Source organism: Heterodontus francisci, unplaced genomic scaffold (assembly GCF_036365525.1).
Source record: "Heterodontus francisci isolate sHetFra1 unplaced genomic scaffold, sHetFra1.hap1 HAP1_SCAFFOLD_146, whole genome shotgun sequence".
NCBI lineage: Eukaryota > Metazoa > Chordata > Chondrichthyes > Heterodontiformes > Heterodontidae > Heterodontus > Heterodontus francisci.
This window is the reverse complement of record NW_027140336.1, coordinates 1,009,725-1,153,903: the sequence shown is the minus strand read 5'-3', so window position 1 is coordinate 1,153,903 and position 144,179 is coordinate 1,009,725.

Sequence of the window (144,179 nt, the reverse complement as noted above, 5' to 3'; positions counted from 1 at the left end):
GCAGCAAATACATGGAAACACCACCACCTGCAAGTTTCCCTCCAAGTCACACATCATGCTGACTTGGAACTATATCGCCATTCCTTCACTGTCACCGGGTCAAAATCCTAACAGCACTGTTGGTTTACCTACCCCACATGGTCTGCAGCGGTTCAAGAAGGCAGCTCACCACCACCTTCTCAAGGACAATTAGGGATGGGTAATAAATGCTATCCTGGCCAGCGACGCCCACATCCCGTGAATGAATTTAAAAAAAACACTGTCATTGCCCCTTTAATCCATAGGGTTCAGTTTCGTTAAGCTGTCTATTGAATGACACTTGATCAAACACAGTTGAAAGTCCATATAAATATAACTTCAATCACACCACCCTCATCAAACCTCTCCATTGTTTCATCAAAGACCTCCATAAAGTTTACCTCACCATCACCTCTCTCCATTTCTCCACTGTTGTTTAATTATCAGACTGATTATCCGACACCCAGTACTGGATGAGCAGAAATGTCCTCCAATTAAATATTGGGAAGACTGAAGCCATTGTTTGGACTCCCCACTCCAACTCTGTTCCCTTGCTATTGATTCCATCCCTCTCCCTGGTAACAGTCTGAGATTCAAACAGTCTGTTTGCAACCTTGGTGTCACATTTGACCACAAAATGAGATTTAACCTCATTTTCAGGATATCATTACAACCGTCTATTTCCACCTCGGTAACATCGCTAACTTCATCCCTGTCTCAGTCCATCTGCTGCTGAAACTGCACAGCGCCCCATACCGGGCAGGGCTCTAGTACAGTCAGCACAGTGCCCCATGCTGGACAAGACTCTAGTGTGGTCATCACTGTAACCCATGCTGGGCAGGGGTCAAGTGTGGTCAGCACAGTGCCCCATGCTGGGAATGGATCTAGTGTAATCAGCACAGTGCACCATGCTGGACAGTGTGGTCAGCACTGTACCCCATTCAGGGCAGGGTTCTAGTGTGGTCAGGACAGTGCACCATGCTGGGCAGGGTTCAAGTGTGGTCAGGACAGTGCTCCATGTTCGGCAGGTCTCCAGTGTAATCAGCACAGTGCTCCATGTTCGGCAGGTCTCCAGTGTAATCAGCACAGTGCTCCATGTTCGGCAGGTCTCCAGTGTAATCAGCACAGTGCTCCATGTTCGGCAGGTCTCCAGTGTAATCAGCACAGTGCTCCATGTTCGGCAGGTCTCCAGTGTAATCAGCACAGTGCTCCATGTTCGGCAGGTCTCCAGTGTAATCAGCACAGTGCACCATGCTGGACAGGGTTCTAGTGTGGTCAGGACAGTGCTCCATGTTCGGCAGGTCTCCAGTGTAATCAGCACAGTGCTCCATGCTGGACAGGGTTCTAGTGTGGTCAGCACAGTGCTCCATGTTCGGCAGGTCTCCAGTGTAATCAGCACAGTGCTCCATGTTCGGCAGGTCTCCAGTGTAATCAGCACAGTGCTCCATGTTCGGCAGGTCTCCAGTGTAATCAGCACAGTGCACCATGTTCGGCAGGTCTCCAGTGTAATCAGCACAGTGCACCATGCTGGACAGGGTTCTAGTGTGGTCAGGACAGTGCTCCATGTTCGGCAGGTCTCCAGTGTAATCAGCACAGTGCACCATGCTGGACAGGGTTCTAGTGTGGTCAGGACAGTGCTCCATGTTCGGCAGGTCTCCAGTGTAATCAGCACAGTGCACCATGCTGGACAGGGTTCGAGTGTGGTCAGCACAGTGCTCCATGTTCGGCAGGTCTCCAGTGTAATCAGCACAGTGTTCCATGTTCGGCAGGTCTCCAGTGTAATCAGCACAGTGCTCCATGTTCGGCAGTTCTCCAGTGTAATCAGCACAGTGCACCATGCTGGACAGGGTTCTAGTGTGGTCAGGACAGTGCTCCATGTTCGGCAGGTCTCCAGTGTAATCATCACAGTGCTCCATGCTGGACAGGGTTCTAGTGTGGTCAGCACTGTGCTCCATGTTCGGCAGGTCTCCAGTGTAATCAGCACAGTGCTCCATGTTCGGCAGGTCTCCAGTGTAATCAGCACTGTGCTCCTTGTTCGGCAGGTCTCCAGTGTAATCAGCACAGTGCACCATGCTGGACAGGGTTCTAGTGTGGTCAGGACAGTGCTCCATGTTCGGCAGGTCTCCAGTGTAATCAGCACAGTGCCCCATGCTAGGTAGGGCTCCAATGTGGTCAGCACTTGCCTCCTCGTGCTGGGCAGGACTCCAGTGTGGTCAGCACAGTGCCCCATGCTTTACAGTGCTCTAGAGAGGTCAGCACAGCGCCCCATGCTGGAAAGACGCTAGTGTGGTCAGCACAGAGCCCCATGCTGCGCAGGGTTCTGGTGTGGTCAGCACAGTGCCCCACGCTGGAAAGACGCTAGTGTGGTCAGCACAGTGCCCCATGCTGGAAAGACTCTAGTGTGGTCAGCACAGAGCCCCATGCTGGGCAGGGTTCCAGTGTGGTCAGCACAGTGCCCCATGCTTTACAGTGCTCTAGAGAGGTCAGCACAGTGCCCCATACTGGGCAGGTATCTAGTGTGGTCAGCACAGTGCCTCATACTGGACAGGGATCTAGTGTGGTCAGCACAGTGCCTCATACTGGACAGGGGTCTAGTGTGGTCAGCACAGTGCCCCATACTGGACAGGGATCTAGTGTGGTCAGCACAGTTCCTCATACTGGACAGGGGTCTAGTGTGGTCAGCACAGTGCCTCATACTGGACAGGGATCTAGTGTGGTCAGCACAGTGCCCCATACTGGACAGGGATCTAGTGTGGTCAGCACAGTGCCTCATACTGGACAGTGCTCTAGTGTGGTCAGCACAGTGCCTCATACCGGACAGGGATCTAGTGTGATCAGCACAGTGCCCCATATTGGACAGGGATATCGTGTGGTCAGCACAGTGCCCCATATTGGACAGGGATATAGTGAGGTCAGCACAGTGCCTCATGCTGCACAGGACTGTAGTGTGATCAGCACAGTGCCCCATGCTGGACAGGACTGTAGTGTGATCAGCACAGTGCCCCATGCTGGACAGGGCTCCAGTGTGGTCAGCACAGTGCCTCATGCTGGACAGGACTGTAGTGTGATCAGCACAGTGCCCCATGCTGGACAGGGCTCCAGTGTGGTCAGCGCAGTGCCTCATGCTGGACAGGACTGCAGTGTGATCAGCACAGTGCCCCATGCTGGACAGGGCTCCAGTGTGGTCAGCACAGTGCCTCATGCCGGACAGGACTGTTGTGTGCTCAGCACAATGCCCCATGCTGGACAGGACTGCAGTGTGATCAGCACAGTGCCCCATGCTGGACAGGGCTCCAGTGTGGTCAGCACAGTGCCTCATGCTGGACAGGACTGTAGTGTGATCAGCACAGTGCCCCATGCTGGACAGGGCTCCAGTGTGGTCAGCACAGTGCCTCATGCTGGACAGGACTGTAGTGTGATCAGCACATTGCCCCATGCTGGACAGGGCTCCAGTGTGATCAGCACAGTGCCTCATGCTGGACAGGACTGTAGTGTGATCAGCACATTGCCCCATGCTGGACAGGGCTCTAGTGTGGTCAGCACAGTGCCTCATGCTGGACAGGACTGTAGTGTGATCAGCACAGTGCGTCATGCTGGACAGGACTGTAGTGTGATCAGCACAGTGCCCCATGCTGGGCAGGACTGTAGTGTGATCAGCACAGTGCCTCATGCTGGACAGGACTGTAGTGTGGTCAGCACAGTGCCTCATGCTGGACAGGTCTGCAGTGTGGTCAGCACAGTGCCTCATGCTGCACAGGGCTCCTGTGTGATCAGCACAGTGCCCCATGCTGGATAGGACTGTAGTGTGATCAGCACAGTGCCCCATGCTGGACAGGACTGTAGTGTGATGAGCACAGTGCCCCATGCTGCACAGGACTGTAGTGTGATCAGCACAGTGCCTCATGCTGCACAGGACTGTAGTGTGATCAGCACAGTGCCCCATGCTGGACAGGACTGCAGTGTGATCAGCACAGTGCCTCATGCTGGAATGGACTGTCGTGTGATCAGCACAGTGCCTCATGCTGGACAGGACTGTAGTGTGATCAGCACAGTGCCCCATGCTGGACAGGACTGTTGTGTGATCAGCACATTGCCCCATGCTGGACAGGGCTCCAGCGTGATCAGCACATTGCCTCATGCTGGACAGGACTGTAGTGTGATCAGCACATTGCTTCATGCTGGACAGGACTGTAGTGTGATCAGCACAGTGCCTCATGCTGGAATGGACTGTCGTGTGATCAGCACAGTGCCTCATGCTGGACAGGACTGTAGTGTGATCAGCACAGTGCCCCATGCTGGACAGGACTGTTGTGTGATCAGCACATTGCCCCATGCTGGACAGGGCTCCAGCGTGATCAGCACATTGCCTCATGCTGGACAGGACTGTAGTGTGATCAGCACAGTGCCTCATGCTGGACAGGGCTCTAGTGTGATGAGCACATTGCCCCATGCTGGACAGGACTGTAGTGTGATCAGCACAGTGCCCCATGCTGGACAGGACTATAGTGTGATCAGCACATTGCCCCATGCTGGACAGGGCTCCTGTGTGGTCAGCACAGTGCCCCATGCTGCACAGGACTGTAGTGTGATCAGCACAGTGCCTCATGCTGGACAGGACTGTAGTGTGATCAGCAAAGTGCCTCATGCTGGACAGGACTGCAGTGTGATGAGCACAGTGCCTCATGCTGGACAGGACTGTAGTGTGATCAGCACATTGCCCGATGCTGGACTGGACTGTAGTGTGATCATCACAGTGCCTCACGCTGCACAGGACTGTAGTGTGATCAGCACAGTGCCCCATGCTGGACAGGACTGTAGTGTGATCAGCACAGTGCCTCATGCTGGACAGGACTGTAGTGTGATCAGCACAGTGCCCCATGCTGGACAGGACCGCAGTGTGATGAGCACAGTGCCTCATGCTGGACAGGACTGTAGTGTGATCAGCACAGTGCCTCATGCTGGACAAGACTGTAGTGTGATCAGCACAATGCCCCATGCGGAACAGGACTGTAGTGTGATCAGCACAGTGCCCCATGCTGAACAAGTCTGTCGTGTGATCAGCACAGTGCCTCATGCTGGACAAGACTGTAGTGTGATCAGCACAATGCCCCATGCTGCACAGGACTGCAGTGTGATCAGCACAGTGCCTCATGCTGGACAAGACTGTAGTGTGATCAGCACAGTGCCTCATGCTGCACAGGACTGCAGTGTGGTCAGCACAGTGCCTCATGCTGCACAGGACTGTTGTGTGATCAGCACAGTGCCTCATGCTGGACAGGGCTCCAGTGTGATCAGCACAGTGCCCCATGCTGCACAGGACTGTTGTGTGATCAGCACAGAGCCTCAAGCTGGACAGGACTGTAGTTTATCAGCACAGTGTCTCATGCTGGACAGGACTGTTGTGTGGTCAGCACAGTGCCTCAAGCTGGACAGGACTGTAGTCTGATCAGCACAGTGCCTCAAGCTGGACAGAACTGTAGTGTGATCAGCACAGTGCCTCATGCTGGACAGGACTGCTGTGTGGTCAGCACAGTGCCCCATGCTGGACAGGACTGCTATGTGATCAGCACAGTGCCTCATGTTGGACAGGACTGTAGTGTGATCAGCACAGTGTCTCATGCTGGACAGGACTGTAGTGTGATCAGCACAGTGTCTCATGCTGCACAGGGCTCTAGTGAGATCAGCACATTGTCCCATGCTGGACAGGACTGTAGTGTGATCAGCACAGTGCCTCATGCTGGACAGGACTGTAGTGTGATCAGCACAGTGCCTCATGCTGGACAGGACTGTAGTGTGATCAGCACAGTGCCTCATGCTGCACAGGGCTCTAGTGAGATCAGCACATTGTCCCATGCTGGACAGGACTGTAGTGTGATCAGCACAGTGCCTCATGCTGGACAGGGCTCTAGTGTGATCAGCACAGTGCCTCACGCTGCACAGGGCTCTAGTGTGATCAGCACATTGCTCCATGCTGGACAGGACTGTAGTGTGATCAGCACAGTGCCTCATGCTGGACAAGACTGTCGTGTGATCAGCACAGTGCCTCATGCTGGACAAGACTGTCGTGTGATCCGCACAGTGCCTCATGCTGGACAGGACTGTAGTGTGATCAGCACATTACCCCATGCTGGACAGGACTGCAGTGTGGTCAGCACAGTGCCTCATGCTGGACAGGACTGTAGTGTGATCAGCACAGTGCCCCATGCTGGACAGGACTGTTGTGTGATCAGCACAGTGCCTCATGCTGGACAGGACTGTAGTGTGATCAGCACAGTGCCTCATGCTGGACTGGACTGTATTGTGATCAGCACAGTGCCTCATGCTGGACAGGACTGTAGTGTGATCAGCACAGTGCCCCATGCTGGACAGGACTGTTGTGTGATCAGCACAGTGCCCCATGCTGGACAGGACTGTAGTGTGATCAGCACATTGCCCCATGCTGGACAGGACTGCAGTGTGATCAGCACATTGCCCCATGCTGGACAGGACTGTAGTGTGATCAGCACAGTGCCTCATGCTGGACAGGTCTGTAGTGTGATCAGAACAGTGCCCCATGCTGGGCAGGACTGTAGTGTGATCAGCACATTGCCCCATGCTGGACAGGACTGTAGTGTGATCAGCACATTGCCCCATGCTGGACAGGACTGTAGTGTGATCAGCACAGTGCCCCATGCTGGACAGGACTGCAGTGTGATCAGCACATTGCCCCATGCTGGACAGGACTGTAGTGTGATCAGCACAGTGCCTCATGCTGGACTGGACTGTATTGTGATCAGCACAGTGCCTCATGCTGGACAGGACTGTAGTGTGATCAGCACAGTGCCCCATGCTGGACAGGACTGTTGTGTGATCAGCACAGGGCCCCATACTGGACAGGACTGTAGTGTGATCAGCACAGTGCCCCATGCTGGGCAGGGCTCTAGTGCGGTCAGCACAGTGCCCCATGCTGGACAGGACTGTAGTGTGATCAGCACATTGCCCCATGCTGGACAGGACTGCAGTGTGATCAGCACATTGCCCCATGCTGGACAGGACTGTAGTGTGATCAGCACAGTGCCTCATGCTGGACAGGTCTGTAGTGTGATCAGAACAGTGCCCCATGCTGGGCAGGACTGTAGTGTGATCAGCACATTGCCCCATGCTGGACAGGACTGTAGTGTGATCAGCACATTGCCCCATGCTGGACAGGACTGTAGTGTGATCAGCACAGTGCCCCATGCTGGACAGGACTGCAGTGTGATCAGCACATTGCCCCATGCTGGACAGGGCTCTAGTGTGGTCAGCACATTGCCCCATGCTGGACAGGACTGTGGTGTGATCAGCACATTACCCCATGCTGGACAGGACTGTCGTGTGATCCGCACAGTGCCTCATGCTGGACAGGACTGTAGTGTGATCAGCACATTACCCCATGCTGGACAGGACTGCAGTGTGGTCTTCACAGTGCCTCATGCTGGGCAGGACTGTAGTGTGATCAGCACAGTGCCTCATGCTGGACAGGACTGTTGTGTGATCAGCACAGTGCCTCATGCTGGACAGGACAGTAGTGTGATCAGCACAGTGCCCCATGCTGGACAGGGCTCCTGTGTGGTCAGCACAGTGCCTCATGCTGCACAGGACTGTAGTGTGATCAGCACAGTGCCCCATGCTGGACTGGACTGTAGTGCGATCAGCACAGTGCCTCATGCTGCACAGGACTGTAGTGTGATCAGCACATTGCCCCATGCTGGACTGGACTGTAGTGCGATCAGCACAGTGCCCCATGCTGGACAGGACTGTAGTGTGATCAGCACATTGCCCCATGCTGGACAGGACTGTAGTGTGATCAGCACATTGCCCCATGCTGGACAGGACTGTAGTGTGATCAGCACATTGCCCCATGCTGGACAGGACTGTAGTGTGATCAGCACATTGCCCCATGCTGGACAGGACTGCAGTGTGATCAGCACATTGCCCCATGCTGGACAGGACTGTAGTGTGATCAGCACAGTGCCTCATGCTGGACAGGACTGTTGTGTGATCAGCACAGTGCCTCATGCTGGACAGGACAGTAGTGTGATCAGCACAGTGCCCCATGCTGGACAGGGCTCCTGTGTGGTCAGCACAGTGCCTCATGCTGCACAGGACTGTAGTGTGATCAGCACAGTGCCCCATGCTGGACTGGACTGTAGTGCGATCAGCACAGTGCCTCATGCTGGACAGGACTGTAGTGTGATCAGCACAGTGCCCCATGCTGGACTGGACTGTCGTGTGATCAGCACAGTGCCTCATGCTGGACAGGACTGTAGTGTGATCAGCACAGTGCCCCATGCTGGACTGGACTGTAGTGTGATCAGCACATTGCCCCATGCTGGACAGGACTGTAGTGTGATCAGCACAGTGCCTCATGCTGGACAGTACTGTAGTGTGGTCAGCACAGTGCCTCAAGCTGGACAGGACTGTAGTTTATCAGCACAGTGTCTCATGCTGGACAGGACTGTTGTGTGGTCAGCACAGTGCCTCAAGCTGGACAGGACTGTAGTCTGATCAGCACAGTGCCTCAAGCTGGACAGAACTGTAGTGTGATCAGCACAGTGCCTCATGCTGGACAGGACTGCTGTGTGGTCAGCACAGTGCCCCATGCTGGACAGGACTGCTATGTGATCAGCACAGTGCCTCATGTTGGACAGGACTGTAGTGTGATCAGCACAGTGTCTCATGCTGGACAGGACTGTAGTGTGATCAGCACAGTGTCTCATGCTGCACAGGGCTCTAGTGAGATCAGCACATTGTCCCATGCTGGACAGGACTGTAGTGTGATCAGCACAGTGCCTCATGCTGGACAGGACTGTAGTGTGATCAGCACAGTGCCTCATGCTGGACAGGACTGTAGTGTGATCAGCACAGTGCCTCATGCTGCACAGGGCTCTAGTGAGATCAGCACATTGTCCCATGCTGGACAGGACTGTAGTGTGATCAAACACAGTGCCTCATGCTGGACAGGGCTCTAGTGTGATCAGCACAGTGCCTCACGCTGCACAGGGCTCTAGTGTGATCAGCACATTGCTCCATGCTGGACAGGACTGTAGTGTGATCAGCACAGTGCCTCATGCTGGACAAGACTGTCGTGTGATCAGCACAGTGCCTCATGCTGGACAAGACTGTCGTGTGATCCGCACAGTGCCTCATGCTGGACAGGACTGTAGTGTGATCAGCACATTACCCCATGCTGGACAGGACTGCAGTGTGGTCAGCACAGTGCCTCATGCTGGACAGGACTGTAGTGTGATCAGCACAGTGCCCCATGCTGGACAGGACTGTTGTGTGATCAGCACAGTGCCTCATGCTGGACAGGACTGTAGTGTGATCAGCACAGTGCCTCATGCTGGACTGGACTGTATTGTGATCAGCACAGTGCCTCATGCTGGACAGGACTGTAGTGTGATCAGCACAGTGCCCCATGCTGGACAGGACTGTTGTGTGATCAGCACAGTGCCCCATGCTGGACAGGACTGTAGTGTGATCAGCACATTGCCCCATGCTGGACAGGACTGCAGTGTGATCAGCACATTGCCCCATGCTGGACAGGACTGTAGTGTGATCAGCACAGTGCCTCATGCTGGACAGGTCTGTAGTGTGATCAGAACAGTGCCCCATGCTGGGCAGGACTGTAGTGTGATCAGCACATTGCCCCATGCTGGACAGGACTGTAGTGTGATCAGCACATTGCCCCATGCTGGACAGGACTGTAGTGTGATCAGCACAGTGCCCCATGCTGGACAGGACTGCAGTGTGATCAGCACATTGCCCCATGCTGGACAGGACTGTAGTGTGATCAGCACAGTGCCTCATGCTGGACTGGACTGTATTGTGATCAGCACAGTGCCTCATGCTGGACAGGACTGTAGTGTGATCAGCACAGTGCCCCATGCTGGACAGGACTGTTGTGTGATCAGCACAGGGCCCCATACTGGACAGGACTGTAGTGTGATCAGCACAGTGCCCCATGCTGGGCAGGGCTCTAGTGCGGTCAGCACAGTGCCCCATGCTGGACAGGACTGTAGTGTGATCAGCACATTGCCCCATGCTGGACAGGACTGCAGTGTGATCAGCACATTGCCCCATGCTGGACAGGACTGTAGTGTGATCAGCACAGTGCCTCATGCTGGACAGGTCTGTAGTGTGATCAGAACAGTGCCCCATGCTGGGCAGGACTGTAGTGTGATCAGCACATTGCCCCATGCTGGACAGGACTGTAGTGTGATCAGCACATTGCCCCATGCTGGACAGGACTGTAGTGTGATCAGCACAGTGCCCCATGCTGGACAGGACTGCAGTGTGATCAGCACATTGCCCCATGCTGGACAGGGCTCTAGTGTGGTCAGCACATTGCCCCATGCTGGACAGGACTGTGGTGTGATCAGCACATTACCCCATGCTGGACAGGACTGTCGTGTGATCCGCACAGTGCCTCATGCTGGACAGGACTGTAGTGTGATCAGCACATTACCCCATGCTGGACAGGACTGCAGTGTGGTCTTCACAGTGCCTCATGCTGGGCAGGACTGTAGTGTGATCAGCACAGTGCCTCATGCTGGACAGGACTGTTGTGTGATCAGCACAGTGCCTCATGCTGGACAGGACAGTAGTGTGATCAGCACAGTGCCCCATGCTGGACAGGGCTCCTGTGTGGTCAGCACAGTGCCTCATGCTGCACAGGACTGTAGTGTGATCAGCACAGTGCCCCATGCTGGACTGGACTGTAGTGCGATCAGCACAGTGCCTCATGCTGCACAGGACTGTAGTGTGATCAGCACATTGCCCCATGCTGGACTGGACTGTAGTGCGATCAGCACAGTGCCCCATGCTGGACAGGACTGTAGTGTGATCAGCACATTGCCCCATGCTGGACAGGACTGTAGTGTGATCAGCACATTGCCCCATGCTGGACAGGACTGTAGTGTGATCAGCACATTGCCCCATGCTGGACAGGACTGTAGTGTGATCAGCACATTGCCCCATGCTGGACAGGACTGCAGTGTGATCAGCACATTGCCCCATGCTGGACAGGACTGTAGTGTGATCAGCACAGTGCCTCATGCTGGACAGGACTGTTGTGTGATCAGCACAGTGCCTCATGCTGGACAGGACAGTAGTGTGATCAGCACAGTGCCCCATGCTGGACAGGGCTCCTGTGTGGTCAGCACAGTGCCTCATGCTGCACAGGACTGTAGTGTGATCAGCACAGTGCCCCATGCTGGACTGGACTGTAGTGCGATCAGCACAGTGCCTCATGCTGGACAGGACTGTAGTGTGATCAGCACAGTGCCCCATGCTGGACTGGACTGTCGTGTGATCAGCACAGTGCCTCATGCTGGACAGGACTGTAGTGTGATCAGCACAGTGCCCCATGCTGGACTGGACTGTAGTGTGATCAGCACATTGCCCCATGCTGGACAGGACTGTAGTGTGATCAGCACAGTGCCTCATGCTGGACAGTACTGTAGTGTGGTCAGCACAGTGCCTCATGCTGGACAGGGCTCCTGTGTGGTCAGCACAGTGCCTCATGCTGCACAGGACTGTAGTGTGATCAGCACAGTGCCCCATGCTGGACTGGACTGTAGTGTGATCAGCACAGTGCCTCATGCTGGACAGGACTGTAGTGTGATCAGCACAGTGCCTCATGCTGGACAGGACTGTAGTGTGATCAGCACAGTGCCTCATGCTGGACAAGGCTCTGGTGTAATGAGCACAGTGCCCCATGCTGGACAGGGCTCTGGTGTGATGAGCACAGTGCCCCATGCTGGACAGGACTGTAGTGTGATCAGCACATTGCCCCATGCTTGACAGGACTGCAGTGTGATCAGCACAGTGCCCCATGCTGGACAGGACTGTAGTGTGATCAGCACAGTGCCCCATGCTGGACTGGACTGTAGTGTGATGAGCACAGTGCCCCATGCTGGACAGGACTGTAGTGTGATCAGCACATTGCCCCATGCTGGACAGGACTGTAGTGTGATCAGCACATTGCCCCATGCTGGACAGGACTGTAGTGTGATGAGCACAGTGCCCCATGCTGGACAGGACTGTAGTGTGATCAGCACAGTGCCTCATGCTGGACAGGACTGTAGTGTGATCAGCACAGTGCCCCATGCTGGACAGGGCTCCTGTGTGGTCAGCACAGTGCCTCATGCTGCACAGGACTGTAGTGTGATCTGCACAGTGCCCCATGCTGGACTGGACTGTAGTGTGATCAGCACAGTGCCTCATGCTGCACAGGACTGTAGTGTGATCAGCACAGTGCCCCATGCTGGACTGGACTGTAGTGTGATCAGCACAGTGCCTCATGCTGGACAGGACTGTAGTGTGATCAGCACAGTGCCCCATGCTGGACTGGACTGTAGTGTGATCAGCACAGTGCCTCATGCTGGACAGGACTGTAGTGTGGTCAGCACAGTGCCCCATGCTGGACAGGGCTCCTGTGTGGTCAGCACAGTGCCTCATGCTGCACAGGATTGTAGTGTGATCAGCACAGTGTCCCATGCTGGACTGGACTGTATTGTGATCAGCACAGTGCCTCATGCTGGACAGGACTGTAGTGTGATCAGCACAGTGCCTCATGCTGGACAGGACTGTAGTGTGATCAGCACAGTGCCTCATGCTGGACAAGGCTCTGGTGTGATGAGCACAGTGCCCCATGCTGGACAGGGCTCTGATGTGATGAGCACAGTGCCCCATGCTGGACAGGACTGTAGTGTGATCAGCACATTGTCCCATGCTGGACAGGACTGCAGTGTGATCAGCATATTGCCCCATGCTGGACAGGACTGTAGTGTGATCAGCACAGTGCCCCATGCTGGACTGGACTGTAGTGTGATGAGCACAGTGCCCCATGCTGGACAGGACTGTAGTGTGATCAGCACATTGCCCCATGCTGGACAGGACTGTAGTGTGATCAGCACATTGCCCCATGCTGGACAGGACTGTAGTGTGATGAGCACAGTGCCCCATGCTGGACAGGACTGCAGTGTGATCAGCACATTGCCCCATGCTGGACAGGACTGTAGTGTGATCAGCACAGTGCCCCATGCTGGACAGGACTGTAGTGTGATGAGCACAGTGCCCCATGCTGGACAGGACTGTAGTGTGATCAGCACAGTGCCTCATGCTGGACAGGACTGTAGTGTGATTAGCACATTGCCCCATGCTGGACAGGACTGTAGTGTGATGAGCACATTGCCCCATTCTGGACAGGACTGTAGTGTGATGAGCACAGTGCCCCATGCTGGACAGGACTGTAGTGTGATCAGCATAGTGCTTCATGCTGGACTGGACTGTAGTTTGATCAGCACAGTGCCCCATGCTGGACAGGGCTCCTGTGAGGTCTGCACAGTGCCTCATGCTGCACAGGACTGTAGTGTGATCAGCACAGTGCCCCATGCTGGACTGGACTGTCGTGTGATCAGCACAGTGCCTCATGCTGGACAGGACTGTAGTGTGATCAGCACAGTGCCCCATGCTGGACTGGACTGCAGTGTGATCAGCACAGTGCCTCATGCTGGACAGGACTGTAGTGTGATCAGCACATTGCCCCATGCTGGACAGGACTGTAGTGTGATGAGCACAGTGCCCCATGCTGGACAGGACTGCAGTGTGATCAGCACATTGCCCCATGCTGGACAGGACTGTAGTGTGATCAGCACAGTGCCCCATGCTGGACAGGACTGTAGTGTGATGAGCACAGTGCCCCATGCTGGACAGGACTGTAGTGTGATCAGCACAGTGCCTCATGCTGGACAGGACTGTAGTGTGATTAGCACATTGCCCCATGCTGGACAGGACTGTAGTGTGATGAGCACATTGCCCCATTCTGGACAGGACTGTAGTGTGATGAGCACAGTGCCCCATGCTGGACAGGACTGTAGTGTGATCAGCATAGTGCTTCATGCTGGACTGGACTGTAGTTTGATCATCACAGTGCCCCATGCTGGACAGGGCTCCTGTGAGTTCTGCACAGTGCCTCATGCTGCACAGGACTGTAGTGTGATCAGCACAGTGCCCCATGCTGGACTGGACTGTCGTGTGATCAGCACAGTGCCTCATGCTGGACAGGACTGTAGTGTGATCAGCACAGTGCCCCATGCTGGACTGGACTGCAGTGTGATCAGCACAGTGCCTCATGCTGGACAGGAATGTAGTGTGCTCAGCACAGTGCCCCATGCTGGACAGGGCTCCAGTGTGGTCAGCACAGTGCCTCATGCTGGACAGGACTGTAGTGTGGTCAGCACAGAGCCCCATGCTGGACAGGACTGTACTGATTTCAGAACAGTGCCCCATGCTGGACAAGACTGTAGTGACATCAGCACAGTGCCTCATGCTGGACAGGACTGTTGTGTGATGAACACAGTGCCCCATGCTGGATAGGGCTCTGGTGTGGTCAGATCAGTGCCCCATGTTGGACAGGACTGTAGTGTGATCAGCACAGTGCCCCATGCTGGACAGGACTGTAGTGTGATGAGCACAGTGCCTCATGCTGGACAGGACTGTAGTGTGATCAGCACTGTGCCTGATGCTGGACAGGACTGTAGTGTGATCAGCACTGTGCCTCATGCTGGACAGGACTGTAGTGTGATCAGCACAGTGCCCTATGTAGGACAGGACTGTAGTGTGATCAGCACAGTGCCTCATGCTGGACAGGACTGTAGTGTGATCAGCACAGTGCCTCATGCTGGTCAGGACTGTAGTGTGATCAGCACAGTGCCCCATGATGGACAAGGATCTAGTGGGTTCAGCACAATGCCCCATGTTGGACAGGGATCCAGTGTGTTCAGCACAATGCCCCATGTTGGACAGGGAACCAGTTTGTTCAGCACAATGCCCCATGTTGGACAGGAATCTAGTATGTTCAGCACAGTGCCCCATGTTGGACAGGCAGCTAGTGTGGTCAGCACAGTGCCCCATATTGGACAGGGATCTAGTGTGTTCAGCACAATGCCCCAGGTTGGACAGGGATCTAGTGTGTTCAGCACAATGCCCCATGTTGAACAGGGATCTAGTGTGTTCAGCACAATGCCCCAAGTCGGACAGGGATCTAGTGTGTTCAGCACAATGCCCCATGATGGACAGGGATCTAGTGTGGTCAGCACAGTGCCCCATGTTGGACAGGGATGTAGTGTGTTCAGCACAGTGCCCCATATTGGACGGGATCTAGTGTGTTCAGCACAATGCCCCATGCTAGACAGGGATCTAGTGTGTTCAGCACAGTGCCCCATGTTGGACAGGGATCTAGTGTGTTCAGCACAATGCCCCAAGTTGGACAGGGATCTAGTGTGTTAAGCTCAACGCCCCATGTTGGACAGGGATCTAGTGTGTTCAGCACAATGCCCAATGCTGGACAGGGATCTAGTGTGTTCAGCACAATGCCCAATGCTGGACAGGGATCTAGTGTGTTCAGCACAGTGCCCCATGTTGGAAAGGGATCTAGTGTGTTCAGCACAATGCCCCAGGTTGGACAGGGATCTAGTGTGTTCAGCACAATGCCCCAGGTTGGACAGGGATCTAGTGTGTTCAGCACAGTGCCCCATGTTTGACAGGGATCTAGTGTGTTCAGCACAATGCACCATGTTGGAAAGGGATCTAGTGTGTTCAGCACTATGCCCCATTTTGGACAGGGCGCTCGAGTGGTCAGCACAGTGCCCCATGCTGGACAGGACTGTAGCGTGATTAGCACAGTTCCCCATGTTGTGCAGGACTGTCGTGTGATCAGAACAGTGCCCCATGCTGTGCAGGACTGTCGTGTGATCAGAACAGTGCACCATGTTGGAAAGGGATCTAGTTTGTTCAGCACTTTGCCCCATTTTGGACAGGGCGCTCGAGTGGTCAGAACAGTACCCCATGCTGGACAGGACTGTAGTGTGATCAGGACATTGCTTCATGCTGGACAGGACTGTAGTGTGATCAGCACAGTGCCCCATGCTGCACAGGGCTCTAGTGTGGTCAGCACAGTGCCTCATGCTGGACAGGACTGTATCGTGATCAGCACAGTGCCCCATGCTGGACAGGGCTTTAGTGTGATCAACACATTGCCCCATGCTGGACAGGACTGTAGTGTGATCAGCACATTGCCCCATGCTGGACAGGACTGTAGTGTGATCAGCACATTGCCTCATGCTGGACAGGACTGTAGTGTGATCAGCACATTGCCACATGCTGGACAGGACTGTAGTGTGATCAGCACATTGCCCCATGCTGGACAGGACTGTAGTGTGATCAGCACATTGCCCCATGCTGGACAGGACTGTAGTGTGATGAGCACAGTGCCCCATGCTGGACAGGACTGTAGTGTGATCAGCACATTGCCCCATGCTGGACAGGACTGTAGTGTGATCAGCACATTGCCTCATGCTGGACAGGACTGTAGTGTGATTAGCACATTGCCCCATGCTGGACAGGACTGTAGTGTGATGAGCACATTGCCCCATGCTGGACAGGACTGTAGTGTGATGAGCACAGTGCCCCATGCTGGACAGGACTGTAGTGTGATCAGCACAGTGCCTCAGGCTGGACAGGACTGTAGTGTGATTAGCACATTGCCCCATGCTGGACAGGACTGTAGTGTGATCAGCACAGTGCCTCAGGCTGGACAGGACTGTAGTGTGATTAGCACATTGCCCCATGCTGGACAGGACTGTAGTGTGATGAGCACAGTGCCCCATGCTGGACAGGACTGTAGTGTGATCAGCATAGTGCTTCATGCTGGACTGGACTGTAGTTTGATCAGCACAGTGCCCCATGCTGGACAGGGCTCCTGTGAGGTCTGCACAGTGCCTCATGCTGCACAGGACTGTAGTGTGATCAGCACAGTGCCCCATGCTGGACTGGACTGTCGTGTGATCAGCACAGTGCCTCATGCTGGACAGGACTGTAGTGTGATCAGCACAGTGCCCCATGCTGGACTGGACTGCAGTGTGATCAGCACAGTGCCTCATGCTGGACAGGAATGTAGTGTGCTCAGCACAGTGCCCCATGCTGGACAGGGCTCCAGTGTGGTCAGCACAGTGCCTCATGCTGGACAGGACTGTAGTGTGGTCAGCACAGAGCCCCATGCTGGACAGGACTGTACTGATTTCAGAACAGTGCCCCATGCTGGACAAGACTGTAGTGACATCAGCACAGTGCCTCATGCTGGACAGGACTGTTGTGTGATGAACACAGTGCCCCATGCTGGATAGGGCTCTGGTGTGGTCAGATCAGTGCCCCATGTTGGACAGGACTGTAGTGTGATCAGCACAGTGCCCCATGCTGGACAGGACTGTAGTGTGATGTGCACAGTGCCTCATGCTGGACAGGACTGTAGTGTGATCAGCACTGTGCCTGATGCTGGACAGGACTGTAGTGTGATCAGCACTGTGCCTCATGCTGGACAGGACTGTAGTGTGATCAGCACAGTGCCCTATGTAGGACAGGACTGTAGTGTGATCAGCACAGTGCCTCATGCTGGACAGGACTGTAGTGTGATCAGCACAGTGCCTCATGCTGGTCAGGACTGTAGTGTGATCAGCACAGTGCCCCATGATGGACAAGGATCTAGTGGGTTCAGCACAATGCCCCATGTTGGACAGGGATCCAGTGTGTTCAGCACAATGCCCCATGTTGGACAGGGAACCAGTTTGTTCAGCACAATGCCCCATGTTGGACAGGAATCTAGTATGTTCAGCACAGTGCCCCATGTTGGACAGGCAGCTAGTGTGGTCAGCACAGTGCCCCATATTGGACAGGGATCTAGTGTGTTCAGCACAATGCCCCAGGTTGGACAGGGATCTAGTGTGTTCAGCACAATGCCCCATGTTGAACAGGGATCTAGTGTGTTCAGCACAATGCCCCAAGTCGGACAGGGATCTAGTGTGTTCAGCACAATGCCCCATGATGGACAGGGATCTAGTGTGGTCAGCACAGTGCCCCATGTTGGACAGGGATGTAGTGTGTTCAGCACAGTGCCCCATATTGGACGGGATCTAGTGTGTTCAGCACAATGCCCCATGCTAGACAGGGATCTAGTGTGTTCAGCACAGTGCCCCATGTTGGACAGGGATCTAGTGTGTTCAGCACAATGCCCCAAGTTGGACAGGGATCTAGTGTGTTAAGCTCAACGCCCCATGTTGGACAGGGATCTAGTGTGTTCAGCACAATGCCCAATGCTGGACAGGGATCTAGTGTGTTCAGCACAATGCCCAATGCTGGACAGGGATCTAGTGTGTTCAGCACAGTGCCCCATGTTGGAAAGGGATCTAGTGTGTTCAGCACAATGCCCCAGGTTGGACAGGGATCTAGTGTGTTCAGCACAATGCCCCAGGTTGGACAGGGATCTAGTGTGTTCAGCACAGTGCCCCATGTTTGACAGGGATCTAGTGTGTTCAGCACAATGCACCATGTTGGAAAGGGATCTAGTGTGTTCAGCACTATGCCCCATTTTGGACAGGGCGCTCGAGTGGTCAGCACAGTGCCCCATGCTGGACAGGACTGTAGCGTGATTAGCACAGTTCCCCATGTTGTGCAGGACTGTCGTGTGATCAGAACAGTGCCCCATGCTGTGCAGGACTGTCGTGTGATCAGAACAGTGCACCATGTTGGAAAGGGATCTAGTTTGTTCAGCACTTTGCCCCATTTTGGACAGGGCGCTCGAGTGGTCAGAACAGTACCCCATGCTGGACAGGACTGTAGTGTGATCAGGACATTGCTTCATGCTGGACAGGACTGTAGTGTGATCAGCACAGTGCCCCATGCTGCACAGGGCTCTAGTGTGGTCAGCACAGTGCCTCATGCTGGACAGGACTGTATCGTGATCAGCACAGTGCCCCATGCTGGACAGGGCTTTAGTGTGATCAACACATTGCCCCATGCTGGACAGGACTGTAGTGTGATCAGCACATTGCCCCATGCTGGACAGGACTGTAGTGTGATCAGCACATTGCCTCATGCTGGACAGGACTGTAGTGTGATCAGCACATTGCCACATGCTGGACAGGACTGTAGTGTGATCAGCACATTGCCCCATGCTGGACAGGACTGTAGTGTGATCAGCACATTGCCCCATGCTGGACAGGACTGTAGTGTGATGAGCACAGTGCCCCATGCTGGACAGGACTGTAGTGTGATCAGCACATTGCCCCATGCTGGACAGGACTGTAGTGTGATCAGCACATTGCCTCATGCTGGACAGGACTGTAGTGTGATTAGCACATTGCCCCATGCTGGACAGGACTGTAGTGTGATGAGCACATTGCCCCATGCTGGACAGGACTGTAGTGTGATGAGCACAGTGCCCCATGCTGGACAGGACTGTAGTGTGATCAGCACAGTGCCTCAGGCTGGACAGGACTGTAGTGTGATTAGCACATTGCCCCATGCTGGACAGGACTGTAGTGTGATCAGCACAGTGCCTCAGGCTGGACAGGACTGTAGTGTGATTAGCACATTGCCCCATGCTGGACAGGACTGTAGTGTGATGAGCACATTGCCCCATGCTGGACAGGACTGTAGTTTGATGAGCACAGTGCCACATGCTGGACAGGACTGTATTGTGATCAGCACAGTGCTTCATGCAGGACTGGACTGTAGTGTGATCAGCACAGTGCCCCATGCTGGACAGGGCTCCTTTGTGGTCAGCACAGTGCCTCATGCTGCACAGGACTGTAGTGTGATCAGCACAGTGCCCCATGCTGGACTGGACTGTAGTGTGATCAGCACAGTGCCTCATGCTGGACAGGACTGTAGTGTGATCAGCACAGTGCCCCATGCTGGACAGGACTGTAGTGTGATCAGCACAGTGCCTCATGCTGGACAGGACTGTAGTGTGATCAGCACAGTGCCCCATGCTGGACAGGACTGTAGTGTGATCAGCACAGTGCCTCATGCTGGACAGGAATGTAGTGTGCTCAGCACAGTGCCCCATGCTGGACAGGGCTCCAGTGTGATCAGCACAGTGCCTCATGCTGGACAGGGCTCTGATGTGATGAGCACATTGCCCCATGCTGGACAGGACTGTAGTGTGATCAGCACAGTGCCCCATGCTGGACAGGGCTCCTGTGTGGTCAGCACAGTGCCTCATGCTGCACAGGACTGTAGTGTGATCAGCACAGTGCCCCATGCTGGACTGGACTGTAGTGTGATCAGCACAGTGCCTCATGCTGCACAGGACTGTAGTGTGATCAGCACAGTGCCCCATGCTGGACTGGACTGTAGTGTGATCAGCACAGTGCCTCATGCTGGACAGGACTGTAGTGTGATCAGCACAGTGCCCCATGCTGGACTGGACTGTAGTGTGATCAGCACAGTGCCTCATGCTGGACAGGACTGTAGTGTGGTCAGCACAGTGCCCCATGCTGGACAGGGCTCCTGTGTGGTCAGCACAGTGCCTCATGCTGCACAGGATTGTAGTGTGATCAGCACAGTGCCCCATGCTGGACTGGACTGTATTGTGATCAGCACAGTGCCTCATGCTGGACAGGACTGTAGTGTGATCAGCACAGTGCCTCATGCTGGACAGGACTGTAGTGTGATCAGCACAGTGCCTCATGCTGGACAAGGCTCTGGTGTGATGAGCACAGTGCCCCATGCTGGACAGGGCTCTGGTGTGATGAGCACAGTGCCCCATGCTGGACAGGACTGTAGTGTGATCAGCACATTGTCCCATGCTGGACAGGACTGCAGTGTGATCAGCACATTGCCCCATGCTGGACAGGACTGTAGTGTGATCAGCACAGTGCCCCATGCTGGACTGGACTGTAGTGTGATCAGCACAGTGCCCCATGCTGGACAGGACTGTAGTGTGATCAGCACATTGCCCCATGCTGGACAGGACTGTAGTGTGATCAGCACATTGCCCCATGCTGGACAGGACTGTAGTGTGATGAGCACAGTGCCCCATGCTGGACAGGACTGCAGTGTGATCAGCACATTGCCCCATGCTGGACAGGACTGTAGTGTGATCAGCACAGTGCCCCATGCTGGACAGGACTGTAGTGTGATGAGCACAGTGCCCCATGCTGGACAGGACTGTAGTGTGATCAGCACAGTGCCTCATGCTGGACAGGACTGTAGTGTGATTAGCACATTGCCCCATGCTGGACAGGACTGTAGTGTGATGAGCACATTGCCCCATGCTGGACAGGACTGTAGTGTGATGAGCACAGTGCCCCATGCTGGACAGGACTGTAGTGTGATCAGCACAGTGCTTCATGCTGGACTGGACTGTAGTGTGATCAGCACAGTGCCCCATGCTGGACAGGGCTCCTGTGAGGTCTGCACAGTGCCTCATGCTGCACAGGACTGTAGTGTGATCAGCACAGTGCCCCATGCTGGACTGGACTGTCGTGTGATCAGCACAGTGCCTCATGCTGGACAGGACTGTAGTGTGATCAGCACAGTGCCCCATGCTGGACTGGACTGCAGTGTGATCAGCACAGTGCCTCATGCTGGACAGGAATGTAGTGTGCTCAGCACAGTGCCCCATGCTGGACAGGGCTCCAGTGTGGTCAGCACAGTGCCTCATGCTGGACAGGACTGTAGTGTGATGAGCACAGTGCCCCATGCTGGACAGGACTGCAATGTGATCAGCACATTGCCCCATGCTGGACAGGACTGTAGTGTGATCAGCACAGTGCCCCATGCTGGACAGGACTGTAGTGTGATGAGCACAGTGCCCCATGCTGGACAGGACTGTAGTGTGATCAGCACAGTGCCCCATGCTGGACAGGACTGTAGTGTGATCAGCACAGTGCTTCATGCTGGACTGGACTGTAGTGTGATCAGCACAGTGCCCCATGCTGGACAGGGCTCCTGTGAGGTCTGCACAGTGCCTCATGCTGCACAGGACTGTAGTGTGATCAGCACAGTGCCCCATGCTGGACTGGACTGTCGTGTGATCAGCACAGTGCCTCATGCTGGACAGGACTGTAGTGTGATCAGCACAGTGCCCCATGCTGGACTGGACTGCAGTGTGATCAGCACAGTGCCTCATGCTGGACAGGAATGTAGTGTGCTCAGCACAGTGCCCCATGCTGGACAGGGCTCCAGTGTGGTCAGCACAGTGCCTCATGCTGGACAGGACTGTAGTGTGGTCAGCACAGAGCCTCATGCTGGACAGGACTGTACTGATTTCAGAACAGTGCCCCATGCTGGACAAGACTGTAGTGCCATCAGCACAGTGCCTCATGCTGGACAGGACTGTTGTGTGATCAACACAGTGCCCCATGCTGGATAGGGCTCTGGTGTGGTCAGATCAGTGCCCTATGTTGGACAGGACTGTAGTGTGATCAGCACAGTGCCCCATGCTGGACAGGACTGTAGTGTGATGAGCACAGTGCCTCATGCTGGACAGGACTGTAGTGTGATCAGCACTGTGCCTGATGCTGGACAGGACTGTAGTGTGATCAGCACTGTGCCTCATGCTGGACAGGACTGTAGTGTGATCAGCACAGTGCCTCATGCTGGACAGGACTGTAGTGTGATCAGCACAGTGCCTCATGCTGGACAGGACTGTAGTGTGATCAGCACAGTGCCCCATGATGGACAAGGATCTAGTGGGTTCAGCACAATGCCCCATGTTGGACAGGGATCCAGTGTGTTCAGCACAATGCCCCATGTTGGACAGGGAACCAGTTTGTTCAGCACAATGCCCCATGTTGGACAGGAATCTAGTATGTTCAGCACAGTGCCCCATGTTGGACAGGCAGCTAGTGTGGTCAGCACAGTGCCCCATATTGGACAGGGATCTAGTGTGTTCAGCACAATGCCCCAGGTTGGACAGGGATCTAGTGTGTTAAGCACAATGCCCCATGTTGAACAGGGATCTAGTGTGTTCAGCACAATGCCCCATGTTGGACAGGGATCTAGTGTGTTCAGCACAATGCCCCATGTTGGACAGGGATCTAGTGTGGTCAGCACAGTGCCCCATGTTGGACAGGGATGTAGTGTGTCCAGCACAGTGCCCCATATTGGACGGGATCTAGTGTGTTCAGCACAATGCCCCATGCTGGACAGGGATCTAGTGTGTTCAGCACAGTGCTCCATGTTGGACAGGGATCTAGTGTGTTCAGCACAATGCCCCATGTTGGACAGGGATCTAGTGTGTTAAGCTCAACGCCCCATGTTGGACAGGGATCTAGTGTGTTCAGCACAATGCCCAATGCTGGACAGGGATCTAGTGTGTTCAGCACAGTGCCCCAGGTTGGACAGGGATCTAGTGTGTTCAGCACAATGCCCCAGGTTGGACAGGGATCTAGTGTGTTCAGCACAGTGCCCCATGTTGGACAGGGATCTAGTGTGTTCAGCACAATGCACCATGTTGGAAAGGGATCTAGTGTGTTCAGCACTATGCCCCATTTTGGACAGGGCGCTCGAGTGGTCAGCACAGTGCCCCATGCTGGACAGGACTGTAGCGTGATTAGCACAGTTCCCCATGCTGTGCAGGACTGTCGTGTGATCAGAACAGTGCCCCATGCTGTGCAGGACTGTCGTGTGATCAGAACAGTGCACCATGTTGGAAAGGGATCTAGTTTGTTCAGCACTTTGCCCCATTTTGGACAGGGCGCTCGAGTGGTCAGAACAGTACCCCATGCTGTACAGGACTGTAGTGTGATCAGGACATTGCTTCATGCTGGACAGGACTGTAGTGTGATCAGCACAGTGCCCCATGCTGCACAGGGCTCTAGTGTGGTCAGCACAGTGCCTCATGCTGGACAGGACTGTAGCGTGATCAGCACAGTGCCCCATGCTGGACAGGGCTTTAGTGTGGTCAGCACAGTGCCCTATGTTGGACAGGACTGTAGTGTGATCAGCACTGTGCCTCATGCTGGACAGTCGTCTAGAGTGGTCGGCACAGTGCCCCATGCTGGGCAGGACTGTAGTGTGATCAGCACAGTGCCTCATGCTGGACAGAACTCTGGTGTGGTCAGCACATTTTCCATGTTGTACATGACTGTAGTGTGTACAGCACAGTGCCCCTGCTGGGGATGTCGCTAGTGTGGTCAGCACAGTGCTCCATTTTGGGCAGGTCACGAGTGTGATCAGCACAATGACCCATGCTAGGTAGGGCTCCAGGGTGGTCAGCACAGTGCCCCATGCTTTACAGTGCTCTGGAGAGGTCAGCACAGCGCCCCATGCTGGGAAGGGATCAAATGTGGTCAGCACAGTGCCCCATGCTTTACAGTGCTCCAGAGTGGTCAGCACAGCGCCCCATGCTGGGAAGGGATCAAATCTGGTCAGCACCGTGCCCCATGTGGGAAAGATTCTAGTGTGGTCAGCACAGAGCCCCATGCTGGGCAGGGTTATAGTGTGGCCAGCACAGTGCCCCATGCTGGGCAGGGTTCTAGTGAGGTCCGCACAGTGCCCTATGCTGGTCAGGGTTCTATTGTGTGCAGCACAGAGCCCCATGCTGGCCAGGGCTCTAGTGTGTACAGCGCAGAGCCCCATGCTGGGCAGGGTTCCAGTGTGATCAGCACATTGCCCCATGCTGGGCAGGGTTGTAGCCTGGTCAGCATAGTGCCCCATGCGTTACATTGCTCCACAGTGGTCAGCACAGTGCCCCATGCTGCAAAGACGCTAGTGTGGTCAGCACAGTGCCTCATGCTGGAAGGATTCTAGTGTGGTCAGCACAGTGCCCCATGCTGGGCAGGGTTCTAGTGTGGTCAGCACAGTGCCCCATGCTGGGCAGTGTTCCAGTGTGGTCAGCACAGTGCCTCATGCTGGACAGGACTGTAGTGTGATCAGCACTGTGCCTCATCCTGGACAGGACTCTAGTGTGGTCAGCACATTGCCCCATGCTGTACAGGCCTGTAGTGTGATCAGCACAGTGCCTCTTGCTGTAAAGGACTGTGGTGTGATCAGCACAGTGCCCCATGCTGGGCAGGTCTCTAGTGTGGTCAGCACAGTGCTCCATGTTGCACAGGTCACTAGTGTGCTCAGCACATTGCCCCATGAAAGGTAGGGCTCCAGTGTGGTCAGCACTTGCCTCCTCGTGCTGGGCAGGACTCCAGTTGGTCAGCACAGTGCCCCATGCTTTACAGTGCGCCAGAGAGGTCAGCACAGCGCCCCATGCTGGGAAGGGATCAAATGTGGTCAGCACCGTGCCCCATGCTGGAAAGACGCTAGTGTGGTCAGCACAGTGCCCCATGCTGGAAAGACGCTAGTGTGGTCAGCACAGTGCCCCATGCTGGAACGATTCTAGTGTGGTCAGCACAGAGCCCCATGCTGGTCAGGGTTATCGTGTGGTCAGCACAGTGCCCCGTATTGGACATGGACCTAGTGTGTTCAGCACAATGCCCCAGGTTGGACATGGGTTCTAGTGTGCTCAGCACAATGCCCCATGCTGGGCTGGTCGTTCGTGAGGTCAGCACAGTGCCCCATGCTGGACAGGACTGGAGTGACATCAGCACAGTGCCCTCTGCTGGACAGGGCTCGAGTGTGGTCAGCACAGTGCCCTATGCTGGACAGGGATCTAGTGTGGTCAGCACAGTGCCCCATTCTGGACAGGACTTTAGTGCGGTCAGCACAGTGCCCCATGCTGTACAGGGCTCTAGTGTGGTTAGCAATGTGCCCCATGCTGGACAGGATTGTAGTGTGATCAGCACAGTGCCTCATGCTGCACAGGGTTCTAGTGTGGTCAGCACAGTGCCCCATGCTGGACAGGGCTCTAGTGTGGTCAGCACAGTGCCCCATACTGGACAGGACTGTAGTGTGATCAGCACAGTGCCCCATGCTGTCCAGGGCTCTGGTGTGGTCAGCACAGGGCCCCATGCTGGACAGGACTGTCGTGTGATTAGCACAGTGCCCCATGCTGTACAGGGCTCTAGTGTGGTCAGCACAGTGCCCCATGCTGGGCTGGGCGTTAGTGAGGTCAGCACAGTGCCCCATGCTGGGCTGTGTTCTAGTGTGGTCAGCATGGTGCCCGATGCTGGGTAGGGTTCGTGTGTGGTCAGCACCGTTCCCATTTGCTGGGTAGGGTTCGTGTGTGGTCAGCACGGTGCTCCATGCTGGGCAGGGTTCTAGTGTGGTCAGCTCCGTTCCCATTTGCTGGGTAGGGTTCTCGCGTGGTCAGCATGGTGCCCTATGCTGGGTAGTGTTCCAGTGTGGTCAGCATGGTGCCCCATGCTGGGCAGGGTTCCAGTGTGGTCAGCACTGTGCCCGATGTTGTGCACGTCTGTAGTGTGGTCAGCATAGTTACCCATGTTGGACAGAGCTCTCGTGTGGCCATGACATCCCTCCATTTTGGGCAGGGCTCTAATGTGGTCAGCACTGTGACCCATGACGGGCAGGGCTTTGGTGTGCTTAACACTGTGCCTCATTCTGGACAGGGCTCTAGTGTGGTCATTACATGTCCCATGTTGTGCCAGTCTCTCGCCCAGGCTAATTGACCATGTGCTGTTAGTGTGAGGAGGGGTTTGAATTGACATCAATCAACCATTCCGACATCTTTGACAGACGTCTTTCTAGCTTCGTCTGTGCACGTCTACTGTCCGCCTGTGTTAGTCACGCTCACCTGAACATACATTCAGCAGCACGAGTGTTATGTAAAAGGACCAGGCATCCAACTTACAGGTGTGGGTGTTTTGACTTACTTCTGCTATTGTAAAGTCAGTGGAGGTGCTGTGGATAGCTTTCTCTAGGTTATGTTGTGAGCTGTACAGACATTCAGGGTTGACAGAGGATTTCCTGACCCAACTCTGCATGAGATATGGGGACTGTAATTAGTGCCTCTGGAGATGTGTTTCTCTGGGAATTCCTGGACGTAGGTAGATCTTATAATCCATGTTGAGGAGGGAGAACGGACGCCCGTTCTTAAGCAAGCAGAGATCACCCCTTTTCAGCAACAGGATGACAACCGCCCTGTGCCACGAGAGGGGCACCCCCGAGTCGCCATGCTTTCCCCCAGGAACTGCACGTTATTGTCCTCAGGACGTATCCCAATGCCCCGAGGAACTCCACGGTGGCCCCGTCCAGCCCCGGCGATTTGCCCATTCAGTGCTGGTGGAGGGCACCGTACAATTGTGCTAATGTGAGCGGAGTCTCCAATCCTTTGGCGCCCTCCAGTCTGATCTTTGGCAGGTCCTCCGACAAAACTCTACACGTGTCCTCGCTGGACGGGTCCGAAGAGAGCAATGCACTGTTATAGGTTCGGACCAATATTCCCATTCCCTCCGGATCCATCGTCTGCCAGCTGCTCGAAGAGCTGCTTATGCACCCTCTGCCAATTTTCCAGTGAGTGGAAGAAGAGTGAGGCGCGGTTCAAATCTTCCAGGATCTGGATCCGCGACCTCACGTACACGCCTCGTGAGCTGCAGGTCCCTCAGCGCGCCCTCTTCTCTTTGTACACCTGCCACAGGATGGGGTCTGTGATGGCCTGACCGAGATGGGACTCCAAGTCAAGCACCTCCCTCTCTAGAAGCTCGATCTCGGCTTCCCGCCTCTTGGTCGATACCTTCGTGTTCCCCTGACAGAAGACACGGATGTGAGTCTTGACCACATCCCACCATAGCCTCAAGTAGAGGAAGCCTCCCTGCTTCCTTCTCCAGTCAGCCCAGAATCGACGGAATGAGTCACGGAATCACTCGTCCTCCAGCAGCCATTTGTTAAAAGTGCCATTACAGGGACCCGTCCCGTGTGCGGAGTGGAGTGAATTCCTCCCACATCAGGTGGTGGTCCGAGCACGGAACCAGCCACTTGGAGGCCACCGAGATGCAGGAGGCGTATGCCTGTAAAATGTAGAGGCGGTCAATTCCGGGACCCTTCTTCTGAGTCCTCCAGACGAAAGCACTGGAGTTGGGATGGAGATTCCACCAGGCGTCCACTAATTTGAGGTAGTTGATCCATCAAGTCACCCTGCTACTCCAGGAGCCAGGTGGCTTCATCTCCCGGAATGGTGTGGGTTTCCTGCATAAAACCCATCACAAATCTCCCTTCCCTGAGGACTGTGAGATTGTGAAAACGGCTGAGAGACACCCTGCTGCTGTTGATGTTGAGGCTGGCTATGGATATTTTCATGTCAAAAATACCACCATCCTGTCACCAATACCTTACTGTGAGGAGAGAGTGGAACTGCTCATCGCCTTGCACTCCCCCAGCAACCCGGAGAGGAACGCATTGAACAGGCATCGCACGACCTTTTTCATGTCTGCACATTTGCAACCCTCCTTGAGGGCAAGACGGACAGACCAGATGATCAGCGCCAGCTACACACACTGGTCAAGGGGCGGCTGAACTTCCCTGCAAGCAGCAAGGAAGTCCCGGAGTTCTACAATGGGGATGAGAGGAGACTCGGAAGGAGGCAGGAAGGGGTCCACCGCCTCACTGGCAATGGATTCAAGGTCGTCCTCCGTGCCCCTCACCGAGACACCATCCTCCTCCGTGCCGTCACCGCCAGTGGCCGACACACCCACCACACAATGTGGTGTGGACATCCCGGCCACGCCAGCGAGTCTCACCTCCCTCATGATCACATCCCCAGGATCGGTGGTGGAGGAGTCATTCCTATATTCCTCTGGGGAAACTGGGAATATGAGTGCCTGTGGTTGAGGACAGCCTCTCCCCCTCAGTGCCCGGGCTTGTGATCAGCCTCGGGGGAGGCAGTTGTTTCTTGACTCTGGAAATCCAGCCGGAGCGGGACCCGAGGTAGAGAGAGGAGGCCATCTCCCACCCTGCCAGCGCCACAGTACCAGCAGACAGAGCACTGCTAACATTATTCAAATCAACCTCCGGGTCGGATCCATCCTGGATGACAGCAACAGGCGCCGAGAGCGTTGACCATCACAGATCTCAGCCCCACCCAGGACACCGGACCAAGTGGGAGATGGAATGTTTTCTCCTGGTGGATCCACAGGCTCCCCCATCAGGGGAGGGGCCCTTTACCACTCCCCCGCCCCACCTCGGGTGTTGCGAATGGTACAGAGGCTTCTGTCCCCACTCCATTTTATGGGATAGAAAGCTGTGACTTAGGGCTCGAGCCCCAATGGTGCTGGTAGTGCGGGGAGTCCGAGGACCCGCCAGGAGACTGATCCTGTTCCTCTCGGCAATCTGCAGTGGAGGGATGCCTCCTCCTCTTATTCATGGAGAGGTGAGGAGGTTCAGAGACCTCAGTCTCACGAGAGATCTATGTTTATCCCTCCACACCCTCAACAGTGTAGAGGGAGATTTACTCTCGATCTGACCCTCAGGCCCATTTTGTTTTTTTGTCCAGGGGGACTTTATTCGCCAGGACCCCTTTATTTAAATTTTGAATTAAGTTTATTAAAAACAGATAAATAAACCAAAAACTCAAATTAAAATGCCATTCTCGGCATTAAAGATGCATCCCAGCCCCTGCGGTACCCACCGATGGTGGAAGGCCTCAAGTGTGCCAGATTCTGAATAGATCCCTGTTAAAGACAGGAACTTCAGTCCATGTCATCCACACCCATAGCGGCAGGAGGTGGAAAGAGGGTTTTCAAGGTTTTTACCTACAGGAACAATCAAAGTACCAGAGCTCACATTTCCTCTGTCCCTGAGTGTCATTACTCATTATGCCCCCTGGAGGAACAACTCTCTCTCTCTCTCTCTCACTCACTCCCTCTCTCACTCTCTCCCCCTCTCTCTCTCTGTCTCTCTCTCTCACTCATTCTCTCTCTCACTCTCTCTCTCTCTCTCTGTCTCTCTTTCTTTCTTTCTCTCTGTCTCCTTCCCAGCAGAAAGCAATTGCTTTTAACACTCCAACATCCACGTTATCAAAACTTTTGTCCTCCCCACTCACACCAATTTAAAATATAACTATACACACATGTTAAACAACCAACTACATTCAGACAGCATGCAGGACCAGACGTAACTGACCGTAATAGACACTGGCTGAGACAGACAAAGAAATCAAACAGGAAACTTCAAATACAAAAACAGACCCACTTACTCAAACACAAGCTTTTCCTCCTGTTCTCCTCAGACATTGTTTAAGCCTTACTGTGGCTCCGAAAGATTTCCTTTCCTTTTATATCTCAGGGACAGACAGGGTGGATAGCAAGAAGCTTTTTCCCAGAGTGGGGGATTCAATTGCAAGGGGACACGAGTTCAAAGTGAAAGGTGAAAACTTTAGGGGGGATATGCGTGGAAAGTTCTTTACGCAGAGGGTGGTGGGTGCCTGGAACGCATTGCTGGTGGAGGTGGTAGACGCGGGCACGATAGCGTCTTTTAAGATGTATCTAGACAGATACATGAATGGGCAGGAAGTAAAGAGATGCAGACCATTAGAAAATAGGCAACAGGTTTAGATAGAGGATTTGGATCGGCGTAGCCTTGGAGGGCCGAAGGGCCTGTTCCTGTGCTGTAATTTTCTTTGTTCTTTGTTAACGTCACACGTGACTTGGTGGGATTGAGAGTAACAGACTGTTCCATTCGGTGTTGTCACCACATTAACGGGACAGCCTGTCAAGGAGGTTACCTTAACGGTAAACGTTCTCCCTCTCCAACATTGTCCCCCTCCGAGGCCTCCTGCTCCGTTTTAGTGCCACCTGTGTGATACTCTGCTTTTTGTGAAGGCTGCTACACCCGCCTGGGAGCTGCTTTCCCTCTGGGTTTGCAATCACTGAATGTTAGACCTGTACTGTGCATGCTCTGTCTTCAGGTGGGGTTACACCTGTAACTCCCTAAGGACACCTCTAGAATCCTCTAACTTCTGGGTCAACTGGACATTATCCTGTGTGACAGTAACAATATGTTTCTCTGCTAACTCTAACTGCTGCTGAACTGCACAAGCCTGTCCTGCATTAAGTGTCTGTTGTTGTATAGTGACAGTAAAGTACACTAGCTTATTGTGTAACTCATGTAGCTGTGTCTGCTGCTGCTGCTGGGTCTGTTCACTTTGAGCTACCATTTCTCTCACCTGTGACTCGATCACTTCCTCATCGCACTGTGCACGGTGTCCAGATTCCAGCTGCCTTAACTCTACGAATTCCTTTTCAAAAGGTCATATCTTGACCCGGTGCCACCCTGCTGTGCCTATTCAACCACAGTGACCATTTAATGGCATTGAATTGTACATATCTCATTTCACAGCTTCCTGGCCACACGGGCATTGTTTACAGTTTTATACCGTTTAAAAACCAGCAGTCTCCCTGGGATAATCCACAGTCTAATGACTTTAAAATAAAGGGTCTCAACAGGTCAGGACTTGTCCAGATATTTAGCTAACATCATGCGTTGTGGTTATGTTACATACAGAATACTATTTTAACCGTTATACTGAAGGAAATGACAACTAAGTTCTAACAGTCCTATCATAAAATAAACTCAATCCTACAGTTTTGTCCCAACAAGGACGCAGATATCTAGCTTTGTGTTTGGAAACAGCAGCCACTACTGCCCACTGTTGACTGATTGTGTCTGAAGCTGTTGGGTTTTAGCTAAACACAGGGCATTTCTTTTATTCGCTCATTCATGGGATGTGGGTGTCGCTGGCTCTGCCAGCATTTATTGCCATCCCTAATTGCCCTTGAGAAGGCGGTGCTGAGCTGTCTTCTTGAACCCCTGTAGTCCATACCTGGGGATGGTGATGGCATTGTCTGGGACACTGTCTGTAAGGTGTGATTCGATGAGTATGACTATGTTTTCTGCTGCTTGACTGGCCTGTGGGACAGCTCTCCCAACGTTGGCACAAGCCCCCAGATGTTAGTATGGAGGACCTTACAGGGTCGACAGGGCTGGGTTTGTCTTTGTTGTTTCTGGTGCCTCGGTCGATGCTGGGTGGTCTGTCTGGTTTCATTGCTTTTCTTAGATTTTGTAGCCGTTTCGTACAACTGAGCAGCTTGCTAGGCCATTTCAGAATCAACCACATTGCTGTGAGTCTGGAGTCACATGTAGGCCAGACCAGGTTAGGATGGCAGATTTCCTTCCCTAATGGACATTGGTGAATCAGATGTGTTTTTACAATAATTGACAATGAACACCATGAGAATAGATATTTTAATTCTAGAGTTTTATTCAAGATGATTAATGATGTCAGAGTATGTCTTGTTTTGAAATGCAAATAAACCAGAAATTCTCTAAGCAACAGTTTGTAAGACGTCAGGAATGTAAGAGATTTGGATTGTTTAATTGTCCTGTGGTTTAAAATGTGTATGTGACCAGGAAGAAAAGCTGCTATTGTTTGTGCTGAGAACAATCCTGAGGCATCTGTAACATCCACAAGTGGTGATGAAAATACTGAAGGAAATGTAAGCACATGCTCACCATCAAGGCAGTCTCTCATATCATCATCTGAACAAAGAATTAGGCATCTCATTGGATAATTGTAGCTTACGGTGTATTTTGATAGGACAGTGTGATCTTGTCAGTGAAACATTCAGCCCACCTTGATATGAAAGGTGCAAAATCATTGGAAATAGTGATTCAATGATAAGGTCGAGGAGATTGGTCAGCGGCAGAACAATTAGCAGGGAGGGAAATGCTCACTGGGTTATCATGTATGCATGACTCTTTGCAACATGTTTGTGACTAATGGGTGTATTGTTCACCGGTACATTGCGAATGGGTATTTTGTATAATTGTAAACTAGTAGTATTCCTACTGAATCTAGTAGAGTCATTGGTGTTTAATTTGAGCTCTGAGTGCTGTCTCATTATTTCTTGTAATACTCATGATTGAACCATCGAGTAACCAATCAAAAAGATGACAGTTTATATAAACAACAATTGTTTCGAAATGTGGACATGAGGCTTCACATTATCATTCCCAGGAATGTCGACCCAAAGACCTGTGTCCAGAGTTACGACCGAGACTAGTTAACGACCCTTATGAAAATCTCTGGAATACCATTCCTGCATCTTTGTTGTCCATCCATAATTATGCTTGACACTGATTGGCTTTCTAGACTATTTCAGAGGACAGTTAAAAGTGAACCACATTGAGTTACATGGCGACCAGAACAGATAAGGATGGTAGATCACCTTCCCTAAAGGACATTAGTGAACCATATAGATTGTTATAAAAATCAATGATACTTTCATGGCAACATTCTTAAGTCCAACTTTCAATTCCAAATTTGTATTTATCAATTGAATATATTAAATCATTGAATTTTAAATTCCGCCAGCTGCTATGGTGGGATTTGAACCCAGGGCATTAGCCTGAGCCTCTGGATTACTAGTTCAGTGCCATTACCACTATCCCACTGTCACTGCCTCTCTGCATCACATTCCTCCCTTAAGACACTACATAAAACCTTCCTCTTTGACCAAGCTGTTGGTCATCTGACCTCATATCTCCTGTTGTGGCTCTGTGTCATACTTTGCTTCATAATGCTCCTGTGGAGCTCTTGCGATGTTTTATTGCATAAAAGGCACGATCTAAATATACGTTGTTGTTGTTGGCATTTACTAGACATGACTTGTCTTACCATATCCTTGCTGCTGGCCATTTGTTGTCCATGGTTTTTTTCTTTTCTCAAGCAGCAAATACGTTTGTCCTGGGATGTGAACTCTAGAATTTTCCCCATCAGTGACAGTAAATACAGTGTTTACTCCACCTCTCCTTTTTTAATCAGAGTGCAACATTGGCAACCCTCCAGTCCTCTGCCACGACTCCCATATCCAAGGTGTATTGGAAGATTCTGGCCTGTGCATCTGCTATTCTCATCTTTCCCTCCGTCAGCAATCCTCATACATCCCATTCAGACTGGGCAAATGTTATCGTTTATTGTGGTACAAAAGGTGTCCAAATGAAAAGGGTTAACTGAACCTGTTTGTTCAGTAACTGCAATTAATGTCAGTCTCCATGGACCCTAACTGTGTCACTGGAGGGTTTTTCTTTTCTATTAATAAGGGACTCTTTCAATGTGTTATCACATAGCGTCAAAGGGAACATCACGCTCAGCACTGACAGGGATCAGTGGCTCCAGAGAGAGGGAAGGGATAGATCAGAATCTGAGAACAATAGATTTGAATGTTACAACAATGGACAGGAGTTTATCCTCGGATCTTTACTATCTTTCTACATATTGGGATTGGTACTCATTAGAAGATCGGATCCTGTATGCATTTGTGATATTTCAATATATTTACTATCCCATCCTGGCTATTGTTGGTGTCCCTGGTCGGTCTCTCTATACAGCTGTTATTTCTACAAACCATGTTTAATTGCAATACTGCTCCTGTAATTTACTCTGCCCTTCTTGCTGCTGCGACTGTTGCTGGTGAATCTCTACCTCCAGCTATTAGCTGTAAATCCATTGCCAATTGTATTGCAGTTCTTGCAAGTTCATCACTCATCTTCGGTCCTGTCTGTGCTCCTTGTAAGTCTCTATTTTCCGCTAGGAGATCTGCAAACCCTGTTTCACTGAAATACTGTTCTGTAATGCAAATATTGGGAAGACTGAAGCCAGTGTCATTGGTCTTCATCACAAATTCCATCCCCTATCTGTGAAACATATACCCCACCCTGCCCGATATCTGAGGCTGAACCAGACTGTTCACAACCTCTGTATTCTATTTATACCTGAGCTGAGTTCATCTCCATATTCCCTACATCACCAATCCTGCCTATTACCACCTCTGTAATATCATCCATCTCCACCTCTGCCTCAGCCCTTCTGCTGCATAAACCCTCATCTGTGCCTTTATTCACTTGATTTTTCCAATTCTATCCTGGTCCCCCTGCAGGTTATAAACTTCTATAAACCACAGCCCATCCAGAAATCTGCTGCCTGTATTCTAACTCACACCAAATCCCGATCACCCATCACCCCTGTGCTCACTGATCTACATTGGCTCCCGATCTGAAAGCACTTAATTTTAATAATCTCATTCTTGTGTTTGAATCCCTCCATGGCCTCGCCCCTCCAATTAGCCCCATTCCCCTGCCCATTCCCATATTCCTGCATTTCTTCCACCATCAAGTCTATTTCCATGTCCCCTTTTAAAGTGAATTTCCTTCCCTCACTATCTCACCTTGGTGGCGAGTTTCAGCTCTTACAGCAGCATTGTTGCCCACACTGTGGAAGCCTGGATCCAGAAAAGGGTCTGAACTGAGCTCCCAGCCACTTCTGGTGTGGCCTGCACACTGTCCCATGCTGTGCAGTACTCTAGCCCGGGTGTACATTGTGTGCACTAGTAGCATGAGGAGTTGTGGAATGTCATGTCAAACTGCTATTCCGGCAGCTTTGATGCACGTCTTTGAAACGTGATCTGTGCATGTCCACTGACCGCCTGTGTTAGTCACTCTCAGCTGAACATACATTCAGCAGCACGGGGAACTCCCTCTAGTGTTATTTAAAAGGACCAGACATCCAACTTACAGGTGAGGGGCTTTTGACTTACTTCTGCTTTTGTAAAGTTGGAGGAGGTGCTGTGGATGGTTTTCTGGCGGTTGTGTTGTGAGCTGCTGCAGACATTCAGGGAGGACAGAGGATTTGGTGTCGCAACTCTGGACGAGGTATGGGGACTGTAGTTACAGTGTCTCTGGGTCTGTAACATGACCAACAAATGGAACAGAGGCTGCAGAGAGGGGAAGCTCTGTAACGATGGAGGAGGAGGGGACTCTGCTCTACCCACCCCGGGTTTTCCAAGAGCACTTCTCCTACCTACATCTAACCCAGGAGTAGTGTGTGAGGTGACTCTGATTCAATACGGATGTGGTCACAGAGCTGTGTCACCTCCTGTCACATAACCTGGAGCCTCACACCAGGGTGAGGACGGAGCTGTCAGTGGCTGTTAAGGTCACAGTTTCATTGAACGTCTATGTATCTGGATCTTTCCAGGCAGGAGCAGGAGACATATCCAACATTCAGTCATAGACAGTGATAGAGTCTAAGTCACTTACCACACAGAAGGAGTCCATTCGTCCCATCGAGACCATGCTGGTTCTCTGTGGATCAATCAAGTCAGTCTTACTCCCCCGCCCAATTCCCGTAGCCCTGCAAGTCCACTTCCTTCAATCACCCATCCAGTTTCCTTTTGAAATTGGAAGGAAGGATCAAATTGGAAGGAAGTAAAGCTGGTAACAGGAGGTTGAAAAGTAGAAGGTGACATTCGAAGGGAGGCGAAACAAAGGTGATCTTCAACTAGAATGCAGAATGTCAATAAGGCACGGTTATGGGCACTGTACCTGAATGCGCGCAGTATTTGGAACAGGGTAGATGATTTAAAGGCCCAAAGAGAGGTACATGGGAATGATCTAATAGTCATAACGGAAACGTAGCTACAGAGTGACCAAGACTGAGAACTGAATATGCAGGCATATTCGACCTTTTGGAAGGACAGGCAACAAGGGAAACGACGTAATGTTGCGCTGATAATAAGGGATGGGATCAGTACATTAGTAAGGGAGGATCTCAGGTCTGCAGAACAAAATATGGAATCTGTTTGGTTGGAGTGAAGAAACAGAAAGGGCAGAAAACATTGGTAGGAGAGCTGTTTATAGGCCACCAAACAGTAGTGTTAATGTGGGGTACAGCATTAATGCAGATGGGAGAATCATATAGCATGGGTAATGCAATAATCAGGGGTGCGTTAGATCTTCATATAGACTGGGTAGCCTAATGAGAACAAATTTCATGGATAGCGAATTTCTGGAGTGTGTTACGGATGGTTTTCCAGAGCAGTATGTTCAGGAACCGACTAGAAAACAGGCTATTTTAGATCTAGTATTATGTAATGTGACAGGGCTAATTATTAATTGTATTGTAAAATTACCTTCAGGGATGAATTACCATAATGTGATAGAATTTTACATTATGCTTGAAAGTACGTTCGTTCAATCTTAAGCCAGGGTGTTAAATTTGCACAAAGAAAATTATGAAGATATGAGGAGCAAATTGCCCGAGGTGGATTGGGAAACTACATTGAAAGGTATGATAGTACATAGGCAATCGATAGTCTTTAAAGAAAGATTATATAGTTTACAGCACCGATACATTGCTTGCAGGCACATAAACCCCAAAAGTAAAGGCAGTCAACTGTGGACAACAAAGGAAGTTAAGGATTGTATAAGATTAAAACTGCGGTTAGCACCGCAGCTTCACAGCTCCAGCAACCCGGGTTCAGTCCTGGGTATTGCCTATGTGGAGTTTGCAAGTTCTACCTGTGACCGCGTGGGTTTCAGCGGGGTGCTTCAGTTTCCTCCCACAGCCAAAGACTTGCAGGTTGATAGGTAAATTGGCCATTGTAAATTGCTCCTAGTGTAGGTAGGTGGTAGAAGAATGGTGGGAATGTGGTGGGGAATATGGGATTAATGTCGGATTGGTATAAATAGGTGGTTGTTGTTCGCCACAGACTCGGTGGGCTGAAGGGCCTTTTCCAGTGCTGTATCTCTCTATGACTCTATAAAAGGCCGATAAAGTTGCCATAAATCGGAGTAAACCTGAGAATTGGGAGGACTTTAGAATACATTAAAGGAGGAAGAAGAAACTGATAAAGAAAGGGAGAATAGAATATGAAAGTTTGTTGGAAAAAATATGAAAACGGACTGTAAAAGCTTCCACAGGTACATAAAAAGGAAACGTTTGGCGAAGACAAATGTGGGTCCATCACAGGCAGTGTCAGTAGAATTTATAATGGGGAACAGAGAAATGGCAGAGAAGCTAAATGATTATTTTGTGTCAGTGGAATATATAAGAAATCTCCCAGAATGAGAGATTCAAGGGATTGTAGGAATGAAAAATTGAAGGAAGTTAAAAGCATAATACTATGGATGCTGGAAATCTGAAATAACAACAAGAAATGCTGAAAACACTCAGCAGGTCTGATAGCATCTGTGTAGAGAGAAGCAGAGATAACGTGACCCTTCTTCAGAACTGCAATGAATTGAAGGAAATTAGTATTACTTAGAAGAAATTGAAGAAATTAATTGGGCTGAAGGTTGGTATGTCCCCAGGACCTGATATTCTACTTGCCAGAGTGTTGACGAGATAGCTATGGAAATGCATTGCTGATCATCTTCAAAGAATCTGCAGATTCCGGAGCGGTTCCTACAGCTTGGAAGGTCGCAAATGTCACGCACTATTTAAGAGGGAGGGAGAGAGAAAACAGGGAATTCCAAAGCTGTTAGCCTTTCATTAATCGTTGGGAACCTGCGAGAATCATTTCTAAAGGATGTGATAAATGGACTTGGATAACAATGATCTGATTGGGCACAGTTAACATGGATTTATGAATGGGAAATGATGTTTGATGAACCTGTTGGAGATTTTGAGGATGTTACTAACAGAATTGATAAAGGGGAGTTGGTGGACATGGTATACTTGTATTTTCAGAAGGTTTTTGATGAAGTCCACCAGAAGGAGCTTGCTTCGCAAAATTAAAATAAATGGGATAGGAGGTAGTATCCTGGCATTTTCACGTTGGCATGGTGTGACTAGTAGGGTACTGCAAGGATCAGAGCTTGGCCTCAGCTGTTCACAATATGTATCGATGATTTGGATGTGGGGACCAAATGTAATATTTCCAAGTTTGTGTATGACACAAAATAAAACGAAACCAATAAAATTCAAGCAGGACTTGACACGGTAGATGCAGGAAGGATGTTCCCGATGGTGGGGAGTCCAGAACCAGGGGTCATAGTCTAAGGATACGGGGTAAAACTTTCAGGACTGACATGAGGAGAAATTTCTTCACCCAGAGAGTGCTGAGCCTGTGAAAATCTGTCATCACGCCCATATCCAAGGGGGATTGGAAGATTCTGGCCAGTGCCTCGGCTATTTCCACCATTCCTTCCCTCAGCAACCCTCATACATCCCATCCAGACTGGGTAAATGTTCAACTTTATTGCGGTACAAAAAGTGTTGGATTGAAAAGAGTTAACTGAATCTGTTAATTCCGTGACTGTACATAATGTCAGTCTCCATGGACCCTAATTGTGTTTTCCATCTTCTATTAATAAGGGGCTTCTTTCAATGTGTTATTCCATAGTGTCAGTGGGAACATCAGCCCCGGCACTTACAGAGATCAGCTGCTCCAGAGAGATAGAGAGAGGATAGGTTAGAATCTGAGAACAAAAGACTGGAATGTTACAACAATGGGTCAGAATCTGAGAACAATAGATTGGAATGTTACAACAATGGACAGGAGTTTATCTTCGGAACTTTACTCTCTTTCTACATATTATGATCGGTACTCATTAAACTCTCGTATCTATCTCGCACTGAAGATTATTCAATATAATTACTATCCCATCCTGGCTATTATTGGTGTCCCTGGTAAGTCTCTCTATCTAGCTATAAATCCTTTAAACCATGTTTGACTGCATTACTGCTCCTGTAATTTACTCTGCCCTTCTTGCTGCCGTTGTCTGCCTGGTGAATATCTCCAGATATTAGCTCTATAAACCATTGTCAACTGTATTACAGTTCTTGTCATTTACTCTCTCATTTTATTTATTTAATAATAATTAACTAATTAGTGTTAGAAATGTCAGTTGGAGGGGTGAAGTGCTTCACCTGTGAGATGTGGGAAGCCCGTGACGCTTCCAGCGTTCTGGAGGACGACATCTGCAGGACGTGTACCCAGTTGCAGCTCCTCATAGACCGCATGGATCGGTTGGAGCGGCAACTGGATGCAGTTAGGAGCATGCAAGTGGCGGAAAACGTCATAGTCAGGAGTTTTAGAGAAGTGGTTACACCCAAGGTGCAGGGGATAGATGGGTGACCGCTAGAAGGGGCAGGCAGTCAGTGCAGGAATCCCCTGTGGCTATCCCCCTCTCTAACAAGTATACCGTTTTGGATACTGTTGGGGGGGATGGTCTATCAGGGGAAAACAGAAGCAGCCAGAGCAGTGGCACCACGGCTGGCACTGTTGTTCAGCATGGAGGGACAAAACACAGAAGAGCAATAGTTATCGGGGACTCTATAGTCAGGGGCACAGATCGGCGCTTCTGTGGACGTGAAAGAGACTCCGGGATGGTATGTTGCCTCCCTGGCGCCAGGGTCAAGGATGTCTCTGAATGGACAGGGGGAATTCTGAAGGGGGAGGGTGAACAGCCAGAGGTTGTGATACACATCGGTATCAACGACATAGGCAGGAAGAGTGATGAGGTCCTTCAGGGGAAGTTTAGGGAGTTAGGTAGAAAGTTAAAAAACAGGACCTCGAGGGTTGTAATCTCCGGATTACTCCCTGCGCCACATGCCAGTGAGGCTAGAAATAGGAAGACAGTGCAGCTAAACACGTGGCTGAGCAACTGGTGTAGAAGGGAGGGTTTCAGATATCTGGACCATTCGGATCTCTTCAGGAACAGATGGGACCTGTACAAGAAGGACGGGTTGCATCTAAACTGGAGGGGTACAAATATCCTGGCTGCGAGGTTTGCTAGCGTCACTCGGGAGGGTTTAAACTAATGTGGCAGGGGGGTGGTAACCAGAGTAGTAGGACAGCATGTGAAATAAATGAAGAGGAACTAGTAAATAAGGCCAGTAAGACTAAGAGGAAGAGCAGGCAGGGAGATGTTGCGGAGAACAGCGGGACTGGTGGTGTGAAGTGCATTTGTTTCAATGCGAGAAGTATAACGGGTAAGGCAGATGAACTGAGAGCTTGGATTAGTACTTGGAACTATGATGTTTTTGCTATTACAGAGCCTTGGTTGAGGGAAGGACAGGATTGGCAGCTAAATGTCCCAGGCTTCGGAAGCTTCAGAAGGGATAGAGGGGGATATAAAAGTGGTGGGGTAGTTGCATTACTAGTTAAGGAGAATATCCCAGCTGGACTGCGGGAGGACACCTCAGAGGGGTCATACAGCGAGGCAATTTTGGGTGGAGCTCAGGAATAGGAAGGGTACAGTCACGATGTTGGGGCTTTACTACAGGCCTCCCAACAGCCGGTGGGAGGTAGAGGAACAGAAATGTGGACAAATTTTGGAAAGGTGTACAGGTAGCAGGGTTGTAGTGGTGGGTGATTTTAACTTCCCCTGTATTGACTGGGACTCACTTAGTGTTAGGGGTTTGGATGGGGCAGTATTTGTAAGGAGCATCCAGGAGGGCTTCTTGAAACAATACGGAGATAGTCCAACAAGGGATGGGGCCGTACTGGACCTGGTATTGGGGAATGAGCCTGGCCAGGTGGTCTACGTTTCAGTAGGGGAGCATTTCGCGAACATTGACCATAATTCCATGAGTTTTAAGGTACTTGTGGATAAGGATAAGAGTAGTCCTCGGGTGACAGTGCTAAATTGGGGGAAGGCTAATTATAACAATATTAGGCAGGAACTGAAGAATTTAGATTGGGGGCGGCTGTTTGATGGTAAATCAATATCTGACATGTGGAAGTCTTTCAAACGTCAGTTGATTAGAATCCAGGACCAGCATGTTACTGTGAGGAAGAAGGATAAGTTTGGCAAGTTTCGGGAACTTTGGATAACGCGGGATATTGTGAGCCTCGTCAAAAAGAAAAAGGAAGCATTCGTAAGGGCTGGAAGGCTAGGAACAGACGAATCCCTTGAGGAATATAAAGACAGTCGGAAGGAACTTAAGCAAGGAGTCAGGAGGGCTAAAAGGGGTCATGAAAAGTCATTGGCAAACAGGATTAAGGAAAATCCCATAGCTTTTTATACGTATATAAAGAGCAAGAGGGTAACCGGGGAAAGGGTTGGCCCACTCAAGGACCGAGAAGGGAATCTATGTGTGGAGCCAGAGGAAATGGTACTAAATGAGTACGTTGCATCAGTATTCACCAAGGAGAAGGACTTTCTACATGATGAGCCTAGGGAAGGGAGTGCAGATAGCCTCAGTCATCCCATTATCAAAAAGGAGGAGGTGTTGGGTGTCTTGCAAAACTTTAAGGTAGATAAGTCCCCAGGGCCTGATGAGATCTACCCCAGAATACTGAGGGAGGCAAGGGAAGAAATTGCTGGGGCCTTGACAGAAATATTTGCATCCTCATTGGCTCCAGGTGCGGTCCCAGAGGGGTGGAGAATAGCCAATGTTGTTCCTTTGTTTAAGAAGGTTAGCAAGGATAATCCAGGAAATTATAGGCCAGTGAGCCTTACGTTAGTGGTAGGGAAATTATTAGAGAGGATTCTTCGGGACAGGATTTACTCCCATTTGGAAACAAATGAACTTATTAGCGACGGGCAGCATGGTTCTGTGATGGGGAGGTCGTGTGTCACTAATTTGATTGAGTTTTTTGACGAAGTGACAAAGATGATTGATGAAGGAAGGGCAGTGGATGTCATCTATATGGACTTCAGTAAAGCCTTTGACAAGGTCCCTCATGGCAGACTGGTACAAAAGGTGAAGTCACATGGGAACAGAGGGGAGATTGCAAGATGGATGCAGAACTGGCTCGGTCATAGAAGACAGAGGGTAGCAGTGGAATGGTGCTTTTCTGAATGGAGGGATGTGACTAATGGCGTTCCGCAGGGATCAGTGCTGGGGCCTTTGCTGTTTGTAGTATATATAAATGATTTGGAGGAAAATGTAGCTGGTCTGATTAGTAAGTTTGCGGACGACACAAAGTTTGGTGGAGTTGCGGATAGTCATGAGGATTGTGAGAATATACAGCAAGATATAGATCAGTTGGAGACTTGGGAGGAGAAATGACAGATGGAGTTTAATTCGGACAAATGTGAGGTAATGCATTTTGGAAGGTCTAATCCAGGTGGGAGGTTTGCAGTAAATGGCAGAACCCTTAGGAGTACTGACAGGCAGAGAGATCTGGGCGTCCAGGTCCACAGATCATTGAAAGTGGCAACGCAGGTGGATAAGGTAGTCAAGAAGGCATACGGCATGCTTATCTTCATGGGTCGGGGCGTAGAGTATAAAAATTGGCAAGTCATGCTGCAGCTATACAGAACTTTAGTTAGGCCCACACTTAGAATATTGCGTGCAATTCTGGTCGCCACACTACCAGAAGGATGTGGAGGCTTTGGAGAGGGTACAGAGGAGGTTTACCAGAATGTTGCCTCGTCTGGAGGGCATTAGCTAGAAGCAGAGGTTGGATAAACTCGGATTGTTTTCACAGGAACGACGGAGGTGGAGGGGTGACATGATAGAGGTTTACAAAGTTATAAGCGGCATGGACAGAGTGGATAGTCAGAAGCTTTTTCCCAGGGTGGAAGAGTGAGTTACTAGGGGACATAGGTTTAAGGAGAGAGGGGCAAAGTTTAGAGGGGATGTGAGAGGCAAGCTCTTTACACAGAGGGTGGTGAGTGCCTGGAACGTGTTGCCGGGGGAGGTGGTGGAAGCGGATACCATAGAGATGTTTAAGAGGCATCTTGACAAATACATGAATAGGATGGGAATAGAGGGATACGGACCCCGGAAGTGCAGACGGTGTTAGGTTCGGCAGGCATCAAGATCGGCGCAGGCTTGGAGGGCCGAATGGCCTGTTCCTGTGCTGTACTTTTCTTTGTTCTTTGTTCTTGTTCTTTGCTGTTGTTGCTGTCTCTATTTCAGGCTCGGAGATCTGTAAACCCTGTTTCACTGAAATACTGTTCTGTTATGTAAATTTTGGGAAGACTGAAGCCAGTGTCATTGGTCTCCATCACAAACTCCATCCCCTATCTGGGAAGCACATACTCCACCCTGCCCAATATCTGAGGCTCAACCGGACAGTTTACAACTTCTGAGTTATATTTAAACCTGAGCTGAGTTCATCTTCATATTCTCTCCATCACCAACCCTGCCTAATACCACCTCTGTGATTTCACCCATCTCCACCTCTGCCTCAGCCCATCTGCTGCGTAAACCCTCATCCGCATCACTGATAAATCCACACTTGACTGTTCCAATTCCATCTTGGTCACCCTTCTCGTTATAAACCTCCATAAACCACAGCCCATCCAGAACTCTGCTGCCTGTATTTTAACTCATTCCAAATCCCGATCACCCATCACCCCTGTGCTCACTGATCTACATTGGCTACCGGTCTGGCAGCACCTTAATTTTAATATTCTCATTCTTATGTTTGAATCTCTCCATGGCCTCAGACCTCCATTTATTCATTTTCCCCTCTCCAATTCATATATTCCTGCAAATCTTTCGACTTCACTCTTTTTTCAGGTCTCCTTGTAAAGTGAATTTCTTTGTCTGTCTGTGTCCCGAGACAGGATTATAGACTCCGCAGCAAGACTGTTGCTGACGGTACAGAAGCTGGGATTCATAAAGAGATGTGAATCGCACAGCCGGCCACTTCCAGTGCGGTCTGCACAATATCCCATGCTGGACGGGGCTCCAGCCCAGTCGTATCATCTATGTGCTGTTCGCGTGGTCTTCACAGCCGGCCACTTCTACTGTGGCCTGCACACTGTCCCAAGCTGGGCAGAGCTCTAGCTCAATTGTACCATGGATGTGTTGTTCCTTTGAGGGTGGATTTGAAAGTGATGTCAATGTACCATAGCAGCAGCTTTGATGTACTTCTCTGAAACTTGGTCTGTGCATGTCCACGGACCGCCTGTGTTAGTCACTCACAGCTGAAAATACATTCAGCAGCAGGAGGAACCCCTTGTAGTGTTATTTAAAAGGTCCAGGCATCCAACATACAGGTGATGGGCTTTTGACTTACTTCTGCTATTGTAAAGTTAATGGAGGTGCTGTGGATGGTTTTCTGGAGGTTGTGTTGGGAGCTGCTGCAGACATTCAGGGAGGACAGAAGATTTGGTGACCCAACTCTGGAAGAGGTATTGGGACTGTAGTTACAGTGTCCCTGGGTCTGTCACATGACCAACAAATGGAGCAGAGGCTGCAGAGAGGGAAGCTCTGTAAATATAGAGGAGCAGGGGGCTCTGCCCTACCCACCCCGGGTGTTCCAAGAGCTCTTTTCCTACCTACACTTAACCCAGGAGCAGTGTGTGAGGTGACTCTGATTCAATAAGGAGGTGGTCACAGAGCTGTGTCACCTCCTGTAACACAACCTGGAGCCTCACACCAGGGTGAAGACGGAGCTGTCAGTGGCCGTTCAGGTCACAGTTTAATTGAACTTCTATGTATCTGGATGGTTCCAGGCAGGAGCAGGTGACATATCCAACATAGAGTGGTAGAAATCGATGGAGTCATTTACAACACTGAAGGAGGCCATTCAGCCACTCTATGCCGGCTCTCTGTGGAACAATCCAGTCAGTTCCACTTCCCCACTCAATTCCCGTATCCCTGCAAGTTCATTTCCTTCAGGTGTCCATCCAGTTTCCTTTTGAAATCATTGATTGTCTTGGCTTCCACCACCCTCATGGGTAGTGAGTTCCAGCTCATTACCATCCACTATGTAAAAATTTTTCTCCTCATATTCCCCCTGTATCTCTTACCCAAAACCTTCCATCTGTGTCCCCTAGTCCTTGCTTCATCAGTTAATGGGAACAGTTTTTCCTTGTCTATCTTATCTAAGTCTATCATAATCATGTGCACCTCTATCAAATCTCTCTCAATCTCCTTTACACCAGGGAGAACAACTCCATCTTCTCCGAACTCACTTTGTAACTAAACTCCCATCCCTGGAATCATTCTGGTAAATCTCCTCTGCACCCTTTCAGGGACTTTCACATCCTTCCGACAGTATGGTGACCAGAACTGTACACAGTTCTCTAGTTGGGGTCTAACCAAAGCTTTATGAATGTTCTGCATAACTTCCCTTATTTTCTATCTTTGCATCCAATGATGAAGCCCAAGATCTGATATGATTTGCTAAGCACCCTCCTAATATGTCCTGGCACCTTCAAAGATCAATGCATATGGAGCCCCAGGTCCCTCTGTTCCTGCACAATCTGTGTCATTATGTCTATATTGCCTTCCTCGTCCATCTGATAAAATACATCAAATCACGCTCCTCTGTATTAAATTCCACCTGTCACTTCTCTGTCCATTCTGCTAGCTGATCTATATCATGTTGCAGGTGGTTTGTGACATCCTCACTGCTTACTACTCCTCCAAGATTGCAATCATCAGAAAAAATGTAAATTCTACTCATTATTCCAAGATCCATGTCATTTATATGTAGCAAAAAAAAAGCACAGTGTTCCTCGCACTGACCATTGGGGAACATCACTGTCTACCATCCTCCAGTCTGAAAAACAACCATTTAACACATTTCTCTTTTTTCTGTCATTTGGACAATTTTTGATTCAACTGGATGCTATTCCTGAGATTCAATTTTTTTAACCAAGCTTTTGTGTGGTTGTTCATCAAGCAATTTCATAAAATCCATGCATACAACATCCACCACATTCCCTTCATCAATCTTCTCAGATCATCGAAATAAATTCAATTAGTTCAGTCAAGCATGATCTGCCTTTTTAGAAATCCGTGCTGACAATCCATAAATATCTCAAACCTCTCCAAGTGTGTGTTGATTTTTCCCTGATAATTGCTTCTAAAACTTAACTCACCAATGATGTTAAACTAACTGACCAGTAGTTGCGAGGCCTGTCTGTTGTCCATTGATAATTCAGGGAGGTGAGGGTGACCATCTATGTCATCAATTTCTCCCTCAGCAGGGAGAAGCAGAATGAGTGATCCTGTAGCTTTGTCAGGATAGCGGGATTCCTGATGACATAGGTGGCTCTGCGGGGCCCCCATGTCAACGGGGAGAGGTACAGGAACTGGAAGCACTCTCACTCCATTAATGCACAGTTGGTGTGTGAGCATGCCCAGTACATCATGTTGGTGAATTTCCACTATCCTGGCAGCAGCAAGGATACCTTCATTCTGAATCAGTCAGCCGGTCCCTATACTCCGGGGCTCCTTGCAGAACCAGAATGTGGCTTCTCGGAGGCGAAGGAAACTCCTCTAGACACAGCTCATGCTTCTGCACCCCCAAATCACATCCCACACCAACCAACCTCACAAAATTACCATGTGTATAATGTGAGCAATGGAATCGCCAGGAACATGGTGGAACAGACCATCGGTGTGATGAAGCAATGCTTCCGATGTCTGAACCGCTCGGGGGTGCCCTCCAGTACACACTGGAGCAGGTGTCCAGGTTCATGGTGTTCTGCTGCATCCTTCATATCATCACCATCATGAGGACACAGGCATTGGCACCAGGAATCTGGAGGATACCTCAGGAGGAGGAGGAGGCAGGGAGGATATTTCCTGGATGCCTTCCAGCCGGACAGGTTGTTGGAGAGTCCCTGCTAAGATACTGGTTCCCATAGGACAACTTCTCTTTCCCACCATGGATCCCCCATTCTCCACCATTACACCCATCTGAGATGCCCCATCACAGTGTTATTACAGCACAGAAGGAACTATTCAGCTCATAGTGTCTGCACCGGCTCTCCGAATGCACAATTCACCATTCCCATTTCCTGCCTTCTTCCCGGAACCCTGCACATTCTTCCTTCTCATATACCAGTTTATTCAGCTTTAGCATGTTCATAGATGTGGTCACCACACTGCTGAAGAGCATGCAGGCAGAGAGGGAATGGGTGATCAGCAGGCAGTCAAAAATTATCAGGCAGGTAGTGCCGGCGACCCCTGAGTGCATCTCACTCTCCAACAGGTATTCAGTTCTGTATACTGAGGGAAGTGATGCTTCTCCTGAGGAGAGCAGCCACAGCAAGTCCATGGCACCACGGGTGGCTCAGCCGCAGAGCGGGATACAGGGATGACTGGAAGAGCCATAGTGATAGGTGAGTCAATAATCAGGGGAACTGACAGGCGTTTCTGTGGCCACAGACGTGAATCCAGGATGGGGTGTTGTCTCCCAGGTGCCAGGGTCAAGGATGTCACTCAGCGACTGCAGAGCATCTTGAAGCAGGAGGGGAACAGCCAGAAGTCGTGGTCCACATGGGAACCAACGACAGAGGTAGAAAGCGGGATGTGGTCTTGCAGTCAGAATTTAGGGAGCTAGGGAAGAAATTAGCAAGCAGGACCACAAACACAGTCAAAAAGTAGAATTCTCCAGATTACTCCCAGTGCCAGGTGCAACTTAGTATATAAATAGAAAGATAAGGCAGACGAATCTGTGGCTGGAAAGATGGTGCAGGAGGGAGGGATTCATATTCCTGGGACACTGGAACCGGCTCTGGGGGAGATGGGACCTTTACAGGCCGGACGGGTTGCACGTGAACAGAGCCAGGACTGGGTTCCTTGCGGAACGTTTTGCGAGTACTGTTGGGGAGGGTTTAAACTAGTTTAGCAGGGAGGTGGGGGACCTGAGGGTAGACTTAGCTGGGACAAAATCAGAAATGGAAATTGAAGGTGGCAAATTAATGGATGAGTCAAGAAGACAGAGGAAATGAGGGTGAAAAAATGAAAAAAAGTTTTGGCAGTGCTCAAGGCTATCTGTTTCAATGTATGGAGTGCTGCAAATAAAGCAGATGAGCGGAGGGCAAAGATAGACATGTGGCAGTATGATATCATAGTTTTTACAGAAACTTGGCTTAAGGAGGGACAGGAATGGCAGCTCAACGTTCCTGGTTACCAGGTTTTTAGATGCGATAGGGAGGGGGTTAAGAAAGGAGGGGAATGGCAATTCTGGTCAAGGAATCTTTTGCAGCTGTGAGGAGGGATGATATGTTGGAAGGTTCATCAAGTGAGGCCATATCGATTCAGCGAAGGGACCATAAAGGGGCAATCTCACTGCTGGGAGAGTGATCTCGACAGCCAAATAGTCAGAGGTTGATAGAGGAGCAGATAAGTAGGCAAGTCTCTGAGATGGGCAAGAACAATAGGGCAGTAATAGTAGAGTATTTTAATCACCCCGATGTTAACGAGGATAATTTTAGTATGAAAAGAATTGAGGGAGCAGCATTCTTGAGGTGCATTCAGGACAACATTTTTGTCCAGCATGCAGAAAGTCCAACAGGAGAGGGTGCAGTTTTAGACTTTTTTTTTGGAAATGACGACGGGCAGGTGTATGGAGTGTCAGGGGAGAGCATTTTGGTGGGAGTGATCATAATTCAGTCAGTTATAACATAACTATGGAAACGTACAGACATAGAATAGGATTTAGAGTTCTCAATTGGTGCAAGGCCAATTTTACTAAACCGAGGAGCGAAAGTGGACTGGAAACAGCGACTTGAAGGTAAATCAGTCTCAGAGCACTGGGAGGCATTCAAAGTGGAGATTCAAGGGGTTCAGTGTAAACATGTTCCCACAAAGAAAAAGGGTGAGGCGGCCAAATCTCGAGTCCCATGGATGTCAAGGAGCCTATATTGTAAGATAAAACAGAAAAGGGAAGCATACATCCAACACTGAGAACTCAATACTACAGAAAGTTGAGAGGACTTTAGAAAGTGGAAGGATTAAATCAAAAAGGAAATTAGGACAGCAAAGAGAGAGCATGAAAGAATATTGGCAAGCAAAGTCAAGGTGAACCCAAAGATGTTTTCTCAATGCATTAAGAGTAAGAGGTTAACTAAGGGGAGAGTAGGGCCCATAATAGACCAAAAAGGTAACCTATGCGTAGGGGTGGAAGATATTGGTATGGTTTTATTGAATACTTTTAGTGTCTTCAGAAAAGAGGGGGGATGCAGATATTGTAGTTAAGGAGGAAGAGTGTGAATTATTGAATGTGATGAACATACTGAGAGAGGAAGCATTAATGGGATTAGTATCCTTGAAAGTTGATAAATCACCTGATCCAATTGAAATGTGTCCCAGGTTGCTACAAGAAGCAACAGAGGAAATAGCAAAGAGTCTGACCATCATTTTCCAGTCCTCACTGGATACAGTATGTGATGCCGGAGTATTGGAGAATTGCTGACGTTGGACCTCTGTTTAAAAAGGGAGTGAAGGATAGTCTGAATAATTACAGGCCTGTCAGTCTAACCTCAGTAGTGGGAAAATGGTTGGAATCTATTCTGAGAGACGGGGTAAACTGTCACTGAGACAGGCACAGGTTAATCAAGGATAATCAGCATGGATTTGTTAAGGGAAGAGCTTGTTTGACCAACTTGATCAAATTTTTCGAAGATGTAACAAGGGATATCGATGAAAGTAGTGCAGTTGATGTGGTTTACATGGATTTCAGCAAGGCTTTTGACAAGATCCCACATGACAGACTGGTTCAAAAAGAAAATTCAATGTAATCCAGGGAAATGCAGCGAGGTGGATAAAAAATTGGTTCAGTGGCAGGAAACAAAGGGTAATTGTTGACGGGCATTTTTGCAACTGGAGGGCTGTTTCCAGTGGTATTCCAGAGGGCTGAGTACTGAATCTCCTGCTTTTTGTGGTGTATATTAACGATTTCGACATAAATGTAGGGGGCATGATCAAGAAATCTACGGATGACACAAAGATCGGCCGTGTGGTAGATAGCGAGAAGGATATCTGTAGACTGCAGTAAGTTATTGGTGGTCTGGACAGATGGGCAGAAAAATGGCAAATGGAATTCAACTTGGAGAAGTGTGAGGTGATGCAATTGGGGAGCTCAAATAAGACAAAGGAATACACGATTACTGGGAAAATACTGAGAAGTGTGGAGGAAGTAAGGGACCTTGGAGTCAATGTCCACAGATCCCTGAAGATAGCAGGACAGGTCAATAAGGTGGTTAAGAAGGCATATGAATCCTAGCCCTTATTAGCCGAGATACAGAATATAAGAGCAGGGAAGTTATGCTGGAACTGTATAAATCATTGGTTGGACCACTACTTGAGTACTGTGTTCAGTTCTGGCAACAACATTACAGAAAGGATGTAATTGCACTAGTGAGGGTACAGAGGAGATTTACGAGGATGTTGCCAGGACTGAAATAATGCAGTTGTGAGGAAAGATTGGAGAGTCTGGGGTTGTTCTCCTTGGAACAGAGAAGGCTGAGAGGAGATCTGATTGAAATGTACAAAATTGTGAGTGGCCTGCATTGACTGGAGGTGAAGGGTCTATTCACCTGAGCAGAGAGGTAAGTGATTGGTAGAAAGATCAGAGGGGAGATGAGGAAAAACTTGTACAACCAGAAATACAAAATTGGCTCAGTGGCAGTAAACAAAGGGTAATTGTTGAAGGGTATTTTAGTGACTGGAGCACTGTTTCCCGTGGTGTTCCAGAGGGCTCAGTACTGGGTCCCCGGCTTTTAGTGACGGTCTGGAACCCACTGTCGGCAAGGATGTTTGAGGCAGAAACCCTCTACTCATTAAAAAGCAGTCTGAATATGCACCTCAGGTATAATAATCTGTAGGGCTATGGATCAAATGATGGAAGGTGGGATTCGAATAGGTGGATCATTTTTCGGCTGGTACAGACACGATGGGCCAAGTGGCCTCTTTCTGTCCCTTAAGGTTTCTACGAGTCTATCATTCTATAACATGAAACACGCTATCCTCATTAACACTCACAGTTATATCAAGAAACCCTATCAAGATTATCAGAAACGATTTTCCATTAACCTATCCGTGCTGCTTGTCATTTATTATCCCATGATTTTACAAGCAAGATATATTTTTATGTCAGGCTGCTGCTTGACTAGTCTGTGGGACAGCTCTCCCAACTTTGGCACAAGCCCCCAGATGTTCTTAAGGAGGACATTGGAGGGTCGACAGGGCTTGGTTTGTCCGTGTCGTTTCCGGTGCCGAGGTCGATGCTGGGTAGTCCATCCGGTGTCATTCCTTTTTATTGACTTCATAGTAGTTAGATACAACTGAGTGGCTTGCTAGCCCATTTCAGAAGGCATGTGAAAGCCAACCACATTGATTTGGTCTGGAGTCATATGTAGGCCACCAGGTAAGGGCAGCAGATTTCCTTCCCTAAAGAACATTAGTGAACCTTATGGTTCACTGGAGAGTTTCCATCTTCTATCACTCTCATATCCAAGGATGACTGAAAGAGTCTGGCCAGTGTCTCTGCTGCTTCCACCATACCTTCCCTCAGCAACCCTCATTCATCCCATCCAGACCAGGCAAATGTTCAACTTTGTTATTGTACAAAAAGTGTGGAATTGAAAGGGGTTAACAGAACCTGTTTGTTCAGTGACTGTATTTAATGTTAGTCTCCATGGACCCAAATTGTGTCACTGGAGTGTTTTCAACTTCTATTAATAAGGGGCTCCTTTCAATGTGCTATTCCATGGTATCAGCAGCAGCATCGCCTCCGGCACCAACAGAGATCAGCGGCTTCAGACAGAGGGAGAGGATAGATCAGAATCCGAGAACAATAGATTGGAATGTTACAACAATGGGTCAGAATCCGAGAACAATAGATTGGAATATTACAACAATGGGTCAGAATCTGAGAATAATAGATTGGAATGTTACAACAATGGATCAGAATCTGAGAACAATAGATTGGAACGTTACAACAATGGGTCAGAATCTGAGAACAATAGATTGGAATGTTACAACAATGGGTCAGAATCTGAGAACAATAGATTGGAATGTTACAACAATGGGTCAGAATCTGAGAACAATAGATTGGAATGTTACAACAATGGACAGGAGTTTATCCTCTTCGTTTGATCTGGTTACTGCAGATTATTATTGGATGACATTAGAATTGCGGATCTATTATGCACTGAGGATGATTCAATTTATTTACTATCCCATACTCGCTATTATTGGTGTCCCTGGTAAGTCTCCATCTGCAACTATTGGATTCAGAAAACATATTTCACTGATTTAATGTTCTTGTCATTTAAATCATGAGAAGACTGAAGTCATTGTCTTCAGTTTTTGTCACATACTCTATTCCCTATCCACGGTCTGCATCCCCCTCACTGACCGTTGTCTGAGGCTGAACCGGGAAGTTTACAATCTCTGGTACCTGTTTAATGCTGAGCTGAGTTCATCCCCATATTCTCGCGATCCCCAACCCTGCCTATTGTTACGGCCAGGTGAGGATGGGTCACAGTCGCTCCTCTTATTTGACCACAACTCTGTTTGTTCTTTTTAACCAGTGGATGTGCTAACCCTCTCATTGAGTATTTGACCTTTTACCTTTGGAGTGATTGTGAAGGACCTGATCGGGCAGGTTCTCTTGAGTTTAAACAGGAAAGAGGTAAGTTTATTATACTTAACAATGTCAACCCGATCTCAATAAAATCATAAAAAATACACCACACATTTACGCACACATTCGTACGAGAATTACACAGAAATAGATTACAGAGTGAGAAGATGGGAGTCCGGCATAAATAGAAAAATAAAATACTCATTCTGTGATGTTGGATGACACGGAGGTCTTCCGGCTGCAGTTGTATTCTTGAAGTCTTTGGCTGGTCGAAGCACCCTTTGTGGCTGGCCCACGTGGCTCAGGGATTTCTTTGAGGCAGACTTGTAGGTGGCTTTCTTTCCCTGCTGTCTCTGTCTGTAGTAATCTGTCGGCTTGGAGGGACCACAGTCGCATGTGGTATTCAAACTTGTGACGTTATCTGGAGAGAGAGAGACGGGGGGACACAGCCCTTCTGATTCTGCACAGTTTGAATCACTGGCTTGTCTGTCTTTGTCCAGGGGAAACTCCCAACTTTCACATAGATGGACAGAAGGCCTCATGACTGTCTCAGTGCATTCGCTGGAACCTGATAATGAGATTCAAAGTTAGAAACTTCTGTCACCCCGGGGCTCAGGATGCCAGTATTTATAATTGTAGGAGTTTGCTCTTTCAAAGTCAATATGTCAGGATGCCCTTGTATGCCGTGTTAATGAAAGTAATTTAAGGTAATTCAATCACTAGAGCAAGCCAATGATACAGGTCTAGACTCAGCAGGCATGTGTCTCCCGTTGGTGGCCTATGAATGTGAAAAGGTGTTTCAGATGCCAATTGCGGTGGGCATCTTGGCTGCCAGTTTTGTCAAGGTTAACTGTGGGATTTCTTTTTTCATTAAAGGTTTATTGCAAGTTTCAAATCGGTGAATTAAAATTCCTCATTGGGCATATGGTGTTATCTTGACACCACCACAGCACACTGAAAGAAATTTGATAATAGGAACATTTCATTACAGAATTGTGGGAAGAAATAGAGGGAAATACACATTCATTCTCAATAATCACTTCTCAAATTCACACATGAATCTTGGAATTACTGCAGCTGTCATTGTCTGTTACAGTTGTGCTGATTTAATTGTTTTGGAGTTTTGTCTGGGATGGTGATGTGTCGGGTTCGACCCTGGACATTGCATCAGCGATTACATAGGTTTTTTTTCTCTCTTGCAATGAAGCTTTAACTATTCAGGTTCCTGCACCTTGATGATCTTTCTCCCTGTGAGGTGGCTGAGATTTCCTGTGGACCTTTGTTCTTGCTGAGCACGGCTTTGAAATTTATTTATTTAGAGGTACAGCACTGAAACAGGCCTTTCGGCCCACCAAGTCTCTGCCGACCATCAACCACCCATTTATACTAATCCTACATGAATCCCATATTCCTACCACATCCCCACCTTCCCCTGCCACCTACCTATACTAGGGGCAATTTATAATGGCCAATTTACCTATCAACCTGCAAGTCTTTGGCTGTGTGAGGAAACCGGAGCACCCGACAAAAACCCACGTGGTCAAAGGGAGAACTTGCAAACTCTACACAGGCAATACCGAGAATCGAACCTGGGTCACAGGAGCTATGAGGTTGTAGCGCTAAGCACTGCACAACTTTGCAGCCCGAAGTTGCAGGGTTTGATTAGCTTTGGGTTTGGGATCTGATCATTGGGTTCTTCACACTGACCTTACTTTTAACTTTCTGCTGAGGTACGCAAGTGCTGTTCACTTTAGGGCAATTTCCCTTCCCTTTTCTCTTCACTATGAGGAGGATATTTTTCCTAATCTGCCCTATTTCATCTGGGACAGTAGTGTTCGCCAGTGTCTGTCCAGCTTTCACTGAACTTTCCAGCGGCACTTTGACTAGTTCAGACATCTCCCTTACCATTGGCATGCCTTTTTGGGAACTTTCTTTGTCCCTCCACGTTTCTGTAAATGTTGTTAGCAGCCTTTTTATGGTCCCTGTTTGACCTGCATTTAAGGAGGAGAGTGAGTGGTCTAATTTCTCTAACATTTCAGGGTTGGCTAATCGGAGAATAGGGGGTTCCAATTGGTAATCCTCCTGGCCCTCCTCCAACCTGTCCTCACTGTCCTTTTGAATCCTTCCCTCCTGACTGTCTGACAGATCTGTACTTGTCTGTCCCCTCCACAGACTTGATTTTTTGCCTTTGCTCTGGGGAGTCAATTATATAATTTACCCGCTATTCTTTTTGTCACTCGATATGGACCACTGAAACGGGCTTTCAGGGGTAGACCCTCTATTGGGAGTAATAACAATACATGGTCTCTGGGCGGAAATGTTCTCGCCTTGGCATTTCTTCCTGCTTACCTTCTCATGGCTGCCTGGGGGGTCTTTGGTTGTTCCTGAGTCATTGCACAGGCTCCCGTGAGCCGATCCCAGAGCATGGAAATGTATTCTAACATGGAAGACTCATCCCTGTGTCCGAAAAACTTCTTGAATCATTTAAGCAGAGCTCTCACCTCGTGTCCATAAATTAATTCAAAGAGGCTAAAGCCAGTGGAAGCATTGAATAAGTCCCTGGTAACCAACAGGTGAAATCCTAGCCCTTTGTCCCAGTCATGGGGTTACTCATAGCAGTATGGCCTGTTCATTGTCTTTAGGGTCTGGTGGTAACGCTCCAAAGCCCCTTGTGACTGTGGGTGGTAGGCTAAGGACCTTAGCTGGGTTATGTCCAGATTGCCCATGACCTTTTCAAAAATACTGGACATAAAATGTGTGCCCTGATCCAACTGGATCTCAGCAGGCAGCCCATTATCGGGTAAAGAATTGGGTTAGCCCCTCCACCACTACCTTGGCAGAGATAGCTCTTCGGGAGAATGGCCTCTGGGAATCAGGTCACCACATCCATAATGGTGAGAAGATACTGGTAGTCCCGTTTTGTTTTCAGCAGGTGTCCCACAAAATCCACCAGCACTCTGCTGAAGGGTTCCCCAAAAGCTGGTAGATGAATTAGGGTGCAGATTTTATTGCAGGTTGGGGCTTCCCCACCACCTAGCGCATGTGACTAGTTTTACAGAACTCCACCACATCTTTGTGGAGTTGTGGCCAGTCAAAATGCTGTCTTATGCGGCTTCGATTTTTCATACACTGACATGTCCAGTCATTGGAAGTTCGTCGGCCATTCTTAATATTTCTTTAAGGGACCTCAGCGGCATCACTATCTGGTGAACCACTGTCCTCTCTTCATCCGCAGGTCTGTGAGGAGGTCTCCACTTCCTCATCAGCACCTCGTTCCTTAAATAGTAGCAGTCTACTATTCCCTCTGCTTCAGTTTTGGTTTGGACAGTCTGTGCTATTTTTTAACACAGGGTCGGGGGATTGAGCCTCAACTAAGGAAGATCTGTTTAGCAAATCCTTTCTGTTCTCTAACTTCCCAAAGAAGGTTGCAGACAGCCAGGCAGTCGGGTCATCCATCTACAGTGTCAGTTCAGGGATTGTTTGGCCGTGGACTGTGTCACCACACAATCAGGGAGAATGTCAGGGGCCTTCTCCTGTAACTGCTCTGTCTTCTGGCCCTATTTTAGTCTCTCGAGAACTAGCAGGGAAGCTGGCACCTTTTCCCCGTCAGATCATTACCCAGGAGCAGGTCGACCCATCCATCGGTAAACTAGGTATAATCCCCTTGGTTACCGGTCCTGAAACTGGGTCACACTCCAAATGCAGTCGTTATAAAGGTATGGACATATACTGTCTTCCGATACAATTCACTAACTCTTTAGCATTTACTGCACTCTCGAAGAAAGGTCATTCCTTTTCCCAGCAGAAGGGATTGGGTGGCCCCTGTATCCCTTAGTATGATTATGGGCTTGCTTGCCTCACTCAAGGTGGATGGGGTCACTTTTCCTTGGGATTATAATTCCTGGTAACTCTCAGGGATTTTGTTAAGATTTCCTGCACTCTCAGTGGTAGGTTTACTGGGTCTGACTGCCACAGTTAAAGGCACAGCCTGATCTGCTGTGATTTCCATCAGGGCCCGTTTTCCTGCACTGATCTGGTGGACATTTAAAAAAAAAAATATTCATTCACAGAATGTGGGCGTGGCTGGCCAGGCCAGCATTTATTGCCCAACCCTAATCGCCCTTGCCAAGGTGGTGGTGAGCTGCCTGCTTGAACCGCAGTAGTCCATATGGGGGAGGTATACCCACAGTGCTATTGGGAAGGGAGTTCCAGGAATTTGACCCAGCGACAGTGAAGGAACGGCGATAAAGTTCCAAGTCAGGATGGTGTGTGACTTGTAGGGGAACTTGCAGATGATGGTGTTCCCATGTATTTGCTGCCCTTGTCCTTCTAGTTGGTAGAGGTCGCGGGTTTGGAAGGTGCTGTCTAAGGAGCCTTGGTGCATTGCTGCAGTGCATCTTGTAGATGGTACACACTGCTGCCACTGTGCGTCGGTTGTGGAGGGAGTGAATGTTTGTAGATGGGGTGCCAATCAAGCGGGCTGCTTTGTCCTGGATGGTGTTAAGCTTCTTGAGTGTTGTTGGAGCTGCACCCATCCAGGCAAGTGGAGAGTATTCCATCACACTCCTAACTTGTGCCTTGTCGATTGTGGACAGGCTTTGGGGAGTCAGGAGGTGAGTTACTCGCCTCAGGATTCCTAGCCTCTGACCTGCTCTTGTAGCCACGGTATTTATATGGCTACTCCAGTTCGGCTCCTGGTCAATGGCAGCCCCTAGGATGTTGATAGTGGGGGATTCAGCGATGGTAATGCCATTGAATGTCAAGGACAGATGGTTAGATTCTCTCTTCTTGGAGATGCTCATTGCCTGGCACTTGTGTGGCGCGAATGCTACTTTCCACTTATCAGCCCGAGCCTGGATATTTTCCAGGTCTTGCTGCATTTCTACACAGACTGCTTCAGTATCTGAGGAGTCGCGAATGGTGCTGAACATTGTGCAATCATCAACGAACATCCCCACTTCTGACCTCATGATTGAAGGAAGGTCATTGATGAAGCAGCTGAAGATGGTTGGGCCCAGGACAGTACCCTGAGGTAATCCTGCAGTGATGTCCTGAAGCTCAGCTGATTGACCTCCAACAACCACAATCATCTTCCTTTGCGCTAGGTATGACTCCAGCCAGCGGAGGGTTTTCCCCCTGATTCCCATTGCCCTCAGTTTTGCTAGGGCTCCTTGATGCCATACTCGGACAAATGCTGCATTGATGTCAAGGGCAGTCACTCTCACCTCACCTCTTGAGTTCAGCTCTTTTGTCCATTTTTGAACCAAGGCTGTATTGAGATCAGGATGAGTGGCCCTTTTGGAACCCAAACTGAGCATCACTGAGCAGGTTGTTGCTAAGCAAGTGCCGCTTGATGGCACTGTTGATGACACCTTCCATCACTTTACTGATGATTGAGAGGAGGCTAATGGGGCGGTAGTTGGCCGGGTTGGATTGGTCCTGTTTTTTGTGTGCAGGACATACCTGGGTAATTTTCCACATTGCAGGGTAGATGCCAGTGTTGTAGCTGTACTGGAACAGCTTGGCTAGGGCCGCAGCAAGTTCTGGAGCACAGGTCTTCAGTACTATTGCCGGAATATTGTCAGGCCCCATAGCTTTTTCAGTATCCATTCGCTGCAGTCGTTTCTGGATATCACGCGGAGTGAATCGAATTGGCTAAAGTTTGGCATCTGTGATGCTGGGGACTTCAGGAGGAGGCCGAGATGGATCAACTCGGCACTTCTGGCTGAAGATTGTTGCAAATGCTTCAGCCTTATCTTTTGCACTGATGTGCTGGGCTCCCCCATCATTGAGGATGGGGATATTTGTGGAGCCACCTCCTCCAGTTAGTTGTTTAATTGTCCACCACCATTCACGGCTGGATGTGGCAGGACTGCAGAGCTGAGATCGGATCCGTTGTTTATGGGATCGCTTAGCTCTACGTAGTTTGGCATGCAAGTTGTCCTGGGTTGTAGCTTCACCAGGTTGACACCTCATTTTGAGGTATGCCTGGTGCTGCTCCTGGCATGCCCTCCTGCACTCTTCATTGAACTAGGGTTGGTATCCTGGCTTGATGGTAATGGTAGAGTAGGGGATATGCCGGGCCATGAGGTTACATATTGTGGTTGAGTACAATTCTGCTGCTGCTGATAGCCCACAGCGCCTCATGGATGCCCAGTTTTGCATTGCTAGATCTGTTGGAAATCTGTCCCATTTAGCACGGTGATAGTGCCACACAACACAATGGACGGTATCCTCAATCTGAAGGCGGGACTTCGTCTCCACAAGGACTATGCAGTGGTCACTCCTACCAATACTGTCATGGACAGATGCATCTGTGGCAGGCGGATCGGTGAGGACGAGGTCAAGTATGTTGTTCCCTCGTGTTGGTTCCCCCACCACCTGCCGCAGCCCCAGTCTAGCAGCTGTGTCCTTTAGGACTCGGCCAGCTTGGTCAGTAGTGGTGCGACTGAGCCACTCATGGTGATGGACATTGAAGTCCCCCACCCAGAGTACATTTTGTGCCCTTGCTACCCTCAGTGCTTCTTACAAGTGGTGTTCAACATGGAGGAGTACTGAGTCATTAGCTGAGGAGGGCGGTAGGTGGTAATCAGGACTCTCATTAATCTTACAGGTTTTCCCGACACTTCCACCAGTCAGCATGACGGTGATCTGCCTCATTACAATGGAAACACACATGGCTTCGGCTGTTACTCCTGCTCTCAGTACCGTCCTATTTGGCCTGAGGAAGGGCTCCCGTGTGTCCAGCTTTTCCTTCTTGCCCATGGCTGTTCAGGGTCCGATCAGCCTCCCACCTTTTATTCTCGGGTCTTTGGGGTTACTAGGGAAGGGTTTCCCTTTGGGGCTAAGGCCTTGTATACAAGGGAAAATTCATCAGCCAGAAGTGCAACCTGCCTGGCTCTTTGAACCTTCTGTTCCTCTGTGTGTGTTTTAATGGGAGGGAGAGCGAGTTTGTGAACTCTTCGAGATGGATCACTGCTCTGAGATTTAAATATGTGGGCTGTATCCTGATCTTCTGTATCCACTGGTCAAAAGTAAGCACCAAAACAGACTGGAAATCTACTATTGGTTCATAAAATGGTAATGTTTAGCTTAGACAAATGTAGGGCCATTACAGGCAGAGTCAGGAGAATTTATAATGGGGAATTGAGAAATGACAGAGAAGTGAAATGTGATTCGCACCGCAGCCTCTGAGCTCCAGCGACCCAGGTTCAATTCTGGGTACTGCCTGTGTGGAGTTTGCAAGTTCTTCCTGCGTCTACGTGGGATTTCTCCGGGTGCTCAGGTTTCCTCCCACAGCCAAAAGACTTGCAGGTTGGTAGGTTAGTTGACCATTATAAATTGCCCTTAGTATAGGTAGGTGGTAGGGAAATATAGGGACAGGTGGGGATGTGGTAGGAATATGGGATTAGTGTAGTATAAAATGAGAGGTTGATGGTCGGCACAGACTCGGTGGGCCGAAGGGCCTGTTTCAGTGCTGTATCTCTAAACTAAACAAAACAATATTTTGTGTCTGTCTTCACTGAGGAAGATACAAGAAATCTCCCAGAATTAGAGATCCAAGGGATTGGGAGAATGAAGAATTGAAGGAAATTGGTATTAGTGAGAAGTTTGTATTGGAGACATTAGTAGGGCTGATGTTTGACAATTATCCAGGATCTGATATTCTATATCCCAGAGTGTTGAAGGAAGTAGTAATGGAGATTGTTCATGCATTGGCGGTCATCGTTCAAAATTCTATCACTTCCGGAACGCTTCCTGCAGATTGGAAGGTAGCAAATCTCATCCCACTGTTTAAGAAGGGAGGGAAAGAGAAAATTGGGAACAACAACCACCCATTTATGCTAACACTACAGTAATACCATATTCCCTACCACCTACCTACACTAGGGGTAATTTATAATGGCTAATTTATCTATCACCTGCAAGTCTTTGGCTGTGGGAGGAAACCGGAGCACCCGGCGAAAGCCCACGTGGTTAGCATTTCATCAGTACTAGGGAACATGTTAGAATCTATTCTAAATTATGCGATAAATAGATCTGATTGGGCAGAGTCAACATGGATTTATGAATGGGAAATCATGCTTGATGAACCTATTGGTTTTTATTTTTTGGATGTCACGAACAAAATAGAGAAGGGGAGTCGGTGGATTTTCAGAAAGCTTTTGATAAAGTGCCCCACAGTATGTTGGTCAGCAAAGTTAAAGAACATGGGATCGGAGGTAATATACTGACTAGCAGTAAGGATTGGTAAACAGGCAGGAAACAGAGAGCAGGAATAAATGGGCCATTCTTGCTTTGGCAGGCTGTGACTAATGGAGTACCGCAGGGATCTGTGCTTGGGCCCCAGCTGTTCACAATATCTATCAATGATTTGGATATTGGGACCAAAGTAATATTTCAAGTTCGCAGATGACACAAAATTAGGTGGAAATGTGTGTTGTGAGGAAGATGCAAAGTGGGTTCAAGGAAATTTGGACAGACGTAGTGAGTGGGTAAAAACATGGCAGATGGAATATAATGTGGAAAAATGTGAAGTTAGCCACGGTGGTAGGATGAATAGATGTGCAGAGCGTTCTAATTGGTGAGAGATTAGAAAGTGTAGATGTACAAAGGGACCTGGGTATCCTCATTATACGTAATTGAAAGCTAACATGCAGGTGCAGCAAGCAATTAGGAAGGGAAATGGTATGTTGGCCTTTATCACGAGTTGATTTGAGTAGTGAAGTCTTGCTGCAATTGTCTAGAAACTTTGTTAGACCGCAGATGGAGTGCTGTGCACAGTTCTGGTCTCTTTACCTGAGGAAGGATATTATGACCACAGAGGGAGTGCAAAGAAGGTTCACCAGACTTCTTCCCGGGATGGTGGGACTGTCCTATGAAGAGAGATTGGGGAAGCTGGGCCTGTATTCTCCAGAGTTTCGAAGAATGAGAGGTGATCTCATTGAAACCTACAAAATACTTAAAGGGATAGACAGGGTAGATGCAGCTAAGATGTTTCCCCTGGTTGGGGAGTCCAGAAATAGCAGACATAATTTCAAAATAAAAGAGAAGCCACTTAGGACAGAGATGAGGAGACACTTCTTTACTCAGATGGTTCTGAATCTTTGAAATTCTCTACCCCAGAGAGCTGTGGAAGTTCAGTCATTGAGCATGTTTAAAGTAGTGATTGACAGTTTTATAAATACCACTGACAAAAAGGGATATGAGGATAGTGTGGGGGAAAAGGCATTGGATGATCAGCCATGATCATATTGAATGGTGGAGCAGGCTCGATGGGCTGAATGGCTTACTTCAGCTCCTATGTTCCTATGTTCGGAAGCTGCTTAACTCTTTCAAACTCGAGGTCAGTTTAGTCAGGCTGCTTTCCCAGGGTTCAGAATGTTTTACAGTACACTTCTGATACTATCTCATATGCACCCAGGATACCATTTTTATCCATCTCATAATGTGATGAACTTTCATCTGGCAACAGTGAATAAACCTCATGGACTTTTCCTGTTATTCTACTTGGTAAAAACAGTGTCCAGCTCTCTGTCAGTCATTTCAGCGGCTTTGCAAGCATTTCAAAACTGATGAAAAATTCTGACACATCCTCCTCATTGAAATTTGGAACTAACTGGGAGAACATTAAGAGCTCATCACATTGTCCTGAGCTAGGGGCAGCTCCCTCACTAACTGTGCCTTCACTGGGTGTACTGGGTCTTCCTCTAGTTGTTTGAGCCACCTTAACTCCCTTTCCTCCTTCTCCTTCTGGAACACTCTTACTTTTTCCCTTTCTTGACGCTCTGCTCTTTCTCGCTCTCTCTAGAATTCTAATTCTAGTCTTTTCTGTTCTAGTTTTACCTTAGCTAACATTACTCTATCTGTCAGTGATTCTAACCCTGTTTGAATTTTCTGCTGCAAATAAAAAATGGTTGGCCACAAGTCTTAGGATTTCGGGTTTCCAATCTTTTGGACGGAGAATAATCCCTAACTGTCCAGCGACATTACACAACTTTTCAACAGAGAGGAGTTTTAACCTGTACCGAGTTACTTCACTCTGTATGTAATTCCTTTATTGGGAATGTAAATTCTTTATTTAAAAAAGGGACAGAGACAGAAAGCACGAAAAATTATGAGGGTATGGATAGTGTAGATAGGAAAAAACCTTTTCCTTAGCGGAGGTGTCAATAACCGGGGGGCATTGATTTAAATTAAGGGGCAGGAGGTTGAGAGGGGATTTGAGGGGAAGAAAAATCACCCAGAGGGTATTTGGAATCCGGAACACACTGCCTGAAGGGGCTGCAGAGGCAGGAACCCTCCACAACATTTACGAATTATGCAGATGAGCACTTGAAACGCCACAGCGTACAAGGTTACGGGCCAGGTGCTGGAAAATGGGATTAGAATGGATAGGCTTGTTGGCCGGCACAGACACAGTGGGCCGAAGGGCCTGTTCCTTTGCTCTATAACTCTGTGACTCTATGACACTTCCAATTTCTCGTTTGTCATTGCGTTACAATAACTAGAACCTCCACATTTCTGATACAGCCAGGTGAGGAGGGGTTCCAGGCTCCCCTCTTGTCCTATAGTTTCTTTGATCACAATGGGATTTAGTCCTTTTTAGCAGTGGACATGCTGACCACCTCAGTGAGTATTTTACCTTTTACCTTTACTGTGATCGTGAAAGAACCAATCAGACAGGTTTTCTTAAGTTTAATCAAGAAGTGAGTTTATTGTAATTTAAAATCTAAAATGAATCTAAATAAAATAATAAAAATATACGTTAGACATTCATGCACAAGCTCACAGGCAAATCACTCAAATGAAGTATACAGTGAGAAATAAATTTGTATTTGGATTGGAGTCCAGAATAAATTAAAAATAAACAAAGTCTGTGATGTTGGATAATTCTGTGGTCTGCGTCTTTGCCACCCGTACTTATGAGTTTCATGTCATCTTCAAGCGTTGAAATTATGTTTTTTTGCATATAAGTCTCTATTACTTGTATATCTATCTACATGTCAGGAAGAGCACTGATACTAATACTGACCCCTGAGAAACAGCAATTTATACTCCCCCTCCCCCAGTTTGAACAAAGTCTGTTCACCACGTCTCTGTGCTTTCTGTCCCTGAGTCAGTGTCATATTCACACTATCACTGTCAAAATATTCCATGTGTTATATTTCTCATAACAAGTCTATGAAATGTCATTTGATCACAGGCCTTTTGAAAGTCCTTATACATAACATGAAACACACTATCCTCATCAACACTCACAGTTATGTCATCAATGAACTTGATCAAGATTATCGTACGTGATTGGTCATTACTTACCCGTGCTGTTTGTCATTTATTATCCCATGTTTTTCCAAGAAAGATATATTTTGTACAGGCTTATGGCCTCTAGAAATTTCCAACCACCGACATTAGACTGACTGGTCAGTAGCTACAGGATTTATCTAATGTCTCATTTTATAAGCAGGGTGTAACATAGACAACCCTGCAGTCCCCTGTCATCACTCCCAGATCCAAGGAGGATTGAAAGCTTCCAGCCAGTGCCTCTGCTTTTTCCACCATTCCCTCCCTCAACTCACCTCGTATCTCCCATCTAGACTGAGGAACACTTCTACACTATTGTGGTACAAAAAGTATTGGATTGAAAGAGATTAACTGAACTTGTTTGTTCATTGACTGTAATTAATGTCAGTCACTACGGACGATAATTGTGTCACTGGAGGGTTTCCCTCTTCTATTAATAAGGGACTCCTTTCAATGTGTTAAATCATAGTGTCAGTGGGAGCATCAACCCCGGCCCGAACAGGGATCCGTGGCTGCAGAAAGAGAGAGAGAGAGAGAAAGACGATCGATCAAAATCTGAGAACAATAGATTGGAATGTTACAACAATGGGTCAGAATCTGAAGACAATAGATTGGAATGTTCCAACAATGGGTCAGAATCTGAGGACAATAGATTGGAATGTTCCAACAATGGGTCAGAATCTGAGGACAATAGATTGGAATGTTACAACAATGGGTCAGAATCTGAGGACAATAGATTTCAATGTTCCAACAATGGGTCAGAATCTGGGAACAATAGATTGGAATGTTACAGCAATGGACAGCAGGAGTACGTATTATTGGTTTGGCCTGGTTATAGCTGAGTATTTTCGGATGACATTAGAAGCGCGGATCTATTATGCTCTGAAGATGATTCAAACGGTTTACTACCCCATCCTCGCTATTATTGGTGGCCCTGGTAAGTCTCTGTATCCAACTATTAGATCCATAAACAAAGGTAATTACATCGGCATGAGTACAGATTTAGCCCTAGTGGACTGGGCAGGAAGACTAAAAGGTAGGACAGTTGATGAGCAGTGGCAGATGTTTAAGGAGATATTCAATTCCTCCCAACTACAATATATTCCAGAGAGGAAGAAATATTCTAGGAGGGGGGAAAACATCCATGGCTAAGCAAGGAAGTTAAGGATAACGTAAAGACAAAATCTAAGGCATACCATATTGCAAAGGCCAGTGGCAGGCTGGAAGATTGGGAAATTTTTAATGATCAACAAAGGGTTACTAAAAAAGTAATAAAAAGAGCAAAGATAAATTATGAAAGAAAACTAGAGCAAAATATAAAAACGGATAGTAAAAACTTCTTTAAGTATATAAAAGGTAAGAGAGTGGCTAAAGTGAATGTTGATCCCTTGGAGGATGAGACTGGGAAGTTGATAGAGGGGAACACAGAAATGGTGGAGACACTAAATCAGTATTTTGCCTCAGTTTTCACGGTGGAGGACACCAGTACCATCTAAATAGTAACAGGTAATGCAGAGGTTATAGAAAGAGAGGAATTTAGAACAATCATCATTACTAGGTAAAAAGTGCAGAGCAAACTATTGGAATTGAAGGCAGACAAGTAACCAGGCCTGATGGCCTGCATCAGAGTGTCTTAAAGTAAGTGGCAGCAGAGATAATGGATCCATTGGTTACAATATTCTAAAATTCGCTGGATGCGGGAAAGGTTCCAGTGGATTGGAAAAAAGCTAATATAACGCCCTTATTCAAAAAGGGAGGGAGGCAGAAAGTAGGAAACTATAGACCAGTTAGTTTTACATCTATCGTAGGGAAATTGTTAGAACCCATTATTAAGGAAGTAATAACAGGACGTTTAGAAAGTCAAAACGCAATCCATCAGAGTCAGCATGGTTTTATGAAGGGTAAATCCTATTTGACGAATTTGCTAGTGTTCATCGAAGCTGTGACAAGAAAAGTGGAAAATGGTGATCCTGTAGATGTAGTATATCTGGATTTCCAGAAGACATTTGATAAAGTGCCGCACAAAAGGTGAATACAGAAGGTAAGATCACATGAGTTCAGGGGCAATTTATTAACTTTGATAGAGGATTGGCTAACCAACAGAAAACAGAGAGTCGGGATAAATGGATCTTTTTCTGGTTGGCAATATGTAACTGGTGGGGTACCACAGGATTTGGTCCTTGGCCCCTGCTATTTACAATATATATTTATGATTTGGATGCAAGGATAGAAGTTACTATAGCCAAATCTCCAGATGACACTAAAATAGGTGGGATAGTATGTTGCAATAATTAAATAAGTAATTTACAAATTGATATGGATAGGTTAGGTGAATGAACGAAAATTTGGCAGATGGAGTTTAATGTGGATAAGTGTAAGGTTATCCATTTTGGTCGGAAGAATAGAAAGGCAGATTATTATCTAAATGGAGATAAACTTCTGAGTGCTTCGGTGCAGAAGGATCTGGTTGTCCTCGTGTATGAATCGCAGAAAGCTAGTTTGCAGGTACAACAGGTGAAAAGGAAGGCAAATTGAATTTTGGTATTTCTTGCTAATGGAATAGAATATAAAAGTAGGAAAGTGCTGCTGCAACTGTACAAGGCATTAATGAGACCGCACCTGGAGTATTGTGTATAGTTTTAGTCTCCTGACTTGAGGATGGATGCAGTTGTACTGGAGGCAGATCAGAGGAGAGTCACTAGAGAGTCCAGGGAGGAGGGGTTTGTCTTATGAAGAGAGATTGAGCTCTTTATGCCTTTACTCTATGGAGTTTAGAAGAATGAGAGTCGATCTAATTGAGGTAGAGAAGATGGTTAAGGGGACTGACAAAGTAGACACAGAGAAGACGTTTCCTCTTGAGGGGCAACCTAGAATGAGAGGTCATTGTTTTAGGATAAGGGATAAGGATTTAAAATAGAGATGAAGATAAATTTCTTCTCTGAAAGGGTCGTGAGTCTGTGGGATTCAATACCCGGATTCAATAGATGCCGGGACATTGAGTAAATTTAAGGAGGCGATAGACATATTTTTAATTAGTAATGGGTAGAAGAGATATGGAGAACGGGCAGGAAAGTGGAGTTGAGACCGAGATGAGATCAGCCATGATCATATTGAATGGCGAAGCAGGTTCGAGGGGCTGAATTGCCTACTCCTGCTCCTACTTCTTATGTTATTATGTTCTTATCTGTATCTTTCCAGACAAGAGCGGGTGACGTATCCATTATCTCTCTCTCTGTTGTCCATTCATGTATCTGCTGTGTGACGGAGGCCATCTATGTCGGGTGAGCTGAATTATACTGCCTGCTCTCTCAGCAGGGAGAAGCAGGTGAGAGATCCCGTGGCTTTGTCAGGATAACGGGATTCCTGATGGTCGAGGTGTCTCTGCGGGGTCCCCAAGGCAACGGGGAGAGGTACAGGAACTGATACAGCTCTCACTCCATTAATGTACAGTTGGTGTGTGAGCATGCCCAGTACATCATCTTGGTAAATGTCCACTGTCCTGGCAGCAGCCACTGTACCTTCATTCTGAAGCAGTCAGCCGGTCCCAACACATCGGGCCCCCATGCAGAACCCGAATGTGGCTCATGACCTCTAAACTCTAGACACTCCCCTCCTCCACACAAAACCACCAGGTGAAGCAATGCTTCAGATGTCTGAACCGCTCGTGGGGAGCCCTCCAGTACATACTGGAGCAGGTGTCCAAGTTCATGGTGTTCTGCTGCACCCTTCACATCAGCACCATCATGAGGACACAGGCTTTGGCACCAGGGATCCGCAGGCTAACTCAGTAGGAGGAGGAGGAGGCAGGGAGGATATTTCCTGGATGATTTCAAACCGGAAAGGCTGTCGTAGAGACGCTGCTAAGATTCCAGTTCCCAGAGGACAACTTCCCTTTCCCACCATGGATCCACCACTTCTCCACCATTACACCCATCTGAGATGCCCCATCACAGCGTCCCCGAGGTAACCATCCTGCAATAAAAACACCAACAAAATGTTTTTCATGATCATCTTTCTCCAACAACACATGCAATTATACAAACAAAACTGAACTATTCACCCTTGTGTATTCCCTTAGTCCCTGTCTTGTGGGTTCCCTCAACCTGCCTACTGCTCCTACACAGTGTTTCCCAGTGACTGCAGCATGGCTGGTGGAAGGCTGCTGACTTTCACTGGGGGTGACTGCAGATGGCCTTGCAGGACTTCCTCGAGCTGCTCTCGGCCTTGAGGACTCGGATTCAGACTGCACCACCTCGACATGGGCAGCAGCTCCAGCAATGTTCACATCTGAGTCCGATGTATTATAACTCGTTTGTGACCTCGCCCTCCGGTGATCTGACACATGAACTATCCTTTCCCCCTGGCCTGGCTGAAGCTCACTCCTGCTCGGTGACTCACCACATGCAGATTCTGACTCTATACCAGCCTCTAAGGTACACGCACTGTAAGTATTTGATCTGGTGGCTGTGAGCATCAGACCAAGTGATGGGGCTTTAGTGCTATTTTGCTGCTCTCTTTCTGTCTCCTGGAGCTGCTGTGACTGGGAAGTTGGTAGTATTGGGTTATCATTGAAAAGTATAAAATCAGAAGGGGAGGTTTGAGGTGAAGGATTGGGGGTGGTATGGAAAGCAGGAGGTCCATGGTCTCACTATCTCCAGCTTGTACATCAACATTTCTAACGTTTACCAGTTCTGATGAAGGGTCACAGATCTGAAACATTAACTCTGTTTCTCTCTGCACCGATGCTGCCAGACCCACTGAGTATTTCCAGCACTTTCTGTTCAGGTACACAGATGTGCCCCATTGACCAACTTATCTCAGCCCTTTTTTTTGCTTAAATTTGTATTTCTGGACATCCTCAGATATTCCATTGAGAATAAAATCGTAATTCCCATCATACACCTCGAAAATCCTCAGGATGTCCGTCTCCCCAGGCGTGCCTGTTTTTCTTCTCTACCAGGTTATCAATTGACTATTTCCTGTGATATGCGAGTGAGATTGTATTTCTGGCTTTTTTTATTCAAAACTCTCTGAAAGTCCTCCCCCCCACCCACGCTCTTAGTGATGAACACACACGTTTGATTGAGTGTAAACTCTTTTTGTTGCCAAATCTCCTCCTCATTCATCACTCAACTGAGTTTACTATTTTTCACAAACCAAGTAAACCAAGCCGATCATCCTGATGTCTGTGTTCCGTCTCCTACACCACTGTAAGGTCTGATATAGGGTCAGAGATCACCCAAAAAGCAGGTCAAAGGGTCACAAGCAGTTTATTAAGGAGTGACAGTTCAAATACAGCACAAAATCAGAATAAACACAGTAGAGAAACAATCTGTGACATACGAGAAAGGCTTTCTGGCTGTGAATTAGTTTTTTAGAAGCTATTATTAAAGATGTTATAGCAGGGCAGGTCGAAAAATTCAAGGTGATTAGGCAGAGTCAACATGGTTTTGTGAAAGGGAAATTACGTTTAATCAATTAACTGGAGTTCTTTGAAGAAGTAACATGTGCTGTGGATAAAGGCGAACTGGTGGATGTACTGTACTAGATTTCCAGAAGGCATTTGATAAGGTGCCACATCAAAGGTCATTGCGAAAAATAAAAGCTCATGGTGTATGGGGTAACACATTGCCATGGATAGACGTTTGGTTAGCTAACAGGAAACAGACAGCAGCCATAAATGGGTAATTTTCTGGTTGGCAGGATGTAACGAGTGGGGTGCCACAGGTATCAGTGCTGGGGCCTCAACTTTGTACAGTTTGTTTAAATGAATTAGATGCAAGGACCGAAGGTGTGGTTGGTAAATCTGTTGATGAAACAAAGTTCTGAAGAGGACATAAGGCGGCTGCAAACGGACATGGATAGATTGAGTGAGAAGGCAAAGATCTGGGAAATGGAGTGGAATGTGGGGAAATTTGAAATTGTCCATATTGGTAGTAATAATGAAATTAAACTAAGCATATTATCTGAATGGTGAGGGATTGCAGAACTCTGAGATGCAGGAGTATCTGGGTGTCCTGGTGTATGAATTGCATAAGGTTAGTATGTCGGTTCAGAAAGTAATTAGGAAAGCTAATATAATGTTATCATTTATTGTGAGAGGAATTGAATACAAAGGTAGGGAGGGCATTGGTGAGACATTATCTGGAATTCTGTGTTCAGTACTGGTCTCCTTATTTAAGGAAGCATGTAAATGCGTTGTAAACAGTTCAGAGAAGGTTTATTAGATGAATATGGGCGGACTGTCTTATGAGGAAAGGCCGGACAGGCTAGGCTTATATCAGCTGGAGTTTAGAAGAGTAAGGGGCGACTTGATTGAAACATTGAAGATTCTGAGCGTGGGATAGAGCAAGTGAGGGCGACAGAGAGAGAGAGGGAGAGATAGAGAAAGACAGAAGGAGAGAGCTGAGCTCATCGGCTGCTGAAAACCTCATCCATGCCTTAGTTACCTCGAGATTTGACTATTCCAGCACTCTGCTGGCTTGTTTCTCACATTCTACTCTCTGTAACCTTGTCCCTTGTGGTCTTCCAAAACTCTGCTGCCATCTTCTAATTTACACCAAATTCTGTTCACCCAACATCCCAGTGCTCACTGACCTACATTGGCTCTTGGTCCAGTAACACCTCAATTTTAATATTCCAACCATGAGATCAAATCCCTCCATGTACTCGTCCTTCTGATTATCCCAATCCCCTGTCCATTTCCAATATTCCTGAAACTTGTTCATCTTAAATTCTTTTGCTAATTCCCTTGATAAAGGTGGGTTTCTTTCCCCCTGTCTCTATCCCTGACCACACATTTCATCTCTTCATCTTCCACCCTGAAAAATCATATAAAAGGGAGGCAGGAACTCTGTTGCCACTCCTACACCACTGTAAGATCTGATCGAGGGTCACAGATTAACAGAAAGGAGGTCGAAGGGTCACAAGCAATTTTTTGCAGGGAAACCATTGGAAAAAATTCGGAGGGACCGGATTAATCTCCACGTGGAGAGGCAGGGATTAATCAGGAGTAGTCAGCATGGCTTTGTCAAGGGGAGTTCCTGTCTAACTAAATTGATAGATTATTTTCGAGGCGGTGACTAGGGGTTTAAATGAGGGTAAAGCAGTAGCCTATATGGACTTCAGTAAGGCTTTTGATAGGGTCCCGCATGGGAGATTTGTTAAGAAGGTAAGAGCCCATGGGATCCAGGGCGATTTGGCAAATTGGATCCAAAATTGGCTTAGCGGTGGGAGGCAGAGGGTGATGGTCAAGGGTTGTTTTTGCGAGTGGAAGCCTGTGACCAGTGGTGTACTGCAGGGATCGGTGCTGGGACTCTTGCTGTTTGTAGTGTACATTAATGATTTAGACGTGAATATATGAGGACTGATCAGTAAGTTCGCAGCTGACACGAAAATTGGTGGTGTTGTAAATAGTGAGGAGGAAAGCCTTAGATTACAGGACGATATAGATGGGCTGGTAAGATGGGCAGAGGAGTGGCAAATGGAATTTAATCCTGAGAAGTGTGAGGTGATACATTTTCGGGGGGGGGGGGGCGAACAATACAAGGAAATATACAATGGATGGTAGGACCCTAGGAAGTATTGAAGGTCAGAGGGACCTAGGTGTACTTGTCCATAGATCACTGAAGGCAGCAGCACAGGTAGACAATGCGGTCAGGAAGACGTATGGGACACCTTCCTTTATTAGCCGAGGTGTAGAATATAAGAGCAGGGAGGTTATGATGGAGCAGTATAAAACGCCAGTTAGGCCACAACTGGAGTACTGTGTATAGTTGTGGTTGCCGCACTATAGAAAGGAGGTGATTGCAATGGAGAGGGTGCAGAATAGATTCACCAGGATGTTGCCTGGGCTGGAGCATTTCAGCTGTGAAGAGTGACAGAAAAGGCTAGGGTTGTTTTCCTTAGAGCAGAGAAGGATGAGGGGTGTCATTTTTGAGGTATACAACATAATGAGAGGCATTGATAGGTTAGACATGAAGAATCTTTTTTCCCTCAGTGGACGGGTCAATAACCAGGGGGAATAGATTTAAGGTAAGAGGCAGGAGGTTTAGAAGGGATTTGAGGAAAATAATTTTCACCCAGAGGGTGGTTCGAATCTGGAACACACTGCCTTAAGAGATGGTCCGGGCAGGAACCCTCGCAACATTTCAGAAGTATTTAGATGAGCACATGAAACGCCATAGCATACAAGGCTACAGGCCAAGTGCTGGGAATTGGGATTAGAATAGTTCGGTGCTTGATGGCCAGCACAGACACAATGGGCTGAAGGTCCTGTTTCTGTGCTGTATATCTCTATAATTCTATGACTCTATTGAGGAGTAACAGTTCAAATACAGCACAACATCAGAAGAGACATTATGTGCATACGACCTGTGGCAGGTGAGAATGGCTTTCAGTTATGGATCAAATGTTAGAAGCTATTATTAAAGACGTTATAGCAGGGCACGTAGAAAAAAATCAAGATGATCAGGCAGAGTCAACATGGTTTTGTGAAAGGGAAATCATGTTGAACCAATATACTGGAGTTCTTTGAAGAAGTAACATGCACTATGGATAAAGGGGAACTGGTGGATTTACTGTACTTAGATTTACAGAAGGCATTTGATAACGTACCACATCAAACGTCATTGTGGTAAATAAAATGCCATAGTGTAGGGGGTAACATAATTGGCATGGATAGAGGATAGGCTAGCTAACAGGAAACAGAGTAGGCATAAATGGGTTATTTTCTGGTTCGCAAGCTACGGCAAGTGGTGTGCCACCATGATCAGTGCTGGGGCCTCAACTTTTTACAATTGATACAAAAAACTTTGATGAATAGACCGAAGGTATGCTTTCGAAATTTGCTAATTACTCCAAGATTGGTAAGAAGGTAAGTTCTGAAGAGGACATAAGGAGGCTACAAAGGGATTAGGAAAGGTTAAATGAGTGGTCAAAGAACTGGCAAATGGAGTATAATGTGGGAAAAGATCAAACTGTCCATTTTGGTTGGAAGACTTGACTGTTACCTCGAGACTTAACTATTCTAACTCACTCCTGGCTGCTCTCCCATAACCTACTCTCTGTAAACCTGTGGTCATCCAAAACTCTGCTGCCACCTTCTAATTTACACTAAATTCTGTTCACCCAACATTCCTGTGCTCACTGATCTACATTGGCTCTTGGTCCAGTAACACCTCAATTTTAATATTCTCACTCGTATGATCAAATCCCTCATGTCCTCACCCCTCTGATTATCCCAATCCCCTGTCCATTTCCAATATTCCTGAAGCTTGTGCATCTTAAAGTCTTTTTCTAATTCCCTTTTAAAAGTGAGTTTCTTTCCCTCTGTCTCACTCCCTGACCACACATTTCATCTCTCCAGCTCCACTGGTGCTGTGGAAGTTCGGATCCATAAAATGGTGTGAGCTGCACTGCCGGTCACATCCACAGCATTGTACAGGACACCCAGGCTGTCCGGGGTGATAACGTGGGTGTAACATGTGTGCGTCTGTAGTGTGAGGAAGGGTCTGAATATGGTGTCAATCAGCCATTCCAGCAGCTTTGATGGACGTCTTTGAAACTTGGTCTGTGCATGTCCACTGACCGCCTGTGTCAGTCACTCTCAGCTGAACATACATTCAGCAGCACGAGGAACCCCCTCTAGTGTTATTTAAAAAGACCAGGTATCCATCTTACAGTTTTCTGGAGGTTGTGTTGTGAGCTGCTGCAGACATTCAGGGAGGACAGAGAATTTGTTGACCCAACAGTAGGGGCGTGGAACGCCCTGCCTGAAACAGTATTCGACTCGCCAAATTTAAGGGCATTTAAGTGGTCATTGGATAGACCTATGGATGAAACTGGAATAGTGTAGGTCAGATGGTTTCACAGGTCGGCGCAACATCGAGGGCTAAAGGGCCTGTACTGCGCTGCAATGTTCTATGTTCTATGTTCTATAACTCTGGACAAGGTATAGGGACTGTAGTTACAGTGTCTCTGGGTCTGTAACATGACCAACAAATGGAGCAGAGGCTGCAGAGATGGGATGCTCTGAAAGAATGGATGAGGAAGGGGCTCTGCCCTACCAACCCCGGGTTTTCCAAGAGCACTTTTCCTACCTACACCTAACCCAGGAGCAGTGTGTGAGGTGACTCTGATTCAATTAGGAGGTGGTCACAGAGCTGTGTCACCTCCTGTAACACGACCTAGAGCCTCACACCAGGGTGAGCACGGAGCTGTCAGTGGATGTTAAGGTCACAGTTTAATTGAACTTCTTTGTATCTGGATCTTTCGAGACAAGAGCAGGAGACGTATCCAACATCGAGTCACAGAGACTGATAGAGTCATTTAGGACATAGAAGGAGGCCATTCATCCCATCATATCCATGCTGGCTCTCCATGGAGCAATCCTGTCAGTCCCACTCCCCCACTCAATCCCTGTAGCAAATTCATTTCCTTCAGGTCTCCACCAGCTTTCATTTGAAATCAATGATTGTCTCTGCTTCTAACACACATGTGGGCAGTGAGTTCCAGATCATTAACACCCGCTGCATAAAGAAAAACATTCTTCCTCATATTCCTCCTGCATCTCTTGTCCAGAACCTTCAATCCGTGTCCCTAGTCTTTCTTCCATCAGTTAATGGGAACACTTTGTCATTGTCTAAATTATCTAAACCTGTCATAATCGTGTAAGCTAACCTTGGAACTAAAATCCTCCATCCCTGGAACCATCCTGTTAAATCTCCTCAGCACCAAGGACCTTCATAATCTTTCTGAAGTGTGGTGACCAGAATTGGACACAGTAGTCCAGCTGAGACCTAACCAGAGATTTTTAAACATTCATCATAACTTCTCTGCTTTTGAACTCAATACCTCTCTGTATGAAGTCCAAGATTATATGTATTTTACTATCCAATCTCTCAATATGTCCTGCCACCTTAAACGATGGATATTCATACACCCACAGGTCTCTCTGTTCCTGCACACTGTTTAGAACAGTATTATTAAACCTATATTGCCTTCCTATCCTTTCTGACAAAATGCATCACCTCACACTTGTCTCACACTTTCATCTGCCACTCGTCTGCTCAATCTACTTAGTATCTATGTCCTGTTGCAGGTGGTTCTGAACATCCTCACTGTTTGTCACAGCTCCATGTTTGGTATCAGAGGCGGATTTTGAAATTCTACTCTGTATTCCAAGATCCAAGTCATTTATACACAGCAAAATTAAACAGTGGCCCGAGCACTGGCCCTGGCGGAACACTCACTGTCTAACACCTTTCAGTCTGAAAAACTCCCATTTACTATGACACACTGTTTTCTCTATGTAAACCATTTTTTTTATCCAATTGGACACTGACCCTCCCATTCCATTTGACTCAATGTTGGTAATTAACCTTTTCTGTGGCACTTTATCAAACACATTGTTCAAACCAATCTAGACAACCTCCATCACATTCCCTTCATCAACCTTCTCTGTTACATCATCAAAAGTGCAATTAGATTAGTCAAGCATGACTTTCCTTTTGTAAATCTATGCTGGCTATCCTGAAGTAACTCAAACCTCTCAAATGCTTGTGGTTTTATCCCTGATAATTGTTCTAAACCCTTTCCCACCACTGATGTTGGACTATCTGGCCTGTAGTTGTGAGTAATGTGTGCTGTCCATTGATGTATCCGCTAGGTGAGAGAGGCCATCTATGTTGGGTGAAGTTAATACACCTTTTTCTCCCTCAGCGGGAAGAAACAGGATAAGGGGACCCCTGGCTTTGTGAGGATAGCTGCATTCCTGTTTTTTGAGATGTCTCTACGGTGTCCCCATGTCAACGGGGAGAGGTACAGGAACTGGAAGAACTCTCACTCCATTAATGTACAGTTGGTGTGTGAGCATGCCCAGTACATCATGTTGGTGAATGTCCACCATCCTGGCAGCAGCCACCATCCCTTCATTCTGAAGCAGTTAGCCCGTCCCGACACATCGGGCCCCCATGCAGAACCAGAATGTGGCTCCTCGGAGACAAATGTAACCCCCCCCTCTCCAGACACAGCTCATGTTTCTACTCCCCCAAACCTCCTCCCACCACCACCCAACCTCACACAATTAACATGTGTATAATGTGAACAATGAAGTCACCAGGAACATGGTGGAACAGACCATCAGTGTGATGAAGTAATGCAGCCACTGTCCGGTTCGCCAGAGGGAGCCCTCCAGTCCACACTGGAGCAGGTGTCCAAGTTCATGGTGTTCTGCTGCACCCTTCATATCATCACCATCATGAGGACACAGGCATGGGAACCAGGAATCCGGAAGCTACCTCAGGAGGAGGAGGAGGAGGCAGGGAGGATATTTCCTGGATGCCTTCGACCCAGAAAGACCGTCGGAGAGACCCTGCTAATATTCTGTTTCCCATAGGACAACATCTCTTTCCCACCATGGATCCCCCATTCTCCATCATTACACCAATCTGAGACGCCCCATCACATTGTCCCCTTGCTCACCATCCTGCAATAAAAAACACCAACAAAATTATTTACTTTGACATCTTTATCCTACAGCACATCCAATTATACAAACAAAACTGAACTATGCACCCCTGTGTATTCCCTTAGTGCCTGTCTTGTGGGTTCCTTCGACTTGACTAGTGCTCCTACACAGTGTTTCTCCAATGACTGCAGCATGGCTGATGGAGGGCTGCTGACGTTCCCTGGGGGAGACTCCAGGTGGCCTTGCAGGACGTCCTCGAGCAGCTCTGGGCTTTGAGGACTGGGCGTCGGACTGCACCACCTCGACATGGGCAGCAGTAGCCTAGGATGTCTGATGGGTAACAGCAAGTACACTGGTGGAGTGGCGGTGAAGGGAGAACAAATACTGTCATCCTGAGAGAGGACAGCAGGTTCATGCTCCATGGAGACACTGTCAGTCCCACGGGGCGACAGTTCATCAATCCGAGTAATCTACTGGATCACAGATTGCTGGACTGCTGTGAGATCCTGAAAACCCCTTTGAACACTGAGATCCACAGCCATGTTGACAGCAGTCTGATCCTGCATGACAGCAAGCATGGATCTCATGACATAAAAGCAAAATACTGCAGATGCTGGAAATCTGAAACAAAAACAAGAAATGCTGGAATCACTCAGCAGGTCTGGCAGCATCTGTGGAAAGAGAAGCAGAGTTAACGTTTCGGGTCAGTGACCCTTCTTCGGAAAAGTAGGACCCTTCCGAAGAAGGGTCACTGACCCGAAATGTTAACTGTGCTTCTCTTTCCACAGATGCTGCCAGACCTGCTGAGTGATTCCAGCATTTCTTGTTTTTGTTATGGATCTCATGACTTCAGTCTGAGCTTCCACTGCAGCACTGAGACGTCATATAACTCTGGACTCTTGAGCATCTCCGAGTTTAATTACTCTACCATTGATGGCCGTACCTTCGGCTGCCGAGGCCCTAAGCTCTGGAAGAGAAGAGCAGAACGTCTTTAAGGTAGGAATTCCTGGAATAGAAGTGACAGTGAATTAAATACTAAAATAAAAACAAAATACTGCGGTTGCTGGAAATCTGAAATGAGAACAGAAAGTGCCAGAAATACTCAGCAAGTCTGGCAGCATCTGTGCAGAGAGAAACAGAGTTAATGTTTCAGATCTGTGACCCTTCATCAGAACAGGAAAACGTTAGAAATGTAACAGTCTGTCATTTAAACTCTCCCCTCTCCGTCCCATCACAATCCTTCCTTCTTGTTCCTCTTCCCCTTCCCCTCTTTCACTTGCTCAAAGACTGTTACATTTCTAACATTTACCGGTTCAATTGACAATTTCCTGTGATATGCTAATTTCATTGTATTTCTGGCTTTACTTATTCAAAACTCTCTTAAAGTTCCCCTACCCCCGCCCCGCCCCGCAACTCTTAGCGATGAACACACACACGTTTGATCGAGTGTAAACTCTCTCTGTCTCCTAATCCATTTGGACAGTGAGAATAAAAACTGATCATATTATTTGAATGGTGATGGATTGCAGAAGTCAGAGTTGCAGAGGGATATGTGTATCCTGCTGCATGAATTGTATAAGGTTAGTCTGCAGGTTCAGCAAGTAATTAGGAAAACTAATAAAATATTATCATTTATTGCGAGCGGAATAGAACACAAATGTAGGGTGTTTATATTTCAGTTATACAGGTCATTGATGAGACCTCATCTGGAGTACTGTGTACAGTATTGGTCTCCTTATTTAAGGTAGCATGCAAATGCGTTGGAAGCAATTCAGAGAAGGTATCCTAGACTAATACCTGGAATGGGCGGGTTGTCTTATGTTGAAAGGCTGGCGGGCTAGTCTTATATCAGCTGGGGTTTAGAAAAGTAAGAGGCGACAAGATTGAAACATATAAGACGATTAGGAAAGTAAGAGGCGACAAGATTGAAGCATATAAGACTCTGAGTGTGGGCCAGAGCAAGAGAGGGAGACAGAGAAAGAAACAGGGAGAGAGAGAGAGAGAGAGTTCAGCTCATCTGCTGCTCAAACTCTCATCCATGCCTTTGTTGACTTGAGACTTGACTATTCTAACACACTCCCAGCTGGTCTCCCACATTAAAACTTTCTGTAACCTTGTAATCATCCAAAACTCTGCTGCCATCTTCTAATTTACACCAAATTCTGTTCACCTAACATCCCCGTGCTCACTGACCTACATTGGCTCTTGTTCCAGTAACACCTCAATTTTAATATTCTCACTCATGTGATCAAATCCCTCCATGTCCTCAACCCTCTGATTATCCCAATCCCCTGTTCATTTCCAATATTCCTGAAACTTGTTCATCTGAAAGTCTTGTTCTAATTCCCTTTTTAAAGTGAGTTTCATTCACTCTGCCTCTCCCTGACCGCACATTTCATCTCTCCAGCTCCACTGATGTTGTGGAAGTTTGGATCCATACAATGGTGTGAGCTGCACTGCCGGTCACATCCAGCACATTGTGCAGGACACCCAGGCTGGCCGAGGTGATAGCGTGGGTGTAACATGTGTGTGTCTGCAGCGTGAGGAGGGGTCTGAATAAGATGTCAATCATCCATTCCCGCAGCTTTGATGCACGTCTGTGAAACTTGGTCTGTGCATGTCCACTGACCGCCTGTGTTAGTCGCTCTCAGCTGAACATGCATTCAGCGGCACGAAGAACCCCCTGGTGTTATTTAAAATGACCAGGCTTCCAAATTACAGGTTTAGGGCTTTTGACGTACTTCTGCTATTGTAAAGTTAGTGGAGGTGCTGTGGATGGTTTTCTGGAGGTTGTGTTGTGAGCTGCTGCAGACATTCAGGGAGGACAGAGTATTTGGTGACACAACTCTGGACGAGGTATGGGACTGTAGTTACAGTGTCTCTGTGTCTGTAACATGACCAACAAATGGAGCGGAGGCTGCAGAGAGGGGAAGCTCTGTAAAGAGAGAGGAGGAGGGGGCTCTGCCCTACCCACCCCTGGTTTTCCAAGGGCAAAAAGAGCAGTGGTCCTAATACCGAGCCTTGGGGAACACCACTGTATACTCCTATCGAGTCTGAACAACAACCTTTCACCACTTCTCTCTGTTTACTGTTCCTTAGTCAATGTTATATCCACACTGTCACTGTCCCTTTCATCCATAAGGTTCAGTTTTCCTAACCTGTCCATTGAATGACACTTGATCAAACACCTTTTGAAAGTCCATATATATAACTTCAATCACACCACCCTCATCAACCCTCTCCATTGTTTTATCAAATAACTCCATCAAGTTTACCTCAGCACTACCTCTCTCCACTCCTCCACTGTTGTTCAATTATCAGACTGCTTATCCGACATCCAGTACTGGATGAGCAGAAATTTCCTCCAGTTAAATATTGGGAAGACTGATGCCATTGTTTTCACTCCCCACTCCAACTCTGTTCCCTTGCTATTGATTCCATCCCTCTTCCTGTTGGCAGTCTGAGATGCAGACAGTATGTTTACAACCTTGGTGTCACATTTCACCACAAAATGAGCTTTAACCTCATTTTCAGGAATTCATTGCAGCCGCCTATTTCCACCTCAGTAACGTCACCCGACTTCACCCCTGTCTCAGCCAATCTGCTGCTGAAACCTCATTCATGCATTCGTCACCTCTAGATGTGATTATTCCAACTCACTCCTGGCTGATCTCCCACATTCTACTCTCTGTAAACTTCAGGTCATCCAAAACTCTGCTGCCCATGTCTTAACTCACACCAAGTCCCGTTCATCTATCACTGACTGACATTGACTCCCAGTCAAGCAATGTCTTGATTTTAAAATTATTTTCCTTGTTTTCAGATCCCTCCATGGCCTCGCCCCCCGCCCCATATCTTTGTAATCTCCTCCACCTCCACAACCCACCGAGATATATGTACTCCTCTAATTCCGGCCTCTAGTGCACCCGGATTTTAATCACTGCACCACTGGCGACTAGGTCTTCAGCTGCCGAGGACCAATGTTCTGGAATATCCTCACTGCACTGTTTTTTTTTTCATTCGTTCATGGGATGTGGGTGTCACTGACAAGGCCAGCATTTTTTGCCCATCCCTAATTGCCCTTGATGACTGAGTGGTTTGCTGGACCTTTCAGAATTCAGTTTAGAGTCAACCATATTGTTGTGGGTTTGGAGTCACATGGAGGCCAGACCGTATAAGGATGGCAGATTTCCATTGCTGAAGAACATCAGTAAGCCAGGCTGTTTTTTTTTATGATGATCATTGATAGCATCATGGCACCATTGCTGAGAATAGTTTTCAAATGCAGATTTGTATTAATTAATTGAATGTTAGCTCTTATTGAATTTTAAATTGCACCAGTTACCACGGTGGGGTTTGAACCCATGTCCTCAGAGAATCAGCCTGAGCCTCAGTATTACAATTTTGGTAATATTACCACTCCGCTACGGTCACCACCTTTCCGTCTCGCTTTCCTCCTTTCAGGTACTCCTTAAAACCTATCTCTTTGTTCAAGCTGTTGGCCATCTGATCTAATATCTCATGTTGTGTCTCAGTGTCATACTTTGCTTCGTAATGATCCTGAGAAGCACTTTGGGATGTTTTATAACATTAAAAGCACTATATAAATATAAGTTGTTGTTGAGGTTTGCCAGACATGCTTTGTCATTACCATATCCCTACTGCTGTCTATTTATTATTCCATGTTTTTCAAAGCAATGAATATATTTGTCCTGGGTTATGAAATTTCCCCATCAGTGACGTTAAACTGTCTGGTCAGTAAATACAGCGTTTACTCAAACACTCCTTTTTTTCAAGTAGGGTGTAACATTTACAACCCTCTAGACCTCTGTCACAACTCCCATATCCAAGGAGGATTGAAAAATTCTGTTCAGTGCCTCCGCTATTCCCACCTTTCCTTCCCTCAGCATCTCTCATACATCCCATCCAGACCAGATAAATGTTCTACTTTATTGTGGTACAAACAGTGCTGGACTGAAAGGGGTTAACTGAACCTGTTTGTTCAGTGACTGGAATTAATGTCAGTCTCCACGGACCCTAATTGTTTCACTGGAGGGTTTCCAACTTCTATTAATATGGGAGTCATTTCAATGTATTATCACATAGTGTCAACAGGAGCATCAAACCCGGCAGTAAGAGGGACCAACAGCTCCAGACAGAGGGAGAGGATAGATCAGAATCTGAGAACAATAGATTGGAATGTTACAACAATGGGTCAGAATCTGTGAACAATAGATGGGAATGTTGCAACAATGGGTCAGAATCTGAAAACAATCGATGGGAATGTTACAACAATGGACAGGAGTTTCATCTGGCAATTTGACGATCTTTCCACATATTATGACTGGTTCTCATTAGACTATCGGATCTTTTTAGCTCTTCAGGTTATTCAATATATTTACTATCCCATCCTCGCTATTATTGGTGTTCCTGGTAAGACTCTTTATCCAGCTATTAATTCTATGAACCGTGTTTAACTGAATTACTGCCCCTGTCATTTTCTCATCCCTCTTTGCTGTTGTTGTTAGTCCTGGTGAGTCTTTGATAAAGGCTGTAAACTCGACAAAGCATTGCTAATTTTGTTACTGGTCGTGTAATTTTCTCTCTAGGCGTTGCTTGTGTTTATGTTCCTGGTAAGACCTTGTATAGAGCTATCAGATTGTTACTGTGCCTAATCTGCACTTCCTCTTGAAGAATTCACAGAATCGGACTGGTGGAAGGTATATCAATGTTTATTCACACATTAAATCATCAGGTACAAGCACTCACTACTTGCATGTTATACTACCCCAAGACACGAGGTGATCAGTCTCAGAATGGCAGCTGCCTTTCTATTCTCTGAGTCCATGACTCAGGGAATTTTCTTGAGTGTTCTTCCTCGGGGTTCTCGTGCTGTCACCATTTTCAGCCATTGTCTACTGTGAGTCTAATCCGACCTCATGCCAATAGAAACTCCTTTATCTGGTTTGTGCAGGGACACTGTCTGGTAGAATCTCTCTCTTGTTTCAGCCTGCTTTTCTGTATGGTCTACAATTCCTTGACCATCTGTTTGCTGTGCTCCTTCTAACCAGCCCCCCTATGTTTCAAAACGTTGTGTATTGTTGTGTGACGAGCCTCATTGTTTCAATTACGTTCTTATGTATTTTTACTGAGTCTACACCCACCACCACACCACCCCCCCCCCCACCCCCCGTCCCCCCGTCCGCCTCTGATCATGCAGGGCTATGCCCAAGGGATCACACTCTCATGTCTCTTTGGTAGTACACTTCTGCAATTATAATTTCATTGTTAACGCAAGATCATAAGCAGTGTAATGTTAAAGAAAGCACAATGTTAACATCATTGTTACATAATTAATCACTTGTGCGAGCATAACGCAGTCGCAATTTAACTTTTAGAATACATTTGTCATTCATTAATTCATTTTAAGTATCTACCAATAGTTATACAACTACCCTCGTGTTACATAATTAATTGTCAATATTTTAATGGAGCAACTTCGAATACTGATTGCCTTTCAGGTAGCTGTCCAACCTGTGTTCATACATCCTCTCACATTCCTTAATCAATTTCTTAAGTTTCCAAATTAAGTATGTCACATCTATCACCATGACACCCGAAACGACTATCAGGACATGGGAGATATTTCTAAACCAGGGTGTATCTTCACGTTTGACCCCCAGTTCCATAAGTCCTCCCACCAGGTAGAATCATTTATCTCATCAATCTGAACTTGTATCATCTTCCACTGTTGTTCCAGATTGTAGTACACTACATCAATGGTTTCTCGTTGCTGCCTCTCTTGACCCAAACGTATGGGCAATGGCTGAATAGTATATTTATGTTCCCGAAGGTAATTTATCAAGTCGTCCTTAATACTTTCTGTAACAATTATCGTTTCTGTCTTTCTTTTATGTATGCCGACCAACTCCGTCTTCTCTACTCAAGTTGGTATTTGTGGGTTGACAAGCGACGTACTGTTGCTCACCAGACAAATCTGGTTATGTCCATACTGGTACTTCTTCATTGTGGTGGTTAAGCAATATGTCCCCTTTGCCTTATAGGCCACATGGGTTAACCTGATAATGCCTTCCTCGTTTCCATGGTGCAATTTACAGTGGTATTAAATCCACATTTTGATTCTGCTGTTTTATATGTATGTATATATATATATATAGGGTAAGGACATATGACCACCTGGTTTTCCAGACGACACTTAGACAAAGTTGTCCCAATTATCTCCTATCCAATTTTCACAACAAAGGTCAATATATCATAGTATTTTCTGTAATCCTCTCCTCGCTGCATCTACTATTCTCTGCAGTAACAGGACAGATGGAAAAGGTTTGCCATCTGCTGACACAAAACCTCTCGCTTCCCACAGAGGTAGGTACTCGGTCAAACAGTTACACACGTACATACTGTCAGAATTTATATCAACCAATGGGGGAAACATGTGGTTGTGTCAGCACAAAGTGACTGCAGCTCATTCGGCACACTGCACACTTAAACTCGCCAGTAACTGTAAGGCAATGTCTTTAACAGGTTTTCCATTATGATCCTGTATTTGTAATCCGCACTTTGCCTGCCTAATCCCATCCTCCACTGCAGATGAACCGTCAACAAATATGTTGAGTGCTGGTTTGATTTCTGTTTTCTTCCGTTGGACACTCCCGCCCCGCACTGATTTTGACACAAAATGTCCCTTGAAGGCCTTTTCTGTCAAAACCTGACACTCATGGGGTTCAGCCTGGTAGATTAAATTGTATGCCAAGCATGTCAAAGTATTTTCCTTTTTTACTGAAATATATCTACCTTGCAAGAGCAATGCCCACCGAGCAATGTGATTCTGACTAACATTACCGTCCTTCAGTCATCCATCCACTAACAACTGGAAGGGTGTGTGTTCAGTTAGGATAGTAACAGGGCTGAGGCTGACAATATAACATTACCGTCCTTCAACTGTCCATCCAGTAACAACTGGAAGGGTGTGTGTTCAGTTAGGATAGTAACAGGGCTGAGGCTGACAATATAACATTACCATCCTTCAACCGTCCATCCAGTAACAACTGGAAGGGTGTGTGTTCAGTTAGGATAGTAACAAGGCTGAGGCTGAAAATATAACATTACCGTCCTTCAACCGTCCATCCAGTAACAACTGGAAGGGTGTGTGTTCAGTTAGGATAGTAACAAGGCTGAGGCTGAAAATATAACATTACCGTCCTTCAACCGTCCATCCAGTAACAACTGGAAGGGTGTGTGTTCAGTTAGGATAGTAACAAGGCTGAGGCTGACAATATAAAATTACCGTCCTTCAACCGTACATCCAGTAACAACTGGAAGGGTGTGTGTTCAGTTAGGATAGTAACGGGGCTGAGGCTGACAATATAACATTACCGTCCTTCAACCGTGCATCCAGTAACAACTGGAAGGGTGTGTGTTCAGTTAGGATAGTAACAAGGCTGAGGCTGACAATATAACATTACCGTCCTTCAGTCATCCATCCAGTAACAACTGGAAGGGTGTGTGTTCAGTTAGGATAGTAACAAGGCTGAGGCTGACAATATAACATTACCGTCCTTCAACCGTCCATCCAGTAACAACTGGAAGGGTGTGTGTTCAGTTAGGATAGTAACAGGGCTGAGGCTGACAATATAACATTACCGTCCTTCAGTCATCCATCCAGTAACAACTGGAAGGGTGTGTGTTCAGTTAGGATAGTAACGGGGCTGAGGCTGACAATATAACATTACCGTCCTTCAGTCATCCATCCACTAACAACTGGAAGGGCGTGTGTTCAGTTTGGATAGTAACGGGGCTGAGGCTGACAATATAACATTACCGTCCTTCAGCCGTCCATCCAGTAACAACTGGAAGGGTGTGTGTTCAGGTAGGATAGTAACAGGGCTGAGGCTGACAATATAACATTACCGTCCTTCAGTCATCCATCCAGTAACAACTGGAAGGGTGTGTGTTCAGTTAGGATAGTAAGAGGGCTGAGGCTGACAATATAACATTACCGTCCTTCAACCATCCATCCAGTAACAACTGGAAGGGTGTGTGTTCAGTTAGGATAGTAACGGGGCTGAGGCTGACAATATAACATTACCGTCCTTCAACCGTCCATCCAGTAACAACTGGAAGGGTGTGTGTTCAGTTAGGATAGTAACAGGGCTGAGGCTGACAATATAACATTACCGTCCTTCAGTCATCCATCCAGTAACAACTGGAAGGGTGTGTGTTCAGTTAGGATAGTAACAGGGATGAGGCTGACAATATAACATTACCGTCCTTCAACCATCCATCCAGTAACAACTGGAAGGGTGTGTGTTCAGTTCGGATAGTAACAGGGATGAGGCTGACAATATAACATTACCGTCCTTCAACCGTCCATCCAGTCGCAACTGGAAGGGTGTGTGTTCAGTTAGGATAGTAACAGGGATGAGGCTGACAATATAACATTACCGTCCTTCAACCGTCCATCCAGTAACAACTGGAAGGGTGTGTGTTCAGTTCGGATAGTAACAAGGCTGAGGCTGACAATATAACATTACCGTCCTTCAGTCATCCATCCAGTAACAACGGGAAGGTTCTGTGCTCAGTTAGGATAGTCACGGGGCTGAGGCTGACAATATAACATTACCGTCCTTCAACCATTCATCCAGTAACAACTGGAAGGGTGTCTGTTCAGTTCGGATAGTAACGGGGCTGAGGCTGACAATATAACATGACCGTCCTTCAGTCATCCATCCAGTAACAACTGGAAAAGTGTGTGTTCAGTTAGGATAGTAACGGGGCTGAGGCTGACAATATAACATTACCGTCCTTGAACTGTCCATCCAGTAACAACTGGAAGGGTGTGTGTTCAGTTATGATTGTAACAGGGCTGAGGCTGACAATATAACATTACCGTCCTTCAACCGTCCATCCAGTCACAACTGGAAGGGTGTGTGTTCAGTTAGGATAGTAACAGGGCTGAGGCTGACAATATAACATTACCGTCCTTCAACCGTCCATCCAGTAACAACTGGAAGGGTGTGTGTTCAGTTAGGATAGTAACAGGGCTGAGGCTGACAATATAACATTACCGTCCTTCAACCGTCCATCCACCAACAACTGGAAAGGCGTGTGTTCAGTTAGGATAGTAACAGTGCTGAGGCTGACAATATAACATTACCGTCCTTCAACCGTCCATCCACCAACAACTGGAAGGGTGTGTGTTCAGTTAGGATAGTAACAGGGCTGAGGCTGACAATATAACATTACCGTCCTTCAGTCATCCATCCAGTAACAACTGGAAGGGTGTGTGTTCAGTTAGGATAGTAACAGGGCTGAGGCTGACAATATAACATTACCGTCCTTCAACCATCCATCCAGTAACAACGGGAAGGGTGTGTGTTCAGTTAGGATAGTAACGGGGCTGAGGCTGACAATATAACATTACCGTCCTTCAGTCATCCATCCAGTAACAACTGGAAGGGTGTGTGTTCTGTTAGGATAGTAACAAGGCTGAGGCTGACAATATAACATTACCGTCCTTCAACCGTCCATCCAGTAACAACTGGAAGGGTGTGTGTTCAGTTAGGATAGTAACGGGGCTGAGGCTGACAATATAACATTACCGTCCTTCAGTCATCCATCCAGTAACAACTGGAAGGGTGCGTGTTCAGTTAGGATAGTAACAAGGCTGAGGCTGACAATATAACATTACCGTCCTTCAACCGTCCATCCAGTAACAACTGGAAGGGTGCGTGTTCAGTTAGGATAGTAACAAGGCTGAGGCTGACAATATAACATTACCGTCCTTCAACCGTCCATCCAGTAACAACTGGAAGGGTGTGTGTTCAGTTAGGATAGTAACGGGGCTGAGGCTGACAATATATCATTACCGTCCTTCAGTCATCCATCCAGTAACAACTGGAAGTGTGCGTGTTCTGTTAGGATAGTAACAAGGCTGAGGCTGACAATATAACATTACCGTCCTTCAACCGTCCATCCAGTAACAACTGGAAGGGTGTGTGTTCAGTTAGGATAGTAACGGGGCTGAGGCTGACAATATAACATTACCGTCCTTCAGTCATCCATCCAGTAACAACTGGAAGGGTGTGTGTTCAGTTAGGATAGTAACAGGGCTGAGGCTGACAATATAACATTACCGTCCTTCAACCGTCCATCCAGTCACAACTGGAAGGGTGTCTGTTCAGTTAGGATAGTAAGAGGGCTGAGGCTGACAATATAACATTACCGTCCTTCAGTCATCCATCCAGTAACAACTGGAAGGGTGTGTGTTCAGTTAGGATAGTAACAGGGCTGAGGCTGACAATATAACATTACCGTCCTTCAACCGTCCATCCAGTAACAACTGGAAGGGTGTATTTTCAGTTAGCATAGTAACGGGGCTGAGGCTGACAATATAACATTACCGTCCTTCAACCGTCCATCCAGTAGCAACTGGAAGGGTGTGTGTTCAGTTAGGATAGTAACAGGGCTGAGGCTGACAATATAACATTACCGTCCTTCAACCGTCCATCCACCAACAACTGGAAGGGTGTGTGTTCAGTTTGGATAGTAACAGGGCTGAGGCTGACAATATAACATTACCGTCCTTCAACCGTCCATCCACCAACACCTGGAAGGGTGTGTGTTCAGTTAGGATAGTAACAGGGCTGAGGCTGACAACATAACATTACCGTCCTTCAACCGTACATCCAGTAACAACTGGAAGGGTGTGTGTTCAGTTAGGATAGTAACAGGGCTGAGGCTGACAATATAACATTACCGTCCTTCAACCGTCCATCCAGTCACAACTGGAAGGGTGTCTGTTCAGTTAGGATAGTAAGAGGGCTGAGGATGACAATATAACATTACCGTCCTTCAACCGTCCATCCAGTCACAACTGGAAGGGTGTCTGTTCAGTTAGGATAGTAAGAGGGCTGAGGCTGACAATATAACATTAACGTCCTTCAACCGTCCATCCAGTAACAACTGGAAGGGTGTGTGTTCAGTTAGGATTCTAACAGGGCTGAGGCTGACAATATAACATTACCGTCCTTCAACTGTCCATCCAGTAACAACTGGAAGGGTGTGTGTTCAGTTATGATAGTAACAGGGCTGAGGCTGACAATTTCACGTTACCGTCCTTCAACCGTCCATCCAGTAACAACTGGAAGGGTGTGTGTTCAGTTTGGATAGTAACAGGGCTGAGGCTGACAATATAACATTACCGTCCTTCAGTCATCCATCCAGTAACAACTAGAAGGGTGTCTGTTCAGTTAGGATAGTAAGAGGGCTGAGGCTGACAATATAACATTACCGTCCTTCAACCGTCCATCCAGTAACAACTGGAAGGGTGTGTGTTCAGTTAGGATAGTAACGGGGCTGAGGCTGACAATATAACATTACCGTCCGTCAACCGTCCATCCAGTAACAACTAGAAGGGTGTGTGTTCAGTTAGGATAGTAACGGGGCTGAGGCTGACAATATAACATTACCGTCCTTCAACCGTCCATCCAGTAACAACTGGAAGGGTGTGTGATCAGTTAGGATAGTAACAGGGCTGAGGCTGACAATATAACATTACCGTCCTTCAGTCATCCATCCAGTAACAACTGGAAGGGTGCGTGTTCAGTTAGGATAGTAACAAGGCTGAGGCTGACAATATAACATTACCGTCCTTCAACCGTCCATCCAGTAACAACTGGAAGGGTGTGTGTTCAGTTAGGATAGTAACGGGGTTGAGGCTGACAATATAACATTACCGTCCTTCAGTCATCCATCCAGTAACAACTGGAAGGGTCCGTGTTCAGTTAGGATAGTAACAAGGCTGAGGCTGACAATATAACATTACCGTCCTTCAACCGTCCATCCAGTAACAACTGGAAGGGTGTGTGTTCAGTTAGGATAGTAACGGGGCTGAGGCTGACAATATAACATTACCGTCCTTCAACCGTCCATCCAGTAACAACTGGAAGGGTGTGTGTTCAGTTAGGAAAGTAACAGGGCTGAGGCTGACAATATAACATTACCGTCCTTCAACCGTCCATCCACCAACAACTGGAAGGGTGTGTGTTCAGTTTGGATAGTAACAGGGCTGAGGCTGATGATAACATTACCGTCCTTCAGTCATCCATCCAGTAACAACTGGAAGGGTGTGTGTTCAGTTAGGATAGTAATAGGGCTGAGGCTGACAATATAACATTACCGTCCTTCAACCGTCCATCCAGTAACAACTGGAAGGGTGCGTATTCAGTTAGGATAGTAACATGGCTGAGGCTGACAATATAACATTACCGTCCTTCAACCGTCCATCCAGTCACAACTGGAAGTGTGTCTGTTCAGTTAGGATAGTAAGAGGGCTGAGGCATACAATATAACATTACCGTCCTTCAACCGTCCATCCAGTAACAACTGGAAGGGTGTGTGTTCAGTTTGGATAGTAACAGGGCTGAGGCTGACAATATAACATTACCGTCCTTCAGTCATCCATCCAGTAACAACTAGAAGGGTGTGTGTTCAGTTAGGATAGTAAGAGGGCTGAGGCTGACAATATAACATTACCGTCCTTCAACCGTCCATCCAGTAACAACTGGAAGGGTGTGTGTTCAGTTAGGATAGTAACGGGACTGAGGCTGACAATATAACATCACCGTCCGTCAACCGTCCATCCAGTAACAACTAGAAGGGTGTGTGTTCAGTTAGGATAGTAACGGGGCTGAGGCTGACAATATAACATTACCGTCCTTCAACCGTCCATCCAGTAACAACTGGAAGGGTGTGTGATCAGTTAGGATAGTAACGGGGCTGAGGCTGACAATATAACATTACCGTCCTTCAGTCATCCATCCAGTAACAACTGGAAGGGTGCGTGTTCAGTTAGGATAGTAACAAGGCTGAGGCTGACAATATAACATTACCGTCCTTCAACCGTCCATCCAGTAACAACTGGAAGGGTGTGTGTTCAGTTAGGATAGTAACGGGGTTGAGGCTGACAATATAACATTACCGTCCTTCAGTCATCCATCCAGTAACAACTGGAAGGGTCCGTGTTCAGTTAGGATAGTAAAAATGCTGAGGCTGACAATATAACATTACCGTCCTTCAACCGTCCATCCAGTAACAACTGGAAGGGAGTGTGTTCAGTTAGGATAGTAACGGGGCTGAGGTTGACAATATAACATTACCGTCCTTCAACCATCCATCCAGTAACAACTGGAAGGGTGTGTATTCAGTTAGGATAGTAACAAGGCTGAGGCTGACAATATAACATTACCGTCCTTCAACCGTCCATCCAGTAACAACTGGAAGGGTGTGTGTTCAGTTAGGAAAGTAACAGGGCTGAGGCTGACAATATAACATTACCGTCCTTCAACCGTCCATCCACCAACAACTGGAAGGGTGTGTGTTCAGTTTGGATAGTAACAGGGCTGAGGCTGACGATAACATTACCGTCCTTCAGTCATCCATCCAGTAACAACTGGAAGGGTGTGTGTTCAGTTAGGATAGTAATAGGGCTGAGGCTGACAATATAACATTACCGTCCTTCAACCGTCCATCCAGTAACAACTGGAAGGGTGTGTGTTCAGTTAGGATAGTAACAGGGCTGAGGCTGACAATATAATATTACCGTCCTTCAACCGTCCATCCAGTCACAACTGGAAGGGTGTCTGTTCAGTTAGGATAGTAAGAGGGCTGAGGCTGACAATATAACATTACCGTCCTTCAACCGTCCATCCAGTAACAACTGGAAGGGTGTCTGTTCAGTTTGGATAGTAACAGGGCTGAGGCTGACGATAACATTACCGTCCTTCAGTCATCCATCCAGTCACAACTGGAAGGGTGTCTGTTCAGTTAGGATAGTAAGAGGGCTGAGGCTGACAATATATCATTACCGTCCTTCAACCGTCCGTCCAGTAACAACTGGAAGGGCGTGTGTTCAGTTAGGATAGTAACAGGGCTGAGGCTGACAATATAACATTACCGTCCTTCAACCGTCCATCCAGTAACAACTGGAAGGGTGTGTGTTCAGTTAGGATAGTAACAGGGCTGAGGCTGACAATATAACATTACCGTCCTTCAACCGTCCATCCACTAACAACTGGCAGGGTGTGTGTTCAGTTAGGATAGTTACAAGGCTGAGGCTGACAATATAAAATTACCGTCCTTCAACCGTCCATGCAGTAACAACTGGAAGGGTTTGTGTTCAGTTATGATAGTAACAGGGCTGAGGCTGAAAATATAACATTACCGTCCTTCAACCGTCCATCCAGTAACAACTGGAAGGGTGTGTGTTCAGTTAAGATAGTAACAGGGCTGAGGCTGACAGTATAACATTACCGTCCTTCAACCGTCCATCCAGTAACAACTGGAAGGGTGTGTGTTCAGTTAGGATAGTAACAAGGCTGAGGCTGACAATATAACATTACCGTCCTTCAACCGTCCATCCAGTAACAACTGGAAGGGTGTGTGTTCAGTTTGGATAGTAACAGGGCTGAGGCTGACAATATAACATTACCGTCCTTCAGTCATCCATCCAGTAACAACTAGAAGGGTGTCTGTTCAGTTAGGATAGTAAGAGGGCTGAGGCTGACAATATAACATTACCGTCCTTCAGTCATCCATCCAGTAACAACTAGAAGGGTGTCTGTTCAGTTAGGATAGTAACAGGGCTGAGGCTGGCAATATAACATTACCGTCCTTCAACCGTCCATCCAGTAACAACTGGAAGGGTGTGTGTTCAGTTTGGATAGTAACGGGGCTGAGGCTGACAATATAACATTACCGTCCTTCAACCGTCCATCCAGTAACAACTAGAAGGGTGTGTGTTCAGTTAGGATAGTAACGGGGCTGAGGCTGACAATATAACATTACCGTCCTTCAACCGTCCATCCAGTAACAACTGGAAGGGTGTCTGTTCAGTTAGGATAGTAAGAGGGCTGAGGCTGACAATATAACATTACCGTCCTTCAACCGTCCATCCAGTAACAACTGGAAGGGTGTGTGTTCAGTTAGGATAGTAACGGGGCTGTGGCTGACAATATAACATTACCGTCCTTCAACCGTCCATCCAGTAACAACTAGAAGGGTGTGTGTTCAGTTAGGATAGTAACGGGGCTGAGGCTGACAATATAACATTACCGTCCTTCAACCGTCCATCCAGTAACAACTGGAAGGGTGTGTGATCAGTTAGGATAGTAACGGGGCTGAGGCTGACAATATAATATTACCGTCCTTCAGTCATCCATCCAGTAACAACTGGAAGGGTGCGTGTTCAGTTAGGATAGTAACAAGGCTGAGGCTGACAATATAACATTACCGTCCTTCAACCGTCCATCCAGTAACAACTGGAAGGGTGTGTGTTCAGTTAGGATAGTAACAGGGCTGAGGCTGACAATATAACATTACCGTCCTTCAGTCATCCATCCAGTAACAACTGGAAGGGTGCGTGTTCAGTTAGGATAGTTACAAGGCTGAGGCTGACAATATAAAATTACCGTCCTTCAACCGTCCATGCAGTAACAACTGGAAGGGTTTGTGTTCAGTTATGATAGTAACAGGGCTGAGGCTGACAATATAACATTACCGTCCTTCAACCGTCCATCCAGTCACAACTGGAAGGGAGTCTGTTCAGTTAGGATAGTAAGAGGGCTGAGGCTGACAATATAACATTACCGTCCTTCAACCGTCCATCCAGTAACAACTGGAAGGGTGTGTGTTCAGTTAGGATAGTAACGGGGCTGAGGCTGACAATATAACATTACCGTCCTTCAACCGTCCATCCAGTAACAACTAGAAGGGTGTGTGTTCAGTTAGGATAGTAACGGGGCTGAGGCTGACAATATAACATTACCGTCCTTCAACCGTCCATCCAGTAACAACTGGAAGGGTGTGTGTTCAGTTAGGATAGTAACAGGGCTGCGGCTGACAATATAACATTACCGTCCTTCAACCGTCCATCCACCAACAACTGGAAGGGTGTGTGTTCAGTTTGGATAGTAACAGGGCTGAGGCTGACAATATAACATTACCGTCCTTCAGTCATCCATCCAGTAACAACGGGAAGGGTGTGTGTTCAGTTAGGATAGGAACAAGGCTGAGGCTGAAAATATAACATTACCGTCCTTCAACCGTCCATCCAGTAACAACTGGAAGGGTGCGTGTTCAGTTAGGATAGTAACGGGGCTGAGGCTGACAATATAACATTACCGTCCTTCAACAGTCCATCCAGTAACAACTAGAAGGGTGTGTGTTCAGTTAGGATAGTAACGGGGCTGAGGCTGACAATATAACATTACCGTCTTTCAACCGTCCATCCAGTAACAACTGGAAGGGTGGGTGCTCACATAGGATAGTAACAGGGCTGAGGGTGACAATATAACTTTACCGTCCTTCAGTCATCCATCCAGTAACAACTGGAAGGGCGTGTGTTCAGTTTGGATAGTAACGTGGCTGAGGCTGACAATATAACATTACCATCCTTCAACCGTCCATCCAGTAACAACTAGAAGGGTGTGTGTTCAGTTAGGATAGTAACGGGGCTGAGGCTGACAATATAACATTACCGTCCTTCAACCGTCCATCCAGTAACAACTGGAAGGGTGTGTGTTCAGTTAGGATAGTAACAGGGCTGAGGCTGACAATATCACATTACCGTCCTTCAACCGTCCATCCACCAACAACTGGAAGGGTGTGTGTTCAGTTTGGATAGTAACAGGGCTGAGGCTGACAATATAACATTACCGTCCTTCAGTCATCCATCCAGTAACAACTGGAAGGGTGTGTGTTCAGTTAGGATAGTAACAAGGCTGAGGCTGACAATATAACATTACCGTCCTTCAACCGTCCATCCGGTAACAACTGGAAGGGTGCGTGATCAGTTAGGATTGTAACGGGGCTGAGGCTGACAATATAACATTACCGTCCTTCAACCGTCCATCCAGTAACAACTAGAAGTGTGTGTGTGCAGTTAGGATAGTAACGGGGCTGAGGCTGACAATGTAACATTACCGTCCTTCAACCGTCCATCCAGTAACAACTGGAAGGGTGTGTGTTCAGTTAGGATCGTAACGGGTCTGAGGCTGACAATATTACATTACCGTCTTTCAACCGTCCATCCAGTAACAACTGGAAGGGTGGGTGCTCACATAGGATAGTAACAGGGCTGAGGGTGACAATATAACTTTACCGTCCTTCAGTCATCCATCCAGTAACAACTGGAAGGGTGTGTGTTCAGTTTGGATAGTAACGTGGCTGAGGCTGACAATATAACATTACCATCCTTCAACCGTCCATCCAATAACAACTAGAAGGGTGTGTGTTCAGTTAGGATAGTAACGGGGCTGAGGCTGACAATATAACATTACCGTCCTTCAACCGTCCATCCAGTAATAACTGGAAGGGTGTGTGTTCAGTTTGGATAGTAACAGGGCTGAGGCTGACAATATAACATTACCGTCCTTCAGTCATCCATCCAGTAACAACGGGAAGGGTGTGTGTTCAGTTAGGATAGGAACAAGGCTGAGGCTGAAAATATAACATTACCGTCCTTCAACCGTCCATCCAGTAACAACTGGAAGGGTGCGTGTTCAGTTAGGATAGTAACGGGGCTGAGGCTGACAATATAACATTACCGTCCTTCAACAGTCCATCCAGTAACAACTAGAAGGGTGTGTGTTCAGTTAGGATAGTAACGGGGCTGAGGCTGACAATATAACATTACCGTCTTTCAACCGTCCATCCAGTAACAACTGGAAGGGTGGGTGCTCACATAGGATAGTAACAGGGCTGAGGGTGACAATATAACTTTACCGTCCTTCAGTCATCCATCCAGTAACAACTGGAAGGGCGTGTATTCAGTTTGGATAGTAACGTGGCTGAGGCTGACAATATAACATTACCATCCTTCAACCGTCCATCCAGTAACAACTAGAAGGGTGTGTGTTCAGTTAGGATAGTAACGGGGCTGAGGCTGACAATATAACATTATCGTCCTTCAACCGTCCATCCAGTAACAACTGGAAGGGTGTGTGTTCAGTTAGGATAGTAACAGGGCTGAGGCTGACAATATCACATTACCGTCCTTCAACCGTCCATCCACCAACAACTGGAAGGGTGTGTGTTCAGTTTGGATAGTAACAGGGCTGAGGCTGACAATATAACATTACCGTCCTTCAGTCATCCATCCAGTAACAACTGGAAGGGTGTGTGTTCAGTTAGGATAGTAACAAGGCTGAGGCTGACAATATAACATTACCGTCCTTCAACCGTCCATCCAGTAACAACTGGAAGGGTGTGTGATCAGTTAGGATTGTAATGGGGCTGAGGCTGACAATATAACATTACCGTCCTTCAACCGTCCATCCAGTAACAACTAGAAGTGTGTGTGTGCAGTTAGGATAGTAACGGGGCTGAGGCTGACAATGTAACATTACCGTCCTTCAACCGTCCATCCAGTAACAACTGGAAGGGTGTGTGTTCAGTTAGGATCGTAACGGGTCTGAGGCTGACAATATTACATAACCGTCCTTCAGTCATCCATCCAGTAACAACTGGAAGGGTGTGTGTTCAGTTTGGATAGTAACGGGGCTGAGGCTGACAATATAACATTACCGTCCTTCAACCTTCCATCCACCAACAACTGGAAGGGTGTGTGTTCAGTTTGGATAGTAACAGGGCTGAGGTTGACAATATAACATTACCGTCCTTCAGTCATCCATCCAGTAAAAACTGGAAGGGTGTGTGTTCAGTTAGGATAGTAACAGGGCTGAGGCTGACAATATAACATTACCGTCCTTCAACCGTCCATCCAGTAACAACTGGAAGGGTGTGTGTTCAGTTAGGATAGTAACAGGGCTGAGGCTGACAATATAACATTACCGTCCTTCAACCGCCCATCCAGTCACAACTGGAAGGGTGTGTGTTCAGTTAGGATAGTAAGAGGGCTGAGGCTGACAATATAACATTACCGTCCTTCAAACGTCCATCCAGTAACAACTGGAAGGGTGTGTGTTCAGTTAGGATAGTAACGGGGCTGTGGCTGACAATATAACATTACCGTCCTTCAACCGTCCATCCAGTAACAACTAGAAGGGTGTGTGTTCAGTTAGGATAGTAACGGGGCTGAGGCTGACAATATAACATTACCGTCCTTCAACCGTCCATCCAGTAACAACTGGAAGGGTGTGTGATCAGTTAGGATAGTAACGGGGCTGAGGCTGACAATATAACATTACCGTCCTTCAGTCATCCATCCAGTAACAACTGGAAGGGTGCGTGTTCAGTTAGGATAGTAACAAGGCTGAGGCTGACAATATAACATTACCGTCCTTCAACCGTCCATCCAGTAACAACTGGAAGGGTGTGTGTTCAGTTAGGATAGTAACGGGGCTGAGGCTGACAATATAACATTACCGTCCTTCAGTCATCCATCCAGTAACTACTGGAAGGGTGCGTGTTCAGTTAGGATAGTTACAAGGCTGAGGCTGACAATATAAAATTACCGTCCTTCAACCGTCCATGCAGTAACAACTGGAAGGGTTTGTGTTCAGTTATGATAGTAACAGGGCTGAGGCTGACAATATAACATTACCGTCCTTCAACCGTCCATCCAGTCACAACTGTAAGGGAGTCTGTTCAGTTAGGATAGTAAGAGGGCTGAGGCTGACAATATAACAGTACCGTCCTTCAGTCATCCATCCAGTAACAACTGGAAGGGTGTGTGTTCAGTTTGGATAGTAACAGGGCTGAGGCTGACAATATAACATTACCGTCCTTCAACCGTCCATCCAGTAACAACTGGAAGGGTGTGTGTTCAGTTTGGATAGTAACGGGGCTGAGGCTGACAATATAACATTACCGTCCTTCAACCGTCCATCCAGTAACAACTAGAAGGGTGTGTGTTCAGTTAGGATAGTAACAGGGCTGAGGCTGACAATATAACATTACCGTCCTTCAACCGTCCATCCACCAACAACTGGAAGGGTGTGTGTTCAGTTTGGATAGTAACAGGGCTGAGGCTGACAATATAACATTACCGTCCTTCAGTCATCCATCCAGTAACAACTGGAAGTGTATGTGTTCAGTTAGGATAGTAACAGGGCTGAGGCTGACAATATAACATTACCGTCCTTCAACCGTCCATCCACCAACAACTGGAAGGGTGTGTGTTCAGTTAGGATAGTAACAGGGCTGAGGCTGACAATATAACATTACCGTCCTTCAACCGTCCATCCACCAACAACTGGAAGGGTGTGTGTTCAGTTAGGATAGTAACAGGGCTGAGGCTGACAATATAACATTACCGTCCTTCAGTCATCCATCCAGTAACATTTGGAAGGGTGTCTGTTCATTTAGGATAGTAAGAGGGCTGAGGCTGACAATATAACATTACCGTCCTTCAACCGTCCATCCAGTAACAACTGGAAGGGTGTGTGTTCAGTTTGGATAGTAACAGGGCTGAGGCTGACAATATAACATTACCGTCCTTCAGTCATCCATCCAGTAACAACGGGAAGGGTCTGTGCTCAGTTCGGATAGTAACGGGGCTGAGGCTGACAATATAACATTACCGTCCTTCAGTCATCCTTCCAGTAACAACTGGAAGGGTGTGTGTTCAGTTAGCATCGTAACAAGGCTGAGGCTGACAATATAACATTACCGTCCTTCAGTCATCCATCCAGTAACAACGGGAAGGGTCTGTGCTCAGTTCGGATAGTAACGGGGCTGAGGCTGACAATATAACATTACCGTCCTTCAGTCATCCATCCACTAACAACTGGAAGGGTGTGTGTTCAGTTAGGATAGTCACGGGGCTGAGGCTGACAATATAACATTACCGTCCTTCAGTCATCCATCCAGTAACAACTGGAAGGGTGTGTGTTCAGTTGGGATAGTAACAGGGCCAAGGCTGACAATATAACATTACCGTCCTTCAGTCATCCATCCAGTAACAACTGGAAGGGTGTGTGTTCAGTTAGGATAGTAAAAGGGCTGAGGCTGAGAATATAACATTACCGTCCTTCAGCCGTCCATCCAGTAACAACTGGAAGGGTGTGTGTTCAGTTAGGATAGTAACAAGGCTGAGGCTGACAATACAGCATTACCGTCCTTCAACCGTCCATCCAGTAACAACTGGAAGGGTGTGTGTTCAGTTAGGATAGTAAGAGGGCGAAGGCTGACAATATAACATTACCGTCCTTCAACCGTCCATCCAGTAACAACTGGAAGGGTGTGTGTTCAGTTAGGATAGTAACAAGGCTGAGGCTGACAATACAGCATTACCGTCCTTCAACCGTCCATCCAGTAACAACTGGAAGGGTGTGTGTTCAGTTAGGATAGTAACAGGGCTGAGGCTGACAATATAACATTACCGTCCTTCAACCGTCCATCCAGTAACAACTGGAAGGGTGTGTGTTCAGTTAGGATAGTAACAGGGCTGAGGCTGACAATATAACATTACCGTCCTTCAACCGTCCATCCAGTAACAAATGGAAGGGTGTGTGTTCAGTTAGGATAGTAACAGGGCTGAGGCTGACAATATAACATTACCGTCCTTCAACCATCCATCCAGTAACAACTGGAAGGGTGTGTGTTCAGTTAGCATCGTAACAAGGCTGAGGCTGACAATATAACATTACCGTCCTTCAGTCATCCATCCAGTAACAACGGGAAGGGTCTGTGCTCAGTTCGGATAGTAACGGGGCTGAGGCTGACAATATAACATTACCGTCCTTCAGTCATCCATCCAGTAACAACTGGAAGGGTGTGTGTTCAGTTGGGATAGTAACAGGGCCAAGGCTGACAATATAACATTACCGTCCTTCAGTCATCCATCCAGTAACAACTGGAAGGGTGTGTGTTCAGTTAGGATAGTAACAAGGCTGAGGCTGACAATACAGCATTACCGTCCTTCAACCGTCCATCCAGTAACAACTGGAAGGGTGTGTGTTCAGTTAGGATAGTAACAGGGCTGAGGCTGACAATATAACATTACCTTCCTTCAGTCATCCATCCACTAACAACTGGAAGCGTGTGTGTTCAGTTAGGATAGTAAGAGGGCTCAGGCTGACAATGTAACATCACCGTCCTTCAACCGTCCATACATTAACAACTGGAAGGGCGTGTGTTCAGTTAGGATAGTAACGGGGCTGAGGTTGGCAATATAACATTACTGTCCTTCAGTCATCCATCCAGTAACAACTGGAAGGGTGTGTGTTCAGTTAGGATAGTAACAGGGCTGAGGCTGACAATATAACATTACCGTCCTTCAGTCATCCATCCACTAACAACTGGAAGCGTGTGTGTTCAGTTAGGATAGTAACAAGGCTGAGGCTGACAATATAACATTACCGTCCTTCAGTCATCCATCCAGTAACAACTGGAAGGGTGTGTGTTCAGTTAGGATAGTAACAGGGCTGAGGCTGACAATATAACATTACCGTCCTTCAACCGTCCACCCAGTAACAACTGGAAGGGTGTGTGTTCAGTTAGGATAGTAACGGGGCTGAGGCAGACAATATAACATTACCGTCCTTCAACCGTCCATCCACCAACAACTGGAAGGGTGTATGTTCAGTTAGGACAGTAACAAGGCTGATGCTGACAATATAACATTACCGTCCTTCAACCGTCCATCCAGTAACAACTGGAAGGGTGTGTGTTCAGTTCGGATAGTAACAGGGCTGAGGCTGACAATATAACATTACCGTCCTTCAACCGTCCATCCACCAACAACTGGAAGGGTGTGTGTTCAGTTAGGATAGTAACAAGGCTGAGGCTGACAATATAACATTACCGTCCTTCAACCGTCCATCCAGTAACAACTGGAAGGGTGTGTGTTCAGTTCGGATAGTAACAGGGCTGAGGCTGACAATATAACATTACCGTCCTTCAACCGTCCATCCACCAACAACTGGAAGGGTGTGTGTTCAGTTAGGATAGTAACAGGGCTGAGGCTGACAATATAACATTACCGTCCTTCAGTCATCCATCCAGTAACATTTGGAAGGGTGTCTGTTCATTTAGGATAGTAAGAGGGCTGAGGCTGACAATATAACATTACCGTCCTTCAACCGTCCATCCAGTAACAACTGGAAGGGTGTGTGTTCAGTTTGGATAGTAACAGGGCTGAGGCTGACAATATAACATTACCGTCCTTCAGTCATCCATCCAGTAACAACGGGAAGGGTCTGTGCTCAGTTCGGATAGTAACGGGGCTGAGGCTGACAATATAACATTACCGTCCTTCAGTCATCCTTCCAGTAACAACTGGAAGGGTGTGTGTTCAGTTAGCATCGTAACAAGGCTGAGGCTGACAATATAACATTACCGTCCTTCAGTCATCCATCCAGTAACAACGGGAAGGGTCTGTGCTCAGTTCGGATAGTAACGGGGCTGAGGCTGACAATATAACATTACCGTCCTTCAGTCATCCATCCACTAACAACTGGAAGGGTGTGTGTTCAGTTAGGATAGTCACGGGGCTGAGGCTGACAATATAACATTACCGTCCTTCAGTCATCCATCCAGTAACAACTGGAAGGGTGTGTGTTCAGTTGGGATAGTAACAGGGCCAAGGCTGACAATATAACATTACCGTCCTTCAGTCATCCATCCAGTAACAACTGGAAGGGTGTGTGTTCAGTTAGGATAGTAAAAGGGCTGAGGCTGAGAATATAACATTACCGTCCTTCAGCCGTCCATCCAGTAACAACTGGAAGGGTGTGTGTTCAGTTAGGATAGTAACAAGGCTGAGGCTGACAATACAGCATTACCGTCCTTCAACCGTCCATCCAGTAACAACTGGAAGGGTGTGTGTTCAGTTAGGATAGTAAGAGGGCGAAGGCTGACAATATAACATTACCGTCCTTCAACCGTCCATCCAGTAACAACTGGAAGGGTGTGTGTTCAGTTAGGATAGTAACAAGGCTGAGGCTGACAATACAGCATTACCGTCCTTCAACCGTCCATCCAGTAACAACTGGAAGGGTGTGTGTTCAGTTAGGATAGTAACAGGGCTGAGGCTGACAATATAACATTACCGTCCTTCAACCGTCCATCCAGTAACAACTGGAAGGGTGTGTGTTCAGTTAGGATAGTAACAGGGCTGAGGCTGACAATATAACATTACCGTCCTTCAACCGTCCATCCAGTAACAAATGGAAGGGTGTGTGTTCAGTTAGGATAGTAACAGGGCTGAGGCTGACAATATAACATTACCGTCCTTCAACCATCCATCCAGTAACAACTGGAAGGGTGTGTGTTCAGTTAGCATCGTAACAAGGCTGAGGCTGACAATATAACATTACCGTCCTTCAGTCATCCATCCAGTAACAACGGGAAGGGTCTGTGCTCAGTTCGGATAGTAACGGGGCTGAGGCTGACAATATAACATTACCGTCCTTCAGTCATCCATCCAGTAACAACTGGAAGGGTGTGTGTTCAGTTGGGATAGTAACAGGGCCAAGGCTGACAATATAACATTACCGTCCTTCAGTCATCCATCCAGTAACAACTGGAAGGGTGTGTGTTCAGTTAGGATAGTAACAAGGCTGAGGCTGACAATACAGCATTACCGTCCTTCAACCGTCCATCCAGTAACAACTGGAAGGGTGTGTGTTCAGTTAGGATAGTAACAGGGCTGAGGCTGACAATATAACATTACCTTCCTTCAGTCATCCATCCACTAACAACTGGAAGCGTGTGTGTTCAGTTAGGATAGTAAGAGGGCTCAGGCTGACAATGTAACATCACCGTCCTTCAACCGTCCATACATTAACAACTGGAAGGGCGTGTGTTCAGTTAGGATAGTAACGGGGCTGAGGTTGGCAATATAACATTACTGTCCTTCAGTCATCCATCCAGTAACAACTGGAAGGGTGTGTGTTCAGTTAGGATAGTAACAGGGCTGAGGCTGACAATATAACATTACCGTCCTTCAGTCATCCATCCACTAACAACTGGAAGCGTGTGTGTTCAGTTAGGATAGTAACAAGGCTGAGGCTGACAATATAACATTACCGTCCTTCAGTCATCCATCCAGTAACAACTGGAAGGGTGTGTGTTCAGTTAGGATAGTAACAGGGCTGAGGCTGACAATATAACATTACCGTCCTTCAACCGTCCACCCAGTAACAACTGGAAGGGTGTGTGTTCAGTTAGGATAGTAACGGGGCTGAGGCAGACAATATAACATTACCGTCCTTCAACCGTCCATCCACCAACAACTGGAAGGGTGTATGTTCAGTTAGGACAGTAACAAGGCTGATGCTGACAATATAACATTACCGTCCTTCAACCGTCCATCCAGTAACAACTGGAAGGGTGTGTGTTCAGTTCGGATAGTAACAGGGCTGAGGCTGACAATATAACATTACCGTCCTTCAACCGTCCATCCACCAACAACTGGAAGGGTGTGTGTTCAGTTAGGATAGTAACAAGGCTGAGGCTGACAATATAACATTACCGTCCTTCAACCGTCCATCCAGTAACAACTGGAAGGGTGTGTGTTCAGTTCGGATAGTAACAGGGCTGAGGCTGACAATATAACATTACCGTCCTTCAACCGTCCACCAACAACTGGAAGGGTGTGTGTTCAGTTTGGATAGTAACAGGGCTGAGGCTGACAATATAACATTACCGTCCTTCAGTCATCCATCCAGTAACAACTGGAAGGGTGTGTGTTCAGTTAGGATAGTAAGAGGGCTGAGGCTGACAATATAACATTACCGTCCTTCAGTCATCCATCCAGTAACAACTGGAAGGGTGTGTGTTCAGTTAGGATAGTAACAGGGCTGCGGCTGACAATATAACATTACCGTCCTTCAACCGTCCATCCAGTAACAACTGGAAGGGTGTGTGTTCAGTTAGGATAGTAACAAGGCTGAGGCTGACAATATAACATTACCGTCCTTCAACCGTCCATCCAGTAACAACTGGAAGGGTGTGTGTTCAGTTAGGATAGTAACAAGGCTGAGGCTGACAATATAACATTACCGTCCTTCAACCGTCCATCCAGTAACAACTGGAAGGGTGTGTGTTCAGTTAGGATCGTAACAGGGCTGAGGCTGACAATATAACATTACCGTCCTTCAGTCATCCATCCAGTAACAACTGGAAGGGTGTGTGTTCAGTTAGGATAGTAACAAGGCTGAGGCTGACAATATAACATTACCGTCCTTCAGTCATCCATCCAGTAACAACTGGAAGGGTGTGTGTTCAGTTAGGATAGCAACAGGGCTGAGGCTGACAATATAACATTACCGTCCTTCAACCGTCCATCCAGTAACAAATGGAAGGGTGTGTGTTCAGTTAGGATAGTAACAGGGCTGAGGCTGGCAATATAACATTACCGTCCTTCAGTCATCCATCCAGTAACAACTGGAAGGGTGTGTGTTCATTTAGGATAGTAACAGGGATGAGGCTGGCAATATAACATTACCGTCCTTCAACCATCCATCCAGTAACAACTGGAAGGGTGTGTGTTCAGTTAGCATCGTAACAAGGCTGAGGCTGACAATATAACATTACCGTCCTTCAGTCATCCATCCAGTAACAACGGGAAGGGTCTGTGCTCAGTTCGGATAGTAACGGGGCTGAGGCTGACAATATAACATTACCGTCCTTCAGTCATCCATCCAGTAACAACTGGAAGGGTGTGTGTTCAGTTAGGATAGTCACGGGGCTGAGGCTGACAATATAACATTACCGTCCTTCAGTCATCCATCCAGTAACAACTGGAAGGGTGTGTGTTCAGTTGGGATAGTAACAGGGCTAAGGCTGACAATATAACATTACCGTCCTTCAGTCATCCATCCAGTAACAACTGGAAGGGTGTGTGTTCAGTTAGGATAGTAACAGGGCTGAGGCTGACAATATAACATTACCGTCCTTCAACCGTCCATCCAGTAACAACTGGAAGGGTGTGTGTTCAGTTAGGATAGTAACAAGGCTGAGGCTGACAATACAGCATTACCGTCCTTCAACCGTCCATCCAGTAACAACTGGAAGGGTGTGTGTTCAGTTAGGATAGTAAGAGGGCGAAGGCTGACAATATAACATTACCGTCCTTCAACCGTCCATCCAGTAACAACTGGAAGGGTGTGTGTTCAGTTAGGATAGTAACAAGGCTGAGGCTGACAATACAGCATTACCGTCCTTCAACCGTCCATCCAGTAACAACTGGAAGGGTGTGTGTTCAGTTAGGATAGTAACAGGGCTGAGGCTGACAATATAACATTACCGTCCTTCAACCGTCCATCCAGTAACAACGGGAAGGGTGTCTGTTCAGTTAGGATAGTAACGGGGCTGAGGCTGACAATATAACATTACCGTCCTTCAGTCATCCATCCAGTAACAACTGGAAGGGTGTGTGTTCAGTTAGGATAGTAACGGGGCTGAGGCTGACAATGTAACATCACCGTCCTTCAACCGTCCATCCAGTAACAACTGGAAGGGCGTGTGTTCAGTTAGGATAGTAACGGGGCTGAGGCTGACAATATAACATTACCGTCCTTCAGTCATCCATCCAGTAACAACTGGAAGGGTGTGTGTTCAGTTAGGATAGTAACAGGGCTGAGGCTGACAATATAACATTACCGTCCTTCAGTCATCCATCCACTAACAACTGGAAGCGTGTGTGTTCAGTTAGGATAGTAACAAGGCTGAGGCTGACAATATAACATTACCGTCCTTCAGTCATCCATCCAGTAACAACTGGAAGGGTGTGTGTTCAGTTAGGATAGTAACAGGGCTGAGGCTGACAATATAACATTACCGTCCTTCAGTCAACCATCCAGTAACAACTGGAAGGGTGTGTGTTCAGTTAGGATAGTAACAGGGCTGAGGCTGTCAATATAACATTACCGTCCTTCAGTCATCCTTCCAGTAACAACTGGAAGGGTGTGTGTTCAGTTAGGATAGTAACAAGGCTGAGGCTGACAATATAACATTACCGTCCTTCAACCGTCCATCCAGTAACAACTGGAAGGGTGTGTGTTCAGTTAGGATAGTAACGGGGCTGAGGCTGACAATATAACATTACCGTCCTTCAGTCACCAATCCAGTAACAACTCGAAGGGTGTGTGTTCAGTTAGGATAGTAACAAGGCTGAGGCTGACAATATAACATTACCGTCCTTCAGTCATCCATCCAGAAGCAACTGGAAGGGTGTGTGTTCAGTTAGGATAGTAACAGGGCTGAGGCTGACAATATAACATAACATTACCGTCCTTCAACCGTCCATCCAGTAACAACTGGAAGGGTGTGTGTTCAGTTAGGATAGTAACAGGGCTGAGGCTGAGAATATAACATTACCGTCCTTCAGTCATCCATCCAGTAACAACTGGAAGGGTGTGTGCTCAGTTAGGATAGTAACAGGGATGAGGCTGACAATATAACATTACCGTCCTTCAACCGTCCACCCAGTAACAACTGGAAGGGTGTGTGTTCAGTTAGGATAGTAACAAGGCTGAGGCTGAAAATACAGCATTACCGTCCTTCTGTCATCCATCCAGTAACAACGGGAAGGGTCTGTGCTCAGTTAGGATAGTAACGGGGCTGAGGCTGACAATATAACATTACCGTCCTTCAGTCATCCATCCAGTAACAACTGGAAGGGTGTGTGTTCAGTTAGGATAGTAACAGGGCTGAGGCTGACAATATAACATTACCGTCCTTCAGTCATCCATCCAGTCACAACTGGAAGGGTGTGTGTTCAGTCAGGATAGTAACAGTGCTGAGGCTGACAATATAACATTACCGTCCTTCAGTCATTCATCCAGTAACAACCAGAAGAGTGTCTGTTCAGTTAGGATAGTAACAGGGCTCAGGCTGACAATGTAACATCACCGTCCTTCAACCGTCCATCCAGTAACAACTGGAAGGGCGTGTGTTCAGTTAGGATAGTAACGGGGCTGAGGCTGACAATATAACATTACCGTCCTTCAGTCATCCATCCAGTAACAACTGGAAGGGTGTGTGTTCAGTTAGGATAGTAACAGGGCTGAGGCTGACAATATAACATTACCGTCCTTCAGTCATCCATCCACTAACAACTGGAAGCGTGTGTGTTCAGTTAGGATAGTAACAAGGCTGAGGCTGACAATATAACATTACCGTCCTTCAGTCATCCATCCAGTAACAACTGGAAGGGTGTGTGTTCAGTTAGGATAGTAACAGGGCTGAGGCTGACAATATAACATTACCGTCCTTCAGTCATCCATCCAGTAACAACTGGAAGGGTGTGTGTTCAGTTAGGATACTAACAGGGCTGAGGCTGTCAATATAACATTACCGTCCTTCAGTCATCCTTCCAGTAACAACTGGAAGGGTGTGTGTTCAGTTAGGATAGTAACAATGCTGAGGCTGACAATATAACATTGCCGTCCTTCAGTCATCCATCCAGTAACAACTGGAAGGGTGTGTGTTCAGTTAGGATAGTAACGGGGCTGAGGCTGACACTATAACATTACCGTCCTTCAGTCACCCATCCAGTAACAACTCGAAGGGTGTGTGTTCAGTTAGGATAGTAACAAGGCTGAGGCTGACAATATAACATTGCCGTCCTTCAGTCATCCATCCAGAAACAACTGGAATGGTGTGTGTTCAGTTAGGATAGTAACAGGGCTGAGGCTGACAATATAACATTACCGTCCTTCAGTCACCCATCCAGTAACAACTCGAAGGGTGTGTGTTCAGTTAGGATAGTAACAAGGCTGAGGCTGACAATATAACATTGCCGTCCTTCAGTCATCCATCCAGAAACAACTGGAAAGGTGTGTGTTCAGTTAGGATAGTAACAGGGCTGAGGCTGACAATATAACATTACCGTCCTTCAGTCACCCATCCAGTAACAACTCGAAGGGTGTGTGTTCAGTTAGGATAGTAACAAGGCTGAGGCTGACAATATAACATTGCCGTCCTTCAGTCATCCATCCAGAAACAACTGGAATGGTGTGTGTTCAGTTAGGATAGTAACAGGGCTGAGGCTGACAATATAACATTGCCGTCCTTCAACCATCCATCCAGTAACAACTGGAAGGGTGTGTGTTCAGTTAGGATAGTAACAGGGCTGAGGCTGACAATATAACATTGCCGTCCTTCAACCATCCATCCAGTAACAACTGGAAGGGTGTGTGTTCAGTTAGGATAGTAACAGGGCTGAGGCTGACAATATAACATTACCGTCCTTCAACCGTCCACCCAGTAACAACTGGAAGGGTGTGTGTTCAGTTAGGATAGTAACAAGGCTGAGGCTGACAATACAGCATTACCGTCCTTCTGTCATCCATCCAGTAACAACGGGAAGGGTCTGTGCTCAGTTAGGATAGTAACGGGGCTGAGGCTGACAATATAACATTACCGTCCTTCAGTCATCCATCCAGTAACAACTGGAAGGGTGTGTGTTCAGTTAGGATAGTAACAGGGCTGAGGCTGACAATATAACATTACCGTCTTTCAGTCATCCATCCAGTCACAACTGGAAGGGTGTGTGTTCAGTTAGGATAGTAACAGGGCTGAGGCTGACAATATAACATTACCGTCCTTCAACCGTCCATCCAGTAACAACTGGAAGGGTGTGTGTTCAGTTCGGATAGTAAGAGGGCTGAGGCTGACAATATAACATTACCGTCCTTCAACCGTCCATCCAGTAACAACTGGAAGGGTGTGTGTTCAGTTCGGATAGTAAGAGGGCTGAGGCTGACAATATAACATTACCGTCCTTCAACCGTCCATCCAGTAACAACTGGAAGGGTGTGTGTTCAGTTAGGATAGTAACAAGGCTGAGGCTGACAATACAGCATTACCGTCCTTCAACCGTCCATCCAGTAACAGCTGGAAGGGTGTGTGTTCAGTTAGTATAGTAAGAGGGCTGAGGCTGACAATATAACATTACCGTCCTTCAACCGTCCATCCAGTAACAACTGGAAGGGTGTGTGTTCAGTTAGGATAGTAACAAGGCTGAGGCTGACAATACAGCATTACCGTCCTTCAACCATCTATCCAGTACCAACTGGAAGGTTGTGTGTTCAGTTAGGATAGTAACAGGGCTGAGGCTTACAATATAACATTACCATCCTTCAACCGTCCATCCAGTAACATCTGGAAGGGTGTGTGTTCAGTTAGGATAGTAACAGGGATGAGGCTGACAATATAACATTACCGTCCTTCAACCATCCATCCAGTAACAACTGGAAGGGTGTGTGTTCAGTGAGGATAGTAACAAGGCTGAGGCTGACAATATAACATTACCGTCCTTCAGTCATCCATCCACTAACAACTGGAAGGGTGTGTGTTCAGTTAGGATAGTAACAGGACTGAGGCTGACAATATAACATTACCGTCCTTCAGTCATCCATCCACTAACAACTGGAAGGGTGTGTGTTCTGTTAGGATAGTAACGGGGCTGAGGCTGACAATATAACATTACCGTCCTTCAGTCATCCATCCAGTAACAACTGGAAGGGTGTGTGTTCAGTTGGGATAGTAACGGGGCTGAGGCTGACAATATAACATTACCGTCCTTCAACCGTCCATCCAGTAACAACTGGAAGGGTGTGTGTTCAGTTAGGATAGTAACAGGGCTGAGGCTGACAATATAACATTACCGTCCTTCAGTCATCCATCCAGTTACAACTGGAAGGGTGTGTGTTCAGTTAGGATAGTAACGGGGCTGAGGCTGACAATATAACATTACCGTCCTTCAACCGTCCATCCAGTAACAACTGGAAGGGTGTGTGTTCAGTTAGGATAGTAACGTGGCTGAGGCTGACAATATAACATTACCGTCCTTCAGTCATCCAGTAACAACTGGAAGGGTGTGTGTTCAGTTAGGATAGTAACGGGGCTGAGGCTGACAATATAACATTACCGTCCTTCAGTCATCCAGTAACAACTGGAAGGGTGTGTGTTCAGTTAAGATAGTAACGGGGCTGAGGCTGACAATATAAGTAACATTTTGAATCACCCAGAAGACGGCCAGCAAATCTTTTTCACACATTGTCAAGACCCTTTCTACTGACGTTAACAAGTGAGCTGCGTATTCCACTCGGCAGAATCGGCCATGTTTCTTCTGAAGGAATACCGCTGATAAGGTGGTATCTGTGGTAGCGACATCGAGGGCAAAGGGTAGGGGTGGGTCCGGCACCTGTAACACCGGATTTATGGCCAACCACTGGTGGAATGTTGACGGATTATCATGTAATCCCTGGGGGAGACACATCCAGGTGTACAGTTGTCCGGGAATGTAAACACAAATTTATATTGACACTCTCGTGCCAGCGAGAGTCTGGAAAAACTCCATCTGCCATTTCTCCGCCCTAGTCTCCAACCGATCCAGATCCTGCTGTATCCTCTGACAATCCTCATCATTATCCGCAACTCCACCAAGCTTTGTGTTTTGAACAAACTTACTAATCAGACCAGCTACATTTTCCTCCAAATCGTATATATATACTACTAACAGCAAAGTTCCCAGCACTAATCCCTGCGGAACACCACTATTCACAGCCCTCCATTCAGAAAAGCGCCCTTCCACTGATACCCTCTGTCTTCTATGACCGAGCCAGTTCTGTATCCATCTTGCCAGCTCACCTCTGATTCCGTGTGACTTCACCTTTTGCACCAGTCTGCCATGAGGGACCTTATCAAAGGCTTTACTGAAGTCTGTATGGACAACATCCACTGCCCTTCCTTTATCAATCATCTTCGCCACTTCCTCAAAAAACTCATTCAAGTTAGTGAGACACGACCTCCCCCTCACAAAACCATGCTGCCTCTCCCTACTAATAAGTTCATTTGTTTCCAAATGGAAGTAAATCCTGCCCCGAAGAATCCTCTCTAATAATTTCCCTACCACTGACCAAAGGCTCACCGGCCTGTAATTTCCTGGATTATCCTTGCTATCCTTCTTAAACAAAGGAACAACATTTGCTATTCTCCAGTCCTCTGGGACATCACCTATAGCCAATGAGGATGCAAAGATTTCTGTCAAGGCCCCAGCTATTTCTTCCCTTGCCTCCCTCAGTATTCTGCATTAGATCCCATTAGGCCCTGGGGACTTATTTACCTTAATGCTTTGCAAGACGCCCGACACCTTCTCCTCTGATCCCACGAACTTCAGAACTCTGTGGAGAACCAGAATGTAACTGCTCGGAGAGAATCACTACCCTGTCTTTACATGGCTCATGATTCACCCCCAAGGAATTCAAACCCCACCATCCATCGCCAACCAACCAGGATATTTCCAGAATATTTCCTGGATGCCTTCCACCCGGACAGGCTGCCGGCGATTGCCAGATTCTGGTTGCCATAGGACAACTTCACTTTCCCACCACGGATTCCCCATTCTCCACCATTGCCCCCATCTGAGATGCCCCATCACGGCATCCGCTTGGTCAGCATCCTGCAATAAAAACCTTTTCATGAACATCTTTATCCAACAACACATCCAATTATGCAAACACAACGCAACTATTCACCCTTGTGGATTCCCTTAGTGACTGTCTTGTGGGTTCCCTCGACTTTGCTAGGGATCCTACACAGTGTTTCCCCAGTGCCTGCAGCATGGCTGATGGAAGGCTGCTGAATTTCACTGGGGAGACTGCATATGGCCTTGCAGGACGTCCTCGAGCAGCTCTGGGCTTTGAGGGCTCGGATTCGGAGTGCACCACCTCGACATGGGCAGCAGCAGCCTGGGCTGGCTGATGGGTAACAGCAAGGACACTGGTGGAGTGACAGTGAAGGGAGAACAAATACTGTCATCCTGAGAGAGGACAACAGGTTCCTGCTCCACGGAGACACTGTCATTCCCACGGGACGACACCGCAGCAATCCTAGTAATCTACTGGATCACAGATTGCTGGACTGCTGTGAGAGCCTGCAAAATCCTTTGAACACTGAGATCCACAGCCATGATGGAAGCAGTCTGATCCTGCATGGCAGCAAGCAATCTGAGTCTGAGTTTCCACTGCAGCACTGAGACGTTGGGTGTCTGCCATCTGTGCTGCAGTGGAAGCTGTGACAATGGTCACCAGACACGGTATCACAGCTGGGTCCGTGAGTGATGTCATGGAGTTAGTGACCACTTCCACATGGGAAAGAATGTGCTTCAAACTCTGTGCAATGTCCTGTGCCATGTTGGAGTCGGACTCCTCCATGTTCTTTGACAGTGACAACAGACTGTCAATGGACAAAGTATCTCAGTGTACATGTCGATCAGCATTCTCCTGTATGCTGTTCCAGCAATGTTCACATCTGAGTCCTGTGTATTATAACTCGTTTGTGACCTTGCCCTCCGGTGATCTGACACATGAACTATCCTTTCCCCCTGGCCTGGCTGCAGCTCACTCGTGCTCGGTCACTCACCACATGCAGATTCCGACTCTATACCACCCTCTAAGGTACACAGAGTGAAAGTATTTGATCTGGTGACTGTGAGTTTCAGACCAAGTGGTGGGGCTTCACCAGCAGTCCTGTGCTGCTGCTCTCTCTCTGTCACCTGGAGCAGCTGTGACTGGGAAGCTGGCAGTTCTGGGTTATCATTGGAAAGTATAAAATCAGAAGGGGAGGGTTGTGGTGAGGGATTGGGAATGGGATGGAAAGCAGGAGGTCCATGGTCCCACCATCTGCAGCTTGTACTTCTTCCCAGACAGTAGGATGAGGGGGAGGTGGGAGTTAAGAAGGAACATAAGGCAGCAACATAACATCATCCTGAATGCTCTCGGTGATGCTGGATGCCACGGGCTCTGTCACAGCCGGTTCCATGATGTGGAGAATCACCTCCTCCCTCAGGATCAGGGGATGAAGGTATGCCTGGTCCCCACCGGATCACTGTTGCTCCCTGTGTTTATGAGCCACCTTGTCCTGTAAGAGAGAGCGCAGAATGTCACTGATTGTGTTGCACTGTGTTTGGGTGATGTGCCTGCCATAGCTGAAGAGCTGGAGGCATGTGGAGGCAGGGAGAGGTGGATGTGAGGCTGGTATCAGTGGAAGGTGTGTGAGGGTGAGATGGAGTATGTGAATGTTAGGTGTGGGTCCTGAGTGTTAGGGACAGCTGATGGGTGAGTGATGGGGGTGTGGTTCATTGAGCAGTGTGAGAGGTTACTGGTGTTGAGGGCAGGAGATGTCATGTGGAGATGAATTCACTGACATTGACCACCCGTGTGAGTTCATTTAACTTCTTCTGGCTCTTCTGCCAGGTCCTCGGGGCCAGACGTCTTGCACTGACCTCCCTGGCCACCTGCTCCTATTAACTTCGAAGTGCATTTCTTGAGGGTCTGCACCCCACCCCATGGGAACATGGCCTGTCTGCTCATGTCACCCTCCATGACTAAGGCCTCCAGCACCACATCCGTGAACCGCAGAACCCTCTCTCTGTCCTAGTACTCCATTTACCTTGTCTCTAATTGCGGCATTTCACAGTCAGCAGCAGCCTCCTGTGATTCAGTGCAACCTCCCTTTAAGAGGAACAGACTGTCTTTAAGAGCTGAATCCTGGATGAAACACGAGCCAGCCTCACACAACCTTAGGCCCCAGCAGACAGACAGCACCGCGTGTCACCCTAGGCGGTACATAGAATTCGTGGAAATGAGAAGGCAGCAGGAAGTTTGTGTGTCACCTGCCTCAACACGAATAGGCAAGGGCAGATCACGAATTACAATCCCTATACCCGAAAAACGAAGCAAACCCGATTTTCTCGCTATATCTATCTTCCTTTCCCACTTACGCATGTCCTCACTCGCTCTTTACACTCTCTGTCTGTTTCTCATAGAATCAGAGACTGATGCAGTACAAAAGGAGGCTATTCGGCCCATTGTTTCAGTGCTGTCTCTTGAAATGAGCTACTTAATGAATTCCACCACCAACACCCACCTCCCTCAACTTTCCGCAGTCTCCTTTTTTCCTATTCAAGTATTTGCTAAATTCCCTTTTGAAAGATATTATTGAATCTGCTTCCACCATGTTTTCAGGCAGTGAATCCCACATCCCAACAACTCGCTGTGTAAGAAAATTCTCCTCATTTCACCTCTGGTTCTTTGTCAATTACCTTCAATCTGTGTCTTCTTAATACTGAACTTCCTGACACTGGAAACAGTTTCACATTAATTACCCTATCAAAACCCTTAATGATTTTGAATTATATATTAAATCACCCCTTACCCTTCATTGCTCCAAAGAGAACAATCCCAGCTTTTCCAATCTCTCCACATAACTGAATTCCCTGATCCCTGGTACCATTCTAATAAATCACCTCAGTCTCTTCACTAAGTCCTTGACATCCTTATCAAAGTGTGGTGACCAGAATTGGACACAATTCTCCAGCTGGGACCTAACCAATGATGTCCAAACATCAGCATTTCCTCATGAGTTTTATTACTCTGTGCCTCTCTCTCTGACACCAAGGACACTACATGTTACCGTCAAAGATCTGTGTGTGTACGCCGCAGGTCTCTCTAATCCTGCACCCGCTTTATAATGGTACCATTTAGTTTATATTGTTTCTCCTCATACTTCCTACCCATGTCTCACTTCACACTTCACTGTGTTAAATTACATCTGCCATGTTCCTGTCCATTACACCAGTCAGTCTCTGTCCTCCTGAAGTTTGTTACTATCCTTCTCACTGTTTATTAACATTTCTGAGTTTCCACCCATCACAAAACCTTGACATTATCCCCTCTGTACACAAGCCCATTGTATTAACATACTGCAACAGTGATCCCAACAGTGACCCTCGGGATAATAAAAGCAAAATACTGAGGATGATGGAAATCTGAAATAAGTACAAGGAATGCTGGAAATACACAGCAGGTCTGGGAGCATCTGTGGAGAGAGAAGTAGAGTTAATATTTCAGGTCAGTGACCCTTCTTCAGAACAGGGGAACGCCATTGTGTACTTCCCTCCAGACTGAACAATAAATATTCTCCACTACTCTCTGCTTTCTGCTTCGCATCTCGATCAGATCTGATTTTACATTTCCCTGCTCTAAGTTGAACCATCCCAGCTACATAACTGTAATCCCTCATCCCTGGAAAAATTCCAGTAAAACTCTTTTATCCCCTCTCCAATGGGCTCATGTCCTTCCTAAAATGTGGTTCCCTGTATTGGACACAATGCTCCAGGTGGAGCCGATCTAGTCTTTTCTATCGGTGTAACATAACATCCTGACTATTCGACTCTGTGTCTCTATTAATAAAACCTAGGAATCTATTTTCTTTGTTAACTGTTTGTTAACCTGTCCAGCTCACTTCAAAGATTGCACACAAACACCCCAGGTCTCTCTGTTATTCTCACCACCTTTAAAGTTGTGTTATCTCTCCTCATTCATCCACCTGCAGTTCGCTATCACCTTCTCAAAGGTTATTAGGGGTGGGTGATAACTGCTGGTCCAGCCAGCGACACCCACAACCCATGAATAAACAATATTATAAAATCTTTCCACAATGTATCACTTCACACATCTGCCAGGCCAATTAAATATTAGGAAAACTAAAGCCAGTGTTTTCAAACCCCACATCAAACATTTCTTAGCTACAGACTCCATCCCTCTCCTTGGCAACTGTCTGAGACTAAAGCAAAGTGTTTACAACCTGGTGTCATAGTTGCTCCTGCGATGAGCTTCCTACCAAATATTCACGCTATCAATAAAACTGCCTATTTCCACCCCCTTAACATAGGACGACTTCATCCCTGTCTCAGCTCCTCTGCTGATGAAACACTCCCCCTTGCCTGTGTTACCTGTAGACTTGACTATTCCATCACACTCCTGGCTGGTCTCCCACATTCTACCCGCCATAAACTTGAGGTGATGAAAAACACTGCTGCCCATGTCCTAACTCACACCAAGTCATGTTCACCCATCACCCCCTGAACTCACTGACCGACATTGGATCCTGGCCAGCAACACATCAACATAAAAACTCTCAGCCTTCTTTTCAAATGCTTCAACAGAGTTGCTTGCTAGGCCTTTACAGAGTGCAGTTAAGAGTCAATAACATTGCTGTGAGTCTAGAGGCATATGTGGGCTAGACCAGGAAAGGACGGCAGATTCGTTTCCCTAAAGGACATTAGTGAATCAGATGGTGTTTAACAAAAAACGATGATAGTTTCATGGCTCCATGACTGAGACTAGCTTTCTATTCCAGATTTTAACACACTCCTGGCTTGTCTCACACATTCTACTCTCTGTAAACCTGAGGTCATCCAAACTCTGCTGCTCTTGTGTAAACTCACACCAAGTCCCGTTCCCCGATCACTGACATACATCTGCTGCCAGTTAAGCAATGTCTTGATTTTAAAATACTCAACCGTGTTTGCAACTCCCTCGATGTCCTCACACCTCCTTATCTATGTAATATTCGCCAGCCCCACAACCCTCCAAGATATCTGCACTCCTCCAATCCTGGTCTCTTGTGTATGCTTGATTTTCATCATTGCTCCACTGCCAGCCAGGTCTTCAGCTGCCTAGACCCAAAGCTCTGGAATTCCCTAACTACACCTCTTTTATTTTATTCGTGTGTGGGATATGTGCATCGCTGGCAAGGCCAGCATTTGTTCCCATCCCTAATTGCCCTTGACAAATGAGTGACTTGCTAGGACAGTTCTCAAGGCAGTTAAGAGTTCACCACATTGTTGAGGGTCTGGAGTCACATGAAGGCCAGATCACGTAAGGACAGCAGATTTCCTTCCCGAAAGGACATTAGTAAATCAGATCGGTTTTTACAACAATCGATGATAGATTCATGGCACCATGACTGAGACTAAATTTCATTTCCAGATTTTTATTAATGAATTGAAATTATTAATTGATTTAATTTTAATTCCCACCAACTGCCATGTGGGAATTGAACCCATGGCATTAGCCTGAACCTCTGGTTTTCTAGTTCAGTGACATTACCGCTATACCACTGTCACTGCCTCTTTGCCTCACTTTCCTCCCTTAAGCCACTACTTAATACCTCCTGCTTTGACCAAGAAATGTAAGTTGTTGTTGTTGGGCTTTGCCAGATATGATTTGTCATTACCATATCCCTGCTGCCGTCCATTTATTGTCCCATGTTTTTTTCCAAGCAACGAATGTTTTTGTCCTGGGCTGTGAAGTCTAGAAATTTCCCACCAGCGACGTTAGACTGACTGGTCAGTAATTACACCGTTTGTTCCATCTCTCCTTTTTTAAACCGAGTGTAACATTTACAACCCTCCCATCTCTGGCATCAAGCCCATATCCAAGGAGGATTGGAACATTCTGTCACTGCCTCTGCTATTTTCAACATTCCTTCCCTCAGCATCCCCCACACATCCCATTCAGACAGGGTAAATGGTCTACTTTATTGTGGCACAAGAAGAGTTGGACTGAAAGGGGTTAACTGAACCTGTTTGTTCAGTGATTGTAATTAATGTCAGTCACCATGGACCCTAATTGTGTCGCTGGAGGGTTTCCCTCTTCTATTAATACAGGACTCCTTTCAATGTGTTATCCCATAGTGTCAACAACAGCATCATTCCGGCGCGATCAAGGATCAGCAGCCGCAGCGAGAGAGAGGATAGATCAGAATCTGAGAACAATAGATTGGAATGTTACAACAATGGGTCAGAATCTGAGAACAATAGATTGGAATGTGACAACAATGGGTCAGAACATGAGAAAAATAGCTTGGGATGTTACTACAATGGGAAGGAGGAGTTTCTCCTATTGGTTTGGCCTAGTTACTGCAGATTATTTTTGGCTAACATTAGATGATCGGATCTATTATGCACTGAAGATGATTCAAACGATTTATTATCCCATCCTCGCTATTATTGGTGTCCCTGGTGAGTCTCTGTATCCAACGTTTAGAATTATAAACATATTTTACAGATTTAATGTTCTTGTCATGTCAATCTTGGGAAGTCTGAAGCCATTGTCTTCAGTCACTGCCACAAACTCCATTCCCTATCCACTGTCTGCATTCCCCTCGCTGCCCAATGTCTGGGGCTGAAGCAGACTGTTTGCGACCTCTGCATCCAGTTGACACTGAGCTGAGTTCATCTCCATATTCTCTCCATCACCAACCCTGCCTATCACCACCTCTGTAAAATGTCCCATCTCCACCTCTGCCTCAGCCCATCGACCGCATAAACCCTCATCTGTGCCTTTGTTAAATCCACACTTGACTATTACAATTCTATCCTGGTCACCTTCCAATTCTATCCTGGTCACCCTCCCAGTTATTAACCTCCATAAACCACAGCCTATCCAGAAATCTGCTGCCTGTGTTCTAACTCACACCAAATCCCGATCACCCATCACCCCTGTGCTCACTGATCTACATTGTCTTCCGGTCTGGCAACACCTTAATTTTAATATTCTCATTCTTGTCTTTGAATCTCTCCATGGCCTTGCCACTCCAATTAGCCCTATTCCACTCTCGATTTCACATATTCTTGTAAATCTTATGCCTTTGAAACCTTTTTAAATTCCCTTTTGAAAGTGAATTTCTTTCCCCTCCCTAGCACCTCCGGCTGTGATTTTTACACTAAGGTGCCACTGGTGCCAATGTAACAAAAACCTGGATCTATAAAAACGATGTGAATGGAACAGCCAACCACTTCTAGTGTGGCCAGCACAGTCCCCCATTCTGTGTAGGGATCTAGCCTGGGTGTACTGTGCATTTGTTGTTAGTCTGAGGAGGGGTTTGGAGTAACGTCAATGTCCCTTTCTAGCAGCTAATATGTACATCTTTGAAACTTGGTCCGTGCGTGTCCACTGATCACGTGTGTTAGTCACTCACAACTGAGCATACATTCAGCAGCACCAGGAATCCCCTCTAGTATTTTTAAAAGGACCAGGCTTCCTGGTCCTGAATATTGAGGGACATTTGACATTCAAGAAGAATAGGAAGCTAGGTAAATGTGGAGGGGTGGCACTGTTAATCAAGGATGGTGTTGGGGCATTAGTTCGAGATGACCTTGGTTCAGGAGATCAAAATGTAGAATCGATTTGGGTGGAGGTGAGGAATACCAGGAGAAAGAAGTTCCTATCAGGAGTCGTCGACAGACCTCCCAACAGTAATCACAATGTAGGACATCGTATACAAGAAGAAATATTGTTTACTTGTGATAGACGTACGGCAATAATCATGGGTGATTTTAATCTACATATAAACTGGAAAAATCAGATTGGGAACAGTAGCCCGGATGAAGAGTTCATAGAATGCTTTCGAGGTAGTTTCTTGGAGCAGCACGTTCTGGAAACAACCAGAGATAAGGTTATATTAGACTTCGTATAATGTAATGTGACAGGATTAATTAATGACCTCAGAGTAAAGGCACCTCTAGGTAGCAGCAACCACATTATGACTGAATTTTACTTCCAGTTTGAAAGAGAGAAGAGTGGATCTAAGATCAGTATTTTAAATTTGAATAAGGGCAACTATTTGGGCATGAAAGTTGAGCTCGCTGAAGTGAACTGGGTTACTAGTCTTGGAGACAGATCAATAGAGACGCAGTGGCAGACATTTAGGGGGATATTTCAGGAAAACTCCTCAATAAGTATATTCCTACTATAAGGTGGAGGACCCACCAGCGGTTTAGTAAGAAATTACGGAAAACATCACACTTAAGGAAAAGGCAGATAAATGTGCAAAGATGAGTGGCAGTTCAGATGATTGGTCAGAAAATAAAGAACAGCAGACAATGGCTAACGGGTTAATCAGGAGAAAGACATTCGAGTATGATAGGAAGCGAGCTCGAAATGTAAAAATGGATTGCAAGAGTTTCTCCGCGTATTTAAAAAGGAGAAGAGTAAGTAAAAAGAGCGTTGGTCCTCTGGACAGTGAGAATGTGGAGTTAATAGTAGATAAAAAGGAAACAGCGGATGCAATGAACAAATATTTTGTTTCTGTCTTCACTATAGAGGATACAAGAAACATTCCAGTCGGAGCTGTAAATCAGGAGGTGGAAGGAAGAGAGTAACTTGGTGAAAATACAATTGCCAGGGAAGCTTTACTGAGCAAACTTATGGAGTTGCGGGCTGAAAAGTCCCCGCGTCCTGATGTGCTTCATCCTAGAGTCTGAAAAGAGGTGGCTAATGAGGTAGTAGTCGTGTTGTTGTTAATTTTTCAAAGTTCACTAATTTTGGAAAGGTTCGATCAGACTGGAAAGTAATAAATATAACCCCTCTATTCAAGACGAGGGGGATGCAGAAAGCAGGTAACTATAGGCCAGTTAGCTTGACATCTGTCGTGGGGAAGATGTTTGAATCGATCATTCAGGAGGCTTTCGCTGGGCACTTAGAAAAACTCAAGGTAATCGCGAATAGACAGCATTGTTTTGTGAAAGGGAAGTCATCTTTAACCAATTTATTGGAGTTCTTTGAAGGAGTAACATGCGATATGGGTAAAGGGGAGCCCTTTGACATACTGCGCTTGGATTTCCAGAATGCATTAGACAAGGTGCCACATAAAAGGTTATTGTGCAAAGTAGGAGCTCATGGTGTAGTGGGTAACATATTAGCTTGGATCGAAGTTTTATTGGCCGGTTGCCGAAAAGAGGGAGGATGCATGAATGGGTCCTTTTCAGATTGGCAGGATGTGACAAGTTGAGTCCATCATGGGTCTGTGCTGGGGCCTCAACATTTTACAATTTATATGAAAGACTTAGATGAGGGAAGCGATGGCATGTTAGCTAAATTTGCAGATGACTCAAAGATAGGTAGGAAAGTATGTTGTGAAGAGTACATAAGGAGGTTGTAGTCCAATATAGATAGGTTGAGTGAGTGGGGAAAAAATCTGACAGATGGAGTATAATGTGGGAAAATGTGAAGTTGTTCACTTTGGCAGGAGGACTGCAAAATTCCGAGGTGCTGAGGGATCTAGGTTCTGTAGTGCATGAGTCACAAACTGTTAGTAGGTAGTTACAGCAAGTAACAGAGAAGGCTAATGGAATGCTCTCCTTTATTACAAGAGGAATTGAAAATAAAAGTCAGCATGTGATGCTTCAGTTTTTCAGGGCATTGGTGAGACCACATCTCGAATACTGTCTGTAGTTTTCGTCTCCTTATTTAATGGAGGACGTGAATGCTTTGGAGGCGGTTCAGATGTGGTTTACTAGATTGATACTAGGAATGAGCAGGTTGTGTTCTGAATAAAGGTTGGACGGACGGTCTTGTTTTCACTGGAATTTAGAATGGTGAGGGGAGATTTGACTGAAGTTTATAAGAACCTGAAAGGCCTTGACATGGTGAATGAGGAAAGGATGTTTCCTCTTGTGGGTGAGTCCAGTACTAGGGGGCACTGTTTCGAAATTAGGGGTCGCCGCTTTAGGACAGAGAGGAGGAGAACATTTTTCTCTGGAGGGTTGTGTGACTTTGGAATTCTCTGCCATAGAAGGTGGTGGAGACGGGGTCATTGAATATTTTTAAGGTGGAGATAGATAGATTCTTATCAGGCCAGGGAATGAAAGGTTATCAAGGTTAGATGGGAGTGTGGAATTCGAAACACAAACCGATCAGCTATGATCTGATTGAATGGCGGTGCAGACTCGAGGGGCCGAATGGCCTACGTCTGCTCCTAGTTCATATGCGTGTATTTTTTACTCAGCTTACATGTGAGGTGCTTTTGACTTACTTCTGTTATTGTAAAGTTAGTGGACGTGCTGTGGATGGTTTTCTGGAGGTTGCGTTGTGAGCTTCTGCAGACATTCATGGAGGACAGAGGATTTGCTAACCGAACTCTGGACGAGTTATGGGGACTGTAGTTACATGACCTAAAAATGGAGCAGAGGCTAGAGAGGGGAAACTCTGTAAAGTGGGAGGAGGAGGGGGCTCTGCCCTACCCACCCCGGGTTCTCCAAGAGCAAACAGAGCAATGGTCCTAATATCGAGCCCTGGGGAACACCACTGTATACTCACCTGGAGTCTGACCAACAACCTTTCACCATTTCTCTCTGTTTACTTTTCATTAGCCAATGTTATATCCACAATATAACTGTCCCTTTAATCCATAGGGTTCAGTTTTCCTAACCTGTCTATTGAATGTCATTTGATCAACCACCTTTTGAACGTCCATATATATAACTTCAATCACACCACCCTCATCAACCCTTTCCATTGTTTTATCAAAGAACTTCATCAAGTTTACCTCACCACCACCTCTCTCCACTCCTCCACTGTTGTTAAATTATCAGACTGCTTATGCAACATCCAGAACTGGATGAGCAGACATTTCCTCCAATAAAATATTGGGAAGACTGAAACCATTGGGCTGGACTCTATTGGGCTCCTGATGTAGGTCTCCATGGAGCCACACATCGGGATTGCTGGGCCTGATCTTTCCAGCTGCGCAGAGGCTCGTGGCTCCCCGCCCACTCCCCCCCAACCGCTCGGCAGTGGTACCCTCCTTTAAATATTTCAATAAACTTAATGTATACATTTCAGTCCAATTCCCTGTGATCTTACTGACAGCCCGGGATCTTCCATGCAGCGGCTGACACTCACACACCTTCATAAAAAAAGCATAATACTGCAGATGCTGGAAATCTGAAATAAAATCCAGAAATGCTGGAACCACTCAGCATGTCTGGCAGCATCTGTGGAAAGAGAGGCAGAGTTAACGTTTCGGGTCAGTGACCCTTCTTCTCACACACCGTCGCTTTCCCGTCCAGGGAAAGCCAGCACCACAGTGGTGGGGAAGGGGGGAAAGTAGGATTTTTAGAGTACTGATGGGGTGGGGGGTGTTGGCTGGTGCTTGTGGTGGGCGTGGTCAACTCTGCATTAATAGTGTAGGGGAAGAAGGGGCAAACTCTACACTTTGGACAGTTGTTGGGTTGCGAGGGTACTCGGCAGTTTAAGTCTTTGGCGGGGCTGGTGGGAAGGCAATTATACAATGTAAGTTTTTGGGGGGAAATGGGCAACATTTTATTTGCAGTGCACTGGCGGGGGTGTGTGTACGGGGTTAAACTTTGCACTTTTTGTGGCAGGTCTGGTTGCCCTATAAAAATGTCACCAGTGTCTGTACAGAGACAGCTGACAGCACTACTGTTGTCGCTGAGGCCGTCCCTGTTACGTGATTGGGGGTGGAGTGGGCGGCCCGTTCACTGTATTAAAATGAGCCGTCGCCTGCTACATCACAGTGGCACAGCAGACACAGACTGCACATATGGGCCACCAATGTTTCGCACTCCGCTGGGAAGAATAAAATTCAGCCCCTTGTTTTTGCTTCCCGCTCCAATCTCCCTTCCCTAGCTAGCAATTCCTTCCTTCTTCCTAGTAACTGTCTGACATTACTATAGTCTGTTCACAACCTTGGTGTCACATTGGACGACAAAATAGGCTTCTAACCTCACACTGGTGCCATCACCACAATCGCCTATTTCCATCTCTGTAACATCACCTGACTAAATCCCTGCCTCAGCTCATCTGCTGAAACCCTCATTCAAGAAAAGAGGCGCTGCTGGATCTGCTACTTGGGAATGAGGTGGGCCAAGTGGATCAAATACCAGTAGGGAAGCACTTAAAGGACAGTGGTCATTACATCATAAGGTTTAGGCTGACTACATAAAAGGACAAAGGGTAAGAATAATTAACTAGGGGAAGGCCAACTTCAGTGGGGTAAGAATGCAGCTGGGGAAAATAAATTGGAGTCAACGATTGGCAGGAAAACAATAGATGAACAATGGGCTACCTTCAAAGAGGAGATAGTTTGGGCTCAGTCAAGGTATATTCCTTCGAAGGGGAAAGGTAGTGTAAACAAATCCAGAGCTCCCTGAATTACAAAAGAGGTGAGTGACGTAGAGATTAAGATGAAGAAGAAAAAGTGTGCTTATGGCAGACGCCAGGTAGACAATCCTACTCAGAACCAGGCAGAGCGGAAGCATAAAAGCAAGTAAGAGAAGTAAAATAGAATATGAGAAGAGTCTGGCGGCTAGAATTAAATGGAGTTCCTAAGTTTTCTATAGATGTATAAACAGGTAGCAAAAGGAGGAGCTGCACCAATTAGGGGCCACACAGAGGATTTGCACATGCATACAGAGGGCATAGTTGAGGTATTAAATAAATACGTTGCATCTGTCTTTACCAAGTGTAACAAAAGTGATTCTTTTTTGGTAAAAAAAAATATTTCTAAAGGCATTTATGGTTCAGCTGAATAAATGTTGGACCGTTTTTTTAAAATTAAAAATTGAACCACCAAGAGGTCACTGAGAGGGAGCTGGACTGGCAACAGAGTTACTGGTTATCACAAGGCTCGGGTTGGAGATGAAGCCGAAACCCTGGTAGCGGGCAGAAAAGTGATAAGTTCTCCTTTGATTAGACAAGCCCCGTTGTCGCAGAGAACACCTGGGATGGACAGAAAAACTGACAAGCTTTCTGGTTGTCGGTCAGTGTGTGTGGTTTTACCTTCTGGAAAGAGATAACGTCAAGTCTGAAGAAAAAGTCAAGAAAGCAGAGAAGACCACAACCCAGCTCATTTTCCAGAAGTTCCAGAACAGACCTTGTGAAGTCCACAGAGTTGAGTCATCTTGTTTCCTGTTTGAAGAAAGCCTGCTAAAAATAATTCTCAATGCCGCCTGAAGAGAACTGTTGTCTGGTAACCTGGATGTGTGTGCTCAGAAGTTAGACTGCATGCTGGTTTGGAACAACATAACTCATCTGCTGCTTCCTTCAAAATGGGCAACTAGTTAACCCAAATGCTTTTTGTTTGTAACAGAGCTCTGATCGAAAAATCTTTTTTTTAAGATCTTGTTTTCGGTTAACCAGTGTATATGTCTGTGTTTGAGTTTTAAGGGACTAAGGTAAAAAAAAAGTAACTTTAAAATTTGGTTCTGGTTAAAAGGGACTTTGAAGTTTGGTTAAGGTGGGAAGGGGAAGTTAAAAATTAATTGTTGGATTTTTAAAAATTTGATCTGTGATATTTTTTTACTTCATTTCTAGTTGAGACTTTTTTATTCGATCCTGGGATGTAGGCATCACTGGCTAGGCCAGCATTTATTACCCATCTCTCCATAACCCTTGAGAAGGTGGTGGTGAACTGCCTTCTTGAATCGCTGCAGTCCATGGGAGGTAGGTTCACTCACAATTGTGTTAGGAATGGACATCCAGGATTTTGACCCAGCGACAGTGACGGAATGGCGATATAGTTCCAAGTCAGAATGGTGTATGACTTGGAGGGGAACTTGCAGGTGGTGATGTTCCCATGCATTTGCTCCCCTTGTCCTAGATGGTAGAGGTCGCGGGTTTGGAAGGTGCTGTCTAAGGTGCCTTGGTGCATTGCTGCAGTGCATCTTGTATACGGTACACACTGCTGCCACTGTGCGTCAGTGGTGAAGGGGGAGCATGTTTGTGGATGGTGTGCCAATCAAATAGGCTGCTTTGTCCTGGATGATGTCGAGCTTCTTGAGTGTTGTTGGAGCTGCAGCCATCCAGGTGAGTGCAGAGTATTCCATCACTCTCTTGACTTGTGCCTTATAGATGGTGGACAGGCTTTGGGGAGTCAGGAGGTGAGTTACTCGCTGCAGGATTCCTGGTCTTACACCTGCTTCATTTATGATAAACTGTTAATTGTTTAGTTCAGTAAAGTGTGTTCTATTCTGATGAGAATAGTGTATCTGATGGACTGTTTCAGCAAGTGGGAAAATGAGAAAAAAATGCTGTGACCTGTGGAGAAGCTGGACTGAATGAACAGTGTACACCTCTCGCCTCGGGTCATAACACAAGGAAGAAGGTACAACACAGGCAATGGCGAAAGAGCAGGTAATTAAAAAACAAGAAGGGTTTAAAATTGATAAAGTGGACATATTAGATAGGCTGTCTAGAGGTAAAGTGAATAAAGCACCAGGGCCAATGAGGTGCATCCAAGGATTATGAGGGAAGTGAGGGTGGAAATCGCAGAGGCACTGGCCATAAATTCTCAATCTTCCTTAGACTAGGGGTGATGCTGGAGGACTGGAGAATTGCAACTATTACATCATTGTTCAAAAATGGGTGTAAAGATAATCCCAAGAACTCCAGGCCAGTCAATTTAACTGCAGTGGTGGGGAAACTTCTAGTAATAATAATTCGGGACAAATTAATAGTCACATGGACAAATTCGGGTTAAGTAAGGAAAACAGCATGGATTCCTGAAGGGCAAATACTATTTAACTAACAGCCTGGACATTTTGAGAAGGTAACAGAGAGGGTTGATGAGCGCAATGCGATTGATGTGGTGTATTGTATTTACAAAAGGCATTTGATACTGTGCCACATAACAGACTTGTGAGAAAACTTATAGTTCATGAATGAAAAGGGACGGTAACAACATGGATACGGCTTTGGCTGAGTGGCAGGAAAGAAAGAATTGTAGTTTGTGAATGTTTCTTGGGGGCTGGAGGAAAGGCTGGAGGTCCCCAGGGATCAGTGTTGGCACCCTTGATTTTCCTGATATATATTACAAGAGCGACGTCTCAATTCATTCCATCTTCGCTGCCTCCGGAGAATCCTTGGCATCAGGTGGCAGGACCATATCTCCAACGTGGAAGTCCTCGAGGCGCCCAATATCCCCAGCATATACACCCTACTGAGTCAGCAGTGCTTGAAATGGCTTGGCCATGTGAGCCACATGGAAGATGGTAGGATCCCCAATGACGCATTGTACAGCGAGCTTGTCACTGGTATCAGACCCACCGGCCATCCGTGTCGCTGCTTTAAAGACATCTGCAAACGCGAAATGAAGTCCTGTGACATTGACCACAAGTTGTGGGAGTCAATTGCCAGTGATCTCTAGAGCTAGCAGATTGCCATAAAGGCGGGTCTGAAGAATGGCGAGTCGAAGAGAGTTAACAGTTGGCAGGAAAAAAGACAAAAGTACAAGGAGAGAGCCAACCGTGAAATAGCCTCGACAACCAATTTTATCTGCAGCGCCTGTGGAAGAGCCAATTCACTCTAGAATTGGCCTTTATAGCCACTCCAGGTGCGGCTCCACAAACCACTGACCACCTCCAAGCGCTTATACATTTTCTCTCGAGACAAGGAGGCCAAAGAAGGTAACTGACCAAGACCATGGTGTTCAGGGCACAAATTCAGAGTTTGCAGATTATACGAAACGTGGAAGCATTGTGAACTGTGAGGAGGATGGTGTTGAATTTCAAAAGTACTTAGACAACTTGGTGGAAAGGGCAGGCAGGTGGCAGATGAATTTCAATGCAGAGAAATATGAAGTGATTCATTTTGGTAGGAAGAATATTGAGGTAATGTAAAATAAAGGGCAAAGCATTATAAAGGAGCAGAGAGACCGAGGTGTATATGTGCATAAGTCATTGATGTTGGCAGGACAGGTTGAGAGAGCATTTAATATAGCATACAGTATCCTGGGCTTTATTAACAGGGACATTCAGTACAAGAGCAAGGAAGTTATGTTGAACTTATATAAAACACTGATTCAGCCTCAGCTGAAGTATTCTGTCCAATTCTGGGCACCACACTTTAGGAAGATTGTGAGGGCATTGGAGAGAGTACAGAAAAGATCCATGAGAATGCTTCCAGGCATGAGGAATTTCAGTTATGAAGATAGACAGGAGAAGTTAGGATCATTTTCCTTGGAGAAGAGAAGGCTGAGAGGTGAGTTGATTTGATAGAGTTGTTCAAAACCATGAGGGGTCTGGACAGAGGAGATAGAGAGAAACTGTTTCCACTCGTGAAAAGAATCGAGAACGAGAGGGCACAGATTGAAATTAATGGGTAAGAGAGGCAGAAGTGACATGAGGCAATATTTTCTCACGCAAGGAATGGCTAAGGACTGGAATGTACTGCCTGAGAATGTGATGGAGACAGGTTCAATTGAAGCATTCAAAATGCAATCAGACTGTTATCTGAAAAGGAAGAATGTGCAGGGTTATGGGGAGAAGGCGGGGAATGGCACGAAGTTAATTGCTCTTTCGGTGAGCCGATGTGTACATGATACACTGAATAGCCTCCTTCTGTGCTGTAATAATTATGTGATTCCCTGATTCATGCCTTTGTTACCTCTGTGCATAACTATTCCAACTCACTCCTGGCTGATCTCCCACATTCTACACTCTGTAAACTTGAGGTCATCCAAAACTCTGCTGCCCATGTCCTAGCTCACACCAAGTTTTCTTCCTCTATCACTGACCGACATGGCTCCCAGTCAAGCAATGTCTTGATTTTAAAATTCTCATCCTCGTTTTCAATACCTCCATAGAACAAAGAACAAAGATAATTACAGCACAGGAAAAGGCCCTTCGGCCCTCCAAGCCTGCGCCGATCCAGATCCTCTCTCTAAACATGTCGCCTATTTTCTAAGGTTCTGTATCTCTTCACTTCCTGCCCATTCATGTATCTGTCTAGATACATCTTAAAAGACCCTATTGTGATCGCGTCTAACACCTCCGCTGGCAACGCATTCCAGGCACCCACCACCCTCTGCGTAAAGAACTTTCCACGCATATCCCCCCTAAACTTTTCCCCTCTCACTTTGAACTCGTGAACCCTAGTAATTGAATCCCCCACTCTGGGAAAAAGCTTCTTGCTATCCACCCTGTCTCTCCCTCGCATGATTCTGTACACCTCAATCAGGTCCCCCCTCAACCTCCGTCTTTCTAATGAAAATAATCCTAATCTACTCAACCTCTCTTCATAGCCAGCGCCCTCCATACCAGGCAACATCCTGGTGAACCTCCTCTGCACCCTCTCCAAAGCATCTACATCCTTTTGGTAATGTGGCGACCAGAACTGCACGCAGTATTCCAAATGTGGCCGAACCAAAGTCTTATACAACTGTAACATGACCTGCCAACCCTTGTACTCAATACCCCGTCCGATGACGAAAAGCATGCCATATGCCTTCTTGACCACTCTATTGACCTGCGTTGCCACCTTCAGGGAACAATGGACCTGAACACCCAAATCTCGCTGTACATCAATTTTCCCCAGGACTTTTCCATTTACTGTATAGTTCACTCTTGAATTGGATCTTCCAAAATGCATCACCTCGCATTAGCCCTGATTGAACTCCATCTGCCATTTCTCTGCCCAACTCTCCAATCTATTTACATTCTGCTGTATTCTCTGACAGTCCCCTTCACTATCTGCTACTCCTCCAATCTTAGTGTCGTCTGCAAACTTGCTAATCAGACCACCTATACTTTCCTCCAAATCATTTATGTATATCACAAACAACAGTGGTCCCAGCACGGATCCCTGTGGAACACCACTGGTCACACGTCGCCATTTTGAGAAACTCCCTTCCACTGCTCCTCTGTCTCCTGTTGCCCAGCCAGTTCTTTATCCATCTAGCTAGTACACCCTGGACCCCATGCGCCTTCACTTGCTCCATCAGCCTACCATGGGGAACCTTATCAAACGCCTTACTGAAGTCCATGTATACGACATCTACAGCCCTTCCCTCATCAATCAACTTTGTCACTTCCTCAAAGAATTCTATTAAGTTGGTAAGACATGACCTTCCCTGCACAAAACCATGTTGCCTCTCACTGATAAGCCCATTTTCTTCCAAATGGAATAGATCCTATCCCTCAGTATCTTCTCCAGCAGCTTCCCTACCACTGACGTCAGGCTCACCGGTCTATAATTACCTGGATTATCCCTGCTACCCTTCTTAAACAAGGGGACAACATTAGCAATTCCCCAGTCCTCCGGGACCTCACCCGTGTTTAAGGATGCTGCAAAGATATCTGTTAAGGCCCCAGCTATTTCCTCTCTCGCTTCCCTCAGTAACCTGGGATAGATCCCATCCGGACCTGGGGACTTGTCCACCTTAATGCCTTTTAGAATACCCAACACTTCCTCCCTCCTTATGCCGACTTGACCTAGAGTAATCAAACATCTGTCCCTCACCTCAACATCCGTCATGTCCCTCTCCTCGGTGAATACCGATGCAAAGTACTCGTTTAGAATCTCACCCATTTCCTCTGACTCCACGCATAACATTCCTCCTTTGTCCTTGAGTTCTCTAGTTACCCTCTTGCTCCTTATATATGCTCCCTATCTCTGTAATATCCTCCAGCTCCACAAAACGCCAAGATATCTGTGCATCTCTAATTCTGGCCTCTTGTGCAGCCCTGATTTTCATCACTCCACCACTATTATCTGCACCTTTAGCTAATGAGGCTCCAAGTTCGAGAATACCCTCCCTTCACCTCTCCGCTTCTCCACCTCGCTTTCATCCTTTAACACGCCCGTTAAAACCTACTTCTTTGACCAAGCTTTAAACTAGTATCTCATTTTCGGGAAGCACCTTGGGACATTTCATTATGTTAAAGGCGCTATATAAATATAAATTGTTGTTGAAGTTTGCCAAACATGATTTGTTATTACCAGACCCCTACTGCTTCTTGTTTGTTATCGTATGTTTTTCAAAGAAACGAATATATTTCTCCTGGGTTGTGACCCCATGAAATTTCCCCAGTAGTGATGCGTGTCTGACTGCTCAGTAATTACAGGGTTTACTCTATCTCTCCTTTTCTAAACAGGGTGTAACAATTACAGTGCTCCAGTCCTCTGTCATCGCTCCCATATCCAAGGAGGATTGAAAGATTCTGGCCAGTGCCTCTACTATTTTCACCATTCCTTCCCTCAGTAACCCTGTCCAGAGTAAATTTTCTGCTTTATTGTGGTATGCAAGGTGTCGGAATGAAAGAGGTTAACAGAATCTATTTGCTCAGTGACTGTAATTAATGTCAGTCTCTATGCAACCTAATTATTTCACTGGAGGTGCTCCATCTTCTAATAGTAAGGGACTGTTTTCAATGTGTTTTCACATGGTGTGAGTGGGAGCATCATCCCTGACACTAATAGGGACCAGCGTCTCCAGAGAGAGGGGGAGGATAGATCAGAATCCGAGGACAATAGATTGGAATCTGACAATAATGGGTCAGAATCTGAGAACAATAGATTGTAATGAAACAAAAATGGGCAGGGGGTTATCCTGGGATCTTGACACTCTTTCTGCATATTATGATCGGCTGCCATTAGCATCTAGCATCAATTACGCAGTGAACATTATTCAATACATTTACTATCTCATCCTCGCTATTGTTGGTGTTCCTGGTAAGTCTCTATATCCAGCTCTTCATTCTATAAACTATGTTTAACTGCATTACTGTACTTCTCATTTACTCTGCCCTTGCTGATTTTATTATCCCTCCAGCTATTATCTTTATATAACCATTGCTATCCGCATTATGGTTTGTGTAATTTAATCTCTCATCTTTGCTTCTGTTGTTGCCCTGGTAAGACTCTAGTTCCAGCCATGAGATATGTAAACCTTGCTTCACTGAAATACTGATTTGGAATTTATTTATTTTTTTGAAGACTGAAGGTAGTGTCATTGGTCTCCATAAGAAACTTCATACCCTATTTGTGAACCACTTACCTTTCACTGGCCAGTGTCTGAGACTGAACAAGACAGTCTACAACCTCTGTAGTAATTTAAACCTGAGCTGATTTCACCTCCATATTCTCTCCATCAACAAACATGCCTACTACCACCTCTGCAATAACTGCCATCTCCACCTCGGCCTCAGCCCATCTGCTGCATAAACTCTCATCTGTGCCTTTGTTAAATCTACACGTGACTATTCCAGTTCTATCATGGTCACCTTCCCAGTTATAAACCTTCATCAACCACATCCCAGCCTGCGGCGCTTTCTCAGTGAACATCAACGTCAGCTCGAGGAACAACACCTCATTGTCTGATTAGGCATTCTACAGACTTCCAGACTGCACATTGAGTTCAATAATTTCAGATCAAGACTGGCTCTTTTATTTATTTTGCTTTATCATTTTTTTTGCCATGTCCTGGCCTTAAACTGGATTTTTTATGTTGCTGCTTTTGGCTTGGGCTGTTCATTATTTTGTCATTTAACACCTTCGCTGCACTAACACTTTGTCTTTCACCACACCACAAGCACACTCTCTTTGCCTTTGCCCCATGACCTCCTTGTCAGTTAATCTCTATGACCCTCTGTCCTTTCAACACCTCTTTTTTCTCTTTTGCCCCACCCTTGCTTTATTTCCTTAAAACCTGACCTTTCTAACCTTTGCCAATTCTGATGAAAGGTCACAGGCCTGAAGCGTTAACTCTGCTTCACTCTCCACAGATGCTTCCAGACCTGCTGAGTCTTTCCAGCACTTTTTGTTTTCATTTAAGACTTGTAGTGGAGTTCCCCAGGGATCAATGTTGGGATCGATTCTCTTCCTGACAAATATTAATGACATGGACCTTGGTGCACAGGGCACAATTTCAAAGTTTGCAGATGATGCAAAACTTGGAAGCATTGTGAACTGTGAGGAGGATAGTGTAGAAATTCAAACGGACATAGACAAGTTGGTGGAATGGACAGACAGGTGGCAGATGAAGTTCAATGTGGAAAAATGTGATGTGATTCATTTCGATAGGAAGAACATGGAGAGGCAATATAGAATAAATTGTACAACTCTAAAGGGTGTGCAGGAGCAGAGGACCTGGGTGTGAGGTGATTCACTTTGGAAGGAGTAACAGCAATGCAGAGTACTGGGCTAATGGGAAGATTCTTGGTAGTGTAGATGAGCAGAGAGATCTTGGTATCCAGGTACATAAATCCCTGAAAGTTGCTACCCAGGTTAATAGGGCTGTTAAGAAGGCATATGGTGTGTTAGCCTTTATTAGTAGGGGGATCGAGTTTCAGAGCCACGGGGTCATGATGCAGCTGTACAAAACTCTGGTGAGGCCGCACCTGGAGTATTGCGTGCAGTTCTGGTCACCGCATTATAGGAAGGATGTCGAAGCTTTGGAAAGGGTGCAGAGGAGATTTACTAGGATGTTGCCTGGTATGGAAGGAAGGTCTTACGAGGAAAGGCTGAGGGACTTGGGGTTGTTTTCGTTAGAGAGAAGGAGGAGGAGAGGTGACTTAATAGAGACATACAAGATAATCAGAGGGTTAGATAGAGTGGATAGTGAGAGTCTTTTTCCTCGGATGAGGATGGCAAACACGAGGGGACATAGCTTTAAGTTGAGGGGTGAAAGATATAGGACAGATGTCAGAGGTAGTTTCTTTACGCAGAGAGTAGTAGGGGCGTGGAACGCCCTGCCTGCAACAGTAGTAGACTCGCCAACTTTAAGGGCATTTAAGTGGTCATTGGATAGACATATGGATGTAAATGGAATAGTGTAGGTCAGATGATCGGCGCAACATCGAGGGCCGAAGGGCCTGTACTGCGCTGTAATATTCTAATTCTAAAAAAAAAAAATATATGCATGGGTCATTGAAGTTGGCAGGAGAGGTTGAGAGCACTTAATAAACCAGACAGTATCCTGTGCTTTATTCACAGCAGCATGGAATGCAAAAGCAAAGAGGTTATTTTGAACTTGTATGAGACACTAGTTTGGCCTCAGTGGCAGTATTACGTCTAGTTCTGGGCACCACACTTTAGGTAACGTGAAGACATTGGGGAGTGTACATAAACATTCACAAGAATGGTTCCAGAGATGAAGAATATCAGTTATGAAGAGAGACTGGAGAACTGGGAACATTTTCCTTAGAGAAGAGAAGGCTGAGAGGAGATTAGAAAAAAAGGTATTCACAATTATGAGGTGTCTGGACAGAGTGGATAGGGAAAAACTGTCCCCACTCCTGAAAGGTTCTAAAACGAGAGGGCAAAGAATAAAAGTAATTGGTAAAAGAAGCAGAAGTAACATGAAGAAAACTTTTTCACACAGCGAGTGCTTAAGGTCTGGAATGCACTGCCTGAGAGTGTGGTGGAGGCAGATTCAATCGAGGCATTCAGGAGGAAATTGGATAGCTGTCTGAAAAGGAAAATTGTACAGAGTTACAGGGAGAAGGCAGGGAAGCGGTACTAGATGAATTGCTCTTTTGGACAGCCAGTGCAGACACGATGGACTGAATGGCCGCCTGTAACAATTCTGTGATTCTGTGACAGTTGACCACAAAATGAGCTTCCACCGTTATATTCGTGCCATCACTATCACCACCTATTTCCACTTCAATAACATCGCCTGATTTCACCCCTGTCTTAACTCATCCGCTGCTGAAGCTCTCAGTCATGCTTTCATTACCTGTAGACTGGACTATTCGAACTCATTCTCCCACAATCTACTGTCTGTAACCTTGAGGTCATCTAAAACTCTGCTGCCTGTGCCTTAACTCACAGCAAGTCTAATTCCCCAATCACTGACCGACATCAGCTCACAGTCAAGCAATGTCTTGATTTTAAAATTCTCATTCTTGTTTTCCAATCCCTCCATTGCCTCACCCCTCACTAACTCTGTAATCCCCTCCAGCCCCACAAACCTCTGAGATATCTCTGCTCCTCTAATTCTGGCCTCTTGTGCATCCCTGATTTTAATTACTCCACCATTGTGGCCACACCTTCAGTTGCCTCGGCCCAAAGCTCTGGAATACACGCCCGACACAGCTCCATCTCTCCATCTCTCCACCTCGCTTTTATCCTTTAAGACACTCCTTTAAAACTTGCCTCTTTGACCAAACATTTGGTCACCTAACCTAATATCTCCCTTGGTGGTTCAGTGTGATACTTTGTTTCATAATGCTGCTGTGAAGTACCTTGGGATAAGTTCTTGCTGAACTTTGCCAGACATGAATTGTCATTGGCATATCCATGTGGCTTGAAATTTATTATGCTATGCTTTTCCAAGCAAATAATATTTCTGTCCTGGGTTGTGAAATTTCACCACCACTGACGTCAGATTGACTGGACAGTACAGGGTTTACCACATCCCTCCTTTTTGTAAACTAGGTGTATAATTTGCAGCCCTCCAGTGCTCTGTCATCACTCCTATATCAAGAGAGAATTGATAGATTCTGTGCAGTGCTTCTTCCATTTGCACCATTCCTTCTCTCACCAACCCTCAGAATTCCCATCCAGACCGGGTAAATGTTCTACTTTATTGTAATACAAAAATTGTTGGATTGAAAGGGGTTAACTGAACCTGTTTGTTCAGTGACTGCAATTAATGTCAGGCTCCATGGACCTTAATTGTGTCACAGGAAGATTTCCCTCTTCTATTAATAAGGAGCTCCGTTCAATGTGTTATCACATAGTGCCAGTGGGAGTATCACATTACTCCCGGCACTAACAGGGTTCAGCGGCTCTGGAGAGAGGGAGAGGAAAGATCAGAATCAGAGTACAATAGATTGGAATGTTATAACAATGAACAGGAGTTTCATCTGGGAGTTTAACTTTCTTTCTGCAGATTATGATCAGTTCTCATTAAACAGTCGGATCTATTACTCACTGAGGAATATTCAATACATTTACTACCCCTTCCTGGCTATTATTGGTGTCCCTAGTAAGTCTCTGTATCTAGCTATTAATTCTATAAACCATGTTTAACTGCATTACCATTCTTGTCATTTCCTCTGCCCTCCTTGCTGCTGTTGTTATTCCTGGCAAATTTCAGTCTCCAGATATTAGCTCAATAAAACATTGCTATGTGCATTAGAGTGCTTGTAATTTACTCTCCCATCTTTGCTGTCTCTGGTAAGTCTCTATTTCCCGCTATGAGATCTGTAAAATTTGTTTCACTGAAATAATGTTCTTGATATTAAAATTTGGGAAGAGTGCAGTTGTCATTGGTCTCTATAAGAAATTCCATCCACTATCCATGAACCATGATCTCCTCATTGCCAAATATCTGAGGCTGAACCAGACAGTTTGCAAACTCTGTCTTCTATTTAAATCTGAGCTGAGTTCATCTCCATATTCTCACCAACCCTGCCTACTATCACCTCTGTACTAACACACATCTCCACCTCTGCCTCAGCCTATCTGCTGCAGAAACATTCATCTGTGCCTTTGTTAAATATACACTTGACTATTCCAATTCTATCCTGGTCACACTCCCATTTATAAACCTCTATAAACCACAGCCCATCCAGAACTCTGCTACCTGTATTCTAACTCACACCAATCCCAATCACCCATCACCCTTGTGCTCACTGATTTACATTGACTCCCAGTCTGGCAGCACCTTAATTTTATTATTCTCATTCATGTGTTTGAATCCCTCCATGGCCTCACCCCTCCAGTTAGTCCCATTCCCCTGACTTTTCCCATATTCCTTTTGGCCTTCTAGTATTTTCTTCAATTAGCTTTAAAAATAAACTTCACCCCCTCTTTATTCTACCACTGACCACGATTTTCAGCTCCACAGCGCCACAGGGCCCAACGTCATGGACGCTTGGATCCATAAAATGGTATGAGCTGAGCTGCCGGTCACTTGCAGTGCTCCATGCTGGACAGGGATTTAGTGCTGGACAGGGATTTAGCCCGGGTTTATCAAGCATGTGCTGGTAGTGTGAGGAAGGGTCTGAATATGGTGCCACTCAGCCATTGCAGCAGCTTTGATATATGTCTTTGAAACTTGGCCTGTGCATGTCCACTGACCACCTGTGTAAGTCATTCTCAGCTGAACATATATTCAGCAGCACGAGGAGCCCCTCTAGTGTTATTTAAAAGGACCAGACATCCAACTTACAGGTGAGGGGCTTTTGACTTACTTTTGCTATTGTAAATTTAGTGGAGGTGCTGTGGATGGTTTTCTGGAGGTTGTGTTGTGAGCTGCTGCAGACATTCAGGGAGGACAGAGGATTTGGTGACCCAACTCTGGACGAGGTATGGGGACTGTAGTTGCAGTATCTCTGGGTCTGTAACATGACCAACAAATGGAGCAGAGGATGTTGAGAGGGGACGCTCTCTAAAGAGGGAGGAGGAAGGGGCTTTACCCTACCCACCCTGGGTTTTCCAAGAGCACTTCCCGTACCTTACATTCACCAGGAGCAGTGTGTGAGGTGACTCTGATTCAAAAAGGAGTTATTCACAGAGCGGTGTCACCTCCTGCAACACATGGAGCCTCACACCAGAGTGAGGACGGAGCTGTCAGTGGACGTTAAGATCACAGTTTCATTGAAACTCTATGTATTTGGATATTTCCAGGCAGGAGCAGGAGACATATCCAGTATAGATTAGTAGAGATTGATGGAGTCACAGCGTCATTTACGACACATAAGGAGGCCATTCGCCCATCATTTTCGGTTCTATGTGGAACAATCCAGTCAGTCTCAATCCCCTGCTCAATCCCCGTAGCCCTGCAAGTGCATTTCCTTCAGGTTCCACCCAGTTTCCTTTTGAAGTCATTGATTGTCTCGGCTTCCACCACTCTCATGGGCAGTGAGTTAGAGATCGTTACCATCCACTGTGTTAAAAAGTTCTTCCTCATATTCCACCTGCATCTCTTATCCAAAATGTTCCATTTGTGACCCCTAGTCCGTGTTTCATCACGGGAACAGCTTTTCCTTCAATATCTTATCTAAGCTTATAATAATCGTGTACACCTCTATCAAATCTATCTCAATCCCCATTGCTCCAGGGACAACAAATCCAGCTTCTCCAAACTGACCTTGTAACTAAACCCCCTATCCCTCAAACCATTCTGGTAAATCTCCACTGCACTCTCTCAAGGACCTTTACATCCTTCCTAAAGTGTGGTGATTAGAACTGGACAGAGCTCTCCAGTTCGAGTCTAACCAAAGCATTACAAAGTTTCAGTGTAGCATCTATAACAGCATACCTGGCACAAAAGAAAAAAAAAGGGAAAGGTAGCCAAATTATGGCTTGCAAGGGAAATTAGAGATAACATTAGATCCAAGGAAGAGGCACACAAATTCTCCAGGGAAAAAAAATACAACAGACCTGAATATTGGGAGCAGTTTTGAATTCAGCAAAGGAGGACATCGGGATTGATTAAGAAGCAGCAAATAGAGTACGAGAGTAAGCTTGTGTGGGCATAAAAACTGACTGTAAAAGTTTCTATAGGTATGTGAAGAGAAAACAATTGGTGAAGACAAATGTAGGTCCCTTACACTCAGAAACAGGGGAATTTATTATGCGGAACAAAGAAATGGCTGACCATCTAAGTGCATACTTTGATTCTGTCTTCACAAAGGAGGACACAAATATCATACCAGCAATGTTGGGGAACACAGGGTTTAGTGAGAGATAGGAAGTTAAATACATCAGTATTAGTAGAGAAATGGTGTTGGGCCTGATAATCTTAATCCAAGAATAATTCAGGAAGTGACCCTCGAAATAGTGGATGCACTGGTGGACATCTTCCTAGATTCCATGGACTCTGGAACAGTTCCTACAGATTGGACGGTAGCTCATGTAACCCCACTATTTAAAAAGGGATATATAGAGAAAACAGGGAATTATAGACCAATGAGCCTGACGTCGAAAGTGGGGAAAATCCTGGAGCCATTATCAGAGATTTTATAGCAGAGCACTTGGAGAACAGTGGTAGAATTGGACAAAGTCATCATGAATTTACGAAAATGAAATCATGCTTGTCAAATCTACTGGAATTCTTCGATGATGTAACTAGTAGAGTTGATGAGGGGGAGCCAGTGGATATGGTTTATTTGGACATTCAGAAGGCTTTTGACAAAGTACCATATAAGAGATTAGAGTGTAAAATTAAAGCAGATGGGATTGGGGGTAGTTTATTGTGATGGATAGAAAATTGGTTGCCAGACAGGAAACAAAGAGTAGGAACAAATGGGTCTTTTTCTGAATGGCAGAACGTGAACAGTGGGTACCACAGGGATCGGTGCTAGGACTCCAGCTACGCACAATATATATTAATGATTTAGATGAGGGATTTAAATGTAATATCTCGACATTTTCAGATGACATAAAATTGGGTGGGAGGGTGAGTTGTCAGGAGGATGCATAGAGGCGTCAGTGTGATTTGGGCAAGTTGAGTGAGTGGGCAAATGCATGGAAGATGCAATATAATTGTGGGCAAATGTGAGGTTATCCACTTTGGTAGCAAAATCAGGAAGGCAGATTATTATCAGAACTGGTATAAACTGAGAGAAGGGAATTATTGATGTTCTCATACACGAGTTGCTGAAGGTAAACATGCGGGTGCAACAGGCGGTAAAAAGGCAAATGGTACGCTGGCCTTTATAACGAGAGGATTCGTGTACAGGAGCAGGGATGTCTTGCTGCAATTATACAGAGCCTTGGTGAGGTCACATCTGGAATATTGTGTTCAGTTCTGGTCTCCATATATGAGGAAGAAGGTTCTTGCAATAGAAGGAGTGCAGCGAAGGTTTACCAGACTCATTCCTGGAATGGCGGGACTGATGTATGAGGAGAAATTGAGTCGGTTAGGATTATATTCGCTGGAGTTCAGAAGAGTGAGGGAGGGATCTCATAGAAACCTGCAGAATTTTAATCAGTCTGGATAGACTAGATGCAGGAAGGATGTTCCCGATGTTGGGGTGTCCAGAACCAGGGGTAACAGTCTAAGGATAAGGGGTAAACCTTTCAGGACTGAGATGAGGAGAAACGTCTTCACCGGGAGAGTGGTGAGCCTGTGGAATTCGCTACCACAGGGAGCAGTCGAGGCCAAAACATTGTATGTTTTTAAGAAGGAGTTAGATATAGCTCTTGGTTCTAAAGGGATCAAAGGATATGACGGGAAAAGATTACTGAGTTGGATGATCAGCGATGATCATAACAAATGCCGCAGCAGGCTCGAAGGACCGAATGGCCTACTTCTGCTCCTATTTTCTATGTTTCTATGTTTCCCTGCTTTTGTATCCTTGCCTCCAAGATCTGATATGTTTTGCTAAACACTCTCCTAATATGTCCTGCCACCTGCAATGATAAATGCATATGGATCCAAGATCCGTCTGCTCCTGCACAATGTTCAGAACTGTGTCATTAAGTCTATATTGCCTTCCTATTCCTTCTGGCAAAAGGCATCACCTCACACTCCTCTGTACTAAATTCCACCTGCCATTTCTCTGTTAATTCTGCTGGATTGTCGATATCCTGTTGCAGCAGGATGCGGGGGGAGGTGGGAGTTAAGAAGGGGCATAAGACAGGAACATAGCATCATCCTGAATGCTCTTGGTGATGCCGGAGGCCACGGGCTCTGTCACAGCCGGTCCCATGATGTGAAGAATCATCTCCTCCCTCAAGCTCAGGGGTTGAAGGAATACCTGGTCACTCGCCGGTTCACTTGCTGCTCCCTGTGAATATGGGTCACCTTGTCCTGCAAGAAAGAAGGCAGAATATTAATGATTGTTTTACACTGTGTTTTGATGATGTGCCTGCCATAGCTGAATAGCTGTAGGTAATTGGAGGCAGTGAGAGGCAGTGAGAGGTGGGTGTGAGGCTGCTATCAGTACAAGGTGTGTGAGGGTGAGGTGGAGTATATGAATGTTAGGTGTGAGTCCTGAGTGTTAGGGACTGCTGATGGGTGAGTGATGGGGGTGTGGTGTATTGAGCAGTGTGAGAGGTTGGTGATGTTGGGGGTAGGAGATGTCATTTGGAGATTAATTCAATGACATTGACCACCCGTATGAGCTCATTAAACTTCTTCTGGCTCTGCTGCCAGATTCTCGTGGCGAGAATTCTTGCATTGACCTCCCTGGCCACCTTCCCGGATTCGCTTCCGAGGACGTTCCTTGGGAGTCTCCACCCCACCACACGGAAACAGAGCCTCTCTCCTCCTGTCACCCTTCGTAACTAAGACATCCATCCCCACATCCGTGAACCGCAGAAACCTCTGTTGCAGGGTGCTATTTACCTTGTCTCCAATTGCAGAATTCACAGTGAGCACCAGCAGCCTCCAGTGAATCAGTGCATCTTCTCTTTAAGAGGGACAGACTGCGTTTAAAAGCTGAACCTGGCTGAAACATGTGTCAGCCTCACACACCTTTAAGGCCCTGTTAAGCATCCAGACAGACAGCAGCGCGGGTTACCCGGGGTGGCACGTAGAATTCATGGAAATGAGGAGGCAGCAGGAAGTGTGTTCGTCACCTGCCTCAACAGGAACGGGCACGGGCAGATCATGATCCCTCTGCCCAAAAACACGACGTACTCTCTATTTCTATTTGCTGTTCTCTCTTTCAAACTTTCTCACACTCTGTCTTTCTCTCTCTCTTCACTCACTTTCTCTTGCTCATAAAATAAGAGATTGATGCAGCACAGAAGAAGGCTATTCGGCCCTTTGTGTCAGTGCTGTCTCTTCGAAAGAGCCATCTAATTAGTTCCTCTTTCCTCCTCTTTCCCCAGACTCCTGTTTTTCTTTTCCTTTTCAAGTATTTGCTAAATTGCCTTTTGAATGATATTATTGAATCTGCTTCCACCATGTTTTCAGCCAATGAATTCCAGATCCCAACAACTCGCTGTGGAAGAAAATTCTCCTCATTTCACCTCTGGTTTTTTTGTCAATTACCTTCAGTCTGTGTCTTCTTAATACTGAACTTTAGATTTCTGGATTTAGAAATACATCACTCGATCAGACCCTTCGGCCCACCGAGTCTGTGCCGACCATTAACCACCCATTTACACTAATCCTGCACTAATCCCATATTCCTACCACATCCTCACCTGTCCCTATATTCCCCGACCACCTACCTATACTAGGGGCAATTTATAATGGCCAATTTACCTATCAACCTGCAAGACTTTTGGCTGAGGGAGGAAAACCACAAACTCCACACAGGCAGTACCCATAATATGAGGCTGCAATGCTTACCACTGCGCCACTGCGCCAACCCTGTTTCTGACACTGGAAACAGTTTCACATTGATTACCTTATCAAAACCCTTCATAATTTTGAATTTTATATCAAATCTCCCCTTACCTATCACTGCTCTAATGAGAACAATCCCAGCTTTTCGAATCTATCCACGTAACTGTATTCGCAGATCCCTGGTACCATTCTAGTAATTCACCTCTGTATCTTCACTACGTCCTTGACATCCTTACCAATGTGTGGTGATCAGAATTGGACACAATTCTCCATCTGGGACCTAACCAATGATGTATAAATATCAGCATTTCCTCCTGAGTTTTATTACTCTGTGTCTCTCTCTCTAACACCAAGGACACTGCATGCTGCTATCTAAGATCTGTGTGTTTACACCCTAGGTCTCTCTAATCATGCACTCACTCGATAATGGTATCATTTATTTTATATTTTTTCTTCTCATACTTCCTACCCAAATGTCTCACTTCACATTTCAATGTGTTAAATTCCATCTGCCATGTTCCTGCAATATTTCATCAGTCAGTCGCTGTCCTGCTGAAGTCTGTTACTATCCTTCTCACTGTTTATTAACATTTCTGAGTTTACTTCCATCTGAAAACTTGAACATTACCCCCTCTGTACACAAGCCCACTGCATTGGCATGCAACACCAGGGAAAGCAGCCATTATTCCCTACTCTCTGATACCTGTCACCTAACTAATTTCTTGCATGCTGGGATTGAAAAAGAAAATAAAGGACTTCCATTTATGTAGCGCCTTTCATGACTACTGCATGTTCCAAAGCGATTTACAATCAACGTATACTTATAATGCCTACTCACTCTTGTACTGTCGGAAAAAGGGCAGCCAATTTTCGCACAGCAAGATCCCACAAGCAGCAATGTGATAATGACCAGATCTGTTTTTATGATGTTGCTTGATGGATAAATATTGTCCAGGCCACAGGGAATAAATCCCCTGATCTGCTGCTAAATAATCCCACAGGATCATTAGCATCCACCTGAGAGGGCAGATGGGGCCTTGGTTTAACGTTTCATTCGAAAGACTGCTCATCTGATAGCGCAATACTCCCTCAGTACTGTCGCTGCACTGTCAGCCTTGATTCTTGTGAAAAAGTCATTTCATGACACTTGATCCTGGAAGCTTGTGACTGAAAGTGGAGAGAGCTACAAACTGTGCCTCGGCTGACTTTGGCCCTTTAATCCCATGTGTTTCTAATTGGGTCACACGGCTGTTATATAGTACTTTATCAAACACCTTTTGAAACGATAGGAAAATTGTAAAAGTACAGGCAGGAAAAGTCATAGAAACATATAATAGCATTGCATGGAAGGGGGTCATTTGGTCTATGAAGTCTATGCTGGCTCTTTCGATGAGTTTCCAGTGAGTTCCACACCCTGGATCTTTCCCAGATCCTTGAACTTTTCCCCTTAATATCTAACCAAATCACTTTTTGAACCTACTTTTGAATCTGTATCCTTCAGCCTATCATACAATAATTTGCAAATCCGAAACAAAAATTGCATTACAATAATCCCCATGTCAACTCTGCTTCTTTGTTCCAATCACCATAAATCTATGTCCTCTGGTTAATGGCCCCTCATACATTAGAAACATTATATAATTTACATAAACCCTTCATGATGTTAAATATCCCTATCTGATCACCTTGCAAATGTCCCTGCTCCAAGGAAAACAATCGCAGCTACATAACTGTAATCCCTCATCCCTGGAAAAGTTCCAGTAAAACTCTTCTGTCCCCTCTCCAATGTTTCATGTCCTTCCTAAAGTGTGGTTTCCAGTATTGGACACAATACTCCAGATGGAGCCGGACTAGTCTTTTCTATAGGGTTTACACAATATCCTGGCCAGTCTACTCTGTGTCTCTATTAATCAAGCCGAGTAATCTATTTGCTTTGTGAACTGTTTGTTAACCTGTCCAGCTACTTTCAAAGATTGCATACAAACACCTCAGGTCTCTCTGTTACTCTCAATAGCTTTAAAGTTGTGCCATTCAGCTTGTATTATCCCTGGTCATTCATCCGGAAGAAAATGGGCTTATCAGTGATAGGCAACATGGTTTTGTGCAGGGAAGGTCATGTCTTACCAACTTAATAGAATTCTTTGAGGAAGTGACAAAGTTGATGGATGAGGGAAGGGCTGTAGATGTCATATACATGGACTTCAGTAAGGCGTTTGATAAGGTTCCCCATGGTAGGCTGATGGAGAAAGTGAAGTCGCATGGTGCCCAGGGTGTACTAGCTAGATGGATAAAGAACTGGCTGGGCAACAGGAGACAGAGAGTAGCAGTGAAAGGGAGTTTCTCAAAATGGAGACGTGTGACCAGTGGTGTTCCACAGGGATCCGTGCTGGGACCACTGTTGTTTGTGATATACATAAATGATTTGGAGGAAAGTATAGGAGGTCTGATTCGCAAGTTTGCAGACGACACTAAGATTGGTGGAGTAGCAGATAGTGAAGGGGACTGTCAGAGAATACAGCAGAATATAGATAGACTGGTGAGTTGGGCAGATAAATGGCAGATGGAGTTCAATCAGGGCAAATGCGAGGTGATGCATTTTGGAAGATCCAATTCAAGAGTGAACTATACAGTAAATGGAAAAGTCCTGGGGAAAATTGATGTACAGAGAGATTTGGGTGTTCAGGTCCACTGTTCCCTGAAGGTGGCAACGCAGGTCAATAGAGTGTCAAGAAGGCATACGGCATGCTTTCCTTCATCGGACGGGGTATTGAGTACAAGAGTTGGCAGGTCATGTTACAGTTGTATAGGACTTTGGTTCGGCCACATTTGGAATACTGCGTGCAGTTCTGGTCGCCACATTACCAAAAGGATGTGGATGCTTTGGAGAGGGTGCAGAGGAGGTTCACCAGGATGTTGCCTGGTATGGAGGGCGCTAGCTATGAAGAGAGGTTGAGTAGATTAGGATTATTTTCATTAGAAAGACGGAGGTTGAGGGGGGACCTGATTGAGGTGTACAAAATCATGAGAGGGAGAGACAG